The sequence below is a fragment of the Lathamus discolor genome, chromosome 6 (genome assembly GCF_037157495.1).
Source record: "Lathamus discolor isolate bLatDis1 chromosome 6, bLatDis1.hap1, whole genome shotgun sequence".
Taxonomy (NCBI): domain Eukaryota; kingdom Metazoa; phylum Chordata; class Aves; order Psittaciformes; family Psittacidae; genus Lathamus; species Lathamus discolor.
This window is the reverse complement of record NC_088889.1, coordinates 80345748-80464656: the sequence shown is the minus strand read 5'-3', so window position 1 is coordinate 80464656 and position 118909 is coordinate 80345748. Positions and strand designations below refer to the sequence as shown.

The following is a 118909-nucleotide window of genomic DNA, read 5'->3' as shown; positions in this document are numbered from 1 at the left end:
AGCTGCAGGTCCCAGCACACTCTGGTACTGCTGGGGTTGCTCTCCCACATGCTCTTTCTCTGTTTTAAAGGCAGCTTCTCTGTGAAGCGCTTTGGGACTCCTCTGAAAAGGGGTTGCTTCCCTCCTGCTGAATACAAACCGGTACCTCCGCAGGTACCTGTGGGCCCGGCCACCCCCTCTCCAGCAACAGGAGCCTTGCGGCTGGGGACCGGCGCAGGCACCAAGGCCATGGAGCCCTGAGAGCATCCTCCCATGGCGGTTCCCATGGCAACTCCCTGGCTCACAGGCTCCCAGCTCGCACAGCTGTAGCCGCAGGATGGCTTCAGCCACATGCAGCACCCACCAGCCCTGCTCCTGTGCCAGGGTCTCATCACCTTCTGCCCTCTGCTCCCACCAGCGCTGTCCCCTCCTGCCACCCAGCACCTCCTGTCCCTCCTCAATGGACCCATCGTCTTGCTCCCCGCTGCAGAGAGCTGCTCCAGGAAGTCCCCCCAACCAAAGCACCTTTTCCAGTGCCCTGCAAAGGCCTAAATTCTCCTTTTCCTGCAGCGTATCATGCAGAGAACAAAGAAAACTGATAAAAGGTGAGAAGAACAGCGTTCACGGAGGAGAAGGAAGCTAAGCAGGACAAGTGGGTCTGTGTACAGATTTCCCTCCTCTGCACTTCAGCAGGTCCTGGCTCTGCACATTCCAGGACTGCCTGGCTGGGCAGGAGCCTGCTGGCCTGTGCCTGCATCCAAGGAGATTTCCCCAGTTTTTGGTGCTGGTGCCCAGCTCCAGTCTCACACTTCAAAGTGCGGTAAAAAGGAGAGGCAACAGCTAATGATCTGTAGGGAAAAAGCCTTGCAGCAAGACCTGAGGCTTGATGTCAAATAGACTGAGAGGCTACAATGTGAGAAAGAGGAGAAAATATCACGTATGGGGAAGCCTTGCTCTGGGAGCCAGGAGGCTCAAGTCCCAGAGCTGGAGCAAGGCAGCTTAAAGTTAGGAGTAAAGACTTTCCACCCCTTGAAACCTCCTAAATCCATGCATGGCTTTTGGGAAGAAGGATTTAACCAATCTCAGGTCCTCAGTCAGCCTTAGAAGTTGAGGGACAACATCTTAAGGCATAAAACAAGTGGATGCACAGATGGCGATGGGCTACCAGGGCAGAGTCACCCCACATCCTGCCGGGAAGGTGAGACGCAGCTGGGAAGGTCCATGTGGGTCTCACAACACGTTCAGAAGGGGTCTGTGTAGGGGGTCTCAAGCAAATAAAGGTGCTCTGGAATGAGCGGACAAGTGCTCGTGTGAATAAATACCTGGATAAAGCAGGAAGTGGTGCGAAGGTGCCCCCACGGTCCGCTGCACAGCCCCACCATCCTTCCAGCATCTGGGAGAAGGGAGGTGATTGGGTTTGCTGACGATACCTGTTGATCAGGGTGAGAAGATGAGGGCTGGGGAGGAAGAGCTGCAAAAGCATCTCACAGGACTGCCTGGAGGGTTGAACAGCAGGCAGAGATCAGCCTTTATAAAGGCACAGAGGGAAAAACCCAGCCTGACTGCACAACAGCAAGCTGTGCTCACAGAAAGGAGCAGCCTCCTTGGGTGAATAACCCAGTGATAGCCAGGAAACACCAGCACAGTGCTGGACAGCTCTGACCGGTGAGGATGCAGCTCCATCCATCATACCGGCACCGGCTGCTTCAGACCCTGACGTCGTCCCAGGGGTGAGCTTTGCTGGTCCCACCCCACCCATGCCAGGAGTGTTGCTGGGGAAACCCACTTCGTGGCTGCTCCCTTTCCCCTAATGTCTCTCACTCCACATGCTCCCTCCACCACCTTTCTCCCCAGCCTGGGACACACGTCCCTGGGGGCACCGGATCCTGCCAGGACCTTCTCTGAGCAGCCACATCCCCGGTACCGGGAGGCCCTGTGAGCACAGCTCCTGTCTCAGCAATGCCAGTTCCTGTGTCTTCAGGGTGTTCTGACCGGCCTGAACCAGCACCATTTTCAGCGTTACCATGGCAATGGCTGCCTGGGAAATGCGTGTGATGGAGGCACATGAAAGGCAGAGTCCAGCCAGGGAAAGGTGCCCTTGACCACCCTCAGCTGGCACGGCTGCCCCTCGCACCCACAGCCTTCATCCGTCAGCCAAGGAGCCCCATCGGAGCCCACAACATGCAGCAGGAGCTGGGGATGGAGGTAACTCCACAAACCCGCCTGTGTCCCATGTGCACTCCTGGTCCAGCAGCCTCTGTGCAGCTCAGCCCATGGCTGCAGGACAGGACGCAGCAGGAACATGCCAGGGGGTAGATGCTTTTGGCAATTAGTGCCTTTGCATATGTCGATTTTATGAGTTGTGGTTTTGTTTCTTATGACTCCTCACTGCCAAGACCAAGCTCCCACATGGATCTGCCTGTGGCTGTCTCCCTGGAGCCAAGCTCCAGCCAGGACCCTGTAGCTGGTCTCACCCGCTGCCCTATGAGCCATGTGTCCTGCCCACAGTGAGCCCCAGGACACCATAAGACCACGAGTCTGCTGTGACACAGCTCCTCCATCTCCCACCTCATCCCCTCCGGGGCTGGTGCAGCCGGCCAGGACGAGCAGAGCATCAGGAAGCAGCAGGACCAGGACACCCGGCAGTCACTCATGGAGAGCCGCCAGGGCTCTCCTTCTGCTGGGCACCCAAGGCAGCAGCCCCAGGATCCCCCAGGGATGCTCAGGCAGAGCCAGGTTGTTTGCTGCTGCTCCAGTTTGCTGGGCTCCTGGTGATCCAGTGTGTGGCCAAGGGCTCCATCCCACCATCCTTGTCCGAAGCCACTTCTCCTGGAGGTGATGATGGTGCATGGGATACTTGCTCAGGTGGATGGGAGAGAGCACAGCGTATGGCTGCAGAAGGAGCTGCAGGCAGGACAGAGACCATTCATACCCCAGAGAAGGGAGAGAATAGGGATGTTAAGACATCCCCTCCTCCTGCTCAGACAGGGCCCTTCCCCTCCAGCCAGAACTCGTTCTTCTCCGGTTCATTACTCATCCCCCTGCTCCAGCTGATGGCTGTTTTGCACGGAGCTTCTCAAGGTGGAGTAGCGACTAGAACTGCATCAGAGAAAGCGTGAGGTTGGGAGGACCTCTGGAGGTCTCCAGCCCAACCTCCTGCTCCGAGCAGGGCTGGCTGCAAAGCTGGAGCAGGTCACTCGGGACCTTCCCCTTCCTTTTGAAAGCCTCCAAGGACGGATATGCCACTGCCTCTCCAGACCTGTCCCAGGGCTGCACCACCCCCCCATGGAAGGAGTTTTCCTCACATCCAATCACATCACTACCCATGGCCTCCTGCCCTTCCCTGTGTCCCTCTGAGATGAGCCTGGCTCCATCTTGATCCCCAAAATCCAGAATGGCTTTGTCCACAAAACCTGGGAAACTGCCACGGCTGCAGATCCGCCTCCCACTGACCGGTGCCGGGCTGCAGCACCCTCATGGCCAACCTGAACCTGCAGCCTGTGGCCATGCCCATTCCTTGGTTCATCTGCCACGGCCACCCCTGCTCCTCTGAACCACCAACCAGCCCTCCTGGGCACGGGAGCACTCCACGCCAAGCCACGCTGCTGCGGGTGGGTGGCACCGCTCCACGGCACGCTCCAGCCCTCGTCTGTGCTTACGGATGTGCTGCTGGGCAGCGCTTGTCTGCGACAGCCAAGGGAAGTCTTGGGTGAAAGCCTCCGGCAGTGCTTGGTTGGGTTTGGGTGACCGGCCCTGTTCTCCTGCCCCATCAGAAGGCCTCTCAGCACTGGCTGCAGTCTTGCACAGGCAAATAAAGCCACCGAGTGATTCCCTACCCATGGCAGGGGGTTGGAACTGGATGATCTTAAGGTCCTTTCCAACCCAAACCATTCTGTGATTCTATGGTTCAGCAATCCAGGTGCCAGCCAGCAGCCACCTTGCCCAGGAAGCACACCAACAGATCGGCACAAACCCTGCCCTGCCGCTTGGCTTTTTCTTGTGGATTTTTCCTTTTATTGCGCTCTTGCCAAGACCACTTTCCCCTGTTCCCCCTTCTGAGCAGTCTCCGCCGCTACCCCAGCCTTACATTCAGCTGCCAAACCCAAGGTGACCCTGCGCAGGGCTCTGGCAGCTTGCCGATGGCTGTCATGTCCTTGCTCCCAGCCTGCTGTTGGTATCTGCACGCTGCAGCGGTGCTCAGCACCCTCAGGCCAGAAGCAGGAGCCTGGTGACCTTTGCTGGAGCCTGAGGCAGTGCTCAGGTCTGAGCTGTGCTGGGCGGCCAAGCCCTTCCCATGTCCACCGGTGGGTTTGCAGCCTCAAGCTGATGGCCCCAGCTTGTATCTGTGGGTCTGTGGTGTACGAGCTCCTTCAATTGCCTTTGCTGGGGCAGTGAAAGAACCTGATACCTGCCAGACTGAGCTGACCTGGACAGGAAAACACCGCCACGGCACAAGCAGAATCAAGCGCTCTATGTGTGGTCAGGGTTGCAAATGAAGGGGCACACAACCAGCAAAGGTCCAACACCAGGCCCCGAGCTACTACTTCATCTCCTCGTTGTAAGCTGGCAGGTGGTATCATAGCCCAAACTACCCCAAATGCTGCACAGGGGCTCCCTCCCCACCTCGAGTCATTTGCAGCTCTGCCTACAGAAGGGCGACCAGCCCTGCTGTCAACTCTGCCTGCTCTGAAGCTGCAGCACCCTGCTCCAAAGCAGAGTTTCCTGTTTTCCTGAAGTCAGTAGAGAATTTCCATGAGAATATGTCCTTGGGGGAAGCTCCCAGCTGCATCCAACACGAGTGTAGGGAAAGGAGCAAGGGGAAGGTTTCTCATGAAAGGCAGGATGAGAGAATGGAGGGCTCCAAGTCAGAAGTCAGGATTAACCACATCCGCAGTAGTTTACCCACGGAGACACTCCTGCAGCTCCTGCAGCAGCGGGACAGGAGCTCCCCTCCGGTCTGGCCAAAAGCTCCTGCTACGCCTGTCACCCACCAAACCTTCCCAAGGCAGCAGATCCCACACACTGCGCACGCACAGTGAGCAGCACCACAGAAGAGCCCACTGCAAGGACAGGCAGTAAAGCAGTGCAGCTGGGGCGGACGTGCAGCCAAAGCCCTCCCCTTGCAGCACCACACAACTGTAAGATGATTTTATATAACTAAAACCTACTGGCTAGAGAAGCAGCTGCTAATGGCCCACTCAGCCATCCCAAACAGCCCCTCACTGCTGAGGAGCTGAGGCACTGGGATCCCCCTGAGGGCCCACAGCAGGATCCAGGCAGGTGCCCATCATGCTCCACCATAACCCAAGAGGCCAGACCCAGTAAAGCTACGGGAGGGGGCCAGGACAGAGCCAGGGTCTGGAGCTTTGCTCAGAGCAGCATTAAAATGCATGAGCTGTGCTGGCCTAATGACGAGCAGAGCTGTCAAACCAGGAGCTTGTCCCAGCTAATTATCTCTAACGAGGGCAGAGTGTCAGGGTCCCCGAGGAGCTGGGCAGCAGCTTCCCTCTCAGCTCAGTTGCAGAAGAGGGAAGAGATAAGCAAACATCCTTGTGCTGGCCTAGCTACAAAATCACTCATAGCAAATGCAACCTTCTGTGCCGGTTTGCTCCTGAGAACCTGGACTTTTCGCAGCAGAGACACAGGCAAGCTGGAAACACCCCAGCTTTTGCCATCCAACCTATCCCCTGTGGTGCTGAGCCTCCTGCACCCATGCAGAGACAGCACAGCCCCTGACCAACCAGCCCTACCATTCAGGGGCTGCACAGCTCTGCCACACTCACCCTGGGGCTCAAATACCCCTTGCGAGGGCTCCAACCCATTCCCTGGCCCAGAAAGCAGCAGAGAAGTCTGGCCTTCAGGAAATGCCATCATTTAGCTGGCATTCACGTCGCCACCCCCGTCATCCCAGGTCTGTGCCTCCCCAGTAACTGCCTGTCCCCCGAATCTTTAAGGCAGACATTAAGGCCCTGTGAATTTCCTCTCTCTGGTCCTACTCCATCCCAATGCAGAGGGGGCCAGCCACACACTGCTCTACAAGCCCAGCCTCCCTCTCATCATGGGTCCTGTGGTTCAGAAACTATGACAATACACTTGCCCTTATAGAGAGGAGGAGCATGTCTTGTCCCGAGACATGGTTAAGTCTCTTCCAGGGGTGACAATCCAGAGATACAGCTCACATGAGGTCCATCCTGCAAGCTCTGTGGTTGTGCCTTACCTCTGAGCTGAAGGGAAATGGAAGAGAGACCTTTTTCCCCATCCAGAAACACACTCAGGACCATGAAGCTTACAGATGACATCCATAATACACAGTGCTGTTCATCAGCATGTAATTATGGCAAATGCTTTACAATCCCTTATTGCCAGACAGGAGCAAAGGCTTGAGCACCCACTTCGGCTACAGTTTTACAGAATGAAAGCTTTAAAAGTCACCAACTTCAAACAGGAACAGCCTTGGTCCCCTTGGGACCAAGGGGTCAGAGTGGTCAGCGAGCTCAGCCCCACTGCTTGAGGCAGGGACTTGGGGTACCTACTTGGGGTCTCTGCTGCAGAAGGCTGGCGACTGATCTACGTTACACCATCACTGTGTCTCCCAGCCCCTGCTAGAACACACTAATGAGCCATAAGTATCAGAGAAAAGTTTACTGATACTCCCAAAATACATATTTCATTTTACATCATGATCAAACTCTCAACAGTAGCCAACTACTTGCAAAGGCAGGACCACATTAAGTCCGTCTTACAGGAACACTTTCAGAGGCCACAGGAATGGTTCCTCATGAATTTACGCTGTTGTTAGACTTCAGTAACTGCAACATGCTCCTGGGCACGCTCTTCATGTGGCCGCTTCCACCCAAGCATGGTTCAGACTGGACTCACTGAACCCCATAGCTTGATCTGCAGCAGGGGCTTTGCTCCACAGGTTTCTTCTACTGCTTCTTCTCTGCCTGTTCTTTAAGCTGGTTGACGAGCTCTTCAGCATACACCTTAAAGAGCGGGACAGGGTCCTGAAACAAGGCAGAGAATAAGCCACTTACAAGGAGTGAACCTGCAAAGCAGCAAGGGGTGCAGTGGGCTGGAGAGCCCCAGGAGCCACTGCGGTGGGAGTGCCAACAGTTAACATCAGAGCAAGACATGGTCAGGCATTTTTCAGTGGCTTAACAAGGCAACCTGCTACTTCCCCAGAGACATCTGTTCTGAGCTCTGTAACCTGACTTTCATCAGCTTTTTCCCCTTCTGCCTGCAGATCGGAATCAGCAGCAGCTCCCAGGGATTCCTTTCCTTCTAAAAATGCTTCCCTCCCTCCTCACATTGCCCTCAATCAGGGCTGTACTAAAGCACATTGGGTGAACACACCCCTTGAAGAAGCTGCAGCCCCATGGGGTTCAGGGTCCAGCACCACCCCATAACAGTCAGTGCTTCTGACCTTTTTGTTCCTGCTGCAGGCAAAATGGGAGCCAACAGGTCTGGGGGAAATGTTGCCATGAGCGGCTCATGCGGCTGCTCAGGAGTTTCGGATCATCGCTCAGGAGTGCTCAGGCTGTTGGATCAGGTGGACGTGCAGGCTGATGCAGCTAAGGCACCCTGGTGCCAAGCACTGCCTCAGGAACTCACCTTTTTTTCTAGGAGCCTCTGTTTTTCTATTGCTTCTTCTAAACTCAAGCCGACCCATTCAGCTTCCTCTTCTGGGATTACAAATTCCTGTGATAAACGAAGGAGCAAGTGGTACAGTCTTTCCAGATGACTGAGATGCAAATGCTCTCTATGCCCACCTCTCACAAACATGCAATCCAGCAGGAGCATTACTATGGATAAATCCTAAAACACCCTTCCCTTACTGCTGGCAACTAAAGCCCACTTCCTACCTCTCCTTGCCCCGCAGCAAGAGTCCTGCTTTCTCCAATCAGTCATACCTGCTGTTGTGCCTCCCCTTTGTGTAGTCCTGGGGCTGCTTCTCAGCACAACTCCACGGACTGTGGATGCTCCTATGGAGGTGTTCCTATGCTGGCAGCCACCAGCAGCTGCACAACACTAAACTGCACACAGGAGCTGTGGTCTCCTCGTTGCAGCGTCACTACAAAGTCTCGCTGCTGTTGGCAGTGCTGGCTCCAACCAGCGCTTATTGCAGACCCTCACTGAGCTCGATCACAGCAGACACACAGGCTTGTCTTCCCAAGTAATCGAATGGAAATTGGCAGCCCCCAGAGACATAAAAAGCCTGGTAAATTGTGCTTACGACTTCTTTGGCCATACCCTTAAATCTGAACACAGAAGCATTAACACTGGGCTGTTCTGGTACAGGGTGATTAGATTATCAAAGTGGACAACCCACAAACACCACTGCAGATACCAGGGCAGGAGCCGCAGGTCAGGCCCCCACCTTGTACTTGTTATAGATGGCCTCTCTCTTGGCTGGATCATCGGGATGCAGTTTAGGATCCCGCCGTGCAAGTCGCAGCAGCATAGTTCGCTTCAAATCCATCCCGAGCTTCGAGCACATATCAGCTTTTGGGGTCTGGAGAAATAAAGTCAGATGTTAAACTGCACCAGAAGTCCAGCTGCTGAAGAACACTCGAGTCTATCAGCACACAGACAACACTGGTGGCTTATCCGCACACCATAGAGGCTTTCGGGACATGCATTATGAAACTACAAATAATCCCTTAGGATTGTCCCGGAGCTCATTTGATCATGGTTCTGACCTTTAAACACCAGGTCAAGGCGTTACCAAAGGCTGGAAGCCTTTGACGTGCACTAACACGCTAACAGCAGGTGCCCGTGCGCACGGCGCCGCACCTTGAGGATGTAGAAGTCAAAGCCGTAGGCCTCGTCGATGAGGTCCAGGGTGCGCATGGTGACGGTGATGGTCAGCGTGGCGTCCAGGATCTCGCTGTAGAACTGCCGCTCGAACAGCTGCGGCTTCCAGGTCTTGGGCAGCCTGGTGGAGAGCTGCGCACAGACTGGATCAGTGCCCGGCGCACAGCCCGGTGCACAGCCCGGCTCAGCGCCCGGCGCACAGCCCTGCTCAGTGCCCGGTGCACAGACCGGATCAGCGCCCGGCGCACAGCCCGGCGCACAGCACTGCTCAGCGCCCGGCGCACAGTCCGGATCAGTGCCCGGCGCACAGCCCTGCTCAGCGCCCGGCGCCGCCGCCGCGGCCCCGCGGTGCCCCGCGGCGCTCACCTTGTCGTTGCGCGCGTAGCGGAAGCCGCGGATCCAGCCCTCGCCGCCCCAGAGCCCCTCGTGCGCCGCGCGCGGCAGGTGCACGGGCACGGGCACGTCCTGCACGCGCTCCCACTGCCCCGTGCGCGCGTTGCGGCGGCTGCGCAGCCCGTGCGGCCGCCAGTGCACGGGCGTGGGCGGGGCGCCGTCCCGCAGCGCGCGCAGGTAGTGCTGCGGCAGCCGCGCGCAGATGCCCTCCCGCAGCCGCAGCTCCGGCCACAGCCGCGGCGGGAACCGGTGCAGCGGCATCGCCCCCTCCGCCGCGGCCGCTTCCGCTTCCGCTCCCGGCGCGCACCGCGACCGGAACCGGCGGGGGGCGCGCGTGGGGAGGCGGGGAGAGGGCGGCGGCGGCGGCGACGGCGGCCGGCAGGGGCCGCGCCGCGCCCGCGTTTCGCCCGCAGGGTGACAGCGCGGTGGTGCCCTCAAATAGCTTTATTGGCTTATAAAACTGTAAGCGTTAAAATCCACCGTATAAAATAATCACAGGTAGGAACAGCAAAGGAAATAAACCCAACAGCCCTGTTCTTTCCCCAGGAATTCGCTCAGCTCTCGCCCCAGGTAAGGAACACCACCGCCACCGAACGCAACCTTGTGCCAGGGCAGCAGGAGGCATAGCGCAGAACGTCCACGATCAACACAAAACGAACAATCACGGTAGCGGGATTTCTCTCCCCAAAGGCCCGGTGAGGAATTATTATTGCTTTTTCCGGTAACGGGCAGCCCGGCACGGAGGGCACGGCTGATGGAGCTCCTGGCACGGTACTGGGGCTGCAACGCCACTGTGCAAACCGAAACGGGGGGAAAGTGCCTAAAAGTGATAAGACTTCGAGAAGCCCTGAGGGCCCCATGTCCCTCACCCCAGTCCCATCCTGCTGGCGTGGATGGCTGCAGCAACGGGAAATGCGGGATACGGGTGATGGGACAACATCGCTGGGCTCAGGCGAGTGCCCTTCGCCTGCTTAGGAAGTCAGAGCTTGAAGAGGAGGGGAGGCAGAGGGTAAAGTGCAGAGCTGAGCAGGAGGCTGGCTGCTCTTCAAAGCAAAGAAAGAATCCCGAGGAGCCAAATCCTGCATAAATAGCTCTTTCCTCCACAGAGCCACCTGAGGAGGGGCTCCCAGCACTCTACACCCAGCCAACCACTAGAATCAACCAGCAAGGAACAGTGTGTTTGACCTCTATCTATAGGATATGGATGGGCAAAGCCAGCTTTCCTGGTTGCTAAGCTTCTGCCCTTGCCTTTTGATGTCTGCGTGCCCTTTAGTAAGGCTAAGGTGAGACAGACACCTCAAAGGAGACTGTAGGCATCTGGGGAGCCCATGGCAAAGCTCCTGGCTGGGGCAGGACGCTGCCAGTGGCCTCAGATCGGCTGTGGTCCTGCAGCACATCCAGCCTCCCAGGCACAGCAGGCTGGAGGAGCGGCCAGCACACAGCTCAGACCCCATCCTGGACCACGCACACTGCCCCAGGCAGAGCTGCACACACACCAAACCCACAGAAGGGAGGAAGACTGTAAATACCTGAACATCGAGGGAGGAAGGGGACAGTGCAGCAGCCTGGCTCATTCTAGCTGAGCTGACGGCTAAAGTTAACTTGGACTGAACCCTGCCCTGCTGCGGGCTTCACAGCTCTGGGTGAGATGCTGCTGATGCTTCTTGCATGTCCCCACCTTGTTTTTTTTCACATTCCTGCCAAGTCTGACCCTGAATCCAGGGCCCAATTCCCGGACTTGTTCTTCCCCTCCCCAGAACCAGGAATAGGTAAGAGCAGCACTGCCTGTTTCATAGCAAGAGAGGCTGCAGACCCCCATGGAGATGGCAGCCAAGAGCCCAGTACACACCAGGATCAGCTTCCTCCACACCAGCACCAAGGGCATGTGGCACTATTTGTCCCCCAGGTCAGAAGAAACCCATCTTTCTTGGGTTCAAATGCTGACTGCAGGACAGCAGGGGAAAACCCTGCCCCACAGCCCCTCTGCTAGGAAAGGGGGTGCAGCTCAGTGCGGGCTAAGCCCAAGCCTCATGGATGCAGCAGCAGGGGAATAAGGGTTGGCGATTTCCCCCAGGGCCATGGGGAAGTGCAGGACAGGCTATTCCTTGATCTAGAACCACAAAGAGCCTGCCCCATCCCAGCAGAAAAGCAGAGGTGGCCTCAAGCTTGCCTTCACAAGACAAGCCCACCATCTCCATCTTTAAACCTGGTGCATGCTGCGCCCTCCCAGCCAGTGACCAAGCACGTAAGAGGATTGCTGACGTGCAAGAGAGGGGCAGCCCAGGCCAAGAGCAACCTCAGCAGCCTCCACCTCTGCCACCAGGAGCAGAGCAGTTCATGTCACAGCGTACAGCTCCTCACGGTCATTCTGGCAGATCTGATAGCGACAAGTGAGCTTCTGTGACCAGGCCCAGGGCTTTTTATGCTTGTCCCGAGGAGGAAGCAGGAAAGCAACGCTGCAAGCCACCAGCACGTGCCAGATGCTGTGGGTGTAGTAATAGTTCTCATTGGTTTCCATGAATGCATATACTGAGATGGCAATGAAAGCCAAGGTGATCCCTGGGAGGAGGTAGAAAACCCAGCGCTTCCATGAGGAGGGGTAGCAGTGCCTGCGCTTCACGCCGTGGTAAACCTGGAGGTGTCAGAGCACAGAAGGTTAAGCACCCAAGAAGTTTAGGCAGGGGGCACAGGCAGTGCTGCCTGGCCCAGGAGCATCTGCCAACCTCACAGCAAGAGGTTGTGCCTGCTGCCCCCGAGAGATTCGTCCTCCCCTCTTCTTGGGCCCATCTTTCGCATGCAAAAGCCCACACCCAGCTGTGGCACCATAGCCCAGCACAGATGCTATAGCTCCTGCCCACTGCAAAAGCAATAGATGACCCTTCTGGGGCAACACTGCAGCCACAGGCAGGCACTCAATTGGAGCTGCATCAGCTGGACTGTGCCGAGACCCATAACCAGGGATCTCTCAGCTACAAGGGATGGACGAACACCTTGCCTTGCCCCCCCTCCATCTGGGTGCTTCACAGAATCATGGAATAGTTTGGGTTGGAAGGGACCTTCATAGATCATGTAGTCCACCCCCCCTGCAATGAGCACAGACATCTTCAACTACATCAGGTTGCCCAGAACCACATCCAGCCTGGCCTTTAATGTCTCCAGAGATGGTGCATCCACCACCTCTCTGGGCAGCCTGTGCTAGGATTTTACCACCCTCACTGTAAAGAATTTCTTCCTCACATCCAGCCTAAAAGCCTCCCCGCTTTTAGTTTAAAATCATCACCCCTCATCCTGTCGCAACTGGCCCCACTAAAAAGTCTTTCCCCATCTTTCTTACAGGCCCCTTTTAAGAACTGAAAGGCCAAAATAAAATCGCTCTGAGGAGATTTTTGGAGCGGATCAAGCCATGCCTGTGGATGGGCTGTAGCCAGGGTCTGCGCTGCCACCATCATTCTCCAGAAGGGAGCAAAGGACGGCAAGTCCTGCCTCGCTGCCTGTACTTACCCACGCTGCAACCATGATGACGAGGGCAAAGAGGCAGGGACCCATCATGTTCCACACCCCTCTGCGATCCAGCTGCAGGGACATGGCAATTAACAGGGTCCCCAAGACGAAAAGGACCTGGGAATGAGACACCACCACTGTCACCAACAGCTCATCTGTTGCCAGAGCACAGCCAGCCATGCCAGAGGCACGGAGGACCTCACCTCCTGGCCACCCAGCCCTGCGTGCATGCAGGACTTGGGAGCAGCACCTTCAGAAGGAGAAACCAGAGGATCCATGAACCTTTCCCACAAATCCCAGTCCCTACAAGCACACAGGTTCACAATCCCAGGACAGAACAAGCCAGTGGTTTAAAACCAGGGTGGCACTGAGTGTCGGACAGGCTTTGTCACCAGGCTAGGCTGTGTCACTGAAACACAGCCTTGAGAGGGCTCAGTGGCCGCCCGTGGCTCGGCTGGCTCAGGTCTGGCCCTGCCGTGCAGGGTTACCTGACACTCACGTATTTCAGGATCTTCTTCACGCGGGACATGCACAGGATCGTCACCCAGATGGACACCACGGAGCCCAAAAAGTCACAGTACTGCAGTGTGTCGTAGTCCATGATGCACAGCACCGCGATGCCTGGCTGGTCGCACGCATGGTAGAACTAGAGCCGGGGACAAAAGCAAAGGCTGGCGTGAATCCAGCAGCACCACACGGCTTTCTGGGAAGGAGAGGCAGGAGAAGGCTCAGCCCATGGCAGCAGGATCCCTCCTGGAAGTGCCTCCCTGAAGCTCCACCACGGTTGAAGGGTGCTCCGAGGACAGCACCCTTCAAAAGTGCAATGCTCCTGAAGCAGCCAAGACAAAGACGCCTATCTCTGCTCCCTGGGCTCCCACCCCCAAATATGAGAGCCCAGTGAAAGTAACACTTCTGCCCAGCTCTGAGGAGCAGGACGTGCCCATGGAGGTGCTTGTCCAACGATCCTAGAAGCTCCTCCACCAAAGACTGCAGGCTGATGCAGCATTCCTGATGCTCAGCGGGAGGTGAGAGGGGACCCGACAAAAGGCAATCCCTACCGTGGAGAAGAACATGGTGTAGGTGTAGACGGAGGCCTCCACCAGGTAGTAGCGATAAACAGCAACTGCTATGGCCGGCAGGAACATGAGGTTGCTCAGGGTGAGCAGGAGGGTGGCCAGGTTCTGCACACTGATAGACTGGGCCTTGGCATCGTCCGTGCAGCTCCACCCTCCCCAACCTGCAGAGCAGAGAGGCTTGTGTGGATCTCACTGCCCTACCCTGTCCTCCTGCAGCACCCAGCAAGAGCCTGGGATGCCTCAGAAGCAGGATTCTCACCGCTGAGCCTCCTCTCACTTGGTCCATCAGCCACTCCCACTCCTGGTCTCAGGATGGTCTCTACTCATTGCATGCTCTGCTGTGGAAGGTCTTGGGGAACCCCAGCAGTGCCCTGCGTCTGCTCTGGGGGCATCCCACAGGTTGCTCCCATGTAGCAGAGGCCACCCTAGCTACAGCATGGCTCTGTCCAGAATGGTGCTTTTCACCCCTTCAATAACTCAACACACGTGCTACTTGCTGGTGGTACATCAGGCTTTTGAGACACAGATGCTCCACACAATGGAGTCAGCTGGGTGAAAGATCCCTACACATCCCAGGCACTAGGGTGCAGAATGAACCACAGCACTGAGGAAGCCACTGGGCTCCTCCTACTACTTGGCACAGCAGGGCAGACCGCAAAGCCAGGTGAGGTTGCTCCAGCTTTGCAACTCTGGCCTTGCCCAGCTGAGATTTGAAGATCCTCAAGGATGTGGACCTGGACACTGTGCAATGATGAACAACATCGACAGGGGAAAAAGCTGTCTTCTTCAGTTTAGCTGGAAGTTTCCTTGCTGCAGCCCACATCTGTGGCCTCTTGCCCCTTCCCTCTGCTCCCTCAGAAGAGCCCAGCTCAGTGTCCTTGTAGCCCCCGTGCACAGCCCAAGGTGCGATTGTAACTCCTCTTCCCTAGTATGATCGAACCCAGTGCCTCAGCCCGCAGTGACACCCAGGTCTGCACAGGACAGTGGGAGTGAGCATTTCCTAGAGGACAGTGTGGTGACACAGGGCACAGTTCTCAGCCTGCTGACTAAGGACTGAGCTGAGGCAGTCTCCTGTGAACGCACACCTGCCTTTTTCTTTCTTTGAGTTTATTTCAATTCAAGATTAGGATGCCCACACCCTGCTCTGGGGAAAGAAGGTCAGTCACAGGGCAGCCTGCGTATGTGCAGGTACCCCGTGGTCCAGAGTTAAAAGTAGCTACAGTGCCACTAGAAACCACGCCAGCAGCTCTGCCCCTTGTGCCGGCTCCCTGCCAGGCAGAGCCTGGGGAGGCTGCTCTCTCCAGTTTATTTCTGGGTCATGAATATGCAGATGGGGCGTTTTGCTCCAAGTGATTCAACAGAAAGCTGTCCTCAGCCTGATTCCCCGGTTCCCTTGGGGTGCTCTGTGCTGCCCAGAACCTGGCACCCCTCAGGGAAATGAGGATGCTGCTCTCCATCTCGCTCCACACCCATCATCAGCACTGCAGCAGACAGCAGGGATGTCTTGGCTCAGACCCAAAGCAGCACTGAACCACAGTTTACCCTGTCCTTCTGCTGGGAGCAGGTACACGTACCACCCAGGCACAGCAGAGCTATCATCTTCCCTACACCACTGACTACAGCCCAGCCTTCTCATCCCATTAAGATAATTAGCAGCTGACACAGATGTTCCTCCTCCAGGCCCAAGGGCTGGCCTGTGTGCTGGCTCTTGGCAGGAGGCAGCACTATGGCAAAGCACAGGCAGGGATGCAGCCCGGCCTCATGGCACCCATACCAGGACCCCACATAACAAACCTCCCTGGAAGGCACAGGCTGCGGTGCAGGCACTTCCAGCAGCCCTGCCAGCACCCTGATCAATCTGCGGGTGCTCAGGAGCACCTCTCCAAGCCCTGAGCTGTCCTCAGCCCAATTCCCCATTTTCCCTGGGGTACTCTGTGCTCCCTAAAGCACAGCATCCCTTGGGGAAGTCAGGACGCTCTCCAAGAGGCCACCATGGGTGCTGAGGGCTCTTTGGGCAGTCACTGTGACACCAGGCTGCTCCTGGCAGCTGCGGCAGACCCCAGGCTGCCCTACCCGAACACCACCACCATAAACATGTGTCCTCCCCTTGGGGAGGATGGCAAAGCTTCCTAGAACATGCACTCACCAGCCTTGCAGCTGCAGCCAGCATAGAGGTAGCCGTGTCTTCTCAGGAGGCTGCACTGCCCGTACGGCCCACAGTCATTGAAGCAGGGGGTGAGGTATGCGAAGACGGTCACTTTGGCTTCTGCAGCATTACACTGACTGCAAGGACAGCAGGTCACGTTGGTACCCTGGTCCTCTGGGGCAGCCTTGTGCCCAGGTAGCACCCTGCTCCAGCTCAGGCCATGCCTGTGTATGCAAGGTCCCTGATATTCTGGGATCTATTCCATCCCTCCCCAGAGTTTGAAGCAGAGTTGATTCCCTCTCCACTTGAACAGCCAAACTGATATGCAGCCATCAGCTCTCCTGACACTCATAGCAGACCCCAGTGCCCATAACTGACTGCAGCATCACTAGCACTGTTTTACAGTGCACCCTCGGCCCCTTACACAAGGACTGAGCTTCTGCTTTCTAGGCAAACTGCAGGAGCATGGGCACAGCTGCCTACCCCTCAGAGACCCCTCAAAGGAGTTAGGGCAGCATTTTCATTTAACAATTTATCACCTCAAAATCCACCTGGGGAAGAGGAAGCTCATCCAGGCAGGCTCTGCCACCTGCAGCCTGCATGAGATGTGCCAGCTGGGCACTAGAGAAGCTGTTTGGGTGCTCACAAGTGAGCAAGCTGAAATTGTCACCCACCCCCTGCTCCCTCAGCAGCCGCAGTTCAGCTGCTACCAGCTGAGCCGATGGCATGGTGGTGAGGACAGGGGTTTGGTTTTGCTCACACCAGTCAAGGGCAGTGGGATATGGAGACAGAGCACTCTGAAGCAGCGCCGAGGTGGGATGGCACAGCACTCACCCCTGGCCCCTCAGGCAGGTGAGCTGCAGGGAGAGGAACCAGTCATCCGTCTGTGGGTACAGGACAATCAGCGTCGCTTCCGCAGAGGATGTGCTCACACTCAGAGGGTAGCCCTGGAAAAAAGCTTAAGGAAAAGAGGGTGCTGTGATGTGCCAAGAATAGGGGAGAAGGGCCCACAGCAATCCTATGCCGAGATGGATTGCACAGGAATCAGAGGCTCCTGTGGCTCCTACTCCCATCCTCAGGAAGTACCTGGGGAATGGAGAGGACCCTTGCCCCTGAGACCCTTGTTCTTTCATCTCAGCTCTCAGCCCTGCACAGACAGCACAAGGCACCTGGAGCACCCTGTTCGCTTGGCTAGTCCTCCAGTGCAGAGCTTAGCTTCTCCACACACCAGCAATACCTTGACCATCCCCAAACCTATTGCCAACAAGGCTGGAAGAGCCCCAAATGGTAATAAGACCTTCCTTTGTTGGAGACTAATTCTGGGTGCCAGACTAGCACGTTAGGCACATGCCAGCACAAAGACCTCACAAGGGCTCGTGCCAAAATCAGCTTCCTTGGGACACCGCAAAGTCCTGAGTCAGTTGACAGCTCACAAGCCTAAAAGCAAAGCCCCAAGATGGTGTCGCTGAGCTGGCATCAGGCGCCAGCGTCTCCTACCTGTGCTGCAGTTGTGTGTGGCATTGAGGGACAGCACCGGTGAAGCAGCACTCACACACGCGACCACGGAGGCATTGGCCAGGTTCACGGATGTCTGTGCAAACAGAGCAGTGTCCCAGGTCAGAGCGCCCCGATGCCACCCCCTGGAGCAAGTCCTCTCCCACGCTGCCCCAAATGAACCCTGCAGATCAAGGTCACCCGACAACTCAGCAGCTTCTTCTGGGCAAACCCATGCTCACCTCGCCCTGCGCTGCCACTGTGTCACAAGCTGGCTGAAAGGCAAGAGGGGATCGTGGGGGGCTGCACGGGGAAACTGCCCCCGAGCTGCAGCACTCACACATCGCTTCAGCATGAGCACAGCGGCAGGAGCCAGAGGCAGCAGGACACCAGGGCTGAGCCCTGCTGCAGCCCTCAGGAAGTTACACAGAATCTCAGGGGGCTGATTTTGGGATGTCACTGAAGGAGACTGGGAATCAGTGACTTGGGCAGGAACATCCCTGGGTTTCCCTGCTCAATCTCCTATGCTGGTGGCAGGGTGCCAGGCTCCTGTGCAGAAGATGGCACTGCAGCTGCTTTCCATTTCGTCTCCTCAGCGTCACTGCCACCACATGTCAGCAAGCTGTGGCACCTGAACTGGAGCTGGCAGGTGGGACATGCTGGAAGTGGCTAAAGTAGGCTCAGAGTGTTTTGTGACAGCAAAAGGGAAGATAAATAGTCCCACCGGGACCTACAACCCCTGGAGTTTGCTGACAAACCCACCCAGGAGCAGGGACGGAGCCCTGCAAAGGGGAGACAATCCCATCCGAGAGCCTCCACACCTTGTTAAGCAGGAGACTGATCACGAGGGAACCCCCGCTGTCCATGCCAGTGTTCAGGTTGAGGAGGAGCAGGGTCGGGGAGAGGTTGTTCACAGGTACACTGGGACCATTCAAGAGCCTGTAGCGCACAGACACCACGTCCAGGTCCTCACGAACGACGGGCTGGTTCTGCAGGCAGAAGCTCCTCTGGCCAGACGCGTTCTGTGAAGCCTCTGTGGTAGACAGAGCGGAGCTCCCTGCTGCTCCTGTGCTACCTGGTCTGGGACCAGTTTGGCTCTGGTTTAGGCTGCTGAAGTTAAGAAATGAACTGGTACTTCCTGGTCTGCAAGCTGTAAAGCAAAAAGGGAAAGGAATCAGCACAGGCAGGACTAGCACCTCATCCGGGCAAGGCCCCAGCAGCTCCAGACCTTCAAGTGACAGCACAAACTGGAGGCATTTCAGCTGGTTCATGCACTGCAGCATTCGCTACAGCCCATGAAAGGCACCATCTTTGCAGGGGGAACTCTAGCATCGGCATCCACAAGTTGGGACATGATGGACGCCTGTCCATCGCTCCCAAAGACTCTAAGTGCTCCCCTCTAACACCTTGACTGTGAGTCCCAGGCCCTCCAGCACGTGGGTTCAGGCTCTGCTTTGAAGAGGGGATGGCAGAACCCCCAGCAAAAAATGTGCCTTGTTGGTGAGCTTCCAAGAGTCAAACAGGGATTATGGTCATGTAATAGGAGGATGTAAAGGTGCCTGTCACAGCCACAAGGACCTTGTAACCTTCTGAGTCACAGGGTGTCACCCGAAATGGAGACATCCCCTCGCTACCCAAGACATTACCCCAAAGAAACCTCTGTGAAATGGTTTCTTGTCTGTAGCCTGCTTATTCCCAATCGATAGTCAACATATCATCACAGTGCAGTAACCCCAAATTACTCTCCCCACAAGATTTCAAGTAAGTCAGGCACTGCTTCCCAAACAGGCTTTGGAAAACATCGTTGCTTCAGAGACCCCAAACTTTTCAGGCATTTCCAAAACAGGCATCTCCAGGGAGTACCCTCTCGGGTGAACACTGAAGCCTTCACTTTTGACCTCAAAGCAACAACTATGTTCCAGCCCCCAAGGTTATGCCAGCATGCTAGGGAAGACAGCCAGCCACCCACCCCGAGGCTCAAGAGAGACACAGTAGACACAAAGTTCTCTCTGGTCCTTCCCACAGGGCTAGAGAAAGTGGAAGCCCACCTGTGAAAGAAGCCAGCATCTCCACAGACACGCTGGCATTGGCAGGGCCAAGACTCTCCACCATGACCTGCAGCCACTTCTCCCAGGGGGGTGATTCCAGGGCCAGGCTGCAGTTGACGTTCCCAGTGCAGGTGATGATCTTCTGGAAGTTCTGGGGCAGCGTGATGGAGCCCAGCACTACCCGCACGGCACACGCTTTCTGCTCGCTTGTCACACAGCTTCGCAGCTCAAACCGCATCCCTGCGGCATGCTTGGGAACGAAGACCCTGCAGGAGGAAGGGGGACCAGCAGTCAGCAGAGCTTGTGCTCTCCACATAAGCCAGCTGTGACCCACCACAGTCCCGGGGTTTTGTGGCAAGAACTGGCTGGTCCTGTTGGCGTTGTGAACATCCTTCCCAAGGGAAACGTCTCCCAGGAACTACAGTTCCCACAGCTGAACCTCTAGGACCACCCGGGAAGAGCCGGAGAAGTTCGTGCTCTCTGTGCAAACCCTACCACTGCTGCAGGGAGCTTGGCAAACAGGCACGGAGACCCCAGCTCCAGCCCCACACGGGAACAACAGTGGCCTCCCCTAAGCAGCACCCATGGGAAATCCCACCCCACCACGGCCATAAGTCCTTCCACCCGCTGCTCTCACTCACTTGACATGCAGTGGCTTAGCAGGAGAGACAACTGTTTGTGGCATGGCAACACCAGGCTCCAGAACAGGCATATCAGTGAGTCTGAGCACAAACATATCTGCCTGGAACATATAGGGGCATGGAGTGGAGAAACCCTGCAGGAGGGGAGAGCAGACGGGTCAGCTGTGGCAAGACACACTGAGCACAGCACGATGGCCGAGAGCCTCACCAGGACCCTCACCTTCACTTCTATCCTGCCAGCAGCCTCAGGGAGATGGGCAGCGATGAACCAGTCTCCAGCAGCAGGGCTGGTGATGTTCACAAATGTGGTGTTCTGCACAGCACTGCTCAGAGTGATGCTGATGTTATAGGAAGGACGGACAGTGGCATTAGCAGGAAAACGAGTGCCCAGTGGGTTAATGACGGGAGGGGCCCCATAGCGAAAGTGCCTGTGAGAGAAACCAGAATGCAAATAAACCGAGGGGTGTAAAGACACTGGCAAAACAAACTGGGAAACAGACTCATCGGTGGACACCCAGGTTGGCCTGGGATCTGAGAGGGAGCAGCGTGGCAAACCCCACATTTTCAAGCAGGCCACAAGAGCCCTCATTTTCATCTGGTGAGGACTGGCTGCTATTAGCTTATCCGGGATTTATTTAGAGATTGGTTTAACTTGGCTGCTTATTAAGATAAGGATTTACATAATTCCATGAAGCCTGAAAGCAAATTTTCACACTTACTAAGGTTAAGCCCCAGGCGCAAAACTACTCCTTTTTTATAACCATCAGCAAATTCCCCATATAGGCTGAATCGTCAACAGAGAGCTTTTATTTTCTAGCCAAGATTTACGTCTTCCCTATTTCCTCTCTTAAGAAGGGCAGGCAGACAGACTAAGAAGATGCTTACCAAGGAAGGTCCATGTGACTGACTTCAGTACAACAGCACTTTGGCTTCCCAGATAAGCAGCCCAGCGTTTGAAGCAGCAGAAAAGCAGGCAGCAAAGTAACACGCGAGATGTTTATTTGGGCAGCCAATCTGGTGTTCAATTTGCTTGCTTTTGGACTGCACTGCAACAGCACGTAACAGGTCCAGCAGGCAAACGTGACAGTGGATATGGTGTTAACCCATTTGAGCTTAGCTGGGCTGGTCTTCATTTCTCAGGGTATTGTTTAGCTGTTGCCTTGTCCCTCACATCCCCAAGCTATTGGAAACCTTTCTGGAAAGCAGAAAGGAAGATCAGCTGTGCCAGGCTGCTCCGAAGCAACCGAGAGCACTGATCTGTGTCCAGGACAGACAGGGAAGCGCAAGTCAAGCTGCTTCAGTCACTCCCAAGTGAGTGGGTGCCAGAGACTCGTGTGTCTCCATGGGCACAATTTGCCCAGGAAGCTTGGTACCCTCCCAGGCTACAGCTCAAAGTCCAGAAATCCTCCAACTCAAGTACTGCTTTGGGCAGTATTTCTTTCACTGGCATCAGGTTTGCAATCTTCTCATGCTCTTGTGTCTGCAAGACTGGGCATTCCTCTCCTATCTCTGCTCCACACACAGCTGCATGCCTCACAAGGCTTCACCAGTCTATTCGGTTCCTCTGTGCTGGGGAATTTGGCTGTCTCCAGTCGGTTGGGGCCCTCTCAAACCCCCTGTAGTCCTGCTACATCCTTTGGAACCATGTGCAGGATCCTGCCAGGCACAGAAAGGTCCAGGAACACCTTTGCTTATGAGCAGCAACACCAGCCTCACTGTGGAGCTATCTCCAGTGCTTCTAAGGCATCTCTTAGACACTACATCTGACAGACAGCCCCAGATGCACTGGTAACAGGAACACAAAATGCTCCTACAGGTTTAAACACAGGTTTAAACAAAATGCTCCTACAGGTTTAAACACAGGTTTAAACAAAATGCTCCTACAGGTTTAAGCTCCTACAGGTTTAAACACAGATTTAGTGCTGCTACATGAAGAAACTATGGCTTCTTCAACTAGAGAACAGATGTCCAGCATCCTACAATCAACCAACCACAACCATGAACAACGACAAGAGAAGGACAGGAAGCCCATGTGGGCAAGCACTGGCACAGGGACATACATACACTGTGATCTCCATGTCGGTGCACTCAGGTCCTTTTCCCCGGGATGCTTGCAGAAGCCAGCGAAGCAGCACAGTTTCTTCCGGCACATGGAAGTGGAAGAGCTTAGCGTTCCCATACCAGCTGTAGAAGGACAGCTTCTGTGCACTCTGAGAGAAGTACTCGGAGACATACATGGAGTCTGAAAGGCAGAGAGCACAGCGCTTGCTGGGGTGGCTGCTGGGGGCAGGCTGCAGGGCTGCACCACACACAGGAGCACACAGGAGTCTAAAGGTTGCTGGAGAGGAGCCCTTTGTGTCCCTGATTTCTCATCCCAGTCCCACTAAATACACTGTGATCCAGCCAGAACCACCCACACCCCTGCTACAAAACCATCACCTGGAGCCAGAGAGCACTAAAAGATGAATTAAGTACCCTCTGCAAGATGTGCTCTGAAGATGACAGATCACCAGAGACAGAGAGGAGGAAAAGGTCAGAGGAAAAGTTGATGTCACAAGAAAGGACCATAGGGTAGGCAGCAGGGACAAACAGTGCAGAGCAGATGGGTGCAGGTAGTGCAGGGGTGCTCCAGGGCCCAGCAGCAGGTACACACAGTCAAGAGCTGTGCCCTCATCTCTCTCTGCTGAGCACATGAACTAACTTTATCTGTCTTACCGAGCTCAAGACACACGTACTGCACAACCCACTGCCTCCCTGTGACACATAATGTGATGAAAATTCATGTGCTGCAAACCTAATTCTGCTTTCAGATGTACCTCCCGAAGTCTAAAGATTCTCCTACCTGGAAGAAAGGCTGCTGGGATAGCTAGAACAGCCCTAGGCTAGGCTGAAAGATCATGCAAAACTACTGCTATTCGGTCAAAGTGCCATCAGGACTAACTAGATCCTCCATCCACCCCTCTGCCCCGCTATGCCTACGGATTACCCCCAGCCTGCTGATAATTCCACCTGCAAATTGTATATCAGTGCTATTGTCTGCAAGGAACCAGCCAGACTGCAGCTCGGGGATGGAAAAAGCCCATCACACCAGGGCTGACAAGGGGACGAAACTGCACAGGTTGCCCACTCAAAAACAAGGTCCATAACAGTCAGCAAAAGGGTAGAAGAAAACATCTTCACATCTCTGCCAAGTCCTCCCAGATGCTCCCTTTCTACTCTGGAATTCCCTGGAGTGGGAGAAATCATCTTTCAGCCACAGATTCCCCATTTGTAACAGAGAATAAAGCAGCAAGTGTGGTTTAACTTGCCTTCCTCCAGCACTACACAGGGTCATGCTGGAAACACAGAGGACCCAACGGAGTTTAAGAAAGATGCCAAAGAAAGAGGAAAATAATCCTCAAGCAGGACCAGAGCCTTGGGATGTACTTTATGCCAAGAGGAATCTAATCCTAGCAGGAACTACGATTCATGCCCCAAAGCAGGATGCATGCTGACCTTCACCCACAGCGCTGCAAAGACACAGGAACAGTAATCATGGGTTTAATTCCCTGGCAAATTACCAAGCCAAAGCCTCCAGGCACCCTGTAAACCTGACAAGGAAAGAAGGAAACAGGGAAGCAAGAAATACCAGCCATGCAAGCCAACCGGAGGAAGAGTGTGGCCACGCACCACACGGTCCAGCCAAGGGAGCAGCTCTTGCAGCACCTCAGTGCACAGGGCCAGGCAAGGGCACCCAGGGGAAGGGTGAGTCTTGGGCAGGACAGCGAGAAGCTGGCAGCCCATGGGCAGAGCTTTCCCCTGTGCCGGGGCTGTGCTGCTCTCTAGGCCAGCAAGGAGCAGAGACCACAAAAGGGGCTTTTGAAGCAAATGCTCCCTCCCTGCAAGGCAGCACAGTGCGTGGGCTGCTACGGACAAGAGCTGGCTGTGATCCCCTGCACTGATCATAGTGAGCCCAGTTACGTTTGATGCACAGGAGTTACAGAAGGCAGCAGTGTTTAATCAGTGGTGTCTGTACCCCAGCTGCACCCTGCATGCAGAAGGCATGTTTGTTTCTGAAGGTCCATAGAGGAGTTTGGACACAGGATGTGGGCAGACAGGGACACAAAGTGTGATTAGAGCTGGGAGAGCCCAATGCAACACATCCCATCAGACAGCCTGCACAGGGGTAAGTCCTCCTGCCTTGATAAAAGCTGCTCCCACCTGAGAGAGCTGGGCTGGTTCAGTCTGGAGAAGAGAAGGCTCTGGGGAGACCTTAGGGCAGCTTCCAGTGCCTAAAGGGGCTGACAAGAAAGCTGGAGAGGGGCTTTTGGCAAGGGTCTGTAGTGACAGGGCAAAGGGGAATTGCTTTAAACTGAAAGAAGGGAGATTCAGATTAGATATTAGGAAAAAATTCTTCCCTGTGAGGGTGCTGAGGCTCTGGCACAGGTTGCCCAGAGAAGCTGTGGCTGCCCCATCCCTGGCAGTGTTCAAGACCAGGCTGGATGGGGCTTGGAGCAACCTGCTCTAGTGCAAGGTGTCCCTGCCTGTGGCAGTGGGTCGGAACTGGATGATCTGTAAGGCCCCTTCCAACACAAACCATCCTAGGATTCTATCATTCTAACCCCACCAGCCATCGAGCTCTGCACAGCCAACAGCCATGGTCACCACCCACCCAGCACATCCTCTTGAAGCTGAAGCACGATTTGTGTGGTTCTGGGGGAGGAGAGGGCAGCCAGGCTGCAGAATTAAAACCCCAAGCAATGAGCAGTGCTATTTATTAAGGACCGGTCAATTACACGGCACCAGCTCAAGCGCAGTGCCAGGCCAAGGGCAGGCGGGCAGACCTGCCCTGCTCACACACTGCCGGTGACCAGGTCAGCAGCAGCTGAGGCTGTACCAACAACACACCCGCGTGGACAAAGTCTGTTCAGAAGCAGCTTCTCATGGAGAACCAGCCCCTGCCCACAGGCTTCGCTGGGCTGGGCACCCCAGAGCTGCACCCGGGGCAGCTGGGCTGACAAGGAAGCGCCACAGGCAGATAAGCTGAGTATCAGCAGAGGAAAGCCAGAAAGACAGGTCATCCACAAGCAAGGCGTATACTTTGGCAGCCCATCTGCATCGAGAGAGCATGCTCTTGTATTTGCTCGCCCTGTATGTGTCACAGAATCACAGAATCACAGAATCCCGAGGGTTGGAAGGGACCTAAAAAGATCATCTAGTCCAACCCCCCTGCAAGAGCAGGGTAACCTACAGTACATCACACAGGAACTTGTCCAGGTGGGCCTTGAATATCTCCAGTGTAGGAGACTCCACAACCCCCCTGGGCAACCTGTTCCAGTGCTCTGTCACTCTTACAGTAAAGAAGTTCTTCCTGATGTTAACGTGGAACTTCCTATGTTCCAGTTTACACCCATTGCCCCTTGTCCTATCACTGGATATCACTGAAAAAAGCCTAGCTCCATCATCCTGACACCTACCCTTCACATATTTGTAAACATTGATGAGGTCACCCCTCAGTCTCCTCTTCTCCAAGCTAAAGAGACCCAGCTCCCTCAGCCTCTCCTCATAAGGGAGATGTTCCACTCCCTTAATCATCTTTGTGGCTCTGCGCTGGACTCCTTCAAGCAATTCCCTGTCCTTCTTGAACAGAGGGGCCCAGAACTGGACGCAATATTCCAGATGCGGCCTCACCAAGGCTGAGTAGAGGGGGAGGAGAACCTCTCTTGACCTACTAACCACTCCGTTTCTAATGCACCCTAAGATGCCATTTGCCTTCTTGGCCACAAGAGCACATTGCTGGCTCATGGTCATCCTCCTATCCACCAGGACCCCCAGGTCCCTTTCTCGGTCACTACTTTCCAGCAGGTCAACCCCCAACCTGTACTGGTACATGGGGTTGTTCTTCCCCAGATGCAAGACTCTACACTTGCCCTTGTTAAATTTCATCAAGTTTCTCCCCGCCCAACTCTCCAGCCTGTCCAGGTCTCGCTGAATGGCAGCACAGTCCTCTGGTGTGTCAGCCACTCCTCCCAGTTTTGTGTCATCAGCAAACTTGCTGAGGGTGCACTCAGTTCCCTCATCCAGGTCATTGATGAAAATATTAAACAGCACCGGTCCCAGCACCGACCCCTGAGGAACTCCACTAGTCACAGACCTCCAGCTAGATTCTGCGCCATTGACCACAACTCTCTGCCTTCTTCCTTTCAACCAGTTCTCGATCCACCTCACTACTTGATCGTCAAGCCCACACTTCCTTAGCTTATCTATGAGGATGCTGTGGGAGACAGTATCAAATGCCTTACTGAAATCAAGAGCGTACTGAATAGATGTCTGTCCCCATCTATTCAGTACGCTCCGCACCAGCACAGCAACATCTGGAAAGTCATACTCGACTGTTCCATGATGTTCACGAGCCTTTAAACCGAGCAAGGGGATTGTCAAACGGATGTTGTTTCCATCCTCTCCCATCCAGATTCCACATAAGCACTTTTCAAACCTATTATGCAAAAAGCAAAAGTGTTTTTAAGACAAGAAACAAAGTGCAGCAGAATCACAGATGCAGAGAGATGCGTTATTTGAATCTCAGAGTAAAGAGCCACCTGCAAGAGCATGGGTTTGTTTGTCCAAACACGGTAGTTTTCGGAAATGATACCTTGGTTTCAGGGCTTCCCATCAAAAGGATGAAACCCTCATCTCAATGCAGACACTGTCTAAAGCTACAGAGATGATGATCAGTCTGCCTCAAGAAAAGACTTGGCTATGTGGCAGGATGTTTGCCCATTTAAAATGTAACAGAAACCCTGTTCCTTTGGCCCAGGTCAAAAATCCATCCATAAATGTTCCAGGAAGAGGACCCCTCGCTCCTCTGGGGCAGAACTGATCTTAACCAGTGCCCAGACCTGACCCTGTGGGGACACTTCCCCAGTCGGTGGGACGGCACCAAGACAAACCAACCACTACACCTCAAGGGCAGGGGCAGTTCTGCGGGGCTGGGAACCCAGCTAGCAGGATGCCAGAGGAGGGTGGGCCTGGGGCAAAAGGCCATCTCGTCCATCAGCTCCCCGGAGCAGCTCCAGGCTTTGCAGACTATAAGGAAGTCATTAAGCACCATCAACAGTGGATAGGCACTGCTGGCACAAGCCTATCTCTATGATGGGATGAAGCAGGCAAACAACCTCACGTCCCCAAACCTGTCTGCCACTGCAGCCACTGGCTGACCCTCTGCATGGGGAGGCTCAGTCCCTGTGCACCCCAGATCCCCATCAGCACCACAGAGAGCAACCCACCGTTCTGCAAGCCCTCCGCTCCCTCCCAGCCGCCTGGATGCGCTGGAAGTAAAGTAAGCTCAGAACCAAGCAAAACCAAGCAGACCCATCACTGCCACCGCAAGTACAGCAGAAACCCCTCCGGGACCGTGCCTGACCTCTCGCTGCTCTGCAGCGCCGGACACAAGCGCTGCTCCACCGGAGACAGCTCCCAGAGCCCCCACCACCCAAATCACATCCAGAAATCACGAAGCCACCTCGAAGCCGCCGCTGTCAGGAGCGGCGGGGCTCGGAGCGGCTCCCGGCGCTGCGCGGCAGGCAGGTCCCCGCTCACTTTAACGTGACCCGGTCGGGTTCCCACCGGCGCCTCTGCCGCCGGGACCCCGCCAGGCGGGCAGCGAGGCCGCTCAGCCCGGCTCCTCCGCCGGACGTGCCCCCGTGCCCGCGGAGCATCCCCGAGCCCCCTCCCGCTCCCCGGCCGGGACTCACCGGGCCCGGCGCGGCTGCCGCTGCCGGCGGGGAGCGCCAGGAGCTGCAGCAGGAGCAGCAGCAGCAGCCGCCGCAGCGGCGGGCCGCCCCCCCGCGCCATGGCCGCCCGGCGCTACCCCGGCATCGCCGCCCGCCGCCCGCCCCGCAGCGACATCCCCGCGCTGCCACCGCCCGCTTCCGCCGGCCCGCCCCGCCCCGGCCCGCCCCCGGCGGAACCACCGCCCCCGGGAGCGCTGCGGCCTGGGGGCACCCGCGGCCGGGGCAGCGCCGGGCCCCTGCGGCGCCGGGGTGTGCGCGGAGCGGGGGAGCCCCCGGAGCAGCCTGCGGTGCTCGGGGCTGGGGGGATCTGGTCTCCCTGTCCCGGGGACCGCCGTGGTCCTGGGGAAGCGCTGGAGTCCTGTCAGCAGCCCAGGGAGCGCGGTGACCCAGAGACCGAGATGGTCCCGTGGCACCCCGACACTCCAGGAGGTCCCCGAGAGCCCCGGGAGAGTGACTTCGAGGGGGGTCAAACCCCAGGAGCACCCTGGGGAGAGGTGCGGGGAGCAGGCTGCTGCCGTGGGAGGTGGTGGCCTCGCTGCCTGGGTATGCTGCTCAGTGCCCGGAGGGGAAATAAGACAGTAATCTGAGATCCGTTTAACGGGAAATCACAGGCATTAACTGGCTCAGGGGTGACCACCCAGCCCACCGCACCCCAGCTCAGAGCGGAAACTGCTGGGGAAGCTCTGCCCTTCAATGTGAAGTGTGGTGGTTTTATACTTGTTCCTAGAAAATCCAGCTGCCTTCTCAGCTCTCGCGTATCTGCCCTGTTCGCAGGGCTCACGGGATCTGTGGCTTTCATAGGAACAGTCAGCTCCCTCGCTGACTTTCTGGTGGACTTTGGAAGAGTGAAGGATCTTCCCTCTTACACACCTTTTCCTTGGGATACCTTCTGATGTGTTTGTGTTCTCCAGGGGAATAATGCAGCCTGGACACAGTCTTTCTTGGAGCCCCTGCTCAGGCAAAAATCACGCCATTCACTTGCAGTTCAGCTTGGCTGGGGCCTTCAGCCCTGTTTCCAGTCAAACACAAACTCATGGGCTTTCTACTTCAGGAGCTCCAAATCTTTGTTTCTTGCTTTCACAGAGCTGATATATTTGTGATAAGCTTATTATGTATGGGAGTGAAATCCCCCAGGAAAGAGTCAGTCATTCTCTAGGGGCTCTGACATCACTGAAAGCCCTGTCAGAGCAGCTTCTGCAGTCAGTAGCTAGAAATGTCCTCATGTAATTTATTAGAAGGCTTCCTTGAAGTCAGCCCAAAAGCTTGAGCACAGGAAGCATGGGATGGGAAGGGACTAATTTTCTAATTCCCAGCTTAGGTTTACTCACTGCCTGTTCGTTTCCATTTGTCCCTGTGTAATACTGTCCTTGGATGTTCAGAGCTCTCCTTCTGGAACGTGTCCTGCCTAACAACAGCACCAGCTTCCTCCCCACTTTTTCTTGCTGGGCATGAGGGTATCATCCCCTTTCTGCTGTGTTGATCCTTGAGGCCCTGCAATCCTTAAGATCCTGTAATATCCTGATTGTTATCCTCCTCTGTTGCTCATGACTTACAGTAAAGGTCATGACTGAGCTCTGAAGTCATGACCCACAACATGATGGCCTTACCTGTTCTTACTTTACCCACACATATTGCAAACATCAGTCAGAGCCTTCTTCAGAAGCTAGTCCTCCTCTCCATTTTTCATAATCTGTTTATTATTCCTCATATCCTTTTGATATCAGGAAATCACATTCCAGTTAGGTATTACACTCTTTCACTTTTGTTTTTCAAGCTTCTTCAAGATATAAAGTAATTTTACAGTTTTCCCTAAGGAATGGCAAGCCTCTTCCATGTTAGCTTTGAGTTCCCCCAGTTGATTTTGCTGCTTCTCAAAAGTTGTTCTTCCTGAAACAATTCTTGAAAGAAGAACAAACCCTTCTGTTCTTATTCTATGGTAATTCACCCTTCAACTCCACTTAAAAGGTATCAACTTGTCATCAGTCAATCCTCATGAACGACTTTCCTGCAATGCTGTCTCTACTTACAGTTATTTTCCTCTTAAAGGACAAAAACTGAGATGCAAAGATCTGACAAATCCGAGCGCAAATCAAACTCACCTAGCCCAATGCAGAGTCAGATCCGCAATGTGTTACAATACCTGTTTTCTCACACCTTGAGTCCCTTAGACTTGCTCCTGTTCCCCAAGAAAAGCATTCCAATGTTTACTGTAACTGCTTGGGGTGGTGAGTGCTGTAGGACATGTCACCTCCAGACTGACATGCTCCAAACACATGAGCACACTAAAATGTTGTCACTGGAAAGGATTGCTCCCACTCTTTCCCCTTTGGCCAAGCACCCTTGCTTGGGTGAGTTTCAATCAGGGAGGGTCTCCCTTTTGCTGCAGAGCTGGATTTGGAGCTGAAGATGCAGTTGGAGCTGAAGCTGTAGCTTCCTCTGCTTCCGTAGGTGGGCACATGCAGCCACCCATGGATCACTGTGATGTGCAGCCAGGCAGAAGATCCAGCTGCAGTGACATCTGCCTCCTCCTGTGGTGGCAATCAAAATCACAAGGTTTAGAAACCCCCTGGTGAGCTTCTGCTGAAGTCTGAGGCAGCTTGGCTATGCTGGGGCCAGGGCTTCTGCCTGGCTTTGCAACACACGTGACTCTGAACACAGTGCATGTGTCTGTGTAATGACTAGGGATCACCGCATCTGCTTTTGCTCTTTGGTCCATGAATCCTGAAGCACATCCCTCCACGCAAGTGGAAGACTGTTCTAGAGAGTGTATTTCCTACAGTGATTCAGACAGGGCTGGGGAGAGATCTGGACTATATACTTGTTGCTGTTTAACTCCACCTGATAACCAAGTACCATGCATCCAGCAGGATGGGGAGGAGAACTGGAAAAAAAAAAAAGTAAAACCCATGGGTTAAGATAAGACCAGTTTAATAATGGAAATAAAAATTAAATATACTACTACTAGTAGTAATAAGAGTAATGAAAAAGACAAAACAAGAAGAGAGGGAAGAATAAAACCCTGAAAATGCACAGTATAATTGCTCAGCACCTGCTGACTGGTACCCAGCCTCTCACGGAGCAGTGATCAGCCCCTTCCAGCCAGCTCCCCCCCAGTTTTATCCCAGGCATGATGTGCCGTGGTATGGAATACCTCTTTGGCTAGTCTGTGTCAGCTGTCCTATCTCTGCTCCCTCCTGGCTTCTTGTGCCCCTCCTCGCTGGCAGAGCATGAGAGATTGGAAAGTCTTTGATCAGAGTAAGCATTACTTAGCAACAACTAAAACACTGGTGTGCTATCAGCATTGCTCTCAGACTGAGCTGAAACACAGCACTGCACCAGCGACGAGGAAGAAAACTAACTCTATCCCAGCTGAAAATATCCCTGTTTGAAGCTATGATCTGGAAAAATAAATAATGGTGACCTGTCCAAATTCAATCTATGGGGCTTTAACAGTGCTGACCCACGAATTTTGATAAATACACTTCTACTATGAATAAAGGCACTCAGCTGCTCAGCCATTGAAGGGGGTATAAAAGCTTTCTGGCTGAGCAGCTGCAGTGCACATTTTGCTCTATTGCTTTCCATAAATCCATAGTTGGGATCCTCCTGGCCATGTGCAAGGGTCTCTGAAGAGCACGGAGCTGGCACAGTCTGCTCCCGTATCTCTGTCTGGTCCTGATACAGGGAGTAAAAAAGCGGCACTAGCTGGAAAACCTCATCTTTTAACCATCTCCAGCTACATCCTTGTTGATTTGTGTCTACTCAGCAACTCATTTCCCACTTGAAGTGAACATGAGAGGGGATCTGGGCAGGGAGAGGATAATGAAGAACTGTGTCCCAGGACTACGGACCGAAAATCTGCTGTTAGAGTTGCACACTTTGGCTTTTAGGCTTTTGTGAGAAATGTCAGATGATGCTCCATCACTGCAGGAGACTGGGGAAAGGCTGACGTGGTCAGGGGAGCTTTGCTATATGCAGCTTTTAGTGTTATTCACAAATGGAAAAATAGGAGGTCAGTAGTTTCAGTGTGGATAACTAAGGTGACACAGATAGGGAAAAACCTAAACCAGAGGAGGCTGGACTTAAACTGGCTCAGGAAATATCTAATGGAGTCTTCACTGATGATTCACCAAAATTGTAGCCTTGATGTGCAGCAAAAAGTGGCCATGTCATCAAGAAGAGCTTGGGGTCTCAAGAAAGAAGACAGCTTTTGCCTGCTCTGTAACACACATTTGCGCAGTTCCAGCCTCTGATCTGAGGACATGGTGAACTTTCAGAGTTGTGAGCAGAGCAACTCACATGATCAGGGGGATGGGGCAGCTGCCGTATGAGGAGGTCTTTGGAAGGTTGGGATTTGACCCTGGAGAAGGAGGAGCAGAAGGGGCCAGCTCCACAAAATCAGAAGGTGATTGTGGCCCTTGTGTTCATCAGATGCTGTGTGACTGGAATTAGAGGCCGTCGATGAGTCTGGTAGACTGCTTTAAAAGGAATATAAAGGACTTTACACAGGGCAGGGGAGGAGAATGATCTTCTGGAACTTCCTGCCACAGGAGGTTGTGGAAACAAATAGGATCAGCAGGTTTGTAAAAGGTGTAGCAAATTCATGAGCAGCAGGTCAACAGACATGCTAAAGGCAACAGGCAGGAATGTACTCGCTGAAATTGCTGTTACTGCTGATGTGGATGCTGGAAGAGCACAATGAAAAGTGGCCAGGCTCGTGTGCTCTCCCAGGTGGTATCTCCTGTTGCTGAAAACATCCCTGGGAGGGACGAACCAAGGATGTCACCAGCAGAGCATTTCCTGTGTCCTCGCTTTCACCATCCCTCAGCAAATGCAGATCTCAGGTGGTTGGTGTGTGGCAAAAGATAGGGCAACCACCAGGAAGACAAATTTTGCATTTCTATTCAATTCCCATCTCTGAGGTGAAAATCTGGTCAATTCCCGGTGCACAACGTCAAGCAGGCGTGACTGACAAATACTGTAACCTCACCACAAAGAGTTGCTGGTGGCACCGTTGCAGTGGAAAGCTGGCTAGGTCTAGTTATCAAAAGAGACATGGTCAGTCGCAAAAAGGAGGTGGAAAACCAGTGCAAAGTAGGTGTGGAAAGCTTCTGCTGAATGGCTCCAACACAGCAGGAAGAAGGCATCAGTGGCATCAGTGGCCAACGTCATGTTACTACTGGTCTGCTTCTTCTCCTCCCACACAGAAAATCCGGGACCTGGCTTCTGTTACGAACATCTTCAAAACCAGGGAATCTGTAATGCTTAATGCCTCTTGTCATGGGAGCTCACAGAATGAGACCTGGGGTGCTCACAGGTCAGCTTTGAGGGGGATCAGCAAAAAGGTTTTCTAAGATGTTGCTTGCGATGTTGAACTTCTTGTGATGGCAAAGGAGGGCAGACCAAAAGGAGGGCTCACAGTTTTAAGTTCTGTGAGTACTTGTTTTATCAGCCCCGTCCTGTCTGGAGGGGCTTGTATAGCTCTGATTGATGTGTCTGCTCCGCTGGGAGCAGTCCCTGCTTTTAGGAAAGGAGAGAGAAAATATTTGAAATCCTTCATCAAAATTGGCGTTGTAGTGAAAGCTGACTCTATTTTCTGTCTTCTGCAACCACTTTTCCCTGTGGCAAAATAGACAACGGGGAAGGTAGGAGGATCCTCAACAGTGTGGATTGAAGTATATTTCATTCATTCCAGTACTTGCAGACTGCTTGCCTGAAAAAAATCCCCTTTACCTCAGCAACTGATTGAAGCCATCTCCAAGCAGCCAGTATCTCTGTGAAGTGGTGGAGGATGATGGGGTGGCAGGAACAAGACAACAGGGTCTCTTATCATTAGTAGGTAAAAGGAGGGAACTAAGGAACTGTAAACCAGTCCACTTCAAATCACAGAGAAACAGTGGGACATTTAATCGAAGAAAGAGATGAGTAATAACCATGGCCAGTGCCAAGAACGAATCATCTCAGATGAGTCTGTTTTCCTGCTGTGACAGATTCTAGTCCTTGGTTCAACATTATCATTCCCTGCTCTTTCATCAATAACTTATGTGTTGTAATGGAGAATGTGCTTATTAAATTCCAAAATGTTCCTGAGCTGGAGGGGCTGTGAGGACCCCAAAGCACTGGGTTAGAATTCAAACTGATCTAGACAGGTCAGAGAGATCAGTTCAGTATGGAAAATCTGACATTCAGGAAAGAGTAATTGTCCAAATGCATGGCAAACAAACTGCTTACACAGCAGTTTTTCAACAAAAGATCTATAGGTTGCACCAATCATGACTTATGCTATTGGCATATTGAATGCCGAAATAGGATGTATAAACAGAACAGTTTGTAAAACACATGATATTTCCCCTCCCCTTTCCAGCAAAAGGATCTCCCAGCTGGTGTCCTAAGATCAGCTTCTAAGAAGAAATTAATTCTGTATCTTCCCACTGCTTCTTTGCTAAATTTTGAATGGGAAATTCCTGGTAAACTCCCCTAGGATGTTTGACCTCCTCCAGAAGTATGTATTTCTGTGTCCCTTTCCAGAACGCACTTTCTAAGGCCATGACTGTTTATCAGACACTGGTAAGAGCAGTATCCAAGCTACCTGCACGAAGCTGCTTACAACCACTCAACAGACTGATGAAAGCGTTGTGACCAGGTAAGTCACAATCATCAGGCTTCTTTCCTGATGTCACTTTCGCACCTCTTTGAATAAAAATGAGCCCTGAATTGCCACTTGCCTTCGTGACCATCGTGTAACAAAATACCGTGTTGTTCTTTGGGTACCTCTGAACCATAGATGCTTTGTCCATCAGGAATGAGTGCTGGTAAGAGGCAAGAGAAGCCTCCAGATAGCAGAGACACCAGAACCAGCTTTTGTCTCACCTGAAGACGTTCACCTTCCTTCTTCCCTGAAGCTGCCTTCTGTGACTCTGCCTCCTGAGCGCTGCCATGGCCTGAATCAGGAGGCTTTGTCCCCAAAGTCCACCTCCTCCATGTCACCTGCTGCCATTTCTGCCTGCTGCTGCTGTGACAATGCAGAGTTTGCCCCCGCCTCTCTCATCAGCACTGGGGCTGCAGCAATAGGAGCTGCAAAACCAACCCGGGACAGCGGTGGGCTGAAGGTTTGACCTGCCGTGCTGCAGCCACCACTGCTGCTGCGCTGCCTGCAGGTCCTGAGCAGGAACACTAGCTCAGGCAGAGCCATGGTGCAGGAAGCTCTTGCCAGCCTATCAGGCCCTTGGGGTAGGCTGTGTCCTGGGGCACATGGAGCCATGGCCACCAAGGGGTGCCCAGGGAAGGGAGCCCAGGGCTCACATGCTCTGTGCTATGAGCCAGGATGCATGGGGTGCCTGGCTGCTGGGGCACCCAGCACTGGAACTGGGCTGCTGGGGAGGGCTCCTGCACCCCTCTGAGATAGGACCAGTGTCCCCAGTGTGCTCGGGACTGGGGCTGGCCGGAAGCCCATCCTAGCAGGGACCTCTGCACCCTCTGCCTGCCCCTGATAAAGCACCATGGCTTGAGGTCCCCATCTTGTGGCAGCAGGGACAAATGGCTGGGACAAAACTCATCCGGCTCTTGGGAGCTCAGTGGTTCTTTGGCCATGCAGAGCTCTAAGAAAGTGCTGCAGGATACTGCCCACTGCAACACAATGTGTCCTGCCTTAGGACGCAACATGGCGCGAGAGCTGTTGGAAGCTAATGCCTGTCATGGGCAGTGGGGACAACTGCCAACCCCTTCCCCTCCATGAAAATGCCGTCCCTTTCATTGCTCCTACACCTTGCCCCTTATGTACACACTGTGCTTAGGACCACAAGGATCCTTTGTGGCCTGGTTTGGAGAAGCCCAAGTCTGTGCTGGATTTGATACTGGCTCTTCCCAGTGCTTTACACACCAGACCACACTGCCTTGTATACCCCTGTGCCCTGATCCCTCCACCATACCCCTTCTCTCCCTGAGAAGGGGAGCAGAGGTTCTCTGTGGAGCAGAGTTGTGCCTGGGTGATGTTGGCTGGAAGGGTGCGACCTGCTCCAAAACCCTTCTCCATGCACAAGTAGATCAGGTAGCTCAGTGTTGCCCTGACCAGCCTTCTGCTCCTCTCCTCACTGCCCCAGGGTGGGGTGGGCATGTGTGGTTATGATGCCTGTGGTACTCTGCAGGAGAAGCCCTCAGGGCTGGAGAGTCTCCCTCTCTCTTTGGAGTCATTTGGGGCTTCTTCTGCCTCTGGTGCATTCACTGATGCTGACTGGAGCCCATGGGGCTAGGGCAAGTATGCAGGGCCAGTGGCAACTTCAGCCTGGCTCTGTGTCATGGCTGTACCAGCTGCCGTGGGCTTTCCTGAACCTTCCCCCCAGCACCAAGCCCCCCAGCCTGGCAGGGCTGGGGCAGCCTTACTCAGCACCTGGCAGGCTGCAGCCCCTCCACTATCTGCTGCTGCGTCTCCCACCACACCCATGGCTGGAGGAGAGTCCACGTCTCCTTTATCATCAGCCCACAGCCCCCTGCACTGCAGCCGCCCTGCTGCGGGCTGCGATAAGGGCCGGGGGCTGCACAGACGCAGCACCGCGCACCCAGTGCCGCTTCACTGCCCTGACACCCCTTGCCCCGCTGCCTGTCTGAGCCCTGGCTGCTCCCCTTGCAGTGCCCATTCCCAGTCTCCTCCAGCCTGTCAGCTCCGCAGAGCCCCTTCAAAGTAACACCCCAAGAGTGCAGCACTAGGTGGAAACAGACGTCCAATGATGCCACACAGCCCTTTGTGCTAGGGATGCACAAAGAGATGTCCTTGCACTTGGAGGTTCTCAGAGCATCCTCGCTGTGCCATCTCATAGAGGGTCACAAGCACTGGGAGCCCCCGTACCCCACTGTCTCCCACAAGCACTTCCAGGGCAAGATGATATCCAATGATGCAGCCTGAATTGGAAGTAAGGGGTGCACAGAGCGGCTGGGGCAAGAGAGGATCTCAGCGAGGTGTTCTGGTGTGAAGACCAGCACAGGCTGGCGCTGCAGAGAGCTCTGAAGGGCCAGACTCCAGCCACTCTCCCCAAGTCTTTCCTCTGCAACAGTACCTGGAAATGCTCTGCTTTTCCCAGAGCCCACAGCTGGGAAAAGCAGCCCCACAACCCCGCAAACACTGCCTCCTTTCAGAGACAGCAAAACCAGAGCCCATTTCCTCTGTGTGCCCACCTGGAAGGGGAGACCCCCAGTTCAGACCTGAAGCAGATCCCTCCCGTTCCCTCCCGGCAGGCAGGAACCAGAGCAGGATGCCAGGTCTGGAGCACGAATGCAACAGATTTTATTTCAGATCATTTGTCTGCTTGCTGTTGGAGGCTGGCAGTGGATCGGGTCCAGCTCTAGCTGTGGTGCCGTCTTAACGGTACTTGGCAGTCAGCACGCTGCCCACGGCGCACAGGAACTTGTCCAGGGAAGCGTGGACCTCCGGGGTCAGGGCAGAGGGGTTGTGGATGGCCACCACCACCAGGAAGCATTGGCCCAGCAGCTGAAAGACAAAGGAGGAGGGGTAAGGGGGTGAGACGAGGGGGTGAGGCGAGGCGGACGGACAGGGGCTGCAGACGGGAGCCAGGCTGGTCACCCCGTCCCAGATGCTCACTTTGAAGTTGACAGGGTCCACGCGGAGCTTTTGGGCGTGGAGGTCGCTGAGCTTGGAGAGGGCAGTCGCGATGTCATCAATGTTGTTGGCAGCCTCGACCAGTGCGGCCGCCACCTTCTTGCCGTGCGCCTTGACCTGAGCAGAGCCTGGACTCACGTCAAAGTGGGGGAAGTAGGTCTTGGTCTGAGGGTAGGTGGCGAACATCCTGGGGAACAGAGGGATGGCGTCAGGGACAGATGAGACAGGGACACGTAGGGCAGGAACAGTTGTGGAGGGCAAGAGGACATGGGCAGATGGGAGGGAGTGGAGGAGAGGGTACAAGGGGGACGGCACGTACCTCTCTAGGGCCTCGGCGCCATACTCCTCGGCATGGCCGCCGATTTTGGCGAAGACGCCCTTCACGTTGGTCTTGTCGCTCCCAGACAGCACCATGGTGACACCTCCGCGATGGCAGCCCCCAGCACGGGTGCCCCCGCCGGCCGCCGCCGCCCTTATATGCTGTCCTGGGGCACCGCCCGCCCCCCGGCCCGCCCCGCTCCTGGCCCCGTTCCTGGCCCCGCTCCTGCCCCGCTGGACCCCGGCCAGCGCCGCGCCCCGCTCCCCCCGCGGCACCGCACCGGCACCGGGCCCGGCGGGGGAGTCTCTGCCCCGTGGCACCAGCTGGGGTGTGGGTCAGCAGCAGCGCAAGCGGGGTGGCCCGTGCCTCTGGCGCAGGCTGACCGCGGGGTTAGGCTTCGGTTAGGGTCTGCGCTGGCACGGGCGCAGCAGTGTGTGTCCTCCCTCCGGGCGCAGGCAGGGCTCGGGACTGAGGTCCCCTGGGGTGCAGGCAGCTCTGGCGCAGCCGGGATGTGCGCTGGCGGCGTGGTGAGGACAGCAGTGTGGGGCTGTGTCTTCAGCAGTGCCTGTGCCCCACAGGCTGAGCCTGCCCGGCACCCCGGCACCCACACATGGACCCGCGAGCACCTGCCCGGACAGACAGCTTCCACGCACACGTGTGAACTGCTTCATGCACACACTGCGTCTAACGCAACCCCTGCGCGTGCACCATCCTTGCTCACACACAGCCTGCCAGCCAGCGTGGCCCCTGTACACACAGCCACTCAGCCATGCTGCCCCACTGCACCTACTGCCCTTGTTCCCTCAGTGCACCCCAAACCAGTGTACCCCAAAGTGTGTGCCCTTTTCACCCCCTGCTCCCTGAACCCCAGTCACATCCCTTTGCACACAGATCCCGGAGCTCTCCTACTCCAGCCCTCTCTCCTGCACGTGTTGTGCTGGTCCCAGTGCTGCAAGGAACCGGGTGACCCTGAATCCTCGGAAGGGGGAACACTTGGTAGGACTGTGGGGATCAGTGCCTGCACTGATGCAAGCACTGGCAGGAGGAGCTGACAGTCAGGGAAGGAAGGCACGCAAGGCCCAGCAGCCCTGGCAAGCCCTGTGTGCCCCAAATGATGACGGCAAGACAATAAGGGCAAGGAAGATGAGGATGTGAGGAAGATGAGGGCAGTGAGAGGGCCTGAGGTGCCTCCAGTAGGCTCAAGAGGTGGCGCAGGCAGGCAGGGGGACGGTTCACACCCGTGTTTCCTCCATGGCCAATGGTTCTTATCATTTGTGTTTGGGGGAGATTAGTTCTAGCTGGCACCATTTCAGAGCAGGGAAGGAGGGAGGATGGGGTGGGGAGGGGGATGGGGGGGCTGATCTTCTTGGAAGCAGAGACAAGGAAAACATCTGCGGGGGCAGCGATGTGCATGCTTCAGGGGACAAACTGCAAAGGCAGAAGAGCCTTTGGCACAAGGACAGATGGATGGGTGTAAATGGACATGAAGACTCAGGGATGTAGACTAGGATATGTGTGAGGATGGAGGGAAAGTGCTTTGGGCTCATGAGTGCCTGCACAGGAGCAGGGGTGAGTGTAGTCCAGGGAACCCATGCACCCAGCTCCCCACTGCTGCTCACACTTGGCCACTGTGGGCACTGCTCTCCTGATGCACCATCTCCCACCCGTCACGAATGCTCATCTCCTCCCTCTGGTGTCACAGACGGAGCAGCCCCAGGGCTAGTTTAGTTTCTTGTAACCCATCAGCTGCGATCTAAAGCCAATGGGCTTTTTAATTCGGGCTCCAAACCCCAGACACCACTGCACAGTGCTGGACTGCAGCTCTGCCTGCCCCACCGCCACCCTGCCCACGTGCCAGGGGAAGAGCACACACCTGGGCTGGGTGTCAGTGGGGATTTGTGGCTCAGGGGCTTGAGCCCAATAGCAGCGTGCTTCATGGTCTGTAGTGGACTTTTTTCACTCCATGAACTTCTCTGATTTCTTCTGGAGCTCATACAGGCATTTTGCTCCCACAGCATCCCCAGTGAAGTCCTAAACAACCCTTGTGATAGACAGAGCCAGGAAGGATTCATCCTATGCCCCCAGGTAATCCTTCAAGGGGATTTGACATTTGGTTTAGCCCAACTGTCCTGGGTTCAGCAGTAGCAGTCATTTTTCTCCTTCTTAGTAGCTGGTGCAGTGCTGTGCTTTTGACTTTCAGTCTCGGAACAGTGCTGATAACACCGATGGTTTTAGTTGCTTCTCAGTAATGTTTACTCTGGCCAAAGACTTTTCTGAGTCTCATGCTCTGCCAGGGAGGAGGGGAAGCCGGAGGAAGCAGGCACAGGGCACCTCACCCAAACTGACCAAAGAGGTATTCCATACCACAGCACGTCATGCCCACTATAGAAACTGTCACCTGGAAGGCCCAGATCACTGCTCGGGTCAGGCTGGGTATCAGTTGGCGGGTGGTAGCGATTGTATTCTCTTCCCTTGTTATTCCCCTTATCATTATTATCATTGGTGGTAGCAGCAGTGGTTTGTGTTATACCTTAGTTACTGGGCTGTTCTTGTCTCAACCTGTGGGAGTTACATACTTTCGATTCTCCTCCCCATCTCTCCAGGGCGGGTGGGAGGGGCGGGGAGGAAAGAGGGAAGTCAGAGAGCGGCTGCGTGGTTCTGGGTTGCCAGCTGGGCTTAAACCAGACAGTACTTTGTGGCGCCCAACGTGGGGCGTGAAGAGTTGAGATAATGACAGATCTGACCGGAGTGTGTCTAATTGTATTTGTGATAAGCATTCATTGTTTCAGATTAACAGTCACTCGTCACAATGCTGATTTATTGGCTCTCAAAGTTGTTGCTCTTGATCTCAGAGTTACAGCATGTTGTACCTTATTTACAGATGGTATAGGATCATAGAATCATAGAATAGTTAGGGTTGGAAAGGACCTCAAGATCATCTAGTTCCAACCCCCCTGCCATAGGCAGGGACACCTCACACTAAACCATTCCACCTGAGGCTTCATCCAACCTGGCCTTGAACACTGCCAGGGATGGAGCACTCACAACCTCCCTGGGCAACCGATTCCAGTGCCTCACCACCCTAACAGGAAAGAATTTCCTCCTTATATCCAATCTAAACTTCCCCTGTTTAAGTTTTAACCCGTTACCCCTTGTCCTGTCACTACAGTCCCTGACGAAGAGTCCCTCCCCAGCATCCCTATAGGCCCCCTTTAGGTACTGGAAGGCTGCTATGAGGTCTCCACGCAGCCTTCTCTTCTCCAGGCTGAACAGCCCCAACTTCCTCAACCTATCTTCATACGGGAGGTGCTCCAGTCCCCTGATCATCCTCGTGGCCCTCCTCTGGGCTTGTTCCAACAGTTCCATGTCCTTTTTATGTTGAGGACACCAGAACTGCACACAATACTCCAGGTGAGGTCTCACAAGAGCAGAGTAGAGGGGCAGGATCACCTCCCTCGACCTGCTGGTCACGCTCCTTTTGATGCAGCCCAGGATACGGTTGGCTTTCTGGGCTGTGATCGCACACTGAAGCCAGCTCATGTTCATTTTTTCATCGACCAGCACCCCCAAGTCCTTCTCCACAGGGCTGCTCTGAATCTCTTCTTTGCCCAGTCTGTAGCTGTGCCTGGGATTGCTCCGACCCAGGTGTAGGACCTTGCACTTGGCATGGTTGAACTTCAAAAGGTTGGCATCAGCCCACCTCACAAGCGTGTCAAGGTCCCTCTGGATGGCATCCCTTCCCTCCAGCATATCAACCGGACCACACAGCTTGGTGTCATCGGCAAACTTGCTGAGGGCGCACTCAATCCCACTGTCCATGTCAGCGACGAAGATGTCAAACAAGACCAGTCCCAACACCGATCCCTGAGGGACAGCACTCATTACTGGTCTCCAGCCGGACATCGAGCCATTGACCACAACTCTTTGTGTGCGGCCATCCAGCCAGTTCTTTATCCACCGAGTGGTCCATCCATCAAATTGACATCTCTCCAATTTAGAGACAAGGATGTGGTGTGGGACAGTGTCAAACGCTTTGCACAAGTCCAGGTAGATGACATCAACTGCTTTACCCTTGTCCATCAGTTCTGTAGCCCCATCATAGAAGGCCACCAAATTGGTCAGGCAGGATTTCCCCTTAGTGAAGCCGTGCTGGCTGTCACCAAGCACCTTGCTGTTTTTCATGTGCCTTAGCATGTCCTTCAGGAGAATGTGCTCCAGGATTTTGCCAGGCACAGAGGTGAGACTGACTGGTCTGTAATTCCCCGGGTCTTCCATTTTCCCCTTCTTGAAAATGGGGGTTATATTTCCCTTTTTCCAGTTGTCGGGAACTTCACCTGACTGCCATGATTTTTCAAATATGATGGCCAGTGGCTTAGCAACTTCATCCACCAGCTCCTTCAGGACCCGCGGATGGATTTCATCAGGTCCCATGGACTTGTGCCCGTTCAGGTTTTTAAGATGGTCTCGAACCAGATCCTCTCCTACAGTGGGCCTGAATTTGCTGGTTTTGCTGTTTTATTGTTTATCGGCTGGGCTAAGGTTATTGTTTTGCTGTACTTCATGGCAATGGCTTGTAATACAGTAGATTCATTGATCATGAATCTGGGCTGGTATGTGTTCCCAGTGTGGTCATCACCTCTATACTTTGGGAAGTATATAATGGAAGTGTTTAGCAATTACACATCTTTTTTTCCTCCTCAGGTGGTCAGTCTATGAAGGAGACATTCCCTCACATCCTCTGCTCATCCAGCAGACTATTTACAGTGGGAGTAGATTCTGGAATATTTAAAGATCCTGAATATCCTTTCAATGCCCTTGAAAGCACCATGCTCCTCTTGCTGGGAAGCAGCTTGTTGCTGCCTATGCTCTCTCTGTTTTGGCTATGGCCACACCACCCTGAAAACGCCTGATCTCATCCAATTGTGGAAGCTACGCAGGATCTAGCTCAAGTCTTGTCTAGGATTAGATGACAATATAGGAGGATCACCAAGAGATTTTCCCCAAGGATTGACAGTCATGAGTGGCAAGGTGTGTGGGACAGTATGGGCAAGTATCTAATGCAGTGGGCCCCTCCACCGCTTTGGAAGTGTTGGAGATGGAAGGCAGCTGTATGGAGTCCCCGACAACAAGTTGCAGAAACTGCTGAAGGAGAGGGCAAATCAAGTCAAAGGCAGGGTCTCCTCTACACATCATGCAACTGATGCTACGTGGAGTAAATGGGCTGCACTAATGACACAACGAGCTCGAATAGGAAATCCCAGTCGTCCAGGCATTCTAGAAGTCATCATGGAGTGGCCAGAGGGCAAAGATTTTGGAATGTCACCAGAGGAGGAGGTGATGCGTGCTGAAGAGGCCCCACCATATAACGAACTGTCAGAAAGTGAAAAGCAATATGCCTTGTTTACTGATGGGTCCTGCCGTATTGTGGGAAAGCATCGGAGATGGAAGGCAGCCGTATGGAGTCCCTGACAACAAGTTGCAGAAACTGCTGAAGGAGAGGGTGAATCGAGTCAGTTTGCCAAGGTGAAAGCCATCCAGATGGCCCTGGACATTGCTGAAGGAGAAAAGTGGCCAGTACTTTATCTCTACACTGACCCATGGATGGTGGCAAATGCCCTGTGGGGGTGGTTGCAGCAATGGAAGCGAAGCAACTGGCAACACAGAGGTAAACCCATCTGGGCTGCTGCACCGTGGCAAGACATCGCTGCCCGGGTGCAGAACCTGGTGGTGAAGGTACGCCATGTAGATGCACATGTACCCAAGAGTCGGGCCACTGAGGAACACCAGAACAACAAACAAGTGGATAAAGCTGCTAAGATTGAAGTGGCTCAGAAGGACTTAGATTGGCAACATAAAGGCGAATTATTTTTGCCTCGGTGGGCCCATGACACTTCATGCCATCAGGGCAGAGATGAAACATACAGATGGGCTTGTGATCGAGGGGTGGACTTAACAATGGACGCTATTGCCCAGGTTATTCGTGAGTGTGAAACATGTGCTGCAATTAAACAAGCCAAACGGTTAAAGCCTCTCTGGTATGGGGGACGATGGCTGAAGTACAAATATGGGGAGGCCTGGCAGATTGACTATATCACACTCCCACCAACCCGCCAAGGCAAGCATCATGTCCTTACCATGGTGGAAGCAACCACCGGATGGCTTGAAACAATGCTGTGCCCCACACCACTGCCCGGAACACTATCCTGGGCCTTGAGAAACAGATTTTGTGGCGACACGGCACCCCAGAGAGAACTGAGTCAGACAATGGGACTCATTTCCGGAATAACCTTATAGACGCTTGGGCCGAAGAGCATGGCATTGAGTGGGTATATCACATCCCATACCATGCACCAGCCTCTGGGAAAATCGAGCGGTACAATGGGCTGTTAAAAACCACACTGACAGCAATGGGTGGGGGAACTTTCAAGCGTTGGGATACACACCTACCAAAGGCCACCTGGTTGGGCGACACCAGAGGACCTGCCAACAGGGCTGGGCCAGCCCAGTCAGAACTTTTCCACACTGTAGAAGGGGATAATGTCTCTGTGGTGCACATGAAGAATTTGCTGGGGAAGACAGCCTCGGTTATTCCTGCTTCAGGTAAAGGCAAACCCACTCGTGGGATTGCTTTTGCGCAGGGACCCAGATATACTTGGTGGGTAATGCAGGAAGATGGGGAAGTCCAATGTATACCTCAAGGGGATTTGCTTTTAGGGGAAAACAGCCAATGAACTCAATTGTATACTGTTGCCTGCTGTGTAGCACTTTTATAGCCCACCAACTAGATGTCTTCAGGTCATCAGCGACTGGCCCTGACTTCCCTCCAACCATCATCCCAACAAAGAATGAGCTTTGATGAAACCAAATAAGTTCTGCGGTATCATCAGCAGGCAACGATCCAACACTGCACATAAGCCTCTCCTGCTCTGAAAGACTGTTGCAAGAGATGGATCCCGACATCATGGACCGGATGGACTCAGCAGCTTTATAGGGATTGGTCCATGCACTAAGGAAGGAACTCTCTTTGTGTGTGTGTGTATGTATATATATATATTAGACGAGAGTGATGGTATATTGAAAAATGTGGGATCTGTGCATGATGTGAATGATATGGAATAAGGGGTGGGTACTGTCCTGGGTTCAGCAGTAGCAGTCATTCTTCTTCCCCCCCACTCCCCAGAGGGATGCAGGCACAGCAAGGTGAGAGGCTGAGCTGCATTCCATGGCTTCTGCTACCAGTATCGGCCACATCCCATGCTGGGACAGGGTGGAAGCAAGCAGGGCCTTGGGGGTGCATCCAGGAAGCCCATGGCCAGTGCTGCTCCCCTGTACCATGACCAGCCTCACCAACAGCTTTCTCACTCCTCTTCTCCCTCCCTCCCTCTTTCCTTCCCTCTCTCTGGTGTGACCACTGCAACACTGCATCCTGCCCCAGCCCCCGGCCCCAGCACAGACGGACATAGTGCTGCAGCAGAAGTGTCTTTATTGATGGCACCCATGCGCAGGTGGCAGCTCATCTGTACTTCTCCGCCAGCACGGAGGCCACGGCGGACAGGAACTTGTCGAAGGCAGCGTGCACCTCGGGGGTGTAGTCCTTGCCCAGATGCACAGCCAGCACCACCTGGAAGCACTGCGACAGCAGCTGCAAGGCAAAACAAGGCTCAGCACCGCTTCTGTGGACCACATCCCCCCATCCCATCCCTGTCCCCCTTCCTCCATCTCTGTTTCCCTGTCCCCCTTCCTCTAATCCTGGTCCCCTGTCCCCCTTTCCCTATCCCTGGTCCCCTGTCCCCCTTCCTCTAATCCCGGTCCCCTGTCCCACTTCCTCCAACCCTGGTCCCCTGTCCCCCTTTCCCTATCCCTGGTCCCCTGTCCCACTTCCTCCAACCCTGGTCCCCTGTCCCACTTCCTCCAACCCTGGTCCCCTGTCCCCCTTTCCCTATCCCTGGTCCCCTGTCCCCCTTTCCCTATCCCTGGTCCCCTGTCCCCCTTCCTCCAACCCTGGTCCCCTGTCCCCCGCCTGCCTTGAAGTTGACGGGGTCGACTCGCAGGCTGTAGGCGTGCAGGTTGCTGAGCTCAGACAGGGCCTGGCTGAGGTTGTCCAGGTTCTTGGCAGCATTGGCCAAGGCAGTCGCCACCTTCTTGCCGTGGCTGCGGATCTGGTCAGAGCCGTGGTGCAGGTCGAAGTGGGGGAAGTAGGTCTTGGTCTGGGGGTAGGTGGCGAACATCCTGCCGGAGCGGGACAGTCAGTGCCACTGAGCCCCCGCACCAACCCCCGTGGGGCTCCCACCCACCTGCCCCCTGCCCATGGGGCCCGGCCTGCACCTCTCCAGGGCCTCGGCGCCGAACTGCTCCAGGTGGCTCGAGGACCTCTCGCAGACCTGCTGGATCAGCTTCTTGTCATCAGCGGTCAGCATGGCGGCGGCTGGCAGAGGCAGGCAGCTCTCGGTGGCAGCTGTGTCCCCAGGGCCACCCTCTTATAGCAGCCGGCACCTCCACCCTGGCCTTATCTTATCGGTGCCGAGGGGCGAGGGGCGAGGGGAGCCCTGGATGTGCAGCACTGGGCCCTGCCTTGGGGGGCCCTGGCTGCCCTGGGGGGCCCAGCCCTGAGGGGGCCCTGAGGGGGCCCCGGCTGCCCTGCCGCCTGCACCAGCCCCACACCAGGCTGCGGGCTGGAGGCAGCACCCAGCTGCACTACCCCATGGTTAGCAGCAGCCACGGCCATGTCCCAAGGGTGCCAGCACATCCTCAAACCTCCTCCTGAGATCCACCATTCCCCCATGCGGGCCATGTGTCGGGGTGGGTCCCACACATGTCCCTGGCCCCTCATGTCCTCCAGCTCCTCTCTGCCTGAAGCCATGGACAAGCTCTCCTGGCTCGTGCTGGGAATCTGCCATGAGAAACACCATCTCGCTAGCAGCCCGGAGAAACCCGGGAGGGGAAGAGCCTCCTTTTTGGTGCATGCTCTTCCCAAAGCCCGTTCTGTGATACTTGTCAGGCCTGGGCTTCTTCCCTTCTTCCCAGCCCGGTGTGTGCTCCTGCCACTCACCATAAGCTCTGCGACATCCCACAGGTGGATGGTGATGGTCACGTCTTTCACTCAGCCTCTGTACGAAGTCACTGGCACAGCTTTGGGGTTAGGGACACACCAGATGCTGATGAGCACCCAAGTTGTGGATTTAAATGTTCAGGTTACCTGAGACCCACAAATGCGGAATGTTTTAAAACTGCTGTGGTACGCTGGGTGGCACATTTGGAGCAATTTGGCCATTTCAGAGCTTCCACACCATCTCTCTCCCCCTTGCTCAAACACAGTCCCTACAGTTTGTAAATGAGATGAGGACTACAGCTTGCAGTGCTAGCCCAGGCTGTTCACCAGAGTGTGCTTAAGACTTTGCACACACCTTTTTATGTTAGGAGTCCTCTGAGAGAGACATGGGCAGTGAATGTATTCTGATAAATACCTTTCTTCACAGCAGCTCACGGTGCTGTGCTTCAGATTTGTGACCAAACCAGCCCTGATAACACACTGTTGTTCCAGCTTTTGGTGAGCAGCATTTGCGCAGCATCAAGGCCATCTCTGCTTCTCACTCTGCCCCTGCCAAGGAACAGATTTTTGGGTGTGCAATATGCTGGGAGGGGACACAACTGGGCAGATGACCCAAACTAACCAAAGAGGTATTTCGTACAATGCAATGCCATGCTTAGCAATGAAAGGGAAAAGAGGGGGCCTCAGGGAGCTTTTTGGAGTTTACCCATCTTTTTGGCTCAGGAACTGGCTGGGCTGCCCTCAGGAGATGGTGGGTGGTTGCCTTTGCATCACCTGTTTTGCTGTTTTCTTCCTTCTTCTGCCAGTGATCTTTCACTTATGAAACCATTATTTCTGTTCCCTTGTTTGATTGATTGTGACCCCCAGCTTTTCTTGCTTTTATTCCTCCTTTCCTTTTTCCCTCATCCCATTGAGGGGGAGAAGTGAATGAGCAACTGTGTAGTGCTTAGCTGCCCAATGGGGTTAACCCACAACAGGTATGTATGGAGGATCCCTGTGCTCCCCAGGGTGACCATCAGTTTCATGCTTTCCCCTGTCACTTCTTTCCAGAAAACCCCTGGAAATCTGTGGTCCCAGAAATGCCATCAACACTGATCTGCAGTGGCCACTGGTATTCCCAAATTTCAAATGCTTGTAAAGTTCCACGTATAAAACCAAGAGATGCCAGCCTGAGGAAATGGTCCCTTTACCAAACCTATCTAGCAGGTGTGATAGCCCAAGGTGTTTATGAAGAACATTGGATACATTGCCCATACCCCATGGAGAGGAGCATGAGAAGACAATGCTCACCATCTCTCTGGGCACATCACAGTGTATGGCAATGCATTTTTTTCTCACAACAGGCTGTGATGGGTTTTGGATATGTCAAACAAAAAAGCCTGGATCCATTCAATATCCCAGCAAGGTAAAAGACTGTTTCCTGACCACCCTGGAAACAGTCTTTGGAGGACAGGCCTTGGTGAGCAGTAGTAATCACAGGGCTGTAGCTTGTCAGGAGCTTCTGCTCAATGTTATGTTACTCCCACTGAATATGTTATGATGTTATGTTATGTTAGCTATTCCCACTGAATTTACACAGCTTAGTACATGAATTAGTATATGAACTCATTAGTACATTAATTAGTAAATGAATTTACAATGTTCAGGATTTTTTCTTTCATATTGTATAGAAATTTCAGAGCACCCCTGCCAGAACAGTCAAGTGCATGTGGAACACATGGAGATGAAAACACAGAGACTTTAGCTCGCATTTGAATTATTTATTGGGTTTTGCAGATGACCGAGCCTCTGCATAGGGGATTTGAGAGGACTGCATAGGAAGGGGTGAAAACCCCAGGGCCTGGCAGCTGCGGTGCACCATAGATGTGCATCCCTCATCCTCTGTGGAGGCCATTTATCTGTACTTCTCAGTCAGAACAGAGGAAACACTGGACAGGAACTTGTCCCATGCAGCATGAACTTCTGGTGTGAAGTCACTGGGATAGCGAGCAGCCACAGAGCACAGGATACAGTGAGAAAGGAGCTGTAAGGGAAAGCAGGATGAAATCCATCATAATCAGTAACAGATGTCAGTCTAGGGGTCTGCAATGGGTCTTGGTCACAGTATGCTCTGGGATGACAAGTATGTGTCCCAGCCAGATAGCACTGCTGCCTGATGTTATATATAAAAAAGCAGAGTTGCCTTTGGTGTAGGGCAAAAGGCACTGCCTGATTCCACTCCATCGTCTAAATGTCCCTTCCTTTCTTCCTCACCAAAGGGAAATGCAACAAAGTGGAAACGTTAAGAATTTGCTAAGACTGTTCAAGACAGGTAATATAACCTGATGTGTGAGGGAGATTCATAAACTACAACAAAGGCAACAGAGACTTGAGTCTGTCTAACACAAACCCTAGGAGCTATATCAGATCTTTCATTAAAAGATCCAATCTCAGGTTAAAAAGTAGCTGGACAGCAACACGAGTTGACAAGGCTGCACAGTGCAGCCAGGAATCGAGCTGCCATTAGCCAAAATTATATACGGTCTTTTATTCTGTGATAGCAGTTTTCATCCCTGAAAGTCTGTGTGCTCACTCACCTTGAAGTTCACTGGGTCCACCCTGAGGATGTAAGCATGCAGCTCACTGAGCTTGGCCAAAGCACCTCTAATGTCCTCAATGTTCTTCACAGCCTCCCCAATGGCACTCATGACCTTGGAGCCATGACCACGAAGCTGAGCTGAGCCTTGGCTGAGATCAAAGTGAGGGAAGTAGGTTTTTGTCTGGGGGTAGCTGAAGAAAAGCCTGGAGGAGAACATGAGAATGAGATTGAGCAGTGGAAATGGCATGCAAGAGATGGCAAAACCTCAGAGCAAGTGCAATGTAAACCTGCCAGCTACAGAAGTGCACTCTTCAGCGGTTGTAATAGGGCTTTGGGAGCTTGAAGCTTGCAGCAGGAAGGTCCTTCTGTTCTTAACCTTCTTCTGCAGTACATACAGATTAGACAGTGGGCTAATCTGTATGTACTAGAGAAGAATGACATGCAAAAATAAATTAGAACTGAATGTATTTTTGTTTGGTTTAAATAAATAATGGCCCACAAATTGTTACTACATTTCTTATATTACATTGTAAACCAGTCTGCAGGACCTTCAAACTAATATGAGCTGAATGAACCAGAATTGGTATGAATGGTACTCAGAATCCTGGAAGGAGTATCACAGTGCTCTATACTAAGCTGTAAATAACACTTAAATAACTTTGAATAACATAATTTCTGAATAACTTACAGGCTGTTATCCCTGTAGTGCCACCTTCCTTAATTTGTATGAGTTTTGGATTACTGCACTATACTTCATGCGAGGGGTCCTGTTGCCTTGTTTCCTAACAGTTTGTTACTTATCACTGGAACAATGAAACATGAGTACCCAGTGAATTTAGTGGATAGTTATTCTCTAAATGCCCAGAAATTGCAAGAGAAAGCACATCACTTGTACAATAAACCACTTCAAGTGCATTTATGAACAGTGATAACCCTGTTTCAGGGCTGAATATGAATGGCTTTGAATTCCTTGCCAGGGCTCCTGGCTATGAATTATTCTGAGTTGCTGTAATGAGAAATAAACCTATAAAATTGCTTAGAAAAATATGGTTTGCTGTGAGATTTTGAAGCATTTTGTAGCACAGATATAATTCCACATAATTACATACCAAACAACACAGATATCATCCACCAGCTCTCACCAGTCCCAGTGTGCTCTCACTCATGCAAGTTTTACACGAGGTGCATTCTAATAGCAAAGCCAGAGGAGGCACCCTCTTCGGAGCAGTCTCGGGGGGACTTACCTCTCCAGTGATTCTGCCCCAATGGCATCAGCTTGGGTGGCCACCTTTGCCCAGATGGTGACCACGGCGGCCTTGTCAGCTTGAGTCAGCGTCATCGTGCAGGAGGATGCAGGCTCGGTCTCCTTGCGATGGACGCTCAGAGAGGGTTTGGACTCATCACCCTGGCAGCCCTGGTTATAAAGAGGAAGGGGAGAGTGGACGTTGGCGCCTGTCCACACTCATTGGTCACTCCAGAGGTCCACCCATGGAGGTGGGAGACTCTTATCTCCCCGTGAAACCATGTCTGTTTCGGCAAGGGTCAGTGCACTGGCCTCCTTGCTTGCTGGTGTTATCAGCTTCTTGCTTCTTAACATAAAGGCTGTGTGGTCTGTAGAAATTGTCTGGACACATATTGATACATGAACAGAGAGATAATGCTGGAAGATTCCATTGATGAAGCATTAGGACACATCTTTAAGCTAAGGAGCATATGGACTTCAAGCACGCTAAGGAGCTTGGAAAATACCTGTATTTTCTCACTTGTTTCACAGGTGTGAACACAAGACCCTGAGGTTTTCTGTGCCACATCATACATTTCTAGTATATGTGGGTGCCATGTGGCACAATATTTCCTATTAAATGGTTCCTAAATAGTGGTAAGGACAGACTGGGAGATGTGCAGTATTGTTTAGAGGGGGAGTGAAGCCAGATTTTGTGGGAATATGTGGAGATTTTGCCATTTGCTTCAGCACTGCCGGGACTTGACTTTGCCAGCCTCTTGCAAAGAATTAGGGACTCACTCTGCAATTAATAGTGCTTATAACAGCGTCACTAGTTATGATCCCTATAGGTACAGGGAGAGAGCTTATGCCTCATACTGCACACCTCTGATTTCTAGCTGTGTGATCCCTGTTAATTATCCCTGGAACTGTAAAATAGCACCCCAGCCAGTGCTGGCATGCACTGTTCTGCATGCTGGACATGCACCGGAAAGCCTGGGCCCATAATAGGTGGCAAGTGGCTTCAGAGCACAGGCGCTCTTGATGGGTGAAGGACCAAACAAGCAAAGAAAAGACCAGCACAGGTCTGTAATCACAGATAAGTGGGCAAAGTGTCAAAGAAATACTCTACTGGAGATGGTCGCTGCTTGAACCTCTGGGAATGAATATCCTGCCAGCACATGAAGCAGAGGCAAATCTCTCTGCCACCCTGATAAACTACAGCAGCTGTACCCATCACCACTGAGTGCTGGCAGCCATGCAGGGAAAGCTGGCTGGTACAGTCAGAGAGGTCAGATAGTGCTCTCTGCCTAAATAGCCTTGCATGCTTGTGCAGAGAAGGTTGCTATGTATAAGGCAGATTCCTCTCCAAGATGTGTCTGTGTTTCACAGCAATGCTACTGACTGCTACAGAGGGTATTCCCCAGACATAGTTGTCCTGATAAGAGGAATCCTAAGAGGATTCCAGGGATCTAACGATACGTGGGTCTACAAATAGACCCCATGCTCCTGGGGCTGTTCTGCATCCTGGGGTCAGGTGGGAAAGAACCAGTGGTGCTAGAGAACCAATATGGATGTGGTCAGTCAGTGGCTGCTGTTTATGTGTCCTCTCGTATCCCCAGTGTCCCAGGGCAAGTGGCACCTAGAGAAGGGCTCTGACTGACCCCTTGTGCTTTCCACTGGGCTCTGAACTGAAGCCTCTCCGCATGTCATCTGTCACACGAAGCAGGAGAAATCTTGGACTTTCCCAAAGAGCAGGTGCAAAGCACTCGATACTTTTTAGTCTGCAAGTCTGGCTGGGTTCAGTGATCTTGTATTATCATCACCTCTGTGGAGGCCAACCACCTTACCTGCAGTTTAATTTAAGACTGTGCTCAGTGCCACAGCACCCTCCTCAGCCCTCTGTCCACTGGCTGGGTGGCTGGGTAATTTGCTTCTCTCTGTGCCTCACTTTAAGAGGGGATACAAGAGGGGACTCACCCCAGACCCAGTGAGCACAATCACTTTACCATAAAGAGAATTATCAGAGTGCTCTTTGTGTATCCTCCCTTTGATAAATGCCATACATGTGCACTGAAAAACCAGAGGTAACTGTCTGGCTATGCAGATGTAGTGCAGTTTCCAATTAAAAGTGCCTCTGATGGCATGGGCAGCAATCCTTCAGTCAGAGCACAGGACAATGGAACATTCATTGTATACAGCCTAAATGGATGGAGGTACTGGGCAAGGCTGTATTCACCATTCCTTGCTACACACATTTAAAAAACTTGCAGTTTTCCCATAGAAAAATTACTTTGAAAATAAAGATGTTGTTAATTACACATTTATTCAATGTTTCTGTCTCTTCCCCAAAGTGCTGCCTCTTACACTGCCTGCTGCATGGCTGTGCTCCAAGTTCTCCTCAGTGAGAATGTTTTTAATCAGAGGTTACTCAGTCAACACATGAGTGAAGTGACTGTGGCCCATATATACCCAGGGATAAGGCAGAGACTATCAGGACTCCTTCCTACTTTGCTGCCCACTGTTTAACCTGAACATCGATCTTCCATGGCTGCAGGATTATGGTCTATGCAGGCACAATGACTGGACCGGAGGGTTCATTATCACTGAAGTCTTTATGAATTCTGGGAGATACTCCTGCACTGTCACAAAAGACAGAGCAGCCAGAAGATGACAGTGTTTTGCTAGAAGGAGATCATTGCTTGCCCAGGATCAGGGCTGCACTGGGAACAATTGCAGGAACTCCTTAGGAATGTGCCTGGTGGAAGAAGCGTGACCCTCAGCCATGTCCCATGATGTGACATGGAGAGTGACCATCTCTATCCTTGCATGGACCTCAGCCAAGCTCCTCCATCCCAGTGCTCCAGCTGCCCTCAGGATAGTAAGACACGGCAGACCTGGCCTCAACAATGCAAGTAGCTGGACAACATGGGTGCTGGTGTTCCTCTGTCACAGGATCGACACTGAAGCCCTGTCCTCTGGGAAACCTCACCAGATCTGCCTTCCTTTCTTGCTGCTGCTCAGTTATGATTCATACACCCATAGCACAATGTCCACTCCTGGGCAGATGATAAAACTTTGTCATGAAGCTGTCAAACGTCACCAAAGATGATTTTTAGTATTAACATAGGTGTGTTTTAATCCTGTCCCAAAAGCGGGCTGCTAGAATTTCTCATTTTAAATGGCAGAAATGAGCAACAGGACTGTTTGCTCTTATAAAATTAGGATTATAGTTTCCATCAGCCCTGACTGTAAATCCAGCAACCAATTGAATGGCACCACTGTGCGGTCAGGGATAACTTTCCACACGGGTTAGTATTCTCCATGGGCACTGCCTCCCTCACATGGGGAAATCCTGTGGATAAGGTGGCACATAGATCTGCTGTAATTCTGATAAATTGGGGGCACATTAAGTTTTGGAAATCTTAAAAGTGGAATCTAAATCCTGGCTTTGTTCTTTAATTTCCTGACAGTGTTCAGAGAACTTGCAACTTTCTTTTAACCAAACTATGGCCTCCAACAGCCGGAAAGACAATTATGTCTGTAATTGATTAAGAAAGTAAAATTATGCTTCAAAGCAGACACACTGGGGACTTTTAACGTAGCTGCCGAGTGCTGGTGCGTGAGGAATGCTCCGCTGTGATAATACGACCGCTCTTTAATCTCCCTTAGACAACTCTCTCCCCTCAGTGACATCTTCTCTTGCTTCAATGGTTATCGCTGGCCTTGCAGAGAATGGCCCTGCAGATTACACCCGTGCTGCGTGTGCTCATCTCCCTCTTCAGCCACCACCTCTGTGCAGTGTCCCTGGGGGGAACTGCAGAGCAAAATCCAGAGTGGGGGTATCTCAGAGTGTTCAAATGTCTAAGTAATGGAAGCAAGTACAGAAGAATTTGCATGCAAAACCCAGGACATCTTCTCTTGTAATTGCTGATAATTTCTGATCTCGGTTAGACACAAAGTAAGACAAAGGTACCAAGACAGCTGCCAGGGGAAGTAACATTACCTTTACTCATCTAGAGCCAGGAGTAAATTAACAGGGACCACAAGGTATTAGTGCTGTAAAGTGCCCTGAGAACATGCAATGAATGTGAGAAACAAGATGAAGTGAGAAACAAGATGAAGTGAGCCTTTCCATGAGCATGGGGAGCCAAGACTCTGACTTCGGCATCCTGCCTCCTGTGGGCACCCGGTAATGGCTGACTTGCTAGGGAGGGACAAGCTCATGCTGCTGTTTGCCAACGACTTCGGTAAAACTTTGGATATGTTAAAGTCTGAAATGGCTGAACGGCTACAAATGACCCATAGAGGCCAACGGCAATGAGCAGCCCCCCGGCAGCCCCTGCGTGCCAGCTACAGGGCTAGCACTGCATCATGCTGAACTGGGGCTGCTGGGCCGTGCTGGGGGCACTGGGCTGATCTGCCTGTAGCCACGTGAAGCACTGGAATAAACTGGAAATGCGTGGAACAGGGAGCGGTGTCCATGGAAGTACTAGTCTGAATGGGGGACAGTCGGTTGACAAACGGCAGTGCTGGGCAGGGGGGGTGTGAGGTGCTGGGCTGATCTGGGGGCACTGGGCTGTACTGGGGACGGGGCTGCGGGGCGCTGGACTGATCGAGGCTGTGAGACGCCGGGGCTCAGCCCGCAGCCGGGAAGCCCCACGCCTCCGTCCCCGCTCCGCCCGCCGGCACCCGGCCGCCTTTCCCGGGGGCTGGTGGCAGCGGAAGCGGAAGCCAGCGGCGCCGGGCGGCCTTCCTGCGGGCCGGGCCGGGCCGGCCGGGTAGTGCTGTACCGCGGTGCGCCGGCATGGGCGAGAGCACCAGCCCCATCAGCGTTATCCTGGTGAGCTCAGGCAGCCGCGGCAACAAGCTGCTCTTCCGCTTCCCCTTCCAGCGCGGCGCCGAGCACCCTGCCGCACAAGCCAGTAAGTGCGCTGCTCCGGGGGGCCGGCCCGGCCTGGCCCGGGGAGTGCGGGAGCCTCCGCCGGGGGCCCGCTGCAGCCCGTGGGGGCCTGCACACCCCCCCCACCCCGCAGCACTACGGGGCTGGTAAACCTCACAGTCCCACACACACCTCTCACCCACCCCTCACAGCCTCCACACACCCCTCTCACCCCACATACCCCTCGCACTCCCCTCACAAGCACCTTGTCTAACACCCCCATGCCTCATACCCCCCAGGTGCCCTGGCACCCCCACAAGCACACACCTCACACTGCACTTTAACTGAACCACGTTAGTGCTGGGTGTTATGGAACCAGTGCTTGGTGGTTGTTTTCCTGGATGAGCAGGAGCTGTAAGGCAAGGTGGAGGCAGGGGGAGAAGTGAGGGTCTTGGTGTGTGGCCTAAAGGTGTGGAAGTGATGAGGCCGTTTGCCTTGGATCGCTTGCTAACTGACATACATCATGAGAGGTTTGGCACCCCTCTAGGTTGTGAGTCACTTTCTACCAGGAGAGAATCGTCTTTAAACCATTACTTGTTTTTATAGGTAAAATCTGCCATGATGTCTTTCTCTTTTGGCTGGCTGCTTCCCTTCCACCCCACTTCTGCTTTTTTGCTGGTAAAGGGTTTTGATACCTGTGACTGCAGGAGAGGCTTCTGGAGCATTATGGTTGTGAAACCTGAGCAATAATGAGGGAAGTGCATCAGGCAAAATTCTGTTTTCCACTCTAAAACTGCAAAGGGCTACCTGGCACTTGAGAGAAAAGTTGTGTGAATATTACATTTTCTACTCTTTATGCCCTGAAGATGAAAGCCTCTTTCTCCTGTTGTTTTATGTGTTTCTGAATGAGAACAGAAAAAACAAGATCAGGTACTTCTACCTAAAAATGCAGAGGCTTTCTGCTTTTAATACGACCTTTTTTTAGATCTGCCTTGTTGATAGTTTTAAAAGGGCACAGATCGGTATTTTCTTGACACACACTTTAAGGAAATTGTTCCCAGAAAAAGTTGTCTGTTCTTTGCTTCAGATAAACCAAGGAGTCGATACGCTGTGAATGGCTCTGGTGACACCACAGAAGATCCCGATGGGGACTCCAGGTAGGGGGAAACATTTCTCCTTGCCCAGGATTTTGAAACAGAGGAGACATGGCCCCTGGCTCCGTTGCCTCCTGATTCAGTAGGCAGATTTTCTCAGACTGTATAGATGACGGTCTGCCAGAAAATGCTTTAATGCGAAGTTATGAGCAGATGAGTACTTAGTAATGAGGAATGTCTCATGAGGAAATGCTGCTGAATCTGTTGTTTCCTGGGAAAGGTATAGGTCAGGTATTTCATGGCCACTGGAAAGGCAATGTTATTTTTTCAAAACTAGGAGTATTAATCCTTTGGCAAAATTCCACTTTTCTTTACCTGCATACCTCTTTACTGGATGTATTATTCAGTCGCCTCAAATTCTTCCCTAGCTCATGTAGTTGTCATATAGAGTTGCTATACACTAATGAATAACTAATTTCGTTTCCCCAGATAAAGCTGCTTTTGTGTCTGTGGAGTGAAATAGTAGCTAAAAAGAAAAGTGAGACTTAAAAGAGTTTTTTCCATTACAGGGAATCAGCGGGTAACAGACACATGGGAAATAGGCAGTGTCCAGCATGCATATACATACAAATGGACTCTGTAATTAGTTTTTGTAGAAAAATTGAGATCTGCTGCATGGTTCTCAATTTGTCACTATTGGATATGACACAAATCTGGAAAATAAAAAGGGGTTTTTGGTCTGTTGGCCCATAGTTCAGTAGCAGATATTTTTTTTTTGGTGATATATGTTTAAATCTCCAATATTAGTAAAATGGGCCAGTTCCTCTGTGCTCTCCTATAACAGTGAAACTGAGGTATTCATCACTTGTGTTCCCCCCAGGAAATCTAGATTCTAACCTCACAACATGTAGACATGTTCTTAACTCTGTGACTGAGAATGGCTTACCTGAAATTAAAACCACCCATAACAGTAAACTTCAGCAATTCATATGTTTTTCCAGGACTGGGATATTACCAAAAAGCATTTTGCTTTAACCTGTATCTCTTGCCTCTTCTGGCATCTTTGAAACCTTCAGATACTGCCTTCTGTTGTGTCTCTGGTGAGTCCAGTTCGGTACAGGGCACAGCTCCAGTGGGAGCAAGCCCTGGCTTTGTAAGTTTGGTAATTGGTGAATGGCACTGTGCTGTGTGCTAAGGACAGCAGCTAGCACACACATTAGGAGGACTCAGTGCAGTGCTGGTTATCTCAGGGATTTTGTTGGTTGCTGTTCAAAACCCTGGCTCTAGTATTTCCCTATGTGTAGATTAGGATGGTGTTGGAACAGAACCAGCTTCTGTCTAATACTGATTCTTGTTGCCTCTGCCATTTCCGCAGGTTGGAAGAAGCTCTTAATGTGGAGCTGTGATGGCTGAATGTTGGCTATGGTGCTGAATTAGTGTGATGCAATATGTGGCTACTATAGTGATTTAAGAAAAGCTTTTATGATTTCAAATTATGGTAAGATGAGAAAACTGCTAGTATTTTCCTGAAACTGGTTTTAAGTAGGTCGAATGTGCTCGCATATAACCCACATTAAGAAAAGATTTAGGCTATTTCATTGTAGTGGTGTCCAGAACTCTGGACTTGAAAGTTAGCGTTTAATCTCCTGGTCAGGTATTTGTTAAGCTTTTAGTGTGTAAAAGGGATCTCTCAGCTGAGCTCACTAAACACAAGTCTTAAAGTTCTGAAGTGCTGAATGAAACATATTAAGACAGAAATCCCCTCTGCAGTGATGGTATTCGGAAAAGAGAAGTTGTCACTTGCACAGTTTCATATATAGCAATACATACAAATTCATGCTTACTCTTACTAAGGTCAGTGTTTATAAGCCTCACATCTTCTTAGATGAAATGGAGCTGTTTGCCAACACCAGTCTATTAGTAGGAAGTACCTTAAATTATCTCCCATGGATCTGTCTATAGCTGCCATGCAGATGAAGGGGAAGTAGAAGAAAAGGAGCATTTATGTTGCTCTGAAAATGCTGGTTCTGTTAGAGGCTAGATACTGAGGTCCAGCACACTGCTTGTGCTGCTTACATGGCTGGGCATCTGTATTCAGAAGTTCAAACTGTGTTTCTTTATTGAAAAGCTTTTTCCCAGTATCAGTGTAATCAGTGTTGTAAGTACACTGCATCCCATACAACTGATGTAGCAGTTAAATGTATCCTTCTCTTCAGTGACAGCAGCTTGTGGAAGAAACCACTGATGGCTGTTTATATGCTGGTGCTGTTAATTTATATTAGACAAGAGGAGGTTTGTTGGCAGAGTTAGTATCTTTCCCTGGACTTTTGTGCTGGAAGAAGGGCCTGTGTGCCTAAAACTTCTGTTTGTACCTGAACTGTACCTAATTCTGATTGTAGCCTAAAACTTCTGGTTTAGGTACACAGGCTCTTCTTCCAGCACAAAGCAAAAAGGGATTTTCAGAAGTGTATACAACAGATTGCTCAGACTCGATTTGTATCAGACTGGTTTAGGAGTAACAGAATTTGGTACCTTGGAGTAGAAGAGATTTTAAAGGGAGAGTGGAGGCAGAAAAGTGCAGATGTCTTGGAGATGGTGCGATGCGTGTGATTTGTAAACTAGGAACAGAAGGAGTTTACTTTTCATATGCTGTAAAACCAGTATTGTCATTGAGCCCATGGGGGTTTTTTCCCTTACCAGTGTTCTGAATCTTCACTCCTGGGCTCCTGGTCAGAATGTGTTCTGTGGTTTCCTGTTGAGACCAGGCATAGTGACTGGTTTAGTGAGAGCCATTCACCCAGTGGCACCTCTGTCTCTGTGAATTTGTTCTTCCACAGTGCAGTGGTGCAGTGGTTCTCTTCCTGAAGCACTCGGTTTAGTATGAACTGAGAGTTTTCACCAGCATGAAGTCCAGTCTGTTTTCTGGTGGTGGTGATTTTTCTGATTGGAGTTGCCCTTGATGAAAGTAAATTATCAAATGGTTTCATACTGTTTCTGGAAGGCTTCTTTAAAGAAGAGGTGGCAAAAAGATTCCTTTTAATCACTGCATTACAGTAGCATCTGTGGATGGTTTTGGTGACACAAATTGAGTCTTTGGAGTGGGCAGACTTCTAGGTGGGGTTGATAGTGTACAAGTTTGATAATGTTGAGGGGTTGGGGTTTTCCTGTGTTCTCATGTTCCGTTGCAAAGGTTGATTCAGCTTTACCTTATTGCTACAATAGTTTTTAAGAGGGATGGATACATTCTTTTTTATACTGGATGGCTGTCTTTAATTTACTAGCAATTTAGCACTGATTGTAGTCTAAAAATAAGGTTCACTATGGCTTTTGCCCTATGCTATTGGAACCCAGATCGATTATTTTTGAGCGGCCCTTTCCTGGAGCTGTTGAGGTATATGTATTCCTTTATGGCCTCAGAAAGAACAAAATTAGATCAGTTTGGGTGCCTTAACTCCATTTCGGTATAGCATAATGATATGCGTAATTGGATTTCTTTTAGTCTTTAGACTCAAATTTCCTGGTCATTGTTAGGCTTTTTGTTTTTTATAGACAGCTGCAGGCTATTCACGACAGTCCTACCTCTATGTTACTGGTGTGTGTTTGCTTGTATTAATTTCTGCTTAATGGAGCTGCGAGTTTGAGTCTTCAGAGTATAGATTTTTCTTCCTTTAAAAGGAAGTCAAGCAGCAGAAGTAGTTGAGGTGTGTTGATGGTGGCTGTGCAACAAAAAGGTATTCAGAAGAATACCTCTAGGTTACTGGTGTGTATTTGCTTGTATTAATTTCTGTTTAATGGAGCTGTGAGTTTGAGTCTTAAGAATACAGATTTGTCTTCCTTTAAAAGGAAGTCAAGCAGCAGAAGTGGTTGAGGTGTGTTGATGGTGGCTGTGCAACAAAAAGGTATTCGGAAGAATTTGTCACTGTCAAAACAAATTGCCTATCAGTTGTCTCTGTTGGCTTCTACTCAGCCTTTAATCATTTACTGTCTTCAGAAACATTCTTCTGTTTTTGAGTGCTTTACCAGTAATACATACCCCTCACAGTTCATGGAGAAGACTGCCTGTGTCTCCTTCCTCCTCCCAAAAAACCATGAGGCAAATACCCTTTAGAAGCCATAAGATAATGCTTGGTTGAATTGGTTTGAGATGGGTTTTGTAGTTTTTCTGAAAGTGGTATAGTCAGCAAGCAAAAATTCTAATGAGGATGCACGTATAGCAACATATGTTAGACCAGACTTGGCATTTTTTAGTAGCCTAACTGACTAACCGAAAGAGGTTTAGCAAGTGCGTCAGCATTGATGTCATTAATTGGCCAAATGCTTCTGTTATAACAAACCCCAAGTTACTGACAAACAAGGAGTTGAATGTCCCTTTCTAACAAACAGTAGTTCTCCTGTGATAGCATTTCTGTATCCTCTGTCCCTCTTTCACTGGACTCCAGTGTTCTTCCTTGTGTGTGTTCTGAAAGGCTTCCTTTCTGTAAGCCTGTGCTTTTCCATTTGTCCATCCATGCCTTTAAACACCCTTCCTGTAATATCACTCTCTTTGTATAGTCTGTCATTTAGGATTGCTCTAGGTTCTCTTTTCAACATGACCAGTAGAAATCTGCTGTGTTTTGAATTGAATGTTAAGGTTTTCATTTTGCATCCTCTTTCTAATGTGGACAGTATAAAGTTTTATCAGATTAATTTTTTAGTATATTTGGGAAATTTATTTCAGGAAACAAGTCCTGTTTTTCCTTGGTGTTTGAGGAAAAAAAAAGGGGGTTGACTTGACGTGAAAATAGGTGTTTGTTTCTCTGATACAAAAGTGAGTACAGCTGTTAACAGAGCCTTGCTCTGTGTGCCTGTTGTAAAGAGCCTTTTCAGGTTGTTTGCCTTGAAAACTTTTTCAGCCTGTTCTTCCTAAGTTTCTGCTTATTGCCTGGGATAGGCAGAGAGTTGGAGAATGATTTCATGCTTGTGCTGTGAGTCTGGCCAGGCTTGTACCTATTGTTTAGATCCCTGGGGGAATAAGCAGCACCTCTGTGTGCAAGGCCCATTGTAGAATCCTGGCTGTGCATGCAACAGTAAATGTTTGGTGTCCTCTTTTTCTGGGTCTTGTGGGTATGGGAGCACTAGAACCAATTGTGAAGAGCTATGGGTCATTTGGGGCTGCACAGGATGTTCCTTTGGTGAAAACGCTAGTAATAGTCTAGAAAAGAAACTGAAGTTTAGAATCTGCTCTGAATCAGACTGCAACCTCTTCTATCTTTTCTTAAGGTAAGCATGAAATAAAATATATCATGTAAATACAGCTCCATAAATGCAGTGTATTGTGGAACCACATTACAGCAGCTGGTGTTAGTGAGAAGATGAAAATGCCTTGGCCTGTTTCTCCGTGTTGTCAATCTAAGCCTGCAGTATGTACCTGGAATTCACCCACCATTAACTTTTGACTCTTTGCAATAGTTGTGTTTCCTTTACAGGAGTTTAACCCTTAATACTTCATCCTAGTTTTTAATATTATCTCTTTTTTTTTTCTTTGTATTTTGTGTACTTGCCTCGTTTATTTTCTTTTGTTGTATTTTGTTTTGTGTTTATGGCCATGTTCCCATTTCAGAGACCAATGTCCTCTAACTGATGAGCAATTGGTTTCGGGGTAAGACCAAACGTTCTAAACAATCACCTTTGTCTAGAATGGCTTTCTTTTCTCACCATCCTTATAATTGTGCTTTGTTTCTGGTTTCTGTTTTACACCAAATGATGAGATAATTACATGCTAAATCACAATGTGTGTAGAAAATGTACTGCTAAAGGTTTATGCCAGGATAATTACAAAAGTCCTACTAACATTTCCGTGCTTCCTGTAGGGTATCCAGGATGGGTGTGGTACTGTCCCTTCTGTGAACTGAGAAAGGTTGTGGTCCTCTGAGAATGCAACAAGTATAGCCTTGGCATTGTAGTTATTCCAACAAGGAGCCCTAAAACAAATTGCTGTATGATGAGCAATGACTTAAAAGTACAGATCAGTGAGTAAACTATTTCATCTCACAGTAATGACAGAGAACTCTTCAGAGACCTGGTTTTGAGCAGCTGTGCTGGTTGATTGTTCTTGGTGCCCTACTACGTTTAACTGGATGACTGCACTGAACTCCCTTTTTGGATGTGTGGAGGAAAAAGCACTTATCTCTACCCAGGGCCCCAGAAGTATTAAGCAGCATCTCTAGTCCCTGCTTAACCTAAGATGTTCACCTACATATTTGGCTCCCATTCCAAAGTACTTCAAAGAAGAATTCTTTACAAAAACCTTGTACAATTCCTGTGGTATATAAAAAGTTATTAACCATTCTTGGGGGGGGGAAGTGAATTTGTACTTGAGGTGCTTTTCCCCCTCCATTTCCATGTGCTGAAGCAATTGTTTCAGCTGGGTTTCCAGAGGAGATGCTATGCTGGTCACAGCAGTTGATCTGCACTAGTGTGGTTTGTATTGTAGTGTGAGATTGTCTGCTGTTGCTGCTATATTGAGCTCATGAGAGGAGTGGTAGGATATTTGGGGCAAATTAAAGCTTTTGTTTCTTGTGTTTAGTTTCTGCCTGCTGAATTGCTTTTTACAGGAGAGATTTGCTTCCCTCTGGAAATCACAATGTTCAGAGTAATCTCATAAAAGGAGAAGGGACTGTTGCTGCCCAACTGTGAAATCTAATCTGCTTCTAACAAACTCTTGGGCTCTGATAAGTCAGTATTTTTAGGTTATCTAATATACCCCAGAGATTAGAAAATCAGTATCAAAATATTTAAAGTAAAAGTGTCCTTTTCTAAGATGAGTAATTGAAATGATGGGAATAGTGTATCTGCTGTCCCTCAATCTCCCTATCATCCTGAGGCCTAAGAAATGTATAAACTAGGAAGAACACTGGGGGAGAAAACCCTTAAACCAGCAAACCCAATAAATTCAGGCAAGGAGAATGGGGCTGGAGTCCAGGTCACTCTTGGGAGAGTCTGTGGTGATACCAGGTGTCTGTACCCATCAGGCAGCATCTGTGTAACCCATCACAGGATTATCTATCCTGAGCGTGTCATCTGGCTGCAGTTACAGTACTCTCCCAGAAACAGAAGTCTGTGCTAGCGAGAAGATACTGAGGACCTTACAAAATCTACCTTTTCACCTCTTCCTCCCCTCAGAGCCACCTACAAGGTAGGGCAGACAGAGGGTTGTTAGTGTCCTGAACTCTCCTTGGGAACTCCTGAACTATTAATTCAGCATCACATCTATCTGTTAAAAGATATGCTAGTGTACCTTCTTGTAAAAGACGAATCTTAACAGTGCTGAAAGTCATTATGATGATCAGTTTTCCAGCTCCCAAGGTATCCTTTGCCAAGGCCGGGGAGGGAAGAGTAACTAATTTCTCACCAACAAGCAGGCAATTTCTAGTTTACCCTCTTTCTGCCTTCACGCCTAAAAACATATGCTCGTTTTGAATCCATTGCTATTACAGTCTTCCTGGCTCTGTGATGAGCCTATTAATGAACACAGCTGAACCTGGCAAAAAGGGGGGGAAAACTCACTGCTGTCATGGTGACTCTTTTCCCTATTTTGAATGTGATCTCCAGAGACCATCAGTCCAGGTCCTATTTGAGGATGCTTTGCCCTTTCTTCATGAACTCCATGTGTTATGCAGCCCAGTGTGGTGGCTGAAAAGCATAGGCTCAGTGATCTCAGGAGTCTCTGGTTAGTCTCCCTGTCTCTCTGCTTGCCCTGAGCTGTGTATGGAGCAGTGGTCAGGGATTTGGAAGTTTCTACGCAGCTGCTCTTTCCATAGCCAAATGTAAGCTATGTGCTGTGGTCAGGATGACTTGTTTGAACAAACACTGGGGCTCTGACAGTTTGTAAAGCCCCCGTGTTGTCCTTCATCTTCAGCATATATAGGTTTCATAAAAGAAATGCCCCCTGGGTCATATGCAGATGGATACACACAGAAGACCTGGCTATGTGCGTTTGTCTCAATTTCTGTAGTACTCCATAACTCAGATGAACCAGAAAAATGGTACATTAATTCCTTTTCTGGGCATCGAGGGCTCGCTTGTGGCTAGGAGATAAGGTGAGTGCAGCACACACCCATGCCTGCCCTTTTCTCTGAGTGGCAGATACTAGGTTATCTGGGATACCTGCCTGGTGGAGGGGGATGGTCTGACAGAGACACATGTCCCAGAATGTAAATAAAGAAAATTAAATAAACATTTTTATTCGTAAAAAACTGGTCTCATCAGAAACTGGTTTGAAATTGATTTGGTTAAATGGGAGCCTCCGAGAAATCAGATGAGGAAAGAACTTGCTCATATCAAACCTTGCAGTGCTCCTATTCTACAAGTTCCCTCCAGCAGCAAGCTGAGGTCCTCCTCCCTGTGGATTTGAGCTCCACCATCTTGGGGGCACCCTGAAGAAAACAAGTGTTTGTAGAGACCAGGCCAATGTTGCAAGGCCGTCAGGAAGAGCAGTTGCAGAATTCCTCCCTCGTCACATTGGATTCTTGTTTTGCAGCAGTAGCTGTCTTTTACAGGGCAGACTACTGTACTTGCATTCGTGTCTCGTAGCTACTTGATTTCTCACCACCAATCCAGAGCAATCCAGCAACACCATGGCTGGTGCTGAGAAGGGCCTGCCCTGTCATGAATTTGTCTCAGTTTGGTTTATCAAATGAGAAAGCCCAGGTGAGGCCAGGCAACTCTCAGAAGGATGTCAGTGGTCTGTTGACCACAGTCTGAGATCTGTTGAGTAACTCACTGATAGAGCATAGGGAAAGGAAGGTCAAGTGTTGGTTATATGTTTCTTTGAATTGAATCAGCTTTTTCTTGCATTCCCCTCTGCCGTACTGGGTGGCTTGAAGATCTCTGTGCTTGAGTGACAGGCTGTGTCGATACGTAGTTGCTTAGTAAGTTCATTAACCTGCAGCTAAATCCAGGCAATGGCTAACTCGAGCTGTTTTTATATAGCGAACTACATCTAATCTTTCCAATGTATTTTGCTCAGCATGTAATTAAATAAGCATGACCCTGCAGCCTTTGTCGTGAATGCTTCCTGTTTCATAATTGTGATGATCTGAGAGGTGTAATTAAGGGGTTCTTAATTTTACATAATTGGTGGTGCTCCAGGTACAACAATTAAACACAACTTTCAATACTTCAGAACCTCATGAGTTAAATATATCTCTATTTGGAGGAATATTCTGGTGGTATGCTTTTTGAAAATTGTAATAACTTCTGTTTCTGCTCTTCAAGGTTTTCGGATGTTATCCTGGCAACGATTTTGGCTACTAAGTCAGATATGTGTGGCAAAAAGTTTGAACTGAAGATTGATAATGTTCGCTTTGTTGGTCATCCGACATTGCTTCAGCATGCCTTGGGGCAGGTATAGTACGAGGTCCACTCTGGGGACCTGCCTTCTTTACAAACTGCACAGCTTAGGAAACAGAATTCAGAATGTGTGTTTTGGGTTTTGATCCTGTTTTTACTTCCTGATGAGCAAAGCTGTCTTCTGCTTCCAGATAAATACGGTGAGTGGCAGACTGAGGGAGCTGTGTCAGTGATTCGCAGAGGCCCCTTTCTGGTTACTCTAGAAAAGTAGTGTGGGTAAAGAGAAGTAATACTAAGCAGTCCAGCTCAAAAAGCTGTTTCTCATTATATTAAGTTATTGCAAGTTAGCTTTTTAACACCTCTAATTAGTATGGCAGTTTAAAAAACCTAAAACCTTCACAAAGTCTAGAAGCCTCATTAGCCTTATTTGGCTTTTAACTCTTACTGGTGCTGAAGGTCATTCACAAGGCTTGCTTAGAACAGGCAGGAAGTTGAAAGAGGTCTAAAATCTTCTTGTGGACAAAGTCACAAGATAGACTGTAAGAATGAAGTGGGCTTTGGTAATTTCTGAATTTAACTCTGATTTCTCTCGCACTGAACTGCTTTGGTCTCATTTTTCATCACATTTACTAAGTCACTCATTTTTTCAGGAAAAAAATCTGCTTGCCAATTTTATCATTCTCTCTATAATTAGAGATGGAAACAGATTGTTGGCATCTGCTGCTTGATATTTAGAGGACCAGACTGCTTTAATCCAAGTGAGGAGCTGGCTCCAAACATCAAAAGATGCTCGTGTTCCACTTTCGAAACTCAGTCTGGGGTCTACCAGAAATGTGATGTAGGGTCACCAAGATTCAGTCCTCAAATGTTTAAGCTGTTGGAAGAGAGAATTCAGGCGTCCCCAAGCTGTGCAACTACATTACCAGCCCCAGTCAAAGCAAGTGATGAACCAGGCGCAGGGTTTGTACGGGTCCCCCAGGCAGGAGCAAAAAGGAGACAGGACCAGAGAATGGGCTGGAGGACAAGACTGCAATGTTCTTAACCAGAGGTCCATCCAGGAGACAAGCTAGCTATGACAATGTAGGTTGAAGGCCCATCCTACAGGCCCTGGGCTGAGCCTAAATGGGGCTCCAGGGACGAGCCAGGGGGACCCAACTGAGGTGGGTCAGGGCCATTAAAACTGTTGGTGCCCTTGTTGGTGCATGGCGTGTTGTCTCACAGTATCCAATTCCTTTATTTTGTTCATCTTGTCTGAAAGGCACAACTTCCTAAATGTGCTGTAAATGAGATTAAAAACTTGTATTTGCATTTCTTCACCACACATACGTTCTCTCTACTTCCCAGTCAGTTTTATCCTATTTGCATGAAATGTCTCTTCATTTCCAGTATGTCCAAATAAAAATGTATCAGGGAAAATGAACGAAGTTATAAAGTGCTTTAAACACTTTGCTCCTCCTTGTAGGATCTTTTTGGGTGTGTCTTATCACCCCAGTAGGCACACCAGAAGTTTCTAGTGTCTAGAAACTTCTAGACGTGGCAGCCATCTCTGCTAGTTCATTTGAGTCTAAATCTGGGACCCTTTTGCAGTTAGGAGGAAGCTAGATGGAGCTTCTTTCCCATAAAGCAAAGGCAGTGACTGGGGAGATCTGACAATCTCTGGTTTGGGTTTCTCCAGGGTTCTTCCTATAGTAAATTAATCCATAGGACAGCTCAGCAAATTCTTACTCAGATGAGATTCAGGAGTTACAAGAACACAAGTAGTTAATCCTGTGTGCCGGACTACCTTTTATGTAGGAATATTCTGAATTCTTCAAATTCCTTCAGCATTTTCTCTTCCAGCTTAGTCATTTCTTCTTTTTTTCTGGACAAGAGGTGATATGAAATCTGGCCTGCATTCTGATTGATAGTAATGGTGCCAGTTTCTTTGATTTTAAGGAGGGAACAGAATCAATCCCTACATTTGGAAATGCTTTTGAGTCTTTATTAAAGTTCATGAGACATCCTGGAACCTGTAAGTCCAGACAAGTAAACACAGTAAATTGGCTTTACTACCCTCCTGTCATGGCCTTTTTGATAGGACTTCACTTATACTTAAAAAAAAAAAAAACCACCAAAATTTTGTTGCTGCTTTTAGTTTCTCTAATTTTTAAGACTGCTGAGTGAAAGCACTCAGATTTTGAAGCTTACTGCTGAGCAGTTTGTTGCTGATGCTTGGGACCTGTCAGGAAGGGTGGATGCAGCTCTGCTTTTGCCAGCATCCCTGCATTTGCTCTGTCTCAGATGCTGCATTAGCAACACATGCTCATGTGTTGGGTAGAGACCCAGTATTTGGTTGCCTGAGTGTTTGGCCCCATAGGTTACAGCTGATTTCACATGCGATTGGATGAGTGTTCAGCAGGGAACTTCGGGGGCCGCAGAAGTGTCCTCCGGATTTTGTGCTCCATCTTTGTGGTGACACTTGCTTGATTCAGAGTTGTTTGTCTGAATGCACAAGCTCAACTTGCATGTGATGGCTTCCACTGTTCCTCCTCACCAGAAAGTCTGTACCTGCATCAGGGCTGAAACTCTCTTCTGCAGAAAGAATAGGGGGTGCTGTAGGATGTGTTTGAAATCCTGCAGGAAGGGAAAAACAAACCTCATATTTTAGTACTGCACTTCTAGAGTGTATTTTTTTGTCTGATAAAAGCAACAGTTTGAAACATGACTCAGTCCAAATGGGGAATTGAAATGTAGGGTCCCTAAAGATGCTAAAATGCAGTAGTACAGACACTTATTAAGACTGCTGTATTCCATGTTCATGACCAAAATGCTTTGGTTTAAGTCTTCACAGCTTCTCAAAAAAGGCAGTGTTGTAGAGTAACTGTGGCGCTTTAATTAAAAAAAAATAAAAATCATAGTTTCATTTTTTACATGTCAGATTTGATGGCATAATTCGATTTGTCTGCTCTCTTTTCTTAGTAAACTTGCTATTTGACTGAGTTAGGCTTCTTTCCCCCTTTGTTACTGGACCCAATTGACACTAGCCTGTGGGATTTATTGAAAAATATTTTTCAGGTATCCAAAACTGATCCCTCACCAAAGAGAGAGATGCCCACAATGATTCTCTTCAACGTGGTGTTTGCACTAAGGGTAAGGACTGTCTTCATTCCATCTGACAGCTGGATGTGATTTGGATGTGTAAGAGAATGCAGTAGATTCAGGTTCCAGTAATCTCTTGTAAAACATTTCATTGGATTTGGAATTTGAATTTGAAACAACAGACCTAAACAATGTAGAATATGGCACTGACAAGCTGGAAAGTTTTCCAGCCCAGTGGAAAACAAGTACTCTTCTGGACATTTTCTGGAGTGTTTGGTTTTATATATCCAGAGTGTAAAGACATGCAAGAAACCACTTTGCAAAATAGAGATGAACCCAGTTGTAAGTTCTGCATGTGTCTTGTCTTCCATTATTAATGAGCTGGTTATCTGCTGTGACTTTCTAGGCCCTGCAGTTAAGGTTTGACCAGCAGAGCTGTGGGAGAAGGCAGCCTGGGTCTGACCTGTGTGTCAGATGCCACACTCTGCACCTGACTGTTCTGCTCCTGCCCAGGACCAAATCCATACAGCTGCCCCTTGCTGAGGCCTTGTGACTCCATGCAGCTCGGATGCCGGCAATCAGCTGTGCTCCAGAAGCAGAGGCAGCAGGCAGTGTGGAGAGTGGCTCATGCTTGGCCAGCCTTAAGGGTCAGGTCCCCACCATGGCCTTGGTCAACCCAGGTTAGCTCAGAGCAGAGTCATTCAGAAGCCTGGACTGGCTCAGAACAGCACTGTTTTGAGCCCTTACTCATGCTGTATGTTACAAAGACATGTGCCTTTGTTCAGTGCCTGTAAGATTTTTGTTGTGGTTTTTTTTTCTTTTATAATGAAATAGACAGTATTTGAAAGCTGCTTCCTCTTAGCAATGAGATGTAGAGTGCCAGGGAGTAGCAGCTGTAGCATTCTAAATGAGAAGAAGGTAAAAGTAAAGAGGAAGTAGGTTATGATGCTCAGCAAGAACCTGGAGCAAATATATAGGTTTTGATAGGAATTTTTTTAGGCCTACTCTACTGACTAGATGTTGGTATCTGTGTTAAGGGATTCTGGCTGGGCTAATTAGGTGGTGTAAAACCCTAGAAATTTCGGGATGTTTGAGCATTACTTGAGTTTTGAGCTCTGGCTTTCCCTTTCCAGCCCACAGGTTGCATCTGTGGAGCTATCATTTTATCTTTATGGCATGTACACATATGAAGAAACATTTTAAAAAAAAAGAGGGACTTGAAATAGCTGTCTCTATGGAAATTACTGATTTTTGTTTGACTGGATATAATGTCAGGATTTTATATTTGTTTTCTTCCTTTTAGCACTAGTCCTTTTCTTACTGCTGGCTTTTCCGTGGCAGCTAATGCTGCCAGGACCACAGTCTGGGTGGCTTGAGCTCAGCCGAAGAGCAAAATTTCACACAAGACAATTATCCCAGCAGCCAGTCTGAACCAAGCAAGAAATTATAAGCTGGGTTCTGCTGGGGATCCAGAGTCCTTGCGCTTTGAGACATCCTTAAGTCAGGAAGTCCTGACAGGACTTGCCATACGGGAGTTGATTTTAGATTTCGCACATTACGAGACCTTAGCTTCAAGGAATTGTATTGTTTGGTGTATTGGTAAAGCGCCATGCTTTGGTTTTAGGTAAGTGTGTATAGATGTACACGTGAACACAAACATGGATGCACATGGAGTCATGTGGAAGCAGAAGTGTTGAAACCAATGCTCTTTCATTCACAGTATTACAAGAGCTTGCTGGAATGCAGTGAAGACTACACCTAGCCCACATTTTTCCACAATCTTATTTCTAGTGGTTTTCATGGGAAAACTTGTTTTTTTCTCATTTTGGCGCTGTGATGATTGTGATGTAATTGTGTCTGTAATGTGGCACCAAATCATTTGCCAAATGAGACATCTTTAGTTCATAGAGAGCTGTCAAGTTTGGGGAAAGTGCTGTGCAAGAAGCAAGTGGAAATTTTTTCCTAGAATGGTGTAGTGCACTGCAGAGGGTGGGTGGAGGCATTCTGAGATAAAGATGAGAGTCCATCTGCAGAGGGCAGACAGAGCAGGCAAAGTCCCAAATGCTGTAATCAGCACCGATCCTGCTGTGTTCGAGCTTCAGGGTTACCAACGTATCGTGACTCAGCAAGAACAGTGGAATCAAAAAATGATGAGTCATAGTTTGCTAGTTTACATGCCAAGTGTTCACTTGCTAGAAGTGTAAATTCCTTTAAATGTCTTAACAAACATTTAAAGCAGCTGCTTACTCAGACTGGAGCCACCAAGTCGTGTCATCCCCTCCCCCCCCTTGTTAGCTCTACTTACGTGATAGATTTTTCCTGCACTTTCATTCTGAGACATGCACAAATGCAGTGTTAAATGTAAGCCATATTTGTGAAATGTTTGGGAGTGTAAATCCAAATTCATCCCAGTTTGGGATCAAATTGTTGATCCTGTGCTGGTAATTCTCACATGGTTACTGCGTTGTCAAAATATAAGACAAACATCAGTATAGGAACATGGAGTGAATGGGCTGTGTTAAAGGCACTGCAGTCCTCACACTGGTGAATTTAACCTGAACATCATGACATTCTGCCTTTTCAAATAGCTTGACACTTTATTTTCTCACTGTGTGAAACTGAGTTCTTTGGTCTCTGCTAGCAGAGCTCATAAGGCCCATTAACAACTGGAAGAAATAACCACATAGGAGTTTCATACTATAGGTAGTGTTTGTTTGATGCACAGACAAGTGCAGAAATCCCAGAGTCTTCTCTTTACTTTTGGACATCTCTTTCTGCTTTGTTGCTGCTAGAGAAAATGCCTTGCTCCTATTGCCGAAGAGGCTGACTTTTGGTATCTACTGAAGATAATTATTTTCATAGAATCACAGAGTGTTTTGGGTTGGAAGGGACCTTAAAGACCACCTGGTTCCAACCCTCCCTGCCATAGGCAGGGGTCTCTTCCACTAGTCCACGTTGCTCAAAGCCCCATCCAGCCTGGCTTTTTGACTGCTTACCCATCACTGTAGTTCCATATATGTGATTGTGGCTGAATGACTGACCTGTTTCTTTTCTGTGTTGCCTGTAGGCCAATGCAGATCCATCTGTGATAAACTGCTTACACAATCTTTCCCGAAGAATCGCCATAGTCTTGCAGCACGAGGAGCGCCGCTGCCAATACCTGACCAGGGAGGCCAAACTGATCTTAGCTATTCAGGATGAAGTGTCTGCCATGTCAGAAAGTACGTGCTGAGCTTAGCTTTGTGCAGGAATGTGTTTGTCCAGGAGTACTTCTTCAGAAAAGTGCTGATTGTGCCTTCTTACTCCTTTTGTGGCTGGGATCAGTATGAACAAGTTTTGGTGCTCTTTAGCATTCTGACAGTTTTTGACCGCATTTTGCCTCATCCAAGATTGCTATCCCTATGCAGAGATGTCAGCTTTAGAAGTGAAGTAGGTTGTTCACTTGCCTTGCGAGCTCAGTTCAGCGCAGTCGCTGGAGAATGAATGGGCACTGAACCATCACATTTGGATCTGCGTGTCAGGCTGAGATGGAAGAACTCATATGCAGCCTGCTTCACCCAACCTAGAGCAAATTTCCCATGCTTTAATGCTGTGTGCTGCGTCACCAGGTTTCTTGTGTGAAAACTTTACTCTTACATGTTGTTACCATGGCTAGTAAACAGTTACAGAGCATCTTTATAGCCTGTACTTCAGAGCAATTTACTATAATAATATGGAGTATTTAAGGTGAACTCTGACAGTGATGCATCATCTTGCTGCAAGCATTAAAAAATAAAACATGCGTAAAACCAAAAACATTTAAAATCATCACTTGTCAAATTCACGGTTGCATGTGCTTAACTGAGTTGAGGTTTAGGAGAAGCTGGCAATAATTTACTATTATTTTAACATGTAACTTGAGTTATTGCAAAGATGACTGTAGATTAAACAAGGATGTAGATTGTAGATTAAATGGATTCTGTCCCTGAGGTACTGGGTGATACCTAGTGGGGGAAGAGGACATGCTCTTTCCTTTGAAATCAGTTCTTTGCTTTCTTGTTTTGAAACTTTCCACAGCCACAGAAGGGCCACAGTCACCTTTTCATCACATTCTACCCAAGTGCAAACTGGCCAGAGATCTCAAAGAGACATACGACAGGTAAGTGGGAATGCTGCTTCTTGTGAAATCTCTTTGTCTTGTTCCTTAGGATATTATCCGCCTCTTCATACTGTTGACTCACTGGGACTTGGGTTTTAGACCAGGAGGAGCAATGTGAAGTCTAGCTGTAAGGTGAAATGTTTGCAGAATTGCTACTGTAATCATTACCTTGGTCTCCCTTTGGATGTGTTTTGGTTCATAAAACAGACATCACCAACTTTCAAGAATTATTTTCTTCCTTAGCACAGAGGCACATAATGATAAGTGACTTGTGGCATTGGAAAGTGTCATAATATGAATACCATATCGCTGTAATGCTCTAAACCTGTGGCTAAGAGAAAAATGCTGCATCTAGCACTGATGGCAAGTCAGTGCCCTGGCTTCATTTGGTTACAGTGTGCATGTCTGGACAGTATTATTTGCATTAGGTGGTGAGAATTTCAGCAGAATGAGAAGTGTAACATGCTGTTTCTTGACTGGATTAAAAGTTCTGGCAGGGATTTCAAAGGAGCGTGGAGTTAGTGCTGAATTTCAGCAGGAGCTGGCACCAGCCTCCTCCAGTGTACTTCGGCTCTGACAGCTTGTCAGTGCTGACTCCTCATGCAGAGCAAACGCTTCCGTTCACAACATGCGCTTGCTGAAAGACCTTGACAAAGGAGCACAGAAGGTTTTAGTGGGGAGGAAGATCATGTGCCCTTTGATTAGGGTGTTTGTCAGGGCTTGGGAGAATTATGCTGGAGTTCCCTGACTGACTGTAGAGCACATTAGACAATATTAGACAAACCCTTTACCCTCCCTAGATTGTGGTTCCCTGTGTACAGAGGGTATAATCACAAGGCCCTATAAGGTAAGGCATTGAAAGCCTAAATAATTTAATGATTGCAATGCACATTATAAAATTTACAATAAGCTGTGCTTTGTTATGTTCAAGACCTGTGAATTTCAGCTTCTTTGGAAGGCATATTGTATATTGTCCCATACAACTCACATCAGACCTGTACTGAAGTTTAAATAAGACACTTTCTATGCAGCCTGTAATTCGAACATTAAACTTCACCTACTAGTTACTTTTTTTTGTTCCTCTAGGGCTGTGGATTTGTGCATGATTAGGCAAACCCTGATCTTGTTTCTGAACATTTTAGTGACACAGTGACATCTTGTGGCATTTAGCTGTCTCTGGAGGAGCATGGAGTGTGCTAATATGACCCTTCCTTGCCATAGACTAACCACAGAGAAACACACGTTGGTGCTGCCCCCAAGATGTAACAGAAGGCAGTGTCTCCCTCATTTAGGCATTGTGAGGGAGAGAAGCGGTGCCAGTTAAATTTTGACACGTTTGCATGAAATTGTCATAAGAAAATGTAAAAAAGAAGGTGTTGCTAAAGATATAAAATGGCTGTGCATTTTATTGGAAAGCTCTATTTGAAGAGCAGTTAACAGTGTTGTTGGCTGGCTGTTCTGCAGTATTTTTCCATTAATACTGTATGCAAGAGAAGAGAAAATACACTTAATTATACCAGCACCCAGCTCAGCTGAGAGGGGCTGCAGCACCTTGCCAGGCAGGCGTGGAATTAAAAGTGGTTTGTTTGGGGTTTTTTTTAAGGTAGAAGAAATGGTCTAGAAATAGGATTTTTTTTTTTATTCTGCAACTGCAAGATGAAGAATTCCTGTGTGGCAGCAGCTCCAGAGTAGAGTCTGTGTGGTCTTCTATGAAATGAGGATTAGTCACAAGTGACATGGGGTTGCAGAAAGAGCAAATAGACAAGATTGCACAGAACAAGACTCTCAGCTGTAAGTTAGCTTTACAGTCCCATTTGGGATTGTAAAGCCCCTGCTGTGATGAATATTGTACCCACTTTTGGGCACCACATTTCGAGAAGGATTAGAGAGTGTGGAGGAGTGTGAATGACCTAAGAGGAAAGATCGAAAGATTTGGTCTGTTTGTTTTAGAGGAGAAAAGGCTGCTGGGAACGGCAAGTCTTCAAATGCATGCAGTGACAATGTGCTGTTTTAAATTTACAGAGATTTCTGGCATAGCCTTTGGCATAAAGGAACAGCATAGTAAAATGGAGAGAGCACTTTGAATTGCAGATGGGAATGCAGCTCTCCATCTGAAATTTGCTCAAGCCAGCATTTCCTATTGTCTGCTGATTTCTGCGGTTCCAGTTGAAGGCTGCTTTATCTCCCTTGCTCCAAAGGTGCTGTCTAGCCCTTGTTTTCCTGTAGATGGTGCTGAGGTATTTCAGGCAAGACCCAACACGTCCCTTAGCGAGTTGGTTCGTACAAAACCGCGAGTGTGTGAATCAAAGTGGCCATTGTGTTTTGAATTAAATGCCTGTAATTTATAAGGCAAGAATCAATAACCAGGTCATCTTGACCATAAGCCTACTGCTGCTATACTAATGGAATATTCTCAAATTGACAGTTCAGGAGTAATCAGCATCTAAATCCTGGGACCTTTTTTGACTCTAGTGGAGAAAACTGGAATGTTTCTTTTGTATTAGTTCAGAAAATAGATTTGAGAGTCTTGTTATCGTGTCCCCAAACTTCAGCATTGGTATGGAACAAAAAGCATTGGCTTTAGAACCAAGAATGTCCAGTTGCCAGTACTTCCAGTGCTGACAAATTTACCAGTGTTAAAATGGGTGTCTCTTTTAAGCCAGCCTTCAGTTTAGGGACTTAAGACAGCTTTTACCAAGTTTTATCTGCAACTGTAGATAGTATGTTAGCTTGATACTAGATAACTGCCTGTCTGTTTTTAGCAAACTTCTCTTTTAGCTTTATAATTGGAATAAAAATGAAATTATGGGGAGGTTTTGGGGAGGATTGTTTATTTCTTCCTTCTAATACGCAAAGAGCCTTTATACATTTTTAGCTTAGTGGGATTTGAACTGACTGGTAGATCTAGCTTACCTCAGCAGCTCAGGGAGAACTGGAATACTTCTATGAGATTTAATGAATTATTAGTTGTGATTTGTGTGGCTGTACTGTAAAATATAAACCAACTACCGTTACTTGATCAAAGGATGGTCAGTGTCTTCTTTACAAGGAAACGTGAAATCATTTCAAAGCTTTACGTAGTCACAACTTATAGCAAAAATAAACTCCAGAGCTACAAGCTTACCACCACTAAACTAGAAAACATTATTAATTTCTGATAGAATAGACATAAAATGGTGTGTGTATATGTAAAATTTCATAAAATATGAGATGGGATTATCTTTGTTCTGCCAATAGTTATGAAAAGAATGTTGCAGTTTTGTGGGATACTGGCCAACTTTTGGGTTCCCATTTTGGTGCAGTGGCTCACAGTTGCTGCTCGGGGCAGAACAGAATAGAGCAAAAGAGCAGTGATAGTCCCCAGATTATTCCTCAGGTTCCTACAGCTTTGGAGGTGGTTTCTGTATATTCACTTCCCAGAATTAGTCCACAGTTCTGTGAGCCACAGTAAATATTTAACCATCACAGCATCCCCTGATAAGGAGCTCCATACCTTCACTAGTTTCTGTGTTTCTTTCTGTTTCTTTTGAACTTTGCTTCTTCTAGTATCATGAGATGTCTCGTAAGTCTTATGATACAGCTTTTTTCTATTGTCTTCTCACTGTCTCAATTTTAGACTATGATATCTCCATGTCCTTATCCCTCAGTATTGCTCCTCATGTATTATCTAACCAGAGATTTTTTAAATTTTAAGTGTTGAAACTAAGTTTGTCTGGGATAAGATGGAATGCCTTTGAGGGTTTAACAGCCAGTTAGAGTGTGTGGAGTGAAGCTATTTTTGCCCAGTTGCTCTCGAAGTCTGTGGGAAAAAGGAAAAATTGCAGCAGTGTCTCTGGATACCAGTTAACTGATGGAGCAGCGGGCATGTAAGGCCAAACAACCCTTATATAGGCCATAACTGCTCTGAAAAGAGCTTTTGGAATTACAGCAGATAATTTAGTGAAAATGTCAACTCAGTGAAAAAGCTCAGGGTGCAGGAACACTGCAGAAATCCCCATAAAATGTGAGAGTAGCTGGGAAAGGAGCAACGAACAGAAGACCCTTCTGTAAATTCCTGGTGTACCTACTGTACCTTTGTGCAATTGTAGGTTTCCTGTCAGGGGCTACTTAAACTGTATCCCTGAGGTTTGTGGTGTGCAATGCAGCCGATGCAGTCTTCTCACCTTCCCACAGTCCTGCATCTTTCTGGACATTTTGCTCCACAATTTGAGTTAGTTAAGAAGAATAAAGTAGAATAGAAGGTAGGTTACTCCCCAGTGTGACTTTGGAAACTTATTTTCTTGGTTTTCTCTTCTCTTGCTGGTTTTTGCCATTCTGCTTGTGCCTCTAAAAGAAGGTGGCTTCTGGGTCTTCTGGTCCCCAGCCAAAGCACTTGAGGCCAGCACATGGAGATTTGTGAGGCTCACAGTAAAAAGCTTGCTAAACAGATGACTTCATGGGGGATCTGTAAAATGAAGGCAAATGTGGATCCAAACTTCACTTTCTGTGGCTTGACTGTATTTCATGTTGCTAGAATCTTTGTGTACCTATTGGTGAAATTATTCAGCTCCACTGGCTGGTTAAGGGCATTCACATACATTGCTGCTGGAGAACGTAGCTTGTTCCTTGTCAAGTTTTTAAAGACTTCAGTTATTTTCCATCCAAGGAGGGCAGATGAAGGAGAAACCATGTACATAAAGCTATAATATGGCTTGAAATTGTACAGTTGAATGCAAATGTAGAAGAATGAAATTAAGTTCCAGATCAGAACTGAAAATCTGGTTTTCTTGTTGTCTTTAATTCTAGGCTCTTGTATATTGCACTGCAGACAAAATTACGCTGTGGAGAGTGTAATTATCTAATTATCTAATTAAAGCTTCTGCCTTGGTGCACTTGGACTGAAGAATGAAAGGAACCAACTGTATTTTCTTGTGTTTCCTGAATGTTAAACTGTGCAGGGAAAATATCCCTGCAAGTGTTTTCATGTTTTCATGTATCTCTGCTGCTTTTTGCTAACCTGTTTTAACAACCCCAGTAGTTTCCAGGTAATCTTTTATCTCACTTGCCGTGTTCATTTATTGTCATGTCTTCTCTTGTGAGTATTTGGCCTGGTAGATAGCACATATAACTCCTGCTTTAGGGTGCCCTTCATCTTGATGTGTTTTGAGAGAATCCAGCTTTATCTGTCAGCTGGTGTATGTCTGGTGGGATAAGCAGTGTTACTGGTTTTCTTGCATTTAATGCAAGAAAAATGGAGGCGTTTGCTGTGCTTTGCATGTTCCTTCAGGGTTTGGAGCCTTTATTCTGATGTGAGGTGGTATTGCCAGAGAGACAGTGGATTCATCCTCTCAAGGAAAACATACGTAATATCTACTTCATTTGCAACTTGAAAAATCAATATTTTTGGAGGTCAGTGCAAGATCTGAGAACAAAACCACAGCCTCTGCTTTTGAAAAGCATCGTCTGCAGTGAGATTGCCCCTAATGAGTCTGATCATGCACAGAGCAGGACAGGATCATGTCTGTTCTCTCACCACTCTGTTGTGGTTTGGTGATTAGTTATACCGGCAGCCAAAGCTGCCCAGTGTTTTTATTTCAAAGCTGAATTTTCAGGTCTCTCTAAAGCCTCTATCCAACCAGATGAACTTGAAAAAGAGCATGTTAGTTTGTGGCCTGCAATTGAATGGTAGGTAGAATGTTGAAATCACCACATAAAGAGTTTCCAAGGCATGTATTTGCTCCCGGCGTGTTCCTGGCATGTTGTTAAATATGCTTTGTGTAGAGGGGAAATTCGTGGGTGTTACTGACACAAAAGTCATATTGCGAGTCTCAGCACTCTTGAGTTTAAAATTCAGACTGGAATTGTCAGAGTGCAAACTTCAAAACTGTATTTTAGGCCCTCTTCTCAGTGAAAGAGGCTTATAGTTGCTTTCAGGCTGAACATGAGTGTCAGACTTTATTGTCATTCCTGAGATGTCCGTAATTTCCACTCCAGTCCTGTTGTCTGAAGTCAGCTTAAAGGCTTAGCTTAGTCCCTGTGGTTTCCTAGAATGAAGAAGTCATTTAACCAAGCATGTTTGTGATTTCATGTGACAAGCTGGAGCAGGTTAGTAGGAAATAAACAACCTAAGCAGAACCGAAGGAGTTCATTACTGTGGAAATGTGCTGTTTGTAACACCCCTTGCCCAGTACAGACATCTCCTTTTCTTTTTTCTTGGAGAGGAAGATGGAAATTCGGGTGAAAACATTGTGCCCAATTCATCTTTGCCCTTTGCATCTCTGTTCTAGGGAAATCTCTGCCTTGCAGTAGTTTTTTCAGGAAACTTATCTTTGAGATACTGCTGCAATGTTAAGAGCAGAGGGAGCAGAAGATCAGTGGGGTCATGTCTTTCAGATCCCTCCAAAGTCTCATCGGGGATAATGCTCTGTAAGTACAAGTTATGGAAGCACTTGCAGCTAGGAATCAGCTGGCCCTCAGCCAGTCTGAGGATAGATAGGGTACATTCAGTGTTTTCTTGTCCTGTTGTGAGTCCTGTGCAGGGGTGAATCTGGATCACTGTTTTCATTGTTATACACAGTAAATGCTGTATGTATTTATTTTCTTCCTATTTTAGTCTCTGCACAACAGGGGTGGTCCGTTTACACATCAACAACTGGCTGGAAGTGAGTTTCTGCCTGCCTCATAAAATCCATTATGTTGCCACAAACTTTATACCCCCTGAAGCAATTGAGAGAAGCCTGAAATCCATCAGGTAAGTGCAGGCTCTCCTTCAGACTGTGGCCAGCCCTTCTCTAGTTGCAAGTGTGGTGCCACAAATGTCTGTGCTGGCAGAGCTGGGGAGATGATGTGATATGAGCTGTAGCATTGGTGACACGGGCTGAGACAGGGATCCCTTGAATCTTCTGCTGTGGTACCATAATGCTGCTGTGTATGTGGTGGTATGAAGCAACAGCCTTTGCCTTAATATTAGGTGGTTGTACTGAGGTGATGCTGCAAGAGAGGTTTGTGCTCTTCCCAGTCACAGGAATTGTGTATTCATTTTAATCTGATCCAGAAGTAATTTTACTTTTAGAAGAAAGAGAGCCCAGGCCCTGTGATATCTTATTTCCAGCATTCCATGTTTACAGCTTTTTACTTGCAAAAGTAACTAATTCTTGCTTTTATTCCATTCTGTATTTCAGTAGTGCAGATGAGCAGTTTTCAGACTAGTTCCCCAGCCTTAATTGCATGCTAGCACAATGCAGTCTTTTTTTCCTAGTCTCTGTCTTTTTTTCCTAGTCTCTGGGGCATCCAGTTACCATATAACCCTTATCCGTTTTTTATAGGGAGCGCCTTACTTTGTGACATAAAAAGAAGCTTATTCTGAACCCGCTTACACCAAAAGGATGAGATTAGAAGCTGTTTTTTTACCAGTAGATTGACCCCAGGAATCATGGTCTGGGAATAACTAAGCCTTCAGGAAAAGCTGTAGTTTACTGTGCAAATGTATTCTATTTTTCTGCAGGCCCTACCATGCCTTATTACTTTTAAATGATGAGAAGTCATTGCTTAATGAGCTCCCATTGGACTGCTCTCCTGCCCTGGTGAGAGTAATTAAAACTACCTCTGCTGTGAAGAATTTGCAGCAACTGGCTCAGGATGCTGACTTGGCATTGCTGCAGGTACGGGGAACTGTCAGCAGCAGCTGAAGTCCTTTTAAATCATGAGGTGTTTTCTTTGTGTGTGCCAGGGCTTTCTGTGGTACGTGAGCACGTCAGTTCTGTCAGTGTGAGCAGAGTGCACAGAGAAAGCGTGAGCCTTAGAGCTCACGTGGGGAGAGGTTGGAGAAATTAAGGGCAGTGGTGCAGTGAGAGCACTCAACAGTCCTGTAGCCGTATCCAAGCTGCAGATTGCTGTGGAGTCGCAGGGGTACCTGGAGGTCTCCAGTCCACACCATTGCTCAGAGCAAGCCCAGTAAAGCAGACTGCTCAGGGCTTGTCCGTTCGAATTCTGAGTACCTGCAGGGATACCTCCCACAGCCTCTCTGGGCCCTGGTCCAGCATTTGACCATCATCAGAGTAAAAACTCTGCTTGTATTTAATGGGAATTTCCCATCTTCCGTCTTGTGTGCATTGCCATCTGTCCCCTCCCTGTGCCCCTCTGAGAAGAATAGCTCTGTCTTCTCTGTGCCCTTTCATTAGGTAGCTATACCCAGAGCAAATAGTACTCTTGACTTACACCACAGTGGTCTTGTCTTGGTTCTGCCATCTTGATGTCTATGTGCAAATGGAGGTATCCAAAATGCAAGTGAAAGCTTACAGCTGCCATGGCCTAACACATTACTTTTCCTGGATCTGTGAAGATCTTTTCTACTGAAGTGTGCTGAAAGCCCATGCAAATCTACCTATAGTTTTCCCTTGTGCCAGTGGAGGGAATGAGACTCTGGCAATCATGGGAGACAAGAGACCACTGAGAGATGTGGATGACTGCTCACTGTGGCCCTTTACTTGTCAGGTGTGATGATTATAGTAGATTCAGACTTGGGGACATGATATGTGCTTTGTGTGACAGGGAGAGCATGGTTTGTCATCTCAGATGCTCCTGGTTGTAGGTGTGCACCTTTTCTTATTTGAAGGGGAAGGCCCTGTTTTGTAATAAAATTTCTAGGCCTGCTTAGAGTGGTCTGTGGTGTTATATAGCTGTGGGATGAACTCTGGAAATTCCCTACTGCTTCTGTAGTTCTGTTCTCCACAAAAAAGCGAAGTTAAATGCTTCTAATGATAGAGGCTGGATTTTATGTCTCATAGATGCTATTTATGTGGCTCTTCCAGAGCCATTAACAACCACTGACTTGTTTAACACATTAAAATACTTCGTGTAGCTCATTGCTGAAATATCTCAGTGCATTAAAAAGGCAGTGTTGATTTCCTTTATGTTTGCCTCACATCAGTAGAGGCTGATTCTTTTGTTTTATTTTTCATGTGTAACACTTAATGCATTTTCTGCACAAACAGAAATAAGGTTTTGGGGCATGAAAAGTAACTAAACTTCTATTGATACAGCATGAAGAAAATTCCTTTTAGGCAGGAAGTACTAAGTTGCTTAGAAATGCAAAGCGAACCTTTGGAAATTCATAACCTTGTCAAATGCTTTTTGATGTGCCACATGTTATATTAAACCGTGAATTTATTCTGAAGGCAGGATGAAGGGATAGAACATTCTTTCATTTCAGCACAAACACAACTCTTCTGTCGTTGTGTGGAACTCCTGCTGAGAGTCTGAATTTTGCTTTTGCTCACCTAATCTTTCCCTGTTTTCCCAATGCAGGTTTTCCAGCTTGCTGCACATCTCGTTTACTGGGGAAAAGCAATTATTATTTATCCGCTGTGTGAAAACAATGTCTACATGCTTTCTCCAAACGCCAGTGTCTGTCTGTAAGTAGAAGGAAAATGAGTTACTGTGGCAACAAGGTGGTGATAAGTGCAGATATGCACTACAGATACACTTCTGCAGTGATGTGGGCTTTTGGAAGTATTTACCTTTTAAAGCTACTTTTAGTATGCAGTACATTTGCTTTCCAAATGCCCATATCAGAAAGGCCGTGTGAACCTGAAACAATATGGAAACGTTTACAAAACAAAATGCTTTATGATGTTAAATAAATGAGTGTTTCATAGGAGTATCTGTGTATCCGGCACACAGCATCACCTGAAATTAATCAGAAGTAGCAAATCAGGCTAGGGTTGCTGTCGCTATTGTTTTGTATGATGGCATTTTCCACTGGTAAGCCTTCTCACAGACAGAAGGCAATGTGGCCATTTTGAGAGCAGGCAGCAGCAAAGCAAGGAAGATGTGGAGGCAGTGGTGGGTATTTTTACTCTGCTGAAGACTGGCAACTCTTACTGTGTTGGGTTTTGAGATATTTCTAGAATCTGTGTTGGAACTCAGTTATAGGAAAATAGTTTTAAATCAAAACTTCTCTGATGGGATTATAAAAATAGAGCTGGAAGGGACCTGGAGATCATTCAGGAACAGCTGTTCCTGTGCTGTATATGGCAGTGCTGTTCTTGAAGACCCGTGTAGATGGGAATCCTAAGTCAAAAAGTTTTCCTAATGTTTGACTCTCCTTTACTTCTGATCAGTCATATTGCTTGTCCTGTCAGCATAGTCAGGGAGAACAGTCACATCTGCAGTTGCGTTTTGCGTATTCAAAGCTTGTATTATACCCCCGTCTTGTCTTGACTGCCCAGTCCCTGTTACTTTGATCAGAGACTATGCAGGTCTAGACTTTTTATAATTTTTATTTTTCTCTTCTGGATTCTCTCCACACCTTGAATACTGTACTGCACCCGAATGCAGTGCCAAGATGAAAGTGTGTATGCTTCTTGCTTGCTTTTGCAGGATGCAGCATGCCATAAACTCTGTTTTTTCTAGATCACAGACAGTGTTCATTTGGAAATTGGCACTTCTGTAATGATTAAGTGGATAAATGTTGCCCTGACCAGCAGTATAAAACTGATTTCTAACTTTGTCTTTTTTCTGCAGTTACTCTCCTTTAGCAGATGCGTTTTCTTGTCAGTTCCGGGGGCACAACCTGCCATCAATGCTTTCCAAGTTTTCCCTTCCAGTGTCACTCTCAGAGTTCAAGAACCCACTCGCGCCGCCTGTTCAGGAGGTGAGACGGAGAATGTACAAGAGTTCCTTGTTCTTCTGCTAATGAGAACAAGGAATAGTGTTGCTTCTGGAGTACTTAGTCCGGAACCTGCTATCATAGGTTTAGAAGTTGCCAATTACTGTGTTTCCAACCTTACAATTTGTTGTTTCCTATTTGCATGCCAAAAAGCAGTGGGGATGTTGAAGGTGAAGCTGTGCGGATGCTGTGTGCTAGCAAAGCACATCCTAAAAGAAAAATCAGAATGTTTCTTTTCCTTGAGTGATTTTGTAGGGAAAACCGAAACTCCATTTGGTCTGTTGAAAACTGTCATAAATTAGTAGGGCTGAGTGCAAGCTTGTGGATTCCTCACAATCACATTTAATTTTATCATATTCCATCTGTTTTAAGTTCACAATCTGGTTTTAAAAGCAAACTGTCTGTTCACTTAGCTTTTGCTATGAAACTGGAATTGTTTAAAGGCTGTTAGAGGAAGTAGACTCAGCATGTAGTCAACAGAAGTCCATGTGTTACAACATTAGTATTTTAATGTTCAGACTTTGGATAATAATATATGTATTTTGGATTTGTGAGCTGTTGTTTTGCTTATGCATAGATCGTGGCTTGCAGCATTTCTGGGAACTGGTGAAATTCAGGAAAGAGCTCAATAATGTGAAGTCTCCTGGCTGACACTGTTGTATTCCCCAGTGAAGGAGCTTGGACCTCTGAACACAGCACAATGTAGCAAAGGAAGCACAGGCAGTTTTCTTTAGCTGTTTCTCATAGTGTTTTCTAGCCTTCATACTTTGATGACTTGCTGGCTATATGAATTAAGCCACTGTTCAAATATCTGGAAGATTAACATCAGTTGCACACACAGGCACAATTGTTAGAGAAGTATTTGTTGTAATTACAGGTCAGCAGACATTATGATCAGATAAAGATAAGAAGTGATGTAGAGTCTAATCCCAATAGTATGTACTGGTCAGCTGCCATCTTGGGAGGCAGGGGAAGAGCAGTTTTGCTGTTTTGCCAGTACTTTATTGTAGTTACAGACAGTTCAGTGTCCTGAAGATTGAAGCTGAATTAATAGCATTAATTTTATTCTAGCTGCAGTAGCTTCAGGAGTCATTCTTATTCCCACTACTGCTTTTAAAATTAATTACTTGCCTTAATACTTCTCTTTCAATACTTCTCGTTGCTCTAAGACATCCTACTGTTTAAAACATGTAGATAAAGTCTGCCTCTTAACTGCTGCAGTAATTCCTTGAAACAACAGTGCACACTCAATGTTTGACAGAGCTGTTGGAGTGTTAAAATGACTGTTTTAGAGTGTGCATCTTCTCTCTGATGCTCACCCATCTGTGGTAGGGTCTTAAAGGTCAGCAGCAGGGCTTGTTTTCATCGTCATTTCGGTGTGTATAGAAGGATGAAGGATGATGCTGTGAAAAACTATGGAAGTGCCTTCTACAGTCTGAAAAGGGGAGGTAAGAACTGCGGTTGCAGAAGATTCCGGGCCACATTGGCAGGGCATGTGTGTGAAGATGAAGGAGCTCACTGTACCCTGGTGAGCTGTTCTGAGCCATGGCAACTCAGCTTTTGATAAAGCCAAGTATGACAGTTCTTGCTGGAGTTTAGATTAGAGAGACTTTTTAGATGTTTCCGTATCAGTACATTTTCTTCTACTTTGCCTGTTTTATTTTTTGTTAGGAACTAGAGTGATGAATCCAGTCCTGTCCTGAAGTGACTACTTCAATTGTAATTAGGCTCCAATTGTAATTAAGAGAGGTCTGGTCAATACAGCAATTAACCTGATGGAATGTGGGTGGGTTTGTGTTCTGCTGTGTAGTGATAAAAGATGCTGTACTCTGAACTGTAAATATTGTCAAATTGTATTTGCTTTGCCTTTGGATGAAAAAAAGCCCCAAAGTCAGGACCTTTCACTGAAGTTTTGTTCTTTGTGTACATAGGAGGGGATGGGGTTTTTTTAACTTTGAAGATTTTCACTAGTATTCTGTTATCTTGTGCTTTTCATCAAACTGACCATATTGTCTGTCTTTCTGAAGGTCATCTGTGCTAGAAGGTCAGTACTGTGGGAAGGGCTGTATTTTCTGCAGAAACTGTTATGGCCTCGTGGCATCCATCCCATTTGGTTCTTGTCTTAAGCATGGGATTGGCTCCCTCCTTTTGGCATGTGCTTCTCGATGGGCAGAAAATACAGAAAGCGTTAATAAAACATGATACAAACCAGGAAGGCTGTTAAAGAGCCCTTCCTCCTGTTTGTATACAAAGTCATACTGATTGACTTGAAAGAGGACAAAGTTATTTCTGTTTACTTACTGTTATAAAGGTAGAATTGCTCCATTCCTTTGGGGAGGTACAATGATGGCACTGGCATTTCTATACTTGGAGTGCTGCGGTATTTTTTGCCTGGTAGTAGGTACAACCAACCTGAAACACCCTGAGCAAGGACAAGACTGCCTTGAAAGGTGGAGTGCATGTCTACGTTCTGCTTTTGATGTTTGTCAATGAAGTAGGTAGAAATCTTCCAGTGAGCGGTGTCTGCCAGGACCACCAGTGCTCTCAGCCATGCCTGTGCTGGAGACAGGAATTCTTGAGCCTGTCACCTTGATACTTTCTTACCTGTGATGACAAGCAGTATATTGCAGTTGAACTCTGTGGTGGTTGTATATCTGTGAGTGGTCTGGTACTTATAATTTGAAAAGATTTTGGTATTTATATATTTCTATGCTAGTTTCCCTTTCTCTCTGTGTTTAACCTGCCTTGCTTGGATAGCAGTGTTGCAACAGTGAGAGGATGAGCCTACGCCTACAGCTCAGCCAATCTAATGATATCTCAGTGCTGTTGAGAGGAGGCCCAGTTTTTCCTTTCCACTTTCAGGTGTGCACACATGCCTTCTTCCTGTCCCTCTTCCCTTTGCACTAGAGCTCTGGCTCCTGTCCAGCTTGACTCAGTTCACTTGTTTCGGCAGCACTAATTTTCTGCCAGGTTAGCAGGTGAAATTTGCTCAGGAGGAGATCCAGCAAGCTCCAGGGCTGGTGCAGAATGAGGGAGGCACTGCTGCAGCTGGGGATGTGAGTGAGGAATGCAGAACAATTTTCCCCTTTTCACAGGGGTGAGTTGCCTGTTAGCTCCACCATGCTGTGTAGCATCACCTGGACTTAACAGCAGTTCGAGGTAGCCTGGGACTGCCTTGCACAGCAGCCAGTTTAGCTCAGGCTGCTGGTGCTGGATCTCACTAGGGTGCAGCCATGGAGTGAAGAGATCCTGTGAGCTGATACAATAGGGAAACTCATCTTCCTTTTAGTGTTTTTACTGGAAAAGCAGCAGTTTGCATCTCCTCTACCCTGACCCCAAAGAAGCTGTCCTTCCTTCTGCTGCCTGTGACTGTTGTTTTCTGTCCCTGTGGTCTCCTCTCGCTTTGATGTGGCTGCAGAGCACCCCTTAGTGGAGCTCTGGTGGTGTTTGGTGTGGTGCACACCCCTTCATAACCTTCTGCAAAAGCACAGAAACACTTGGTGACCTAAACCCCTTAGTCCTAGGGACTGCAACTGGTGCATGGCAATGCTTTAACTGGCTTTCCAGTGCAAGGCTTTCTTTGTACAGTATCAGAGTTTCTTCACCCAGCTACTCTGTGCTAAGTTTCTTTGCAAACCAAGAGAAAAAGACAATGCTTGTGGCTTCCCCTCATCTGCATTATGGCCCCAGCTAGTTCTTCTGTTTCAGAAGATGCTGTAACATCTCTCTACCCTGCCTTGAGGAACAAACATGGATTAGCAGGAGGGATATTTCCACCCGTGTGGTAGAAGTTTACCTAGGTGAATTAGAGATCCCACTTCCTCCCTGCATCCGCTTCACTACAGTCTACAGTAGCTCTTTATTATAATGCACATTGTTATTGTTGTAATTGCCTAATTTTCCCTTGATGGGGCTAGAATAACTGTAGAAAACAGATTGGGAAGTGTGACAGCTGCTGCTGAACAAAGTATGTTCAATTTTTCACTTCTGTTTTAACAAGTCTGGCCATGCTGCTGGGAGTAAGGCTCTGGTAGATGAGGCCTTTGCCTTACGCATCTGGGAAACGTGCTGTGCTTTGTGTAACAGCTCAGTGCAAAATGAGTATGTCAGGGGATGGGAGAGGGAGGAGAGCTGCATGCAAATACTGAATAGGCAATTGTGTCTTCCAAGAGACACGCTGGAAATGGGACTGTTCTGCTGGGCATCTGGAAGGTGTTAAGAGTCACGGGAGCTTTTGTTGGCAGAGGTATGGAAGTACTAAGGCGCATTTATATTCACTTGGACTAGGTATAAAAGCAGGGCTTTTTAGTGTGGCAAGTCAAAACAGTATGTCTTCCTAGACCTAGATAGAGGGAATGGTTAAGCTGAGAATTCAAAGCAGTTACCTAATGATTAAAATAGCAACATTAGACAGTAAACGTTTTGTTTTACATTAACAGGAGTCTTCAGAGCCTGATTTTTGTAAAACAGGGAGAAGTTTTAATATTCGATCTTTTTTTCATAAACCAGCATGGTTTGAATGATGAAGAAAGGTAATATATTTCAGCAAACATACATTTACCACAGTGACTTTGAAGGTGCTATCCTACTGAGCCAAGGCAGCCCTTAGTTCTCAGGTGAGACTTTGAAGAATGCATGTGTCAAATAACTAAATGATCCAGACTGGAGAAAGCGGGCTTGTGTACCTTGTAGGTAAAACAAGCTGTGTTTTAACTAGGAGTGTATCCTCATGTAGTGACAAGCAAGCTAGGATTGAGTGTTTCTGGGTTACTGTTTTCCCCTTCCTGAACCTGTTGCTGGTCCCAGAGATCTTGGTGTTCTCCGTAGGGTTTTTTAGGCCTGGGAAAGGAAACAGCCTTAAAGAATCCTTCCAGGAAATGCATTTTAACACATTACAAAGGCTCCCTTTGGTTCCCAGATGGAAGAGAATTATGGATGCTGGATCTTGTCCCCCCAAGACTTGGTGCTGAATTTTCCTCTGACTGTCCCAGACTGCCCAGATGGGCTGACGCACAGTGCCCATGCTCGCAGAAGCTAACACATCTTCTCTGCCTTTGTCAATAAGCACAAAGCAGTGTATTGTTACCAGTGCCTTCCGTGCTGCCTTGCGTGACAGCACACTCCAGCTTCGCCGGGGCCCGCTGCACTGAGGGGCGGGGGCTGAAGGGGGTGGCCCTGGGCTGATCCGTGCCAGTGGGAGCCGTCCAGATGCTGAGGCAGACAGAACCCCCTTGCAGCAACCCGGAAGGAGAGCGTGGGGAGATGGGGAGGATGAAAAGAACATGGATGAAATTTAGAGTTAATTGGTAGTTAAATTAAGCAACAGAAAATGTTTCATTTTATATTTCTGTCACGGTCCTGGTGTTTCAGCCAACAAAGGCTGGCTATGGATTCCTACCATGCCAGATGATGACTGAGTGAGTGGAGCCAGTCCTGAGACTGAAGTATACTCTTGCCTGGGCAGCTACTCCCAGGCTTTTTGGCTTCAGCAAGGAGCCCAACTAATCAGATAGACCAAGCACAGAGATAACCCTGAGGGAGGAGGAGCATTTCTGACAACCAGCGCAGCACAGATGGTGCAGGGAAGCCTCTTCTCCTGCAGACCTGTCTCTAAGCTGCATCAGAGCTCAGGAGGAGCAGATGGAGAATGGATGTAAATTCAGTGTTCATATCCAGGACAAGCAGCAGAATGTATTTGCAAAGCCTCTGCTAGACCTTATCTGTGAAAACGCTTGCTGCTTTTGGTAAGAACTAGGTTTAAACCTGGGAAAAGTGGAAATGGTGTGAGGCACACGTGCAGTGATGGCACAAAGCACAGCATTTTGGGCATCATGCCAGCTGCAGGGCACTGCATCGCTTTTTTCTAGGACCAGATCTTAAAAGGTACCAAATTCCCACTGAAGTTTTGCTTATTACAGATAACTGTCAGTGACCATCATTGGAGATGATTGTTCAGGCTCACTTCAATATGGAAGCACAGTTTTCTCTTGTTCTGTTAGTGACAGCTGATCTCCAGCTCTCCCACTTGCAGCACAAAGGCATTTAGGAGTCATCAATTGTACCATGTTATAGTTGTAAAGCTGTAATACCGCTTTTGCCTGGCTTCTTGTTCTAGTGCACCATAGCTGCTGGCTCAGGGGTGGCTTTCTAGGTACTTGTACAAGAATGTAGAGGTGAAGGTGCATATGCAAAGTTAGAGAGTGTTGGGTAAGACTTTCCAAGCATGTGGAGCTGTAACAGAAGCAACTGGCTGTTTCTGTAATTAATGAAGCCACCAGAGTGACCAGTGGAGGCTGGTCTAGGTCGGGCCCTGCTCAGCAGATTCTGGTAGAGCCTGTCTTACTGTCTCCTTGAATTGTCTTGGATTTTCCAGCACTGTTTTGTGCTGTGAGATGTGCAGACCTCTTTCATTTGATGTGAAACTGTCTCATCAGACATTGCTGCGTGCAGGTTGGAAGTTGGAGTAAAACATATGAGACATCTTTCCATCCAGGCCTGCATCTGGAATGAAGGTTTTTAGCAATGAAATCACTGGTGTAAGCCGCCTCTCTCTCCCAGGCTGATTTCAGATGTTAGCAAAACACTGTGCGTTTGGTATCTTTCGCCAGCCTTCCTCTTCTGTAGATTTTCTATTAACCATGTAAAATGAATTATAGCTTTTCCAAAAGATATGTTTGAAGGCAATCCCAGATAGTATGTTTTAAGACTAAAATACGTTCAGCCCCCAAAAGCGGCAATCCCTGAAAAGACAGGGTGTGGGTCTGTCTGCAAACAGAAGTTTCTTTTGTGATTTGATAGCAGAGGAGGAACTGGGAATTACAAGATTTATGGAAAAAGGAAAATTATGTAGGCTGATGAACTTCGGTTTGGGGCTTTTATTGAGATTTAGCCTGTTATCCTGATGATTAATACAGCAGAGCTAACTTCCTTCACAGAGCCTGAGCTCATTCTGCTTGTGTTTCTCTCACCAAAACAGTGTTGGTTGCTATGAAATCCCCAAACAGCTTTTGTCAGTGAATCAGTGTTTTCAGAGCCATGAGCTATGGGAAGGGTTGCCTGCAGTGATGTGAAAGGGTTTTTTGTGCAGAAATTCAGACACAATGATGAATTTTGAATGCTCCTTAAAAACTCCTGAAAATAGGCAATGCCAAGAACCTACAGACACTTGTCCTTCACTCTGCCCCTCACTCTGCCCGCTGTTTTCAGCATTGCTCTGGGGACATTGTGCAGGTCTTCAACTGCTGTAACAGGGGTGTTGTGCATGTTTGTTTAATAAGAGCATCATCTCTCAGCGCTTTAGAAACTTGCCTGCCTGCACCCTAAAGACCTGGGTGCCTTTCTAAGTTGGTCTGTCCTGTTGTTGTAGAGGGGTGGAGAGCATATGGGGGATATTAACCCCTTGCACTGAGATGGGACTCCTTGGTCAGCAGCAGGGTGTTGTCTCGTGCCAAGGTTCTGGCTGCTGCTAGTGTTATTTCTGTATCACTGAGTCCTGGCAGGACTCCGATCTCCAGAGGCTCTCCCACGGTTATGCAGCAATTTCCCATCTGACAGCAAATGGCTCCTACTTCTGGGCACCTGTCTTGGTTTTCAGGTCTGCTCCATCACCCTTCCCTTTCCCTGGCTTTCTAGGGGAACTGCACTTCAGTATGATGACTGCTTTGGAATTAACCCTTCGGTGATTACTGGTTTTGGTTGGCTTTGCATAGAAGCCAGCAAGCTTGGTCTCAGGGCTCCCACTGTTCGGCCATGGGCATCAGGCCCTGCATGTGGTTGACTCATTTTTCATTGTCTGGTCTCTCAGAAGGAAGATTGTCCCATTTTTTTTAGCACCTACTAAACTTGTTTTGTTAAAAGAGAAGGGAACAGCTCCAGGTGGGGTTGTATGGCTACATTGGTATGGCTAAACCATTAAGTGTTGAGGGCATCCATCTGCTCTGTAGAATGTAGTAGGTGCTGGAGCTATGACAAGGGGGCAGGGCTGGTTTGTTTGAGGACACTGGCTGTGCTGCTCGGTGTTGCATAAAGCCATGTTGATTGTTAAAGGCTTGGTTACAGGTGAAGCATCTACAGAGGGTTTGGGTGTAATGAACATGTGTGCCTGGTCACCCTTTTATGACTGGAGAAGAGATAGAGCTGTTGTGTGGCATAGAAAGTATTTTTTCTTGTGATTTCTTAGTCACAAAGCCTAACCTTTGTGCACTGTTTTCCCCCTGTATTTCATTTCACGGTTCTTTAATACTTCATTTCTCACTCCACAGACTCAGCTTATTCAAATGGTGATATGGATGCTCCAACACCGGCTTCTTATTCAGCTTCACACTTATGTCTGTCTGATGGTGCCACCAAATGAGGAGGATTTCCGAGCCCAAGACGAAGATATGCCCTTTACAGCCAGAGTTGGAGGCCGGAGTTTAAGCACCCCCAATGCTCTCAGCTTTGGCTCTCCAAGTATGAGCATGCTTTTTCTCTGTTGTTCAGACTACAGCCCACTGCTTAGCAATGCGTAGGTCTTGGTACCAAGACAACCCATCTTTGCTGGAGTGCTTGCTATGTAGGTCCAGCCCTTCTTAAACTTAGAGCTGGGCATTGGCATAAAATCTTAAGGGCTATTAGACTTTGAATTCCTCTTTTTAAAAAGCAGTGCTTTGTCATCTGCAAAGCTCTCATATGGTAAAGTATTTTTATGAGAGGTACATCTGGTGTTTTGAAGTAACTTCCTACTTCCTTGCTGTACTCCAGAGTAACCACCACGTTCTCCTGGCTGCACGGCTGTTGCTGCATGAACTTTCGTTTTCAGGAGAGGAACAGAACTGTGAAAATTTGTTTCACACAGCGTTGGTTTCTGTGGGCTGTAGAGCCACCTAAGGAGATGCAGAGCTATCCATCGTTCTCATAAATAACTGGCTTCTGTTTGTCTCTCGATTTCTTTCATCTCCTTCCTCAGTGCCATTCTTCGGGGTGACTCCAGGAAAGCATTTTCTTCTCAGAGTATGAATCAGATACAATGCTGAAATCCCCAAACTTTCTTGCCTGCGCATTCTCAGAATGCCATTGAGGTTGGCTATCTGGAGAGACTCTGTGTAAAACTTCCAGCTTTACAGAAGTAGCGAGTTAGGGCAGAAGTCTTGGAACGTGAGTCAGATAAGTTTGTGATCTACTTATTCTGGCTCATTCACAAGAGGATATTGCTTCTTGGCCTTTCTGCTAGCTCCCACCTTCTGTGCTGTTAGGCTTTCCATGTTACCACTTCATGGTATTCAAGCAGAGCTGGCTGGAAATTTTCTTTTCATATGTTTTTTATGGACTGTTTATGGCCTCCAGAAGTACAATTTTCCACATAAATTGATGACTTTGTTGAAACATTTGACTTTCCCATTGAGAAAATCACTGTGTTGTCAGATGACTAATTGCAGATACACGTAGCATTTCAAGAGCCACTTTTTCCTCTACAACTCTAAAATGACATTTTGGAAAGACTGCATACAAACAGCCTGAATTGATAATCTCTGCATCATTGTGCTGAGGAACATAAAAATACTGTTTCTCTCTCTCTTCCCCTGATAGCTAGTAGTGATGACATGACTCTGACAAGCCCTAGCATGGATAATTCCAGTGCTGAGTTGATACCTGGTGGGGACTCACCCCTAAATAAAAGGATGACGGAGAATCTACTAGCAAGCTTGTTGGAACATGAGCGGGAAGCTATCCTTAATGTCCCTGCTGCCCAAAATCCAGAAGATCTTCGCATGTTTGCAAGGTAGGAAGTGAAGAGTGCAGAATGTCATCTTTTCTTTCCTTATTTTTTCTTATCCTTACTGTTCTGTTTAAGGATCGGTGTGGACTCTGAGCAAATCCCCTTAGCTTGGGATTTTGGAGGATGAAGTTTCTCAGGTTTGTTCCCCTTACACCTGTTTCACCTGTGCATATCAGGTTTTGACAACAACTGATCTATGTGTCACAAGAATACTTGGTAACAAAGGGTGCTGGATGTGTGAAGGAGCATCAGGGCATACAGTTGGAAAGCAGGGATTTCACTGTTTGCCAGACAGTTTTCCTGTGTCCATACATGGTAGACATAAAACTGCATAGCCTGAGAAAACCTTCTAAGCATGCAGAGACCCAGTCATGCTGACGCTGTCATTTTGTGTCTGTTGGTATTTCCTAGTCAGCTAGGGTTTGTAAACTCCCTGCAAATATGATACGAAGAGCATGAGACACAAAGCCAGCCTGAATACTTTTACAAACTAGTTTACAAGTGTTTCAAGGTCTATTTTGCAGAGTTGCTTGTTACATTAGGTTAGTTAGGTTAAAGTCATTAGGATGTGTGATTAGTAGCACACAGTTTTGTTGCCTCAAATTTCAACACAACAAAAATACACAGAATGTGGTTCTGCTCGTGCTAATATGTAGAATGACTTCCTAACCAGCCATCTGTGAAAAGGTGTGGGACAAAGTATTTTTTCTTCCTAAACATTTCAAAACCCAGTGGCATCACTGGAATGCAGCTTTCACTGGTTTTCATACCCGGGGAGCAGAAAACCATGTGAGGCAAGTGCTGCAGCTTTTCCTGTATGTCCCAGATGCAGTTGGTAATCCTCTGGAAACCTGGTTCTTACCCCAGCATGGATATAGTCAAGTAGCCTAGAGAAGCTGTAATAGCAAGAAAACGCTTCTCTCGTCTGCGGCAAAGTCTGTATGCTGTACAGCTCCGGTACTTCCATAGAGCGCTCCCAGGCTTGCGGGGAGTTACTGCTCTCTGAATTACTCGTCTCCTCTACCTTCTGTTAATCATTCAGAGCATATTCTCAGATAGAGAGGCAACACTTTGGCATTTGGGAACTTTGAAATGTTTTGTCCTTATTATATGACAAGTTGTTACAAAACCACAGAGAAAGTAAAAACAAATCATAATTGCTGATATCTTAAGACAGAATTTGTGGGGGACTCTTTGGACCAGTTTAGTAGCAATGAAGATTCTTAGTTATCCTGGGAAGAAGAAAGGATTTCACAATTGCTCCCCTGCCACTTCCCTCCTCTGGGTAAAGAGCCATTTGAAAGCTTTGGAATTGCAGATTCAAACAATTACTTGGATTTCTTCTTAAAGTCAGCTGCCATCACCAGAGAGCTGTCTGAATGATGTTTATTTTGCGGCTTGCACCAGGTTCTTTTGTAGAGCCCCAGGATGGCTCTGATAAGTCTGAATTTCCATTCTACTATTGAGTGAATTGACAACTGCATAGCATACAGCAGTGAGGAAGAGAGAAGATACAACCAAGTGGGTCCTGTGGGTAGGGTGCTGGAGTGTGCAAATGGAAATGTTTATGCAAGACACTCCTGGTTACTGGCTTTATGAGACACCGTACCTTAGCAGTTGAGGGTGTATTTTCTGTCTGTGCTGTAAACCATCAGAGATGAGTGTCTGGGTAAACCTATTGCTTTTAATGAAAGTGTAAACATTGCAGAGAAGCTGCTGCAGTGAATGAGGCGATTTCCTCATTACCCTGGTACAGGTTACTGCACCAGCTCTCCTTTTCACTTCATTATGAGGAATAGCAGCCTAATGAGGTCTGTGCTCTGGCAAATAGCTCTGCTCTATCAGCTACCTCCCAGAACAAACTCCTGCTGTAAATGCATAGTTAGTGCACTAAATATACTGAAATTGTGCTTCCAAGTGTAGTTGTGTGTGCACAAGAAGGGATGGGCTATTTTCAGAGGAGCAGTAAAGTTCAGCCCAATATTTTCTTGTGTCTGTGCCTCTGAACGCCTGTTATTCATTAAACAGATGGCAGAAGGAGCTTGTGCCTGTCCATTGCTATGCACAGCCGGTATTTGCAAGATAGAAACCTGAAGGAATAAGTAAGAAATAGTGAAGCTTGGCTGCAGCATTGGCTGCATTAACCCTCATAACACTGAATGGGAATTGATATCCAAGTTCTTCCCTTAGGTGCTGCTGGAGGAGGGTTGGCATGTCGTTCCAGAAGTAAACTTAAGAAGGAGACATGTTATTTTTGAACTAGGTCTTTGGTAATGTACACAAAGCATTCCTCACTGCACATTAAGCAGTGCTTTAAAGATAGTGAGAGACTTCACTCATGGCTTCTCTCCCAAGCCCTGGGTGTGGAGACACTTTCAGGATCTTTTTTCGTGTTTTTAGACTAGGAGATGGAGATCCTTTACTCCACTGAGGAATGCTCACGAGTGGCACTAAGCTGTGGACAGTTTGCTCCATTTTCAAGCAGTGCAGGTGGAAGGGATATCTCCTTGACCAGAAATAAGCTAATTTTATTTGAATGACTAGTCTGAGATGATCTTTTATTCAGTGTTTAAGAACATTACACTGCTGTTAGAGGGGCAGCTCTTGAAGAGGGGAGAAGAGAGATGAGCAATGGAAGGCAATAATCTTCCATCACTGCATCTGGAGCTGGAAGTTCACACCTGTCAGCAGTTCAGAGCAACACAATGCAGTGTTACTGCCCCAAGAAGTGCCATCTTAGGTCCTGTTTGGGTCCCGTAAATGTTCTTTGCTCCAAAACTTGAGGGTAGTGCCCATCTTCTTTGGAGTTGTGAGCCCCAGATTACAGCTTTGTAGAGCTGGGCTTTTGGGAAGACTTCCTCCCTGGGAGTGCTGCACCCCAGGACAGATTATCCAGGTATGTGGGGGAATCTCTGTCCTTGGAGTTTCAGAGCTTGGCTAGAAAATGCTACAGTGTTGGCACTAATCCTGCTGGAGCAGGATGCTGGACTAGACTTTGGGGGTGTCTTCCAGCTGGCATTTTTTGTGATATTCTTTAATATCCTCTCCAGCTTTTATTGGAGTGGAAAGTATTTCATCCTGACCAGTTACAAATCCAGACTCCTTTTGAATATAGGATGGGTTTATTTATTGGAAAACTCTGCTTAGTCTGTGTTGCTGTTGAAAGCCAGGTCATAATCATTTGCATAGAAGACAGCTATGCAGGAGCTGAGAGCATGGGCAATCACAGTGAGCAGCTCTGTAAAAGGGAGAGAAGCTGCAGCTTTTAAAACCTATTTCAAAATCACTTTCTGAACAGTGTTACAAGATACAACGTGCAAAAATTCATGTTAACATCTCAGGAGATGGCCTGGTTTTAACATACGCACACTCAAACTGATGCTGTCCCTGCTAATGGCCACTTCTCAGTGCACAGTGGTTGCCATCACCCTAGGGGAAGAAGCCAATTAGCCTGATTTAAATACCCAGTGGGAGATACTGCAAAAGGCAAATGCACAGCCCAGATAGTGGAAAGGTAAATATGACTGGAGCTTGTCCGTCTGTTGTTTGTTTGTATTGCAGGTACAGAGACATAGCAATTATGTTCTACATAATAGTGCCAACTTGAGAGCTGGCAGATGAACATCAGAGCAGAAGGGAGTTTACAGTGTGCATGGGGCTGCACAGCCCTGGGCTGCCAGAAGGGATGAGGCAGTGAGGATCCCAGCTCTGAGCTTACACACAGCTCTTTGGGGAACAAGAGTGAGTTGAGAGGAGGGACGTGGCAAACTGGGGAGCAGAGAAACGCAAGCAGTAGTGGACTAGAGATGAAATTTGCTCTGTGCAGTGTAGAGGGAGGGCATGATGGAGTGAGACTTGCCGCATGGGGTCTCATTTCCAGTCACCCATGAAGGCTAACAGGTGACAGGAGTGCCTATTCTGAGCAGCAGGAGACAGCCAGGCAAACACTGATTCTTCAGGGAAAGCATGAGAGGCCCCATCCTGCCATCATGTGAAAACAGGAAGGAATACTCTAAGGCACATTTGGTGTCTTTCGAGGGCTATTTGTGCATGAGGACTATGAATTAATTCCACTCATTTCTACTGTCAGTTGGCATGAAGTAGCAGGCCAGCATATTCCTGAACTGCAGCTGGTATGGAAACATAAGCAAAAACTGTTGAAGCACAAAGAGGAGTATGATGTGTAACACATACAGGCACACATCTGTCTGCATAGCTGGGGAAGTGATCGTGGCATACGTGTTTGGGCCCTGACATGCAGGAGGATTGCAGTGTGGTTTCTGCACTTGGGAGGTTGTTAAGACAAGAGACTGAGCAGCAAACTTGAGCTTTGTCTGGAGGACTGGCTTGGAGTTAAGGGTCTGAAGGGTCTCTGGGGAGCAGGTCCTCAGGCATCAGGGACTTCCTGCAGTGGTTTGTCTTAGACCCTGCTGTGCAAGGCTGAGGCTATCTGATGTCTGTAGCATGTTGGTGGTGAGCAAAGGGGTATCTGTCCTGTCTATACTGAAAGAGAACTGGGAATTTAAGAAGCCAGTCTTGTTTGGGCTTAGGCTTCAGTGTTTTGGGGCTCTTTGGTTGCTTCTTAACTCCCAAGGCTTCTTTGTAGTGCTTGTAATTAGTATTTCCATCTCCCTGTTGTCACTGCTCCACCTAACCCAACCTGACCAACCTCAGGAGTACATGACCTGTAGTTGCCAAGCCCCTTGCGATACTGAGAGGGAAGACATGCTTTTCATTCTAAAAGCAAGCGTAGGTACCCAGACTGATGCACAGCTATGACAAACGGCACTGTAGGCCCAGCTAAGAGAGCACAGAAGTAAATCTGCCATGTCCTGACTTCTCAAGGCTAGTTGGCACATGTGGTTCCTCAATGTCTGGAGACAAAACTACACTGAAAATTGACAATCTTGGGAAATCCCTAGGCTAGGAAGCCTTTTGACACAAGGAGGATGCCTGCAAAGTGCTGAAGTGGGGGAGTCCCTGCTTTTCCAGGGGATTTCTGTGCTAGGCATGCCTCAGGTAAGAACCTATTTAATTCACTTGACTTTTCATGTTAATGAGGGATACAATCCATATGCTTTCTGATTTATGTCCCATGGAAGAGGAAACCTTGAGGGTGTCAGGATTAGTTCTGGCTGTGTGCACTTGCTTTTGGCTCACATGCTCCCTTGCTCTCCTTCCTCTCCTTCTGCACAGGCTGCTGCACTATTTCCGGGGCCGGCACCATTTGGAAGAGATCATGTACAACGAGAATATGCGTCGCTCCCAGCTGCTGATGCTGTTTGACAAGTTCCGCAGTGTGCTGGTAGTGACCAGCCATGAGGACCCCGTGATTTCAGTTTTTCAGTCCCTCTTAAAGTGACCGATGGCAAAGGATGGGCACCTGCTACACTCTCCATACTGACAGTCTAAAAGATGCCTAAAAACTGCAGGAGGTGACTTCAGTTCCTTCTTGCCATGTGGCACAGAGCAGGTTCTCCCCCTCCGTGCCTCAGTTTCCCATCTGCTCCCTGTGGTGGCAGCTGAGGCTGGTCTGTGTGAGGGTTCTGGGGCCTGCTCCAGGACAACTTGGTCAGCCTGGATTCCTGCTGTGCCATATCCACAGTGTGGCAGCTGCTGGTGCAGAGCCCCTCCCTGACCTTGGCTTCCCAGGGCTTGTGAGGGTGGCCAAGAAGATTCCCACTGCAGTGTTACTGGCGGTACGTCACCCTTGGGTGGACGCTGCTGCATCAGAAGTGCTTTCTCTGCTCTTCATCAACAGGACTGCTGGGTCATTCAGCGTGAGCACTGTGAGCAGCCTGTCCCCATGGCAGAGCATGCATGGCATCTGCCCCAGGGCAGAATGGAGTTGGCCTGGCTTTAAGGGAATGGCCCCAGGCACCAAGGAATTCTGTTTGGTCATTGTTATCTGGCAGCAGTGAGGACAGAGGCAGGAAGGCAAAGCACCACAAGTAAATGGTTTCATGAATGGGAATGACTCCTTCACCGTGTCACAGCCTATTATTGCCTCTTCCCAGTATTCTTACTACTAAATGCCTGTTGGAGCACGGCTGTCACGAAGCAGCCTGTGTGTTTGTGGGTTTCAGGGTTTCCAGTTTTTTCAAGGGCTGGGGAGCTTGGTTGTTGAGCAGGATGGAAATAAGCTGGCCAGGCTGCAAGTACATGGCACCAGACTTGCTAAGGGCACTCAGACTTGTCCCCTGAGGCTTGTTTTCTTCCTTTATTTCCCTCCCTGCAAACATGGCTGTGGCTGCAGAGAACCGGACTGGGACCCTGGCCTGCGTTAAAGCTGTCCAGCTGAAAAACAAGATACAGGTCTGTACATAGCCATGTTTCCTGATCTAGTTCAGGACTGCTCCTCCAGCCCTCCTGGGGCTACAAGAGGGGACAGCCCTGTTTCTGAGGACAGCAGGAGCTTACGCCAGCTCACCCCTGGCCTGTGCAAGGCCCCTGTTCCCTGGAGCTGCTCACTTCTCTGTGCTAGTACCCAGGGAAAGGGCAGGAGGGAGACCTTTACCTCCATGGTGGTGGCTTCCAGGGGTGTACGTTGTTAAAAAATTGTCAGGCTCCTCCTTAGACCTTCCCTTATACCACACACACACAAGCTGGAGCTTTTCCCAGTTGCAGGCTCTCAGAACAGCTTCACTTGCCTACACAAACTGGGTGAAACTGTGAGCTTTATGTAACTTATCTTCCACCAGTGAGGTGCTGGGGGAGCCTGGTGGCCACAGTGCACCACATACCCGATGACAGCTGCTTAACAGTCCCATCAGTGAGTCTTCCCCTGCAGCTGCAAGAGGGATGTTACAGAAGAGCAAAAGCAATATCCAGCCTAGAAAATCAGATCAACCAGCCCCCAGCAACTGCATCTCAGGGTGACCAATCAGCATGACAAGGGCTCTTCAGAAGGCACCAAACAAGGTATTTTTCATGTGATGGGACAAGGGTTTTGAAAATCTTGCCTGTGAATTCCAAGGTGAAGGAGGGGGGGATGTAGGAGTGACCCTGTCACCCCTCAACTTCCCAGTGTGGCTGCAGGTTCTGCGCTGAATCGTAGAGGTTTTCCTCCCCCTGCACCTCATGGCAGGCTAAAGTAGTGATGCTTTCTGTGTTGTGGTTCACACAGGTGTAAGTTTTCCATTGAAATGTTTTCAAAAGCATCTGGGAGAACAAACAAAACCCATTCTTGTTCTCTAGGCTGGATGTTATAGACTGGTATAGGTCCGAATGGGTTGTTGGAGGTCTTTTGTCCAAAACTCTACTCAGAGAAAATGTGCTAGGTCACTCAGGAGCTTGTCTGGTGGAGGTTCAAATGTCCCACAGCTCCTCTGGGCCCCTGTTCCAGTGTTTGCCCACTCTCATGGTGAATTTTTTTCCATACAGCTAATGAGAATTTCCTGTTTTCTGGCTTGTGCCCATTGCCCTTCACCCTGTCTGACAAAAGCCTGGCTCTCTCTTCTCTACACCCTCTCACTAGGCAGTTGTAGACAACAGTAAGATCCCTCCTTTACCTCCTCTCCTCCCAGCTCTTTTGCCACTCATCCACCTTAATTAAGCAGTTAATTGGCACAAGAGAAAGTGGCCTTTGACATCTCAAACCCACCTCAGTTCTGGCTGGCTGACATAGGCCAGCCTGCCACACACATAAAATTCCACCTTGCCCCATTCATTGTAATGAAGTATATTTATTGCTTAAAAACCTCCAGGCAACTCTGTCAGCCATAGCTGCTGCCACAACACAGCTATAATACAGAGCACAGCTCAAGTCCTGCTTGGTGGCACACTTGCAAGACAAGCAAGCTGTCCCATTGCTGCCATCTCTCTCTCCATTTTCTTGTCTACAACACTCACGAATCTGTTTCCTTGTAAATAAAACCTGAGGGGTTTCTGTGTCCACTCTCCCCTGTTGCCAATACCAATCCTTGTTGTGGCTACCACGTCGTGCTCCCCTGGTAGGTCAGGTCCAGGTATCATCCAGATGGCAGCATCTTGTGCCAGGTCCCTTTGGTCAAAAGTCTTATCAATCCCAAATGCCTGGCAGAGCTTGGAGGGCCCATTACACAGCTGCCAGTCCTTCAGCAGCTTTGTGGGTCCTTTCCTTGAAGCACTGCGCATCTCTCTCATCGCATCTAATCCCTGCAGAGGTTCCAAAGAGCGAAGCAATACTGCAGCCCCTTCCCCTGTGTGGAACAAGAACCATGTGTCAGTACAGTGTTGTTAAGAACATCTCAGCTTTCAGCCCCATGGGCAGCAGGAGCACTTCAGCTCTTGAGCCCGCAGCTCAGCCTGATGGAGCAGGGAACTGCCTGCAGCACTCAACTGCAGGGTCTGTCCTTCCATTGGGCAGCTTCACATCAAGCACCAGGCTCTGGAGTTAGCACTCTCCCCCACCTCTTCTGAATGTCCAGTTCCCATAGCTCTGTGTCCTTTACTCATGAGTGCTTGCTTGCTCTTCCCCAACCCCACTTCTCGAAGTTACTAAGTTTAGCTGCTGCTCCAAGGCTTGCCAGAGGGCAAGAGGTGTTCTTATGTCAGCACAATGTTCAGGAAAAATACACATATGGTTCAGTTTTGGCACAGCTATCCAAAGCTGCTCCCAGACCCAGTGGATTTATAATAAACTCTGATTACAAGAACTCCACTAAAAAAGGAGAGGGGAACGGGTTTGGATGCTGCCAGCAGAAAGAGGCAGCTTGCAGAGATAGACTGGACAAAGAGAAACCTGTGAAGGAGCTGCAGGCACTGGGAGCAGCCACTGTATGTGCATGCCCTCGCTGCAGGTGTTCCCAATTCAAACATCCTCATGGAGAGATGACCATGACTTTGGGTAACTGCATAGCCATGACTAAGAGCGAGCCGAACACCTGTGCCAAGGAAGTTCGCGCAAGATGGGAACCTGTGGCAGGATGGGGCTACAGAGTCTGGCTGTGGGATGCGTGGCTCTGAAAGCATCACTTCAGCAGAGAAGCCCTTTCTGTGACAAGAAGTGAAGAAAACTGACAGGTTCTCTTCTCAAAGGTGGTTCGCTGCCCTATCAGGAGTCTTAGGAAACTCCAGCCCCTACCAGCTGCCCTCCCTGATTTTGGTGACAGTGAAGGAAACATGCAGCTCTGAGCACAGACATTCCCCTGCTTTAAGCATCTTCAGTCTAAGTGGGACATAAGCACTTCCTTCGTGTTTTCCACTGGACATCAAGGAAGGTCTTCTCATGACCTGGAGTGGGCGAGGAGAGCAGCTGGCACAGCGGCCTGAGCACTGCCCCACACAGCACCTTTGTGCTGGGGCCACCCACATTCCTGCCAGCATCTGCATGCTCCATGATACTGCTCTGAACAATTCCCTCTCCAGTCTCAAACATCTGGAGATGTGCTCAGGCCTGGCAAGAGCTTTTTTTGTAGGCACTGACAGATCCTAAGGACTGCGATTTCCAAAACCAGAATCCTTCATGGTTTGTACAACTCCCACAATAAATTACGCTTCTGGGCTCCCAGCTGAGCCTGTCGACTGAGGACCTGATTCCCGGCTTTGTGAGGTGTGTCTATTGCCCCAAACCTGCTCCAAGCCCCCGCTGCCCTCAGTACATCTCAGTGAAGTCAACAGACTTCTTTCCAACAGCTGTCAGCAGTCTGTTCCCAGGCACTCCATTCTCTGAGGAAGGGGACTGATGCTAATCTGGCAGCCAAAAGCTGCTTCCCTGTTCTGTAGTGATTTAGAGCTCAAAGGTCACTTTAGATTTTTAAGAACATGCTCCATGTCCTAATTCTGCTTTTCATCCATGCATAAAGAAACATCCTTCGCATCAGGATGCTGCCTCACTTGCCAGGAACAACTGTGGGATTCTGAGCAATCCCTTAATTACTGTACTTGCTTTCATCCCTCACAAATGCAAGTGGAAACCGTGGTTACACTTGAATTGAACTGCGGCCTTGGGAGTGCACGTGAAGAGAGACAAGCACTCAGAGAAACTGCAGGTGCTCCCAGAGCCCCGGCAGGGGATACACGGCATTTCTGACTCTGCATTTCCACCAGATAGTTTTTGCACTCTCTATTTGCAACACAGACACCATGCTCTGCCCAGAGCCAGCAGTCCCTGAACGTGGCAGCAACACCACAAGAGCTTTGGGTAGATGTGGAAATAGCAGACAAGTGTGCGGGGATGCCATGATGAGCTACTGCTTTCTCTGCCCCCATCCGTCCCCACGCCCCCAGGCTCATATTCGGGTCCTTCTAAGCATATTTGCACATCAGAAGTTTTATTTTAACTACCAAAGAACAGCTTCCTTCTGACTCAACTCCTGCCTGCCAGAATCCTTCAGCTGTCTCCCTCCCTCCCACAGCCTGCAGCAGTTTGCTCTCAGGGGTTATCTGGCTTCAGCATCTGCCTGACATGGATACGGCCGCTGACACGCCATCAGCAGCAGTGCCGGTCCAGAGATGCAGAGTATCTACCACCCATGCTGAAGAGTCACTCCATATAATGAGTAGCATTCAGAGCTAAAAGCTGGGATCTAACAACAATGCAGAGGCAAATTCTCTCCCTGAGCAGCTAGAAATCATAAACTGATAGGGAAGTCTCACACCCCCACAGCGCAGCTTGCTGCTGCTTCCCTGGACTGGCTCCAGCTCCCACTCTTGGAAACAACTTCTGGCCACTGGAAGGAAGAAAGTTTTTTCTCCATCCATCTGACTCTTGCTGCTCCCAAAACACTTCCTTCAAACTCCTAGTCTAAGATCTGCAAGACGGGGGAAGACCATGCAGTGTGACCCTGGGCCAGGGTAAAGCATCACTGGGATCTTGGTTTTACAAGCTGTTCATTCAGATCTGGCAGCAAAATGTATACCTTGGCAAATTCCAGAGAAACAGATCACAGCAAAGTCAGACTGTCATATAGGCCTCAGATCCTGGGCTGATTAAAGACCATAATGACTAAAGTCAGTGTTAAAACTGTTTTTAAAACAGAAGTCTGCTGCAGCAGTCCAATTCATGCTGCTTGCCTGGTCCCAGCAGCATGTGTCTGGGACTGCCCTGTGCAGTGTCTGTTCCAAGAAGGTAGGCACAGACAACAAGGACAGCGCAGCACTCTGATCTCTGTCCAGCCAAAGGGCAGCTGCGTCCATTAAGCTGGCAGCTCCAGATCAGCTCCATGGTCACTCAGTTCAAGAGTCAGAGAAGCAGCAGCACAGCAGTCGCTGCCAATACTGATGAGGTTATACTTGTTCTCTGAACTGCTTGCCTTCCTCCCACAAGGATCCTGTAATTTAAGCAGCAAAAGCACTTGCCTACACTTCAAACTAGATAGTTTAATCTAAGCCAGCTGAGAAGTTGTTTGTGATTATTACTCAGTGCTAACTTTACTAAACCACCTCAACCCATCCTAGATCTCAGTTAAATCTCTGTGCTTGCTCCAACAGTCTCTAGAAATCCATGCTTTGTTAAAAATCGGTGTACGACGGCATGAATATTTTGATGCAAGCCACCCGATGGCCAAACGGAAACATCTTTCAAGATCCATTTGGAAAATCTCTGTAACTGATTTCTCCTGAAATCAACCTCAGGTTTTCCTCACGTCATTCAGTATGAACTTTGCTAATATGCATCCAGGTCAAAACTGAAATGGCTTAAGACAGGGTCAATTTGTGTGTATGAAGACATCAGGAAACCTCCAAGATCTTTCCTTTTCCCCTCTTCACTACTCCACTTTGCTGTGGCAATGCCATACAGTATTCCCAGATGTAAACCCCAACTACTTGTATAAAGCAAGTTGCTCTGCTGTTATATGTGCATGTCTAGACTTGTTCTGCTCCGCCCCTCCATCTACAGAAACCTATAACAGAACTGGAAGAGATTCAGGGACAGGAAACCAGAATCAAAGTTATGGACTGGCTTTGGAGCAAAAGCCTATGGACAGAATAACTGAGTAAAAACCTTCAGCTTGGAAGACAGTTGAGGGGAAAATATGAAACATCCTAGGAGATCACAGGAGGCAGAAGATAATATATGGGAATAGATGTAACCATTCCATGTTCTCCTCTGTTTAACTCCTGGTGCTCTGCAACTTTGCACAGCCAAAATCCAAGAAAAGAGTGATGCAGCTCTGGGACTTCACTGGAGAAGCACCCTTTGAAAAGGAAAAGCATTTAGTGTTCTCTCAGTAATTTGTGTCTTTCCAAAGTGACACCTTCAGAAATAACATGTTCATGTTCCTTTTATAGTTTCCTGGTCAGTGACTCAGGTTTTCACAGCATTCCCAGGGAATTCATGCTGTAAGAGCATGATCTGTGCTACTAAGAAGGACCAAGCTATGCCACAAGGTTTTTTGATTTTGCCAGTGTTTCCATGTGTTTTGTGCACAGCCACTGCCAGGTTCAAAACAAAGTTTCCAAGATCTGTCCCATATCCAAAGAATTAAACGCTTTTGCCTTCGACCCAGGTTCGTAAGAGCCACCACAAAAGACAAATTTCTCACACTAAATGACGGGACAGACTTCTTCTCCGCCTATACTAGGTGAGAAAAGCATCTTGTGTACAATTCCTCCCCAGATTCTTTCTCTCAACACATCTGCACATGGGCAAATACACTGAAGGAGTACAGTCTGCTTATGTAGATGCATCTATGACAGACAGCACGCACAGCCATGCTGTTTACCTCAGTGTGTTCCTGACAAAGCTGGTAGTGACAGCTGTGCTTGGTGTCAACATAGCTGCGTGTCTGGCAGGCTAATGGAGAATAAGTTTATAACAGAAAAGTCCCAACTAAATCCTTCACAACAGCGAGCTCTAACTGATTTGCTAGAAAGCTAAACACAGGTATGTAAGAGAAATATTCCCAGAGTATAAATTTCAAATAATTTTTTTTAGAATTCGAGGGCTAAGCATCTTTTTTTTAATAAAAATTATTATTCCTAGTATTTCAAGTACTAAGAGACCCATCCTGAATAACAAACCATTCTGCTTTCATTATCTGAACAGATTTGGCAGGGACAATGTAATGAAAACCACATGTGTTCATCCACCAGACTCCAGACCTCCATTTAGGAAGACAGGCTCTTCCCCCACACTGTAACCTGGCCCTGTGTTTCTGCGTGGCTCCTGTCCAAAGCCAAAACCTGAGGATTAACGGTTACATTTGCCTTCCACTTCAGAATACATGAGCAGTGGGTTTTCTTACGCTGTATCTTTGAAATGGCAAAAAAAGAAAAGAAATTACTGTTGGATTTTTTTCCTAACAACACGAGTATTTATCTAAGAAATACCTGCCACTGTTTTACAGCATCCCATTAATGAGTAACTTTATTGCAAGGCAAACACTGTCATTCTTACAGGAAAGAAAAAAACCCCAAGTTTTAGAAGCAACACTTGCATGTTAACAGAGGCTGAGGAAGGAGTCTCAGTAAGTTCTAAAATAATTTGATTAGGGGTTGATTATATTGAGAATAATAAAAGATGGCAGATTCTGTAACAGTCTGGGTATTTTGATTTTTTGTTTAAAAAAACAACAAAGCAGCAAAAACATTCCTACACTGACTCTCTGCTTAAGCTTAGGACATCTCAGACCTCTTTGTTTTCCCCAGCTTCTGAAGATAAATGTAGGAGACAGAAGAGTTTCTTATCATGATAACAGACACCAAGATTTAGGCTGTCATTAAGACTTAAAATTCTGTATCACCACTTTCAAGGCGCAGAGTTCACTCAACCACCCGATTGAGGCAGCAGCCCAGGTCATTGAAACTGAAAGCTCCATCCTGTCAAGATTCTCCTCCAGACCTTGCTGTCTTTCTGGGCCTGAACAGCTCACAGCTGGGACCAAAACCCCACCAGGCTAGTTGCTGTGCAGCTGGAGATGGGCCCTGCTTGTAATATCCAAAGCTAATACACTGTCTGTCCACAGTTACATGCTGTTCCCAAAAGCAAAACCTAGGTCCTAAGGGAAGAAGATGACAGCAAATCCCTGATTTCACAGAGCCCATAAGGAGCTCACAAGTGACAGCAACATGGCAGATGTAGCTTGAAATATCAACCCTATGCTGTAGGTACTAAAACTCTTTCAGCCTCAACTTACCTTGACTGGAAACGTTCACACAGAAATGAATCCCATAGATCTGATACACGTACAGAGTTCCTGGTTTCATGAACATTGCTGCATTCCGTTGTGTCTGCTTCCCACCTTTCGAGTGGGAAGCTTCATCTTCCCCACCCAGATAAGCTTCTGTTTCAACAATCCTCCCCCAGAGTTCTCTGCCATCAGGAAGTTTGCGAACTAAAATCTGAAAGAGAGGTCAGAGTGCATCAGTTAGCAACCCTCTGTGCAAAACAACCAGAGTACACAAGCTGGGGAAACAAAGAAATTGGAAAAAAAGGACTTGATAGTACTGCATCCTTTCCTCTCCAGCAAGCAGCTAAGTCTGTAAGCTAACAGTTTCTGCTGGCCAGGCCGCAGCCCAGTACAAGAAGTTCCTACCTGTCATTAACTCCATGAAATGCCTGGAGTGTCTAGATGTGGCAGTATCATAAAGAATCAGTTTATGATCCTATATACAGTAAAGCCCACAGAGTTGATTTGTGGTTATTTTGGTTATTTTCTCTATTCTCCACTGCAATCCACCAGGTTTAAGGCAAAAAAGCACCACCAGTATCAGTCGTGAAGCATCATGAATATATTCTTTAGATCAGGAGAAACATGAGAGTAGCACAATTAAATAACTGCTATGATTAGATTGTCTCTGTCAACATAGATGGTTCAAACAAGTCCTACTCCCTAACCACAGAGATAATCACGACCAGAGTGAGTACTGATGCTATTTCTGTATTTTCTGCACCGCGGAGAGGGGCAGTGCGGGAGAGCTGGGAATTGGCTTCAGGCAGACAACAGCTCCTTGTTATTACAGTGTGTTCCTTGCTGCTGGTACCTCCTTAAATAAAACAAAGCAGATGGAGGGTAAAAACCGTGACATTGAAAATATTCTCTGTGAAAAGAAAACAATCACTAAACTTCATACAAAGGTTTTTGTGGTTTGACCTGATTTCTAAACTTCTTATTTTACTTGTGTTTCAGAAATTCTGCAGTATAGTCTAATTTAGGCAACAGCTATCAGTTTCATTCTACTATATTCAGCACTTCCATATTGGAAAACCAGCCATTGAAAAAAAATGACTTTCAAGAAACAAAGCTCAATTCCTAACAGATGTCTGTGCTGGATTGCTAATGCAATTACTGACCAGATCCAGTATGGATGCTCCAGCAGTCAGTCTCAAATGCTGCCGCTCTGGTCTCTCACCATTTCCCTACAGCACTTCTCATATTGTTGAAAATAATCAGTTTATTATTTTTATGAAAAATGCACTGGTGTTTTGCAATTGCCTGTAAACACGCCAAAAGCACACCCATGTGGCCACACTGCTCTTTCACTGTGATGAAATACAGTGGTTAAGTTACGATTTTGAAAGCATTCAGGCATTTCCCTGAGTCTTCAGACACACCAAATATTCACAGTTAAAGAATGGTGATCATTCACAATACTTCACAGTAAACTATTTTATGGAGGCTTTTATTTCACACTGAGGATGTATCTTGCTGTTATGACAGTTTGTTTTGAGAGGCCATTTCCTGCATATATGTTTTGATTTAGTTTTTTTGTTCCCAAGAACTGAAGTATCACATTTAAAGTTAAGCAATATTACTGTATCAGGCACCTCCAAAATTTGGGAGAATTAAGATAACAAAACACTAAAATACCATTATTGTTTAAATTCTAAGAAAATGAGAGAATAGAATCGGTAATGGGAGACTGGGGGTTATACTTTAAGAAAATCTAAAATTAAGATAGAAATTGCCTGGCACGTAATTCTAGGCCTAAGTAGGAAAAATACAGAATTAGCACTAAAATATCTGCCCAGGGTAACTCCATGGCATAAGGGTGTCAGAGTCATTAAGATGACAAAAAAGGCATCAGTACTGGGAGACCTCAGGTATCCTCATATAGACCAAGTAAATATCACAGTAGGACAGGACACAAACGATGGTTTTTCGGACAGCATCAAATGCTTTACAGAGTGAGCAATTGGGGATCTCACAAAAGAAGACTAAACTCTCAAACTTATCCAGAGCAAAATGCAAAGTCTTTTCCAAAGACTTATCCCCGAAAACAACTTTTGTCATGACCATGAAGTTCAGTGTCCTTCCACAAGCATCAAGGTCCAAAAATAATCTGTCAGAATTCTGCTTACCAGCAAAAAGGGGAAATTACGTAAAGTGAGGAAACTTGTTAGGAAGAACTTGGAAGAGGCAGCCAAAGGTCAAAGCTGGAAAGGCAGACCTCTAGCAGGATGTCTATAAAGATAGCAAACACACATGACGTATCAGAGAGAGGTTAAGACAGACCAAAAAACCCCAGCTGGGTTAAAAAGCAGAGCAAAGACATCAATTACAAGCAAGACAATATCCTTAGAAAATAAAATAAAGCGCTAGACACAGCAAGACAGGCCAAACCCAACAGTTTGTGGAACAAATTCCTAGAGTTATCTAAACCAATGAGAACCCAGAGGGTCTGTTCACACTACCGACAATAAAGGTATAAAAAAAAAAAGACTCAAGAGAAGATAAGACCAGAACAGCGAAACTAAAAACACATTTTGCAATTGTATTTAGGAAGTCCCAGACTGGAAAATTTTGTAGGGAAAACACTGGAGGAATTCCCTCTCATGAAAACAGTAGGAAAGTTTTTTGAAGGACTCATTAAGCAGAAGGGAGACGTTTCATCTCCCCTGCTCTCATTTCCAAAGGCTTTCAACAAGTTGAGAGATTCCTCAAAGTTTCTAGAATGGGATACGGGAGAAAGTCCTTTCATGAACCAGTAACGTCTTTAAAACTCAGAAACAGAAGATAGGAACAACAGGTTTTGGAGTGAAGATTGTTTAACTGTGGGACTGTAGAGTCCTAAACATCTCCACACTCAGGGCTGTGCTGCCTCACATGGTTGTATTAACCTCAGAGAAGTGATCATCAGAGAGTTCACCATGTGTACTGACAATGCCGAGCTACTCAGAACAGCAGAAGTGAAAGCAGGTAGTATGAGAGACAACTTTCAAAGCATACAGGGCAGCAGGAAAGAAAGTACCAAGCAGTCTGCTGAACTTGCAGATAAGAATGAAATACTCAAGTACACTATGACAGTGGATACTGGTCTAGAAAGGCCGAGGACCTGCCATGCTATTAGCATCACAAGATAGTAAAAGGGAGGCAGAGAAAGAGATGCTGCTGACTGCAGAGCATTACTTTACACTGAGCTAAGGAAGAGCCAAAAACAAATAAAGGAATACTTGAAAGGAAAATAATGGGTCCGAAACAACCTTCAAACCATAAACAGCAAAGTACATTTCAGTAAACCAGAAAAAAAGGGAGAAAAAATCCACAGAAACTAATTTTGAAATGCAACAGTAAATGAAACCTGTAAAATTACTCCTCTGACTCCATCCAAAATAGACTGGGCTACTAGTCTTTAAATTCCACTGCATTTAACAAGAGAAGGAATGAGAGCTGTATTCCCAAAATAGCAAAGTCTTGTAGTCAAATGACGGAAAAAGAATTTTATCCTGTGTTACACTAAGTTATTAGCTAGCACATGCTCCAATACAGTAATCCCAGCGTTGGTGTCTTACCTGTCCCAGAAAGGACTTGGCCAGGCTAATGCAGGGCTGGTTGAAAAAATCTGCTTCTAGATGGGAAGAATTTTTTTTCTCTGCTGCAAAATATTTGCTGCTTTTTGGAGAAGAATCACCATCAGCTTTAGTGTTCAGGTTCCCCAAGGCATCAAAGGAAGGGAAGCTGGAGTCACTCTGGAGAGCACTTAACTGAGCCAACAGCTTTCGTTTCCTTGGCATAGTTCTAGAAAATTGCTATAGTAAGGAACATAAAGCTTATTTAAAAGTAACTAATTTCCACAAACGTATCTTTACACATCTCTCCACAGCAATGCATCTGAAAGCTATAGCTCATTGGACAACCTAGGGAAACTACGGAAGCAGGTGACAGATTTAGCTGTGTCTACATCAGGTTAGGCAAATATTGGGACCTACTGATAAGCAAACAGAAAACTGCTGTTTGAGTATTCATCTTTGAAGGACTGCAGATAAAAAGCAACTCTGCTCCACTTAGCAGTAAAAATAAGTCGGCTAACTGTTAGGTTAGGAAATTCAGAAACTGAAAACAAGGATGAACCAATACTAAGTACTTTTTACCTACAACTAATGTAATCTGTTAGACAGCAAAAAAATAGGAAACAACCACCTCAAAAATTGTGCAGACCTATGAAGTCCACAAAATCATGTATCAGTCATTTTAAGCAGTAACATAGCTGGAGTAGAATCTAAAACTCCACAAGACACGGAACATTTGAATTGGGAGATGCCCTATTTACAGTCATGGTGACAAACTTGTTCATCATGCTGTAGAAATGTCTCTTTTAGAACCTCCACAAACAGAAATTAAGCTTTAAATTCAGCCTACCAGAAAGATGAAGAGTAGTCTGTTCCAGTCAACAGCGTGTACCTGAGGAAACCACGTAACCTGCAGTTGTTCTTCTAGGTTTGTCACCAGTTTACTATGCAAACTTCAAAAAGTTAATGTTTCTTTTTCTGTGCCACAGTCTTTATACCTGTCGAACAGGAACAGACATTTATTCACTGTATAAAGTACTCTGAAATAGACCAAGAGATTTTGGAGCTGGAGATGATGATACAAACAGTGCCTCATTAGCTCAAACTCAAGAACAATTTGCAGTTTTCTATTTGTCTAGCAAAAGATCATCCCCCAGCTCGGGTGTTGCTGGATATGCTCTTTACTTTTCTTATACAAAAGGTTATGAAACCAATAGGGAATGCACTTTTCCTATACTGAATACACAAAAAAGCTGAAACTAAGCTTTTAGAATTCCCCCACTGGCACTAGATTTGGAAAGTGACTCTTACAAGAGAATACAAAGACACCAGGTTTTAGAAGATGCCTCATCAGTTCTGAAATTCAATCACATGTAGATATATGGGAAAAAAGTAAAGGTTGAACATCATGCACAATTAGAAATGGAGAAAGAATGCTACATACAGCTGAACCTGCAAGGGAAGTATATACATAGTTACGTAGCTGTTAGCACTCATTTTTCACCAGATCAACAATTTTAAAAATTATTACAAAAACTTTCACCATCAAAACCAATCTTTATCTTGTTCTGATGTTTTTCACAAAGCTCACTCCACCAGCAATACTTTCCTTGAACTACACTGAAACAAATTCAGCATTGCCACACTCAGGATCCCCAGTGCCAATTCCAGTGTTACACTTCACTTCAAAAGAATCCAGACATAAACATATAAAAATAGGCAGCAAAAAAACCCAATCACATAGGCACGACTGGCAGAGAGATGGCATGTTTTTTTCTAAACATCTGTTTCTTTACTGCATTAATTCAGTAATGTCAGAGACTTGCCACAGAATGGCCAGCTCTGTGCCAGGTATTCTGCTCTGAACTGTGCTTTCACCTGGTGGGAATTCTTAAAGGTTTTGTCCTAAGTCACCAGCCTGACTCAGACAGAATTGCCTGGTGGCCTTTGCAAACCAGAGCCCTGCCTAAGAAAAAGGGTGCAAATAGGAAAAAAGTTGCAGGAAGGCAGGGATGGGGGAGGAACACTTCTCTGTATCAGACTGACCCTCTAAAAGACCCGTTCGAGGGAATCCTTCACACTGAAGACACTACCTCCAGACTTCTCTGACAGTATTAACTAGAACTTCCAGTTCATCAGCGGCACATAAAGACACGCTGAAAACATGGCCAATTTGAGTGGAGCATTAACTCATTTGGTAATTTGTGCTCTTATGGAATGTGACATCAGAAACAGGACTCAAGTTGCCTGACACTGACTGCATTTCCAATTAAGTAATTCTTAAAAGCTGCAGGTGCTCTCATGTAAATGTTATACTGGCAGCCTTAGGGTACCTGTGATTTCATTGCTATAGGCTGATCCTAGACAGATCTCAGCATCTTCAACTCTCATTAGAAACAGCAGTAGGAAACTGCCTTATAGTCATGAGAAATGGGTCACATACAGAAATGTGACTGCTTTAAAAGCAAAAACATGGAATAAGGGGACTGCAGTAGAAAAAGAACAGTCTACCCTTTGTCTCCCTGCTTGTTCATACCAAAATATGAAACAAAACTCTATGCCTGAAAGCCTATCCACACTTCCTAAAAAGGATGCTTCTTGTATATACAAATCCTTCTTACCTATGAAAAAGCACGCTGTAGAAGACAGTACATGTAAGGTGCCCAAGCCTTATGTATTTGGGAAGAAGAGACATGATCTCTTCATGTGGAAATCCACAGACAAAACTCTGCAGCTTCATTTCTATGCAGATTTTCTTGCTTGGATAGTAAACAAATTCTACTTCTGTGCCTCGAACAGGAACCAGGTGTGGGTTTAATCGCTTTTTTACTAATCCTGTTGTAACCAAACTAGATACAAGTTGTTAAGCACATGTGTGCGCATGCACAAAAAAATGTATGGAAGTCAGAAAAGGCAGATCAAGAGCTGAATATGTCTGCACAAGTGCCTGAAGTGTTCAGGACTGCTGGGGTAGTCCCAGGCAAGTGTTCAGGGACCCTGAAAGCCAGAATCAGAGAGACACTGAAAATCCATGTAAAATGCAACTCCGCAGCAGATACACCCTGTAGCCAAGGCACAACAGAGTCTACACAGGCTCCTTTAATACTTCTAGTAAGACTGTGTTTGTAGGTATTTCCTTGTGTACTTAATGAGCTTTCACTAAAAGGTGGCAAGAAAAAAAAATCCCACCTGTAATTTGCATGTACTTTTGGCTCACAGGTCCAGATACCTGCACCTGGGAAGTTTTCCTCACACACATATATCTCCTGATAGCATGATGAAGAAATATACGTAAGAACACATTGCCAGTTCTGGAGAGGCAGTTCCTCATACTAATTCCCAGTTGTACAGATCATACGTGCAAATGTATGAATGGTCAATGCTGGTCAGACCAAAGGATGCCTCTCTATCCTGCTCTCCAGCACAGGGCAGAATCAGTAGCTAATGGAACAACAAAATAAGCATGCAGTGATTCCCCAACACATCCTCCACATCTCTCAGCCAGGACCCTCTGAACCAGGCAGTCCTTGTGTACTTTGTGAGCTTATGCAGTCTTCCTTGAGCCTGTGTAAAACTATCAAACTGAGACTTTATCGATGAAGAAAACTTCACAGAATTAGTTATTATGGCTCAAAAAACTCAACTCATTTTGTGTGTGAAATCAGGACTGCTCTCCACCCACATGAATCAGTTTATATTTGCAATTCATCTTCCTCAGCCCTGTTCTACCTTATATAACGTAAAGCCAGCTCACATCCTCTTTCCTATCTTTGCACCGTTTATGACAGGGAACTCTCTTATTATGTCAAGGGCTGCTCAGGTGAGGGCTCCTGTTTAAAAGCTTCCTGCAATCTGAGTACAGACTGTAAGCCAGACCTCTCACCATGCTTATTTAGACATTTACGGCATGACTTTCCATTACAAAAGCCACACTGGCTTTTCTCCCACCATACAATATTTATGCAGGTGTCCAATACTTTTACCTTGCTGTATTTTCTACTAATTCAAACATCTAGGCCTGCAGTCCACAGATATCCCCTAGAACTCTCTTTAAAAAGTAGTGATACATCTGCTGCCGAGACCATCATTAGCAGCACCTTCCCTAAAGGCTTCATCTGGTTTGGCAAGTTCTTCCTCACCACTGTCTAGTAATTCCATAACCTCTTACACAGACACTTCATTTTAAGCCAGATTCCTGAATTCTCAGCAAAAAGGATTTCCAGCCACCTTTCCTGTCTAGTCTAACCTATTAGCAACCAGAAGTAAGTTCAGTCCTGGAAAACAGTGCAGAGTGCTGGAGAAGCAGGCAAAAAAAAACCAACTTGAAAAAAAGAGTGCAGGTGGGAGCTAATATACCATAACCATAAATACTCAAGTCAATCTCTCCCCCGACAGACTTGGACACTATGTGCAATTCTACTAATATCTCAAAAGTGTGACAAAAATAATGCTTTTATTCACCTTACTGAGTGCTTGTAAGTACATTACAAGTACTGTAATGCTTGTACATACTGGGGATGTAATTTCCTGCAAGATGTCCTTCCAGTTCCAGTCCTCGCTCCTACTGCCTGCTAGACATCTTGAGCTTTTTGGAATGGACCTTACCCATTCTTTTGTAAAGAACAAGGAACATAACAACGAGGGAGAGTGATGGAAAGTCATGAAAAACCCAAAAAGCCTTCACAGCAAAATTATGCTCCATTTTGGTTGATTCTCTTACATCATTTTCTTTTGTTCTGTTTCCCCCCACCAACATTTTAGCTGCTATTTTTAACTGAGTGCCAAACATGCATATTAAATGAAAGCAAACAAATAAAATACTAACAATGGATGCTAGTTAGCTCAGCCTCCTGAGATTTGAGTTAATCAAGCCAGCATTTAACCAAGGCAGCATTTAGAGAAGCCACAAACACTGATCAGGAAATGGACGTATAGACTCAAAAACATCTGCAGTTCGTTTTTTTTCTTTCTATCTACATTATTTGTAGCAATGTACATTGTGTGTATTGAGCTAATCATTCAAGAGCTGTAAGGTGTATTTCTTCCTACCTCTGTGATGGCAGTGAGGACACTCCTGGTTTGTAGAAGATACTGAGAGAGCTATATAAGTGGATAAAAAACTAGTTGGACTCCAGTCTTAGGTACCCATCTTAAAAAATGACCCTAGAGAACACATTCCTTCCTCAAATCTTAATACTGCATGAGAAATAATTTAGTTTTGGCATGGGGGTTTGACTCAATGACCAAAGATGTTTCACCAAAGCCTTCATTAGTTCATTGACAAGAAGGAAAACTTGTGACTCATGCTCAAACATCTGAACAAGATCCACAAAGAGAGTTCCTGTTGAAGTACCAGTAACTTAAAGACTAAGAAGAAAAACATAAACAGCAAAGACATAAAGATTTACCTGAAAAAGGATGCTGGAGTTGCTCCCTCCATGAGCACTGAAGCAGAGGGTTCTCACACCTCTTCCTGAGAAGTCAGCCCTAGGCTCAGAGAAATAAACTGCTCCACATGCAACTGTACAAAGGACTGTGTGAAGTCCAATGAGAAGTCTTTAACTTAAAGAAAAAGAACAGTTAATTTCAGGCCAAGGTACTAAAAGAAAGGCCTCAGTACTCAAGATCTGCACAAAGAACCTGAGTGCTCCTAAAAAAACCATGTGGGGGGAATCCCAGCCACACTTTGAAATCAGTCATGAGAGGAGCTCCTAACAGCTAAGCTGTTGCTCAAGGCGATTAAATTGGGACTGACTCAATGCACAGCCTATGAGCCTCTCTCCTTAGTGAGAAAGTCTCTTTCTTCTAGAGGGAAGGCTTATCCTACATTTAGCAATTCAGGATTAATCTGTACGGTATACGCCTGTTACGAAGTATTGGTGTGCGCTTTGCATTGCATTACCAGACACCATGAAACAGTTATAGGAAGAAAACAGAACACTTCGACAGACAATGGTCTGCAGAGATACAAGTGTAAATGCAGGTGAAGAGAAATAACTGATATAATGTCCACCAGGAAAAGGGAGGACATTTCCAAAACACTGGAACAAAGCCTTCAGACCCTATATAAACAAAGAAGCATCTGAGGAGAGGCTAATTTCCCACACTTTGCCTAATACACTGTATGTAACAATAGTTTGCAAATGGCAAGTGAGACAACACTTCTGATGGCATAACAGAGAAACAAAAGCAAAAGTCTCTTCTATAAAAAGATGCTTCCAGGAAACCACCAAATTGCTGATGATTATAGAGGCTGTGAAAATCTGCATCAGACACTGATTTGAACCAGCGGAGCACAAAGCTGCTCCTGTTATGCCACAGTAGCCTTGTTTCTAACCTGAACATCTTACTTAGGTTTGCAGCACATTTCTGGGGACTGGGTACTTTTCCTCCTTATAGGGCCCAAACCGTACCACTTCTGTTACACATCTGTACAGCAGCTGCTCTTGGAGCACGCAACTGTGAAATCACTCTTCCCCAAAATCTCTAGAGCAGGTATTACCAATTTCATTATCTGTTTACTTAATCACATGCAAAAATGCCAAAGCAAGCTCTCTGCAGAAGAGACACGAGAGCGAGCAGGACACAGCACAACCTTACTCAAACCGCAGTTTTACACCTTATCTACCCAGGGGATCACAACCTTCAGTCCCCACATCCGAAATGTATTCAGAAAACCGGGTTATTACCTTTCCCTTAGCATTGATTGCATAGCCTTTGTAGTACCTTTAGCTCGTAACATACATAAAATACATGGGTTTACAGTGTTAGAAGGGGTCACTTCCATACGCAGGTGTGTACCACAGGAGTAACTAGCACCGATAGCTACAAAGGCAACGCAGGACCCCTCACAGCTCTTCCTGCTAGATACACGGGAAGCGTTTATGGATCTTGCAGTGAAACCTTTGTACGCAAACCCCGGTTACGGCGGCACCAAGTGCAGCCCACAAGCGCATCACTATTAAGCAGAACAGCAGCTCGCGGTTTTAAAGGGAGCCAGGCCGCCGAGAGGCAGCGCCGGGCCCGGGCGGCGGCAGAGAACAGGGGCGGCCTTTCCGAGAGCGGCGGGCCGAGGCCTCGGAGCCCCCCGTCAGCAGCCGCCTCACCTCAGCCCGCCCAGGCCCGGACCCTGCACACGCACCTGCCGGGGCCTCCCCCGCCGCTGCCGGCCGCGGCCTGTAATGGCAGCAGGCGGGCCTTGGCCGGAAGCTCGGCGGCAGCCGGGAGCTGTCGTGTGGGGCGTGCCCGGCGCGGCGTGCGGGGAGGCGGGCCCGAGGCTAGAGGGGCGTCGGTAGAGCGGCGCTGCGGGGGGGGGGGGGGGAAGGTGGGGTTCTGGCCTGGCGCCTCGGCTGTAGATGGCGGTGGTCCGCAAGCAGAGTGATTTACAGCCGTGCCTCCGGGCGCGCATTGTGTCTCTCGGTTTCTGGACCACAGAAATCTGTACGACGCGATTGAGCGCTGTCTGGTTTTCAGCATCCACCCTCCCGCTCCGTGCTGTTTCATATTAATCCTGCTCAGAAAAATAAAGGGGTGAATATGGATTCTGGTGAATACGAATGGTCACAAGCCGGCTTTACAGAAAGCTGCATTAATTATTCCCTCAGTTCCCTGAGTAAGAAGTATCTGGCCTGGGGAAAAAGAACTTGGCTTCAGCTTTTAACCAGATGGAGCATGTGGTCAGAAC

The 118909-nt window shown here is 48.2% G+C and overlaps 7 protein-coding genes across 15 annotated transcripts; 1 reads left to right on the top strand and 6 right to left on the bottom strand.

Moving 5' to 3' along the window:
- Positions 1 to 6606: 6606 nt before the first annotated feature.
- MRPL28 (mitochondrial ribosomal protein L28) lies at positions 6607 to 9487 on the bottom strand. The gene is made up of 5 exons (XM_065686372.1): positions 9163 to 9487; positions 8776 to 8928; positions 8360 to 8494; positions 7594 to 7680; positions 6607 to 6986 (listed from the first exon to the last, which is right to left on the bottom strand). The coding sequence occupies exons 1-5, from the start codon at positions 9448 to 9450 to the stop codon at positions 6909 to 6911; spliced, it is 741 nt and encodes a 246-aa protein (XP_065542444.1). The 5' UTR covers positions 9451 to 9487; the 3' UTR covers positions 6607 to 6908.
- A 128-nt stretch (positions 9488 to 9615) lies between these two features.
- On the bottom strand, positions 9616 to 27958 carry PGAP6 (post-GPI attachment to proteins 6). Of its 2 annotated transcripts, XM_065684041.1 has the most exons (13): positions 27829 to 27958; positions 22160 to 22337; positions 20316 to 20523; positions 20096 to 20229; positions 19455 to 19720; positions 18228 to 18556; positions 17410 to 17503; positions 16747 to 16870; positions 15913 to 16049; positions 13749 to 13927; positions 13190 to 13336; positions 12691 to 12807; positions 9616 to 11821 (listed from the first exon to the last, which is right to left on the bottom strand). In XM_065684041.1, exons 1-13 carry the CDS (start codon positions 27926 to 27928, stop codon positions 11525 to 11527), a joined length of 2310 nt encoding a protein of 769 aa, XP_065540113.1. In that variant the 5' UTR covers positions 27929 to 27958; the 3' UTR covers positions 9616 to 11524. The 2 variants fall into 2 exon arrangements, with proteins under 2 accessions (XP_065540113.1, XP_065540114.1); XM_065684042.1 differs by lacking the exon at positions 9616 to 11821 and having other exon boundaries at positions 12697 to 12807; positions 13179 to 13336.
- A 9164-nt stretch (positions 27959 to 37122) lies between these two features.
- Positions 37123 to 37941, bottom strand: LOC136016589 (hemoglobin subunit alpha-A). Its single transcript, XM_065684039.1, has 3 exons — positions 37797 to 37941; positions 37460 to 37664; positions 37123 to 37348 (listed from the first exon to the last, which is right to left on the bottom strand). Exons 1-3 carry the CDS (start codon positions 37889 to 37891, stop codon positions 37220 to 37222), a joined length of 429 nt encoding a protein of 142 aa, XP_065540111.1. The 5' UTR covers positions 37892 to 37941; the 3' UTR covers positions 37123 to 37219.
- Positions 37942 to 45262: 7321 nt separating this feature from the next.
- On the bottom strand, positions 45263 to 46235 carry LOC136016586 (hemoglobin subunit alpha-D). Its single transcript, XM_065684033.1, has 3 exons — positions 46122 to 46235; positions 45821 to 46025; positions 45263 to 45438 (listed from the first exon to the last, which is right to left on the bottom strand). The coding sequence occupies exons 1-3, from the start codon at positions 46211 to 46213 to the stop codon at positions 45310 to 45312; spliced, it is 426 nt and encodes a 141-aa protein (XP_065540105.1). The 5' UTR covers positions 46214 to 46235; the 3' UTR covers positions 45263 to 45309.
- A 2362-nt stretch (positions 46236 to 48597) lies between these two features.
- LOC136016585 (hemoglobin subunit pi) lies at positions 48598 to 50897 on the bottom strand. The gene is made up of 3 exons (XM_065684032.1): positions 50668 to 50897; positions 49422 to 49626; positions 48598 to 48868 (listed from the first exon to the last, which is right to left on the bottom strand). The coding sequence occupies exons 1-3, from the start codon at positions 50760 to 50762 to the stop codon at positions 48740 to 48742; spliced, it is 429 nt and encodes a 142-aa protein (XP_065540104.1). The 5' UTR covers positions 50763 to 50897; the 3' UTR covers positions 48598 to 48739.
- A 4488-nt stretch (positions 50898 to 55385) lies between these two features.
- On the top strand, positions 55386 to 99550 carry NPRL3 (NPR3 like, GATOR1 complex subunit). Of its 4 annotated transcripts, XM_065684020.1 has the most exons (14): positions 55386 to 55570; positions 56615 to 56684; positions 62221 to 62259; positions 65877 to 66006; positions 69006 to 69080; positions 72097 to 72250; positions 73086 to 73167; positions 79760 to 79897; positions 80651 to 80807; positions 82453 to 82559; positions 83671 to 83800; positions 92077 to 92266; positions 93383 to 93575; positions 98769 to 99550. In XM_065684020.1, exons 1-14 carry the CDS (start codon positions 55453 to 55455, stop codon positions 98932 to 98934), a joined length of 1749 nt encoding a protein of 582 aa, XP_065540092.1. In that variant the 5' UTR covers positions 55386 to 55452; the 3' UTR covers positions 98935 to 99550. The 4 variants fall into 4 exon arrangements, with proteins under 4 accessions (XP_065540092.1, XP_065540093.1, XP_065540094.1 ...); XM_065684021.1 differs by lacking the exon at positions 62221 to 62259; XM_065684022.1 differs by lacking the exon at positions 62221 to 62259 and having other exon boundaries at positions 55405 to 55488.
- A 1687-nt stretch (positions 99551 to 101237) lies between these two features.
- MPG (N-methylpurine DNA glycosylase) lies at positions 101238 to 118472 on the bottom strand. Of its 5 annotated transcripts, none has more exons than XM_065684024.1 (6): positions 118367 to 118472; positions 116634 to 116787; positions 112076 to 112223; positions 111229 to 111465; positions 107633 to 107837; positions 101238 to 101752 (listed from the first exon to the last, which is right to left on the bottom strand). In XM_065684024.1, exons 4-6 carry the CDS (start codon positions 111448 to 111450, stop codon positions 101334 to 101336), a joined length of 846 nt encoding a protein of 281 aa, XP_065540096.1. In that variant the 5' UTR covers positions 111451 to 111465; positions 112076 to 112223; positions 116634 to 116787; positions 118367 to 118472; the 3' UTR covers positions 101238 to 101333. The 5 variants fall into 5 exon arrangements, with proteins under 5 accessions (XP_065540096.1, XP_065540100.1, XP_065540099.1 ...); XM_065684028.1 differs by having other exon boundaries at positions 111229 to 111454; XM_065684027.1 differs by having other exon boundaries at positions 116634 to 116781; positions 118367 to 118469.
- Positions 118473 to 118909: the final 437 nt, after the last annotated feature.

Coding starts and splice junctions, on each gene's coding strand:
- PGAP6 (XM_065684041.1), bottom strand. CDS start 27,928: ATGGCGCGGGGGGGCGGCCCGCCGCTGCGGCGGCTGCTGCTGCTGCTC. Junction 17,504..18,227: donor TCAGTCTCCTGCTTAACAAG/GTGTGGAGGCTC, acceptor CTGTTTGCACAG/ACATCCGTGAACCTGGCCAA. Junction 13,337..13,748: donor ACACCATGTTCTTCTCCACG/GTAGGGATTGCC, acceptor CCCCGGCTCTAG/TTCTACCATGCGTGCGACCA.
- LOC136016585 (XM_065684032.1), bottom strand. CDS start 50,762: ATGACGCTGACTCAAGCTGACAAGGCCGCCGTGGTCACCATCTGGGCA. Junction 49,627..50,667: donor GGGGCAGAATCACTGGAGAG/GTAAGTCCCCCC, acceptor GTTCTCCTCCAG/GCTTTTCTTCAGCTACCCCC. Junction 48,869..49,421: donor TGGACCCAGTGAACTTCAAG/GTGAGTGAGCAC, acceptor TTTCCCTTACAG/CTCCTTTCTCACTGTATCCT.
- LOC136016586 (XM_065684033.1), bottom strand. CDS start 46,213: ATGCTGACCGCTGATGACAAGAAGCTGATCCAGCAGGTCTGCGAGAGG. Junction 46,026..46,121: donor GGCGCCGAGGCCCTGGAGAG/GTGCAGGCCGGG, acceptor CCGCTCCGGCAG/GATGTTCGCCACCTACCCCC. Junction 45,439..45,820: donor TCGACCCCGTCAACTTCAAG/GCAGGCGGGGGA, acceptor TTTGCCTTGCAG/CTGCTGTCGCAGTGCTTCCA.
- MPG (XM_065684024.1), bottom strand. CDS start 111,450: ATGCCAAGGAAACGAAAGCTGTTGGCTCAGTTAAGTGCTCTCCAGAGT. Junction 107,838..111,228: donor CCAAGTCCTTTCTGGGACAG/GTAAGACACCAA, acceptor CCTCTCTTTCAG/ATTTTAGTTCGCAAACTTCC. Junction 101,753..107,632: donor TGTGAACGTTTCCAGTCAAG/GTAAGTTGAGGC, acceptor TGTTCCACACAG/GGGAAGGGGCTGCAGTATTG.
- NPRL3 (XM_065684020.1), top strand. CDS start 55,453: ATGGGCGAGAGCACCAGCCCCATCAGCGTTATCCTGGTGAGCTCAGGC. Junction 62,260..65,876: donor GATGAGCAATTGGTTTCGGG/GTAAGACCAAAC, acceptor CTGCTCTTCAAG/GTTTTCGGATGTTATCCTGG. Junction 72,251..73,085: donor AGTGTCTGCCATGTCAGAAA/GTACGTGCTGAG, acceptor AACTTTCCACAG/CCACAGAAGGGCCACAGTCA.
- LOC136016589 (XM_065684039.1), bottom strand. CDS start 37,891: ATGGTGCTGTCTGGGAGCGACAAGACCAACGTGAAGGGCGTCTTCGCC. Junction 37,665..37,796: donor GGCGCCGAGGCCCTAGAGAG/GTACGTGCCGTC, acceptor TCTGTTCCCCAG/GATGTTCGCCACCTACCCTC. Junction 37,349..37,459: donor TGGACCCTGTCAACTTCAAA/GTGAGCATCTGG, acceptor TTTGTCTTTCAG/CTGCTGGGCCAATGCTTCCT.
- MRPL28 (XM_065686372.1), bottom strand. CDS start 9,450: ATGCCGCTGCACCGGTTCCCGCCGCGGCTGTGGCCGGAGCTGCGGCTG. Junction 7,681..8,359: donor CCATCTATAACAAGTACAAG/GTGGGGGCCTGA, acceptor CGTTTATCACAG/GAATTTGTAATCCCAGAAGA. Junction 6,987..7,593: donor AGAGGCTCCTAGAAAAAAAG/GTGAGTTCCTGA, acceptor GCCTTGTTTCAG/GACCCTGTCCCGCTCTTTAA.